At 38.9% G+C, this 140,147-nt stretch overlaps 1 protein-coding gene across 1 annotated transcript; it reads left to right on the top strand.

Annotated features, from left to right (window-relative positions):
• Window positions 1-42,540: 42,540 nt before the first annotated feature.
• Window positions 42,541-113,562, top strand: NCEH1 (neutral cholesterol ester hydrolase 1). Its single transcript, XM_081302330.1, has 5 exons — window positions 42,541-42,991; window positions 89,609-89,837; window positions 95,362-95,431; window positions 107,304-107,475; window positions 109,744-113,562. Exons 1-5 carry the CDS (start codon window positions 42,854-42,856, stop codon window positions 110,359-110,361), a joined length of 1,227 nt encoding a protein of 408 aa, XP_081158456.1. The 5' UTR covers window positions 42,541-42,853; the 3' UTR covers window positions 110,362-113,562.
• The last annotated feature ends 26,585 nt before the right edge of the window (window positions 113,563-140,147 follow it).

Here is a 140,147-nt window from a genome sequence, read left to right as displayed (position 1 = left end):
GTCTTGTTAAGTCTGGCCTCAAACTTTCAATCCTCCTGCTTTAGCCTCCTGAGTCACTGAAATTTCAGAGGTGTGCCACCACACCCAGTGGGTTTTTATCCTACCTCTTAATCCTTTTTACCCCAAACCAAGAATTTTAGCCTTCAATTCTGCCAAATGATTGCATCCTTCCCTCTCTTCGTAACCCTTGATCACTTGCTTCAACTGAAAGATCACCAGTTTAAATGGTTTATTTTTCTTCCTGCCTCACTGATTTTTCCTCTTCAGTTTCTTTGGCTTAAATATTATTGTTTCCCAAATTATTGTTCTTATGCAACACTCCCTAGGTGAACTCAATCATTCCAAGGAATTTAAATTATATGCTAATGATTCTAGATCTCTCTACCTTGCCTAATGCTATTGAAACATAAAGCCAGGATTTTAATAAAGGTCACTCCTGTGACTTACCCAATCATATCGAATTCCACCTGTACTTTTTTTTTTTAATTGTTGTTTTTCTTGTAATACTGGGGGTTGAACCTAGGGATACTTTACCACTAAGCTATATCTCTTTCATATCTCTCTCTCTCTCTCTCTCTCTCTCTCTCTCTCTCTCTCTCTCTCTCTCTCTCTCTCTTTCTCTCTCTCTCTCTTTTGAGACAGAATCTTACTGAGTTACTGAGACTGGCCTGAAAATTTGTGTTCCTCCTTTCTCAGTCTCCCTCCCTGATCCCTGGGATTATGGGCGTACACTGTAGCTCCTGACTAAACTCTACATGTTCTGAAGGGAATTCCTCATTTTCTCCTAACTCTCCACTCTTATCTCTTGTAAAGACAAGAGCTCTTTTAATTGGTTGAATCCCTTTCACGCAGATTCTGCAGTTGGATCTCTCAAAGTCATCTTCTATTCATCCTGTTCCTTTCCTTCTTTCTGTCTTTCTACGCCACCACCCACCCCAACATCATTCACCTAATTTTACCTCAAAATGTTTCTAGAATCTGAATATTCCCTTGTCAGAACACTGCCTGAGTTTAGGTCTTCATTATCTCTCATTCCAACTCCAACAACAGCCTTGTGGATCTGCAACCAATCTTTCTCTCTCTCTCTCTCTCTCTCTCTCTCTCTCTCTCTCTCTCTCTCTCTCTCTCTCTCTCCTTCCCCACCCTCTCTCCCCCTCCCTCCCTTTCTCTCTTCCCCTCCCTCCCTTTCTCCCCCCCCCCCCCAGTCATTATTCTTTCGGAAAGATAAAAGAACCATCTTTTTTTTTTTAAGAGAGAGAGAATTTTTTTAAAATATTTATTTTTTAGTTTTTGGCGGACACAACATCTTTGTTTGTATGTGGTGCTGAGGATACCCCTTGAGCCACATCCCCAGCCCAAGAATCATCTTTTAAAAAATAAACGTGACTATGTCTCTTCCTACTTAAAAACAACATTTTTAAAAAATGTGTTTTTTCATTGCTCATAAAGTCCAAATTCCTAAAGAGAATACAGATCCTTCTCAAATTTTCTGTTACCCTCTTTGCTACCATATATACACCAGTTCAGTTATACTGGAATTCTCATCAGTCCCCAAAACTTGTCAAGCTTTTATAAATATCTACATTTACATATTCTTTCCCACTTGCCCTGTCTCTGTTTTTCTACATGAAAATTCCTATTGATCATTGAAGACCCCACTGGAACCTCAAGAAACCTTCTTTGACTATCCCATAGAGGGTTATATGCCCCTTCATCTGTGTGTGAACACAATACTATTTAGACCTCAGTATGGCTGTTGTCACTTTTTTATTGTAAGTATTAGTTAACATAACTATCTCCTCTATTGAAATACGAGGTATTCAAGGATAGAGAACAAGACCATATTCCTTTCATCTTTGTACCCTAGCATTTGTGCACTCGATTAATATGTATGGGAAAATGGAAAATATTTCCCTATTTGGATTTATGTATATATCTTATTTGCTGTGACAGAGGCTAGGTGCCTGAGTATAAATCATTTTTTAAATTAGTGAATTAGCAGTCACAAATACTCCTCCACTTGTTACTGTTGCTTTATCAATTGTTCTGTCTTAAATCCAAAAAGTTACATATTACCTGCTTACTCTTACATTTATGACACCCGTACCAGATGTTTAGAGGTGGCCAGGGGGATCTAAGAATTTTATAATATCTAAATAGATTAATAAATTCATATCAGGTTTGGGATGGAGCTCAGTGGTAGAGCACTGAGTTTAAACCTCAAGATTGAAAACAGACAAATAAGCTCATGTTGTCTTAGTTTTCTGGGACTTCTCATCTTAATGCTTTATTTCTGCTTACTAAATTGATTCTAAAGCTTATCATTTTGTGTCTAAATTTGGAATAAATTATCTACATATTAAAGTGTACTTTTTAACCTTATTCTTAGTCAATATTTAATAATTATTTCCCTATGATCAGGGGTAATATTCAAGGAATGAAACTTAAAATAATGTAAGCCAATGTTTCTGTCTTAAACCCAAAACATAATTGCAGAGCCATGACTCCTTCCAAGTCACTTCTGCAAAATGACTTTCATAAATTGCCTGGTAGTTGCTAACATAGTTTACTTCTCTCATGGTGTATGAACTAAAGAGTTTCCTACCTCTTACCTCTCTCCCTTGTCTCTTTCCCTTGCATTAATCCATCTACTTGCAGATTTAATCTGCAGCTACCAGATTAAGATATGTTGGTTCATATGCTGTCATTCTTAGTAGCCTTTTCCTCCTTGGGCCACCATTGCTTTGCAGAGTTCCCATACTGTAGGGTTCCAGAACTCAACTCTAGACAAAGTCTTCCCTTGTCTGCTTGAGAAGCCCTCTAGCTTTGGGAAATGGAAACCAATTCCCTGGTTCTGGTCCTGGCTTTTCAATTTCCTAGCCAAGGACCTCAAGCAAGTTATTTAATTTCTGTGCCTCAGTTTGTCTTTCTGTAAAAGGGTAGGTAGGGTTTAATTTATGGCATTGTTTTGAGGACATAAAAAGTTACCATATGTAATTAAAACCTGTTTGAGCACTTATTAAACATTCTACAAATTGTATCTGCTAATATTACTACCACCGCTTCTACTACTGTGGCTGCACCTTACTTTTGCTATCCCAGCTAAAACCTTGTAATAATTGCCTGATGGGAGTGCACTGCCTTCTCACCCATGACCCCAGGAGCAGTGGCACCTGTGCAGCTGCCATTTCCTTTGTTCCTCCTTACCCCAGCTACAAACTCTCACTGCTACACCAAGGCTGTGTGTGTTCTTCTCCCAGAGGAAGGACAGTCCATTCCTTGGTCTACACCAAATTTAATCTCCCTTTTCTAAGAAAAACCTTACTATGCCTGAATTGTCTCCTCTTGTCTGGAGAATGTGGACTGGTTGCCACCCTTGACAAGGCTCCTTCCCATAGCAAATCCCAGCCAAGGTTCCTTAGGCTAAATGTTAGTCCCTCCCTCCAAGGTCCCTTCACTGGAAATATAGTTATTGAATTAATGTCAATAGAACAAAAACTGTAACAGTTCCATATATATATATATATATATATATATATAAATAAATAATATATGTGAGTTTAATCACAATAACAAGTACCTTGAAAGAATGAAGCATTACAAAATTCTTTTGTGTCATCCTAAGATGTGTAACTTATGTTTAACTCCTAAGATGCTAAATGAAGATAAAATACTAAAGCAATTGAAATGAATAGAAGTACTTAGAATATTAAAGTATATAATATATTTTCCCTAAGCAACGTAACTTGATGCTTTGACTATATCCCTTGTGGCTTTGAAACTTACACATTTTTTTCTTTTTCCCAATCTTCTTTTCCCTAAATTTCTCCTTCCTGATCTCCTCCCGATCTTTTTTCTGATCTCTCCTCTCTAATCTTATTTTCTCTGAATCACCTCAATAAAAGCCCCCTGTTCCTGATGATGGACAGAATCACAGCCTTTGGGACAGCAGTCCCTTGTGTTTCTCCTTTGCTAGTAAAGCAATAAATTTTCTTTTTCCTTTTTCTCAAAACCATGTCCTCCTTATTAAATTGACATCGAGGACAAGGACTAAGCTTTCAGCGATAGCAATAAAATAATTTTCCATGTGGAAGATAGAACTACAGAGATTCTTACTTTGGAGGGTCAGTTTACCCATTTCCATCTCCAAACTGGGTGACATTCTGAACCATCCTACCAGTCTTTTTTTGGTGGTGAAGTTACTGAGGATCAAACCCAGAGACACTTTATCACTCAGCTAAATTCCCAGATCTTTTTATTTTTTATTTTGAGACAGGGTCTCACTAAGTTGCTGAGGCTGTTAATAACCTTCTCCTCTTTTCAGCCCACCCCTCCTAGTTATTGGAATTACAAAGTGTAATCCCACACCACCATGCCTGGCTCATTCTACCTTTCCCCCTAGCTCCATTTTTACACATTTTCTTGCAGTTTATTCCTTCTTCCTCTTTATTAATTCCTTTTTATCATTCCCTCTGCTTCTTATCTTTCCTTTTTCTTTTTTTAATTTGCATATGCCTCAGGGCAAGAGAAAATGGAGAATTTAAGCAAGTTTATTTTTGGTGCTGAAAGCTTTTCCCCACCCCATACCCACCCTCATTCACAACTATGGGGTGACCATGCAATCACTCTTCAGATCAGATTGAATGACATTTCTCATCCCTTCAAAATTTATCCTAATCTACTAATGATAACTGGTATATTTAAAAAAGTATTGCATTTCTTGCCAAGATGTTCCACGTGCCATTTGTTGTGATGAGCTTTGCTTTTAATTATCTAAAGAAATGACAAAATACATTATAACTTCTAGATTTTATTTCAAATATGAAACATATGTCATCTAGAAGTAACATTTTATAGTAAGTTTATATCTTTTATCACACATAGGATTGTATTTTACCATAACTGAATGTTAACACTGAAGTGAAAGGGAGGAACAAGAGATGGGTATGCAAGAAATGAAAAACAGAGACCAGGCAGAGCTGCACACAAGAGTTTATTTGTCACAGCTGACAAAAGCCATCTCTCTACAGAAGTCCGATTGAGAAGTAATAGGCTGGAGGGCCATTTGAGTGATGGGTGGTCTCGGTGTAGGTCTCAGTGGGAACCTCCAATCTGTTACTGCTGTTTACCAGTGATGAGTCCTTGCTTCCCCAATGCTGGAATGCTGAAGTATACCACCAGAGAAGCACAACAAGGCAAGTTTAGAGTGGAAAGTAGAAGCTTTATTAAAGGATAGTAGAAAAGACTTCTCCCTGGAGGAAGAAGGGGACCCATGAGGTGGAATCCCGCCACCTATAGGAGAGAGGCAAAACAGGCTTGAGTTCTGGGACCTTTATGGGGAAGGCTCAGAAATCAGAGCCCGGAAGGTCCTAATGCAGGCAGTTAAGAGTTGGGTTAGTATGAGGGAGTGGTGAGCCCTTCTCAGAAACGCCCTTGGGTGGGAAAGTGAAATTTTTTCCCTTAAAGTGGCCGCTGTCACTTAAGATGGCCATCCAGATGCTAAGCACGGACCTTATAAACATTGTAATGTCAATAAATCACATGTAATTGTTTTTCCCTTTTTATACTGACAACCTTCCCCCAAAAAGTACTTATAAAGTACATAGTTTTATATAATGCCACACTAAGCACAATTACAGAGATTCAGTCCCTCCAAGAATTTACTGATTAACAGATTTATTTCAAAAGTTTTAATGACTATCCATGGAATTCTATCCTTTTTCTAAAATTAACATTTTCCAATTAAAATGTCATATTTCCAAGTCAGTTATAATATAGCATCTTCTAACCTGTCACCCATTCCTGTAAAACAAGCTTTAGAAATTATAATCACTATGAGCTAGAAGAAGCTATTTTGCACAGCTCAATAGTCAGTAATTAGTATATGAATCTTTGCCTTATGCACATGAATCATTAGGCTATAAATCACTTGACACAGATTTGCAAGACTACAAATTTTACACTTTAAAACTTCACTTGGAAAAACAGAATTAGCTTTCCTTGATGGAGCAAGAGGTTTCCAAATATGAGGAAAACATTATTTCTAACTATGTGATTTGATTAGCAAAATTTTAAACATGGAAAGAAAATCTCAGCTCATTAGTCTCATTCTTTGTTTCTTTTTTTTTTTTTTTTTTTGGCTGGGGGGGTGGGGGCAGTGTACCAGGGATTGAACTAAGGGGCACTTGAGCACTGAGCCACATCCCCAGCCCTATTTTGTATTTTATTTAGAGACAGGGTCTCACTGAGTTGCTAAGCACCTCACCTTTGCTGAGGCTGACTTTGAACTGGGAATCCTCAGCCTCCCAAACTGGAATTACAGGCATAGGCCACCGGGCCCGGCTTCATTCTTTATTTCACAGATGAATTTTATCAAGGCCAGAAACATTGAAGTCACAGAAGTTCAGGTAACTAATTAGTGACAAGATTAAAAGTTATATTTCCATTATTTATTTGTTTATTTACTTATATGTTACTGGGAATGGAACACAGAGGCACTGTACCACTGAGCTACATCCCCAGCCCTTTTTATTTTTTATGATAAGGTCTCACAAAGTTGCTAGTCTTGAACTTGTGGTTCTCCTCCTAAGCCTCATGAGTTCTGGGTTTATAGGAGTGCACCACCACTTCCAGCCATTAATGTCTTATTTTTTATTAAAGATATTTGTATTTTACATTATGCATATAAAAGTATCCATATAAACTATTGTGGTTTGCACATGCCTCTAATCCCAGCAATTTGAGAGACTGAGGCAGGATCATTGCAAGTTTGAGGTAAGCCTTAGCAACTTAGAAAGGTCCTAAGCAGCTTAGTAAAAGCCTGTCTCAAAAAAAAAAAAATAAATAAATAAATAAATAAAATAAAATAAAAAGGGCTGGGAATGTAGCTCAGTGGCAAAGCACACCTAGGTTCAGTGTCTAGTAATAAATAGATAAAGAAATAATATGTTTATTCATAATGCATACATGTTTTACCTTTAAAACAATTAAGCTGCTTTCTGTTTTATAAGAGCCTTTCTGGTCTTGCACTCTAATATTCTCAAAATTTGTCACAAGAATCTCATTGTAATTGATCTCCATTAATCCACACCGCCTTCATCTAATTCATTATTTTTTAAAATCTAATCCATTCTTCAGCCTGCATTCAAAGTAACATAATGCAAATCCAAAATACTTATGTCTTTCTGAAAACATTTCCATCCCTACTAGGCTTATATAGTCTGATCTTTACCTGCTTTTCTAGCTTTTTTATATACCAATCACACACATTTTCCTTCTCTTGACTTTGTTGTTTGTTTTGCAGTGTTGGGGATCTAAACCAAGGCCTCATGCATGCCAGGCAAGGTACTCTACCACTGAGCCACATCCGCAGCCCAGTTCTTTCTCTCAAGGACTAATTATATTGGCCTTCCTTCTCAGGGATTTTGTACCTGCTCTTCACCCATTCCTCTAATCCTCATTCCTTTAACCTACAACATCCTCATTCCTTTAACCTAGAACAGGCAACTTGTATTCACTTTAATGCTTGCTCACTTACAACTTATTATTACTTTAGTTATACATGGAAACAATACCTTTATCTTACTTATTTTTATGTGGTGTTGAGGATCGAACCCAGTGCCTCACACATGCTAGGCGAGCACTCCACCACTAAGCCACCACCCCAGCCCCTAATTACAAGTTCTTGAAAGTTATTTATAATTTTACTGTTAGAAACCCTATCTGCTATCTATCAGAATTCACAACCTCTAGCACAAGTATCTCTTTTGTGATATTTGCTGTAATTATTGGTTTAAAGTTTGTCTCTTCTATGATCTATACTAGTTGAGAGCAGGAACAATGTTTTCATGTTCATTTATCCACGGGGCCTAAAACATAGAAAGCACTTAAACTTTTGAAATAACAAGGGAATGAATTAATGAATTAATGAACTTTTTAATTATAAATCAGTGGTGCTTTGTCCAAAGATTCTAAATAAAGTTTCTATTATTTATATTTTTATCCAATCTATGATTTATGACAATTTTTCCTGTTGTTTCTTACTAGAGATAATGGATTCAGTGATTTATTTCCAAAATTAATAAGTTTACATTGGGGATGAAATCATTTACATATTTAATTGGCATTTCAGTAAATTACCCAAGAATTGAATGATTTTGAACCATGACCAGCTCAGCTGTGAGTAGAAGAGAGGTAAAGATAAATGCTACCAAACTGATTTAGTTAACTTTCCAGAGTTTACAAAACTAGGCAATATACGGACCCCAAAATTCAGTTTTTTAACATATTCCTTCATGTATTACATGACTCCTGAAAATCGTCTTTTCCATACCATCAACTGACTTGTACATATCTGAGGTATCACAAAGTGATTGTGTGTGCCAATTTAACTTTGACATCTTTGTAGAGTAATATATGCCATAATAATTTGAATATTTTGTATTTAGTAATATTATTGTTGCAGTTCAAATGAATGGAATAACAGAATTATAATGCAGTTAAAATAAAAATGGAACCAATTATAGAAATATAGAGAATATTGCTAGGTGTGGTGGTGCACACCTATAATCATAGCTATTCAGGTTGCAGGATCATAAGTTCAAGGCCAACCAATGTAATTCAGGGAGATTTTGTCTGAAAATAAAAAATAAAAAGCTACATAGCTAAATGATAGAGTGATCCCAGGCTCAATTCCCAGTGGTATTTAAAAAAATAACAAAATAAAATAAAAAAGCCAGGCATGATGGCATATGCCTATAATAAAGCAAGTTGGAGACAAGAGGATCATAAGTTTGAGGCCAACCTCAGAAACTTAGACTCCCAGCAATTTAGCAAGACCCTGTCTCAGAATGAAAAATAAAAAGGATTGGGGATATACTCAGTGGTAAAGTACCCCTGAGTTTAATCCTCAGTACCAAAAAAAAAAAAAAAGGAAAAATGTATTCATTTATATGCCTATCGACATAAACAGGTCAGCCATGGGTTTTGGAGTGTATCCTACATATTATGGGAATTCATTCTTCTTTTTTTTTTAATTGTACTGGGAATTGAGCCCAGAGCTTCTCTCTTGCTAGTCAAGCACTCTACCACTGAACTATATACTCACCCTTTATTTTTTGAGATAGTATTTTGCCTGAGCATTTGCAGGGGAAGTATATGGGAGATCTCTGGGTTTGTTTGTTTGTTTGTTTGTTTGTTATTATTTTTGGTGCTGGGAATTAAAGCCAAGGACACTTTACCACTGAGCTACATTCTCAGACCTTTTTCATTTTAGTCTGAGACAGGATGTCATTAATTTTCTTATGGCCTCACTAAACTGTAGAGACTAGCCTCAAACTTGTGATCCTCCTGCTTTAGCCTTCTGAGTCACTAGAATTATAGGCATGCACCACAGTGCCCATCCTGATCTCTGTTCTTTCTACTCAATGTTACTGTTAACCTAAAACTGCTCTAAAATATGAAGACTATTAAAAAATAGTAAATACCCATTCATGATAAAAATTCTCACCAAACTAAGAATATAACTTTCTCTTTTTTTTTTTAAAGAGAGAGTGAGAGAGGAGAGAGAGAGAATTTTTTTTAATATTTATTTTTTAGTTCTCTGCGGACACAACATCTTTGTTGGTATGTGGCACTGAGGATCGAACAGGGGCCGCACGAATGCCAGGCGAGCGCGCTACCACTTGAGCCACATCCCCAGCCCCGAATATAACTTTCTCAACTTGAAAAATGTCTTCTATGAAAAACCTGTTGCTAAAATCTCATTTAATAGTGAAATATTTAATGAACAAGTCAACAAATGCTTAGTCTCACCACTCTTTTCAACATTGTACTGAAGGTCTTATTCATGTCAATAAAGCATGAAAAATTTAAAAAGGGTTAAAAATAAGAAAGAAAAAAAAAAATTGACTGCCTTAATTTGTGGATGATATAACTATTTCATAGGAAACTTTAAATAATTTGCTAAACCACACTTAGAAATAATATTTGAGGTAAATAAATTGCAGGACACAAAATTAACTTGCAAAAATCAATTAATTTTTCAATATAGCAATGATCAATTGGAAAATGAAATTAGAAAACAAGTTCATTTACAAATGCATCAAGAAACATAAAGTAGGGCTGGGGATGTGGCTCAAGCGATAGCGCGCTTGCCTGGCATGCGTGCGGGATCCTCAGCACCACATACAAAAGATGTTGTGTCCGCCAATAACTAAAAAATAAATATGAAAATTCTCTCTCTCTCTCTCTCTCTCTCTCTCTCTCTCTCTCTCTCTCTCTCTCTCTCTCTCTCTCTCTCTCCCCCCCCCTTTAAAAAAAAAAGAAAGAAAGAAAGAAACATAAAGTAGCCAAGCACGGTGGCCTAATACAACCAGGCCTGTAATCCCAGCAACTCAGGAGGTTGAGGTAAGAGCACAAATTCAAGGCCAGTCTCAGCAAGTTAGTGAAACACTATCTCAAAAGTAAAAATTGCAAAAATGGCTAGGGACATAGCTCAATGGTAGTGTCCCTGGGTTCAATCTCCAATAATAAGAAAAAGAAAGAAAGAAAGCTTAAGAATTAATTTAACAAAAAATGTGCTTGACTCTATGCTGAAAACTAGAAAACATCACTAAGAAAAATTAAAGATGATTTAAAATATTGAAGAGACACTATATTCAAGCATCATAAAGGTCAGTATTGTTTAAATATCAATTTTCCACAAATGGATAGAATAAATGTAATTCCAGTCAGGATCTCAATAGAATTTTTGTAGAAATTGGCAAGGAGATACTAAAATTTGTTGAAAAGCGAAAGACCTAAAATAGCCAAACTACAGTAACCTGGAAATAGAACACAGAATTTCCACCTAACTTCAAGACTTAAAATAGAAATAAAATAGTCAAGAAAATGTGTTACTAGAATAAAAATCAACAAATGCATAAATAAAACAGAAGAATCCAGGAATATATTCCCAGTTATTCAACTTTCTGACTTCCTACAAAGGCATAAAAACAATCCAATGAGGAAGGAGAGTCTTTTCAACAGTGTTATGGAAAAAGCCACATATCCATACAGAATTAATCTCTACCCAGCCAGACACAGGGGCATATGACTGTGATACCAGTAACTCCATAGGCTGAGGCAGGAGGATCATAAGTTTGAGGCCAGGCTCAGCAACTTAGTGATCTCTGTCACAAAATTAAAAGGGGAAAGGGGACTGTTGAGGATATAGCTCAGTGTAGAGCACCCCTGGGTTCAATTCCCAATATTGCAATAAATAATATATTTAAAACCAATAAAAGCTAAAGCCATAAGTCTTCTTTTGAAAGAAAAATAGAAAAATATCTCCATGATTTAGGTCTGAACGAAGGTTTCTTAGACAAGTCACGGAAAGCAACACTGGAAAAGAAAAAAACTGATAAATTAGATTTCATTAGGATTTAAAACAAAGAAACCTTAAGGAAATTAATTTGGTGGGCTGAGATTATAGCTCAGTGGTATAGCGCTTGCCTAGCACATGTGAGGCACTGGATTTGATTCTCAGCACCACATAGAAATAAATAAAAGAAAGGTATTATGTTTATCTTCAACTATTTAAAAAATTTTTTTAAAAAAGAAAATGAATTTGGTATTTAAAAAAAGAAAGAAAAATAATAATGAATTAGGCAGTTCACAGATTGTCAGAAAGTAATTACAAAATGTATATTGGGCAAAGGGACTGGTACCCAGTAGATATACACACACACGTGCACTTACACATACACACATACATATATACATATCTCCAACATATACATAGGAGACATATAGGTACAGATATCTATATGATATAAATTATATAAAAATGATATTGATACAAGGGTCTATATCTTATCCATCTACATCATCTATAACTCAATAACAAAATGCTAAGCAAGTCAATAAAATATGAGAGATTTGAACAAACAAATAATACAATATTACAAATAACACAATACTAACTAATGATCAATAAGCACATTGTCAAGTGCTCAGTGTCATTATTGATTGTGGTTATGCAAATTAACACTGAACACTAGAATGGCTACAGTTAAAAAGACTATTATTTCAAATTAGATTTTTCGAGTTTTATTGAAAAATTTAAAAAATTTTTTTTAGTATTTATTTTTTTTTAGTTTTCAGCAGACACAACATCTTTGTTTGTATGTGGTGCTGAGGATCGAACACGGCCCGCACGCATGCCAGGCGGGCGCGCTACCGCTTGAGCCACATCCCCAGCCCGAAAAATGTAAAATGTTTAAAATGATAAACATATGAGAAATCAAAACCCTCATACATTGTTGGCAGATAAAATGTTACAACATTTTTGGCAATAGATCTAGCAGACATCTACCTTGTGACCTTGATATATACCAAAGAAAAATCAGTACAATGTCCACAAAAATTGTATAAGAATGTTCACAGCAATTTTACTTACTGTAACATCTGGGAAACAGCCCAGATGTCCATCAGTCAGAGAATATATTTTTTACTTTAAAATTTTGTTTTATTTTTATTTTTTGGTACTGGGGATTTGTTATTATAATTGTTTTTGGTACTGGGGATTGAACCGAGAGGCCCTTTTAACACTGAGCTACTCCCTAGTACTTTTTTGTGTTTTATTTTCAGCAGGATCTCACTAAATTGCTTAGGGTCTCCCTAAATTGCTGAGGCTGACTTTGAACATGCAATCTTCTATCCTCAGCCTACAATGCCACTGGGATGGGAATACAGGCACTGTGCCCAGCAAGAATATATTTTCTACAACTGTGGTATATTCACTCATACAAAGGAATATTGCTGAGAAAAAGAAAAGAAGGAATCATTTCACAGCATGGATGGCTCAAAAACATTGTGCTGAGTGAGGGGGGAAAATAAGAAGCTTTATGCAAAAGAGTGAGTCTATTTATATAAGATTCTAGAACTGTCAGATCCAATCTGCAATGGAATAAAGTCAAAACAGCAATTGTCTCCTAGGGGACAGAGATAGGGAATAAAAGAGAAGATCCCTGATGACTATTGGAGTGGATTTTGCCTTTGGATTACACAGGTACCTGTACTTGTCAAAATTCTGACTATACACTTGAAATCTGTACATTTCTATCGTATGAAAAGTTCACTTCAAAAGAGAAAATAAACCAGGCACAGTGGCACACACCTATAATCTCAGCAATTTAGGAGACTGAGGCAGGAGGATCAAAAGTTCAAGGCCAGCCTGAACAATTTAGGCCCTGTTTCAAAACATAAGAAGGACCTGGCACATAGCTCAGTGGTAGAACACCCTGGCTTCAATCCCCAGCATCACAACAAAAAGACAGACCATAATTTTAGTCTCATTAATGATAAGCATGTTGAAGTTTTTAATTGTATACATATCAGTAGTTTACTTTGAAATGTATTAAAAAATAGAAGATGGCTAAATAGAGTTACGTGATAAAACAGAAATAGTAAAATATTAGTGGTATAATCTAGGTTGGCTGTAGATAGGTCTTCACTGTAAGATTATTTTAATTTAGCTGTATAATGTACACACACACACACACACACACCAGGGATTGAAACCAGGGGCGCTTAACCAGTGAGCCACCTCCCAAGCCTCCCAATGGAACCACCATTTGACCCAGCTATTGCCCTTCTCGGACTATTCCCTGAAGACCTTAAAAGAGCGTACTACAGGGATACTGCCACATCGATGTTCATAGCAGCACAATTCACAATAGCTAGACTGTGGAACCAACCCAGATGCCCTTCAATAGATGAATGGATAAAAAATTGTGGCATTTATACACCATGGAGTATTACGCAGCACTAAAAAATGACAAAATCATGGAATTTGCAGGGAAATGGATGGCACTAGAGCAGATTATGCTGAGTGAATCTAGCCAATCCCTAAAAAACAAATACCAAATGTCTTCTTTGATATAATGAGAGCAACTAAGAACAGAGCAGGGAGGAAGAGCAGGAAGAAAAGATTAACATTAAACAGAGACATGAGATGGGAGGGAAAGGGAGAGAAAAGGGAAATTGCATGGAAATGAAGGGAGACCCTCATTGCTATACAAAATTACATATAAGAGGTTGTGAGGGGAATGGGAAAATAAACAAGGAGAGAAATGAATTACAGTAGATGGGGTAGAGAGAGAAGATGGGAGGGGAGGGGAGGGGGGATAGTAGAGGATAGGAAAGGTAGCAGAATACAACAGTCACTAATAGGGCATTATGTAAAATTGTGGATGTGTAACCGACGTGATTCTGCAATCTGCATTTGGGGTAAAAATTGGGAGTTCATAACCCACTTGAATCTAATGTATGAAATATGATATGTCAAGAGCTTTGTAATGTTGTGAGCAACCAATAAAAAATAAAAGAAAAGAAAATAAAATAATTAAAACAAAAAGTGTTAGAGTTGTAACTCAGTGGTAAAGCATCTGCCTTTCGTGCAAGACTGGATTCAGTCCCCAGATACTAAAAAAAAAAAAAAAAAAAAAAAAAAAAAAAATACAATAAAATGATAGAGAAAAGATTTAATAAAAAATTTTCTAAAACTATGAGGATATCAAGGAGATTTGGATGCTCACTGGAGATTTGCTATTAAAATATTGCTGAATTTATTATTTTTGTATGATAATGGTAATTGTTGTTACATTCTTTGAAGAGATCATCTCTTTTAGAGGTAAATTCTAAAATCGGAAAACCAGACTTTTAAGATTGTTGCCAAGCTTATTTTTCTTTATTGATTCCAAAAGTTAGATTGTTTTATTACCTGTAATTGATGGTATGACCTTGCCAGTTCTCTTTTATTTTCCTAAGCTTGTAAGACATTAACCCTGCATATGATATCATTATTAAATCCTGGGGCAGAAATAAAGCAAAGGGATGGCAAAGATCAGAATTCACAACTCACAGGGTGTGAATTCAGAGATACTGGGATCAGAGAGAAGCTGTAAACCCACAATAACTGAGCTACTGATATTACACCAAACACAGGGTACCCAGTAAATAGTATGTGAGATGCTAAGGGTCAGAGATGGACACAAAGGCAAATAAATTCCATGTTATGGACAACAGAAGTGAATCAGTGGGAATCTAAAATGCTGTTTGAATCTACAAAGCTGTGTGGTGGCTCGTGATTCAATGCCCAGCCAAGACTGCGGCATTTGGTGGTCTGTACGCGGAGCATCTGAAACTTGGAGGTAAGTGTAATTGCTCGCCCCTGAGAATGGGTGACCATTTCAAAAAACAATGTGTTCTTGTTGTGATTTATTTTGTTTTTATTTCAAGTTGCCTGTCCCTAGAAATTTCTCAGGCAAACTGGGAAAAATGGATGGCTCAAGGTTTGAAGTTTGTCAGCCCGGAGAAAGAGAAAATTGATACAGCGAATTTTTATTCAGTTTTTGTTTCATTCAGTTGCGGTTTTGTTCTGTGTTATCTTCTTGGGTTGCGTTATCTTTATAGAAGATTAGAAATTAGTAAAAAAGAAACCGAAAAGGTGTTAAGTAAATTGTTAGAGATTCAGACCATGGAGAAAGACATTTTAGATCAAGCAACAGGGAAGGTCTCTCGAGCTAGTCAGACAGAGGAAGAAAATTTAAAGGAAAAGGGGTTATTAGGAAAAAGGCCACAACAAGAGGCTGTTACTAACTCCGTTTTATTACCAGAGGGCGTAATTCAACCAACAGCCCCACCGATGGAAACAGCTGAGTGGCCCTCAAACCCCATAGTTGATAAGTGGGATCCTGAGACAGGACCTCAAAGATTAGCATGCCCTGTACTTGAACAGGTAGGAGGGCAGCAAATTCACCGTGCTTTAGATTTTAAAACAGTGAAGCAGTTAAAGGAGGCTGTAACAACCTACGGTCCCCAAGCTCCCTTCACGGTAAGCATGGTCGAATCCATTACTAACTTGGACATGACGCCAGCAGATTGGGCTAGCATGTGTAAATCTGTGCTAAATGGAGGACAATATTTGTTATGGAAAGTTGCCAATGAGGAATTTGCACGGAGACAGCTAGGCGAAATGCAGCAGCCGGTTACCCTCAAAGAAATCTAGATATGCTTTTAGGAAAAGGACCTTATGAGGGTCAACGGCAACAAATTGAATATGATCCTGCTATATATGCACAAATTGCTGCAGACGCAGTTAGGGCATGGAAGACTTTACAAGGACATGGAGATTCACAAGGTCAGCTATCTAAGGTAATACAGAGACCTAATGAACCTTACGCTGACTTTGTAGATAAGCTTATTCAAACAGCCGCCAAAATTTTGGGGGATACAGATCAAGCAATGCCATTAATAAAACAACTTGCTTATGACCAAGCGAATCATTGCTGCAGAGAGGTTATTAGACCATGGAGACATGAAGACTTAAATACATATATTAAATTATGTAGAGATATTAATGAACAAGGGCAAGTCTTGGCAGCTGCAGTACAATAGGCTTTAGATGCCAGGCCAGAAACATGCTATAATTGCGAACAAACAGGACATTTTAAAAGGAGTTGCCCTGTAAGATGAGGTTTTAACAAAACTAGAAATCAAAGGAATAGAATACTGGGTATTTGCCCACGATGCCGTAGAGGGAGACATTGGGCTAATGAATGCCATTCTCAAACCACCATAGAAGGTACTCCGTTATCAAAAAATGGACAAGGATCAGGTATTTACCCATGATATCGTGGAGAAAGGCATCAGGCTTCATTGCCAAAAAACGGACTGAGGGGCCCAATGCTCGGGGGCCCACAACCACAAATATACGGGGCAATGGAGGAACCCAGCAACACCATCAGGGTGGTGCCCAGGACACATTGTCCATTAAATCCCTCATCAGACCAACCCGAGGGAGCGCAGGGTTGGACATCTGCGCCTCTGCCAGAGCAGTATTAACTCCAGAGATGGGAGTTCAAATCATTCCTACAGGAGTAAAAGGACCTCTTCCCCAAGGAACAGTAGGCTTATTATTGGGACGTAGTTCATCTACATTAAAAGGACTTATGATAAGTCCTGGGGTAATTGATCCCGATTATGTAGGTGAAATAAAAATTATAGCTAGTTCTCCAGGAGGTATATCAGTAATTTCACCTGGAGATAGAATAGCACAGTTGTTAATAATACCCAGCCTACATAATAAGTTCTCTAGTCATAATGTAGAAAGAGGTTCTAAGGGATTAGGCTCCACAGGTGTAGATTGGGCTATGTTGTCTTTAAATTTAGATTCTCGCCCGATGCTAAAACTAAATATTCAAGGTCACGAGTTTAATGGGCTACTGGACACAGGTGCTGACCTTAGCATTATATCTCGTCGAGAATGGCCAAAACATTGGCCATTACAACAAGCCACTCAAACGCTTCGAGGCCTAGGAGTGGCTACTAATCCCCATAGAAGTTCTATGGTATTAGATTGGAAGGATCCTGAAGGATGTGAAGGAACTATACAGCCATATGTTTTGGATCACCTTCCTATTAATTTATGGGGACGAGATGTCCTGGATCAACTAGGTTTGATGTTAACAAATAACATCAATTCTAATGTGCCCACTACTAGGACTAGACAAGGTGTTAAGAAAGAAACAAGATTAGGAAAACAAGAACAAGGTTTAGCAGCACCAATTCAATTAGATCAAGGAACAGACAGACATGGGTCGGATTTTCAGAAAGGGCCACTGAGACAATCAAAATTACTTGGAAATCAGAAAGACCACTGTGGGTTCCTCAGTGGCCCTTGACTAAAGAAAAGATACAAGTAGCCCATGATCTGGTCAAACAACAATTAGCGGAAGGACATTTACAACCTTCCGTATCTCCCCATAATACTCCCATTTTTGTCATCAAAAAGAAATCGGGTAAATGGAGATTATTGCAAGATTTAAGAGCCATTAATAATGAGATGGTTATTATGGGACCTGCTTAATCAGGGATTCCTTAATTATCTGCTTTACCAAAAACGTGGCATGTTTTATCTATAGATATTAAAGATTGGGTTTTTTTCGATTCCAATTCATCCCGAGGATAGTCCACGTTTTGCATTTACTATCCCTGCATTAAATCATGAAGGTCCTGATGAGAGATATGAGTGGAAAGTACTCCCTCAAGGAATGGCTAACAGTCCAACTATGTGTCAAATCTATGTTAATAAAGCAATCCAGCCACTTAGAAATCAAAATCCTGAACTAAAAATATTTCACTATATGGATGATGTATTATTAGCACATAAAGATAAAAACATATTGCTGGAATGTTATGCCACACTTACGAACTTATTAAAAAATTATAATCTAGAAATAGGAATAGATAAAGTACAATTAAATTTTCCAATTAATTATTTAGGAGTTCTATTATCCTCAACCATGGTCCGTCCACCGAAAATTCAAATACGAGTAGATCAACTCAAATTACTCAACGATTTTCAAAAGTTATTGGGAGACATAAATTGGATAAGGCCTTATCTAGGCATACCAACAGGAGAGTTGGGACCTTTATTTGATATTCTAAAAGGTCCATCATATCCAAATTCACCCCGAATGTTAACTCCTAAAGCTAGAAAGGCATTAAAAATCATTGAAACATATATGGAAAATATGCATCTAGATAGAATTGATATAAGTTTGCCTTTATTATTTATTGTACTACCAACAAAAAATATTCCTACAGGAGTATTTTGGCAAGAAGGTCCATTATTGTGGATACATTTATCTTATTCTCCTAACACTATTCTTACTAGGTATCCTGAGGCTGTAGGACAATTAATACTCAAAGGAATAAGAGCAGCAAAGGGAGTGTTTGGAATTTCTCCCAATAAAATTATTACTCTATATACTATGGATCAAATTGATGAGTTAGCTAATGAGTTAAATACTTGGGCAATAATCATGTGTAAATCTAATGTTTCATTTGATAATCATTTGCCATCGAATCCTTTGTTGTCTTTTTGGTCTAAGCATCCTGTAGTTTTTCATAAAATGACAAGGAAAACACCTATCATGAATGCTACAAATATATTCACTGATGGGTCTAATAATGGTACAGCAGCCGTAGTTACCCCTGATCAAACTTTTACATTTTTAGTACCCAAACAATCAGCTCAAAAGGTAGAGCTTAATGCAGTTTTACAAGCTTTTGTGATGTTCAAAGATTCTGTATTTAATTTATTTTCTGATAGTCAATATATAGTTAATGCTATTAATTCCCTTGAAGATGCTGGTAGGATTTCCCCTTCCTCTACTGTTTTTTCTTTGTTTTCCACTATACAAAGTCTAATATGGGACAGAAAAGATCCATTCTTTATAGGACATATTAGGGCACATACAGGATTGCCTGGAGCCCTTAGTTTGGGCAATGATTTAGCAGATAAAACTACACATGACGTACATATTTTCTCTACATTAGAAGAAGCTACAAATTTTCATAAAAGGTTTCATGTTAATGCTAATACTTTACAAAAGCGTTTTAAAATAACTAAGGAACAAGCCAGGCATATAATAAAACAATGTCAAAATTGTGTGACCTTTTTACCACAAGTTAATCTTGGAGTCAATCCTAGAGGACTGATACCTAACCATATTTGGCAGATGGACGTCACACACTTGCCAGAATTTGGAAAATTAAAATATTTACATGTTACAGTTGATACTTCTTCTGGATTTTTGATGGGCTCCCTTCATGCCGCAGAAAAAACTAAAGATGTTATAGCTCATTGCTTACAAAATTTTGCCACTGTGGGTGTTCCTAAACAGTTAAAAACTGATAACGGTCCTGGTTATACATCTGCCTCTTTTAAACAATTTTGCTCATCATTTGGTATTACTCATATAACAGGAATCCCATACAATCCACAGGGACAAGGCATAGTTGAAAGAGCTCATCAAACTATTAAAACGTACCTATTAAAGCAAAAAGAGGGAATTGGTAAGGGGTATATATCCCCCAAAGATAAACTTAAAATAACCCTTTTTACTCTAAACTTTTTAAATTTGGATTCATCAGGACTTAGTGCTGCAGAAAGACATATGTATCCGAAAAATGTACATAAGCCTAAGGTACTTTGGAAAGATATTCTAACAGGACAATGGAAAGGTCCCGACCCAGTTATTGTCTGGAATCGGGGTTCTGTTTGTGTTTTTCCACAGGGAGAACAGCAGCCGATTTGGATTCCAGAGAGATTAACTAAAGAAATTTCTACAGAAAAAGAAGATGATTTGACTCAAATCCATAACAGCTGATATCCAGAGCTCCAGCTTGGCTATTCTTACATCTGCGACAGCGATTAACCACGGTGCTTTTTTCAATATCTATTTTATTATTGCATTTTTCCCACATCGTAAAGTTCTATTTTATTTTTTGAGCTCATACAAACCTAGGTTAATGTTTTTCTGATCAGTTTTATTTTTTGACTGTGTTTTATTTTTTGACTGTGGAGTTCTTAAACATTGCAATGGAGATTTCACCTAGGTATAGCTACAAGGCCTTTATTTACTATTGTCTTATGTGTTGTATGTTGTGTGCACATTTCTGTTTTGTGTTGTATGTCTGTATGTGTGTATGTCCATATTTCATTTATGAGGAGCGCTCATGAAAAAATGGATCCGAATTTTTTTTATTCACGTGATTTAAATGGTTTAATTTAAATTAGGTAAACAGCTGTTAATGATTGTTTTTAAAGGTGGTTAACAGATCTGTTTGCTTACTAATTTAAATTAGGTAAACAGCTGTTAAGGATTGTTTTTTAAGGAGGTTAACAGATCTGTTTGTTTACTTTCACCTTTCCTTTTCATTATATTTAATAATTCTGTTCAGGATAATGTCTTTTTAGCATCATTGCCAGAATTTCCATCTCCATCCCAGTGCCGGTGAAGACTAAGATAAAACCAAACTACAGCTTCTATGATAGCCATCACAGTAAACTGTATAAACTGATGCATCAATGAATATAACTCAACAAGTAATGCTCAATCAAGGACTTGATTTACTTTGGGAGGAAATGGACATATTGATAGACTCCTCCAATTTGAACTGCCTGCAGAACTTGCCTGGACTATATATCAGTTGCATGCATTGTGAAATATCGTCTGGTGCAGCGAATTGTGGTACTTCTGGCATATCTTTGCTGATGGTGTCACCAGTGATGCAATTTCCTTGCCAATGCACCCCATGTTAATTGTGGTAATGCTGGCATATCTTTGCTGATGGTGTCACCAGTGACGCAATTTTTCCAAAGGAGCCGTCAATTGGCTTGGTGTCGTGGCATTTCTGTATCCTCCTCCCTTCTACTAGTAATGGTCTAAAATTTGGGGGCCAACAGAGGTGAGGCTAAGAACCTCACCCCCCCCACTGGCACCAAGGCTAAATTTGGGGGCCAACAGAGGTGAGGCAAGAACCTCACCCCCCCACTGGTGCATAGGCCTATCCACAAGCATGGCTGAATGCTGGACCAGTAGTCAGTGACGGGTTGATCTGATTGCAGTGGATTCAACCTAAGACAGGAGGCTGACGCCTAAAGGTCAGTTTTCCCATGATGGGTAAGAACCATATGTTGAATTGGACAACCTACCAGGCACGGTCCTTAAGCCACATTGCTTGTTGTTTAATTAATCAGAAGGGGGGAGATGCTGAGGGCCATTACCAAGTAGGAATGACGCATCGATTTCCTTGCCAGCGTACCCCATGTTAAATTTGCTGTGACCTTGCATGTGTGTTTGAGAAAGATGACCCTACTCAAGGACGAGGGTGGATCCAGGATTAGGGTGTATCCTGCAGTTTGAGGAAGTATAGTATCCCGGTCCTTGGGTTTAGGGCGTTCCCAGTTTAAGACCTTGGGTTTTAGGGAAGTTCGATGTTGAGGATTATTGCTGCTGGAAATAGGGTGTTCCTGCTACCTGAGCTCCCATTGAGCTCTCGTGAGATTCAGAGAGCATTTTGGGAAAAAAGCCTCGTGTAGTAGGTGAATTGGGTGGCAGCAGAACTGGGATTGCCCCAGAACGTGTGTGGAGGCCGGTGTGAGTTCGGGAATAAAGAATTGCTATTTGAATCTACAAAGCTGTGTGGTGGCTCGTGATTCTGTGCCCAGCCAAGACTGCGGCACTAAAATTCAGGCAATTGTCATGATTCCAAAAGTTCTTAACTTTTATTCTTGTGAATGAACAAATGGATATCTTAAGATGTAATATCTTGGTTTTGTGAGGATTGTAACAAAAAGTGTTAGGTATTTATTTTCCACTCACCATGCTAGGCACTGGGGATAAAACCATGAAGCATATTGATGTAGCTTTCTCTTGACAACTCCAATTCTTTTGGTTTGTTTTTTTGTTTCATTTTGCCTTTTGCAGTGCTGAAGATTGAACTCAGAGCCTCACACATGGTAGGTAAGCTAAGTGCTTTTGGTACCGATGAGCCACATTCCCAGCTCTTAGCTATGGTTCTATCATGCATTCTTTCCTTCCTGTATACTAGAGTACACAAGGCCTTACAGCATTCTGGTCATTCATAACAGAGATATGAATCTCTGTATAGAAATGTATAGAAATGAAAATGCTTCCCTAATGCATGTTAACATGAAAGTTGTGATGCTTGATATAGTCACAGATGTAAGGGGATAAAAACTAATGCTTTATCTCTCATTATTTTTACCTTCTCTTTTATACACAGTTGAACTTATTTTATAGAAGCTATTAAAATATTAGGCTACTTTCTCCTTCATTAAACATAATTATCTTTAATTTTTCATTAACATTTTGCATGTTTCTTTTTCTGAAGATTAAATGAAGATGTTGTATATAATATCATACAGTTAAGATGTTTAGCAATATTTTCAAATAATATTGCTACATTTTTCCTAATTAAAATTCCTTTTGAGGCGGGGAGGGGCTGTTTTTTTCTTTCTTTCATTAAGGTGACTGACCAAGGAATTAAATTCATGCCTGCTCTTGAGAACATCAATACGGAATAAAAAGCCAAGAATGTATTATCATGGGCCCAACTAGCCAGCATTTCTATATCATTTAACTTTTTAAAATTATGAACATTTATTACTTTTATAACTTAAAACACAGACACACACACACACACACACACACACACACACACACCAAAAAAAAAAAAAAACACCCTTTACTATGTCATTTTCCTTACGAAAGCATTGACTTCCTGTAAGTTACTAATGGCATACATCCAAGCACTTTCCTGTGAACATTCAAGGTCTTTTTGCAACTCTCCCACAACCAGAAAGAACAAACATGTTTTCATGCTGTGAAGACAAGGAACATAAATTGAAAAGTTCATTTCTGGGATGAATACCTTAAGGTAGAAACCACAACTGATACATTTATCTGAAATTTCTTTCTCTTTTTTTCAGTATTAGGGATTAAATGCAGGAGCATTCTACCTTTAGGCTACATCCCCAGTACCAAAAACATAGCATTAATACGTTCAAAGTCAGCCTGAGCAACTTAGTGAAATCCTTTCTCAGGAAAAAAAAAAAAGATGAAAGAAAAAGTGTGTGTGTATGTGTGTGTGTGTGTGGGGGGGGGGTCACTCAGTGGAAGAATGCCCCTGGATTCAATCCTTAGTAAAAAAATAATTTATATATATATATATATATTTTTTTAATGTCATGGATTTAAATTTTTGCTTTTCATTATTTCTATACTATTCTCATTTTTTTCTTTCTTTTCTTTTTCTTCTTTTTTTTTTTTTTTTTTTTTTTTTTTTAATACTGGGGATTGAACCCAGGGGTGTTCTACCAGTAGGCTACACCCACAGCCCTTTTTATTTTCATTTTGAGATAGGGTCTGACTAAGTTGCTGGGGCTGACCTCAAACTTGCCATGCTCCTAGAAATGAAATGTTAAATGGAAAGTGGAAGAACAACAAATATAACTAATGTATAATTTCTGTGTATCCAATGGACATCTCTGGCTAGCCTCTGCCTTCAGCATTTCACATGGGCTGAGTTTATAAAACATTAAAAATCATCACTGTGAATTCATTCTGCTAATGGTTATATTAGTTAGGGCTTTTTGATTATACATAGAACTAACTCACTCGGGCAATTTATTTATTTATTTACTTACTTACTTATTTATTATCAGGGATTAAACGTAGGGCTGCTTAACCAGGATCTCTACCCCTGCTGCTGCTGAGATCTCTGTGCTTCTTGACCAGATTTATAACCTTGATAAACTCTGTCCAATCCTCTGTCTCTATAATGCTCTTCTTTGAGTCCAAGTCTTTTACCAGTGCTGCTAGGACAGAATCCCACACATGCTAAGTGTGTGCCGGGGTAAGGGAGCCTGGGGAAGGTGAGATTTATAGCCTCCACCTCACAGAGCTAGGATTCACAATGTGGGAAATCATGGGAGTTAGAAAAAGGGCTCAAAAGATTCTGAGGCTACTGATAAGCCAAATGCCCACTATGATGTGTATGCATTCTTCAAAATAAAGTCTCATTCATCTGCCCCCAAAACCTTCACTAGAAGGCATATAGTCAGATGATTCATATTTATTTATTTAGGTATTGAGGATTGAACTCAAGGACATTTTGTCACTGAGCTACATCCTCAGCCCTTTTTATTTACTTATCTATTTTTATTTTGAGACAGGGTCTCACTAAGTTGCTTAGGGCCTCATCAAGTTGCTGAGGCTGGCCTCAGACATGGAATCTTCCTGTCTCAACCTGTGGGGTTGCTGGAATTACAGGCAAGCACCACCATATACAGCAATTCACCTTTTAAACAATATGGAAAAAAAATATTTCTGGCAAATTAAATGTGAATTTAGTTTTCCTTTTTGTTCTCTTGCCCTTCTAACATACTAGTTACCCTTTATTTTTCTCCTATTCTCTCTCCCTTTTCCTTTCTGTTTTTCTCTAAATTTATTATTTTTATGATAATATTTATCAATAATGTAAGTGAATGGCAATTGTCCCTAAACTTGGAGAAAGTAGAGTGAGTTTAACAATGCTTCAAAGTATTCACTTATTCAAAACATTTGTTAAGCCAGGTACTATTCTAGGCTCTAGGGATATAAACAGCGAGAGAAAGAAACCAAACTCCCTATCTTCCTAGGAGATACAATTAGAATTTTAAACTACTTCAAGATCTTATAAACACAATCAACAAAGCAGGATCCAGTTCCCTAAAAGAAAAATCAAGAATCTGGGTGTGGTCCTTATACCTATAATCCCTGCAACAGGAAGCTGTGGCTAGAAGATCACAAGCTTGAGTCCAGCTTGGGCAACTTAGTGAGACACTGTCTCAAAATTAATATAAAATTGAAAAAAGGGCTGGGGATGCATACTTGGGTTCAGTCCCCAGTACCCAAATGAAAAAGAAAAGCAAGACTACAATATACAACTCAATTTTCAACAACAAAGCATATGTTTTAATTAATTAATTGTGATGCTGGAGAGCAAACCCAGGGTCTTGGCATTCTAGGCAAACATTCTAACACTGAGCCACATACCAAGGTTCAAGATGTAGAGAACAGGCTGTGCCCTGCTCTGAGTTACTCCATGGTGAGTAGAACAGTAGGTTTTAGCCTGTAAACTGAGTTATCAAAATATAAAATAGTAGTTTGCTGTGAATTACTCCATTTTGAGGATAAGTGCTGAGGTAGAATGACTCTACACCTTGTTTTTTGTTTGTTGTTTGTTTTGGACTGGGGATTGAACCCCGGAACACTTTACCACTAAGCTGTAGCCCCAGTTCCTTGAGGGCAGCCTTGACAACTCAGCAAGATCTGTCTCAAAATAAAAACTGTTGGGAATGCATCTCAGTGGTCGAGTGCCTCTGGCTCTCTTCCCCATCTGAAAAAAAGACATTGTTTATATTAACACTATTAAATTGAACCAAGAGAGTTGAAAGAGAGAGAGAGAGAGAGAGAGAGAGAGAGAGAGAGAGAGAGATTTGATCAATGGGTGTTATAGCACATTGTAAAGGACGATGGAAAAGCTCCGTAAACTCAACAAGCCAAAACAACCATTTACCTGTCCGAGATTTTATTAGTAGGACTGTAGTCACAGAAGAGAAGGGAGTTGAGAGAGAGTGAGAGGGAGAGGGAGAGGGAGAGGGAGAGAGAGAGAGAGAGAGAGAGAGAGGGGGAAGGGGGGGAGAGAGAGAGAGAGAGAGGAGGGGGGAGAGAAAGAGAGAGGGGAGGGGGGAGGGAGAAGAGAGGGGAGAGAGAGAAGGGAGGGGGGACAGAGAGGGGAGGGGGGAGAGAGTAAGAATAAGAGAGGTAGAGTAAGAGAATAAGAGCAGGAACACGAACAGGGTGTTGATATTTATGGGCTTAACACAGGAGCAAGGCGAGTGGGCTGTTACTTCCTCATTGGCTGAGAGTTCGAGCCACTTCAGGGATTAGAGGTGCGCCATTCAAAGTTCGCGCCATTCACAGGGATTGGATGTGACAGTTCCCGTGCCATTCAGTGCATCATGGACCTGAGCTCCTGGCTCTGGGCACCATCTTTACCAATACTCCTGAGCTCCCGGAAGAGAAGCACTCTGGGCGCCATCTTTACCAACATACATGCCTGTAATTCAACTGACTCAGGAGACTGAGGCAAGAGGATCACCAAGTTTGAGGCCAGCCTCAACAACTTATTGAGACCCTGTTTCAATATAAAAATATAAAGGTTTGGGATGTAGCTCATTGGCAAAACACCCCTAGGTTCCATCCCCAATACCAATAAATAAATGGTCAATCAGTCCAATCAACCAACCTGAAGTCATATTGTCAAATATCTAGAGGTGCCTGAAAACATAAAGTCATTTTTTTATTTTGAGTTATTAGATATTAATCTGCCAGAAGCGATGAAGCTGTAGGAAAGACAGCTCTCAGAAATCCTATAACATTGTGATCTTGTGTTGGTAAATTTTGTCTTTTCCCAGTTCTATGCCTGATTAATTCCATATTACTCTATAAGATTTTTTTCCTTCCTTCCTTTTTTCTTTCACCAGGGACTGAATCCAGGGGCACTTTACCACTGAACTACATCACCACCCCCTTTTTATTTTTTACTCTTAAAGCAGGGTCTCTCTAAGCTGTGGAGCATGACCTCAAACTTGCAATCCTCCTGCCTTGGCCTTCCAAATCACTAGGATTAATGGCATGTACTACCATATCCGGCACTCCTTTAGATTTAAAGCAAATATATCACCACCATGTGAGACTTCTTCTACCTAACCTCTAACCTGGTGAACAAGTTGTCTTTGCTCCATGGCCTCCTTCCTTGACTCACAACATGCTGTATAGTGCAGTTTCTCATGCTGTATTCTTTATCCTCCATGCCCTATTTTTAAAGGCTTATATTTATGTATTTCTAATTGTTTCGTGACCACCATCTTTTTTTTTTCTTTTTTATTTAAAGAATTTCAGTATATGTCAGTAGAGGCACAAAGATTTGTTTAGAATAGGAAGGGATACACATTCAAAGAAAATGCAGGCCATCTTGAGAGAGACATTGTCTTTTTTTTAAGCAGGAAGCTCTTTTATTTAATTGACTTATTACATGCTAAGCAAACACTCTACCACTGAACCACACCCCAGCCCTCACACAGCATACTTGTGTGGTGTTTAACACTATTATTCTGAGCTGTAGTACAAGAGTGTTCCCTCTTGAAAGGCAGGAAAGTCACATCTTTGTGAAGTCATTTCTGCTATCCTACACCAAGGCACCCCATCCAGCATGAGCGATATGAATTTAATATATGGTTGTTGAACTTAAATGAATTGCAAGGTAGTGTCTTTTAAACATTTTGTGTTGGAACACTGGAGGTTTTTATCTGTTATTGCTGAATATATGAAGGTGGCTTGTGAAATCAATATTATTGCTTTACAATTGAAACTTCTTTTTTTTTCCCTTCTTATTTTTGCAGTTCTGGAGATGAAACCCATGCCCTTGAGCATGCTAGTAACCCAGCTACTCAGGAGGCAGAGGTGGGAAGATTGAGAGTCCAAGGTCAAGCGTGGGCCTTTTAGGAAGACCCCATCTCAAAAAATAAACAAAAAATTTTAACAGTTTTCCAGCTGGGTACAATGGTTCTTGCATGTAATCCTAGTCACTCCAGAGGCTGAGACAGGAGGATCTCAAATTCAAGGTCAGCCTGAACAACTTAGTGAGACCTTGTCTCAAAATAAAAAACAAAAGGGCTGGGTATGTTTAATTCCTAATATCAAAATAAAAGTTTTCTGAAGCTAGCTATTTCCACTTTTTGTTGTTGCTGTTTGGTGCTAGGGATTGAACCCATGGGCATTTTATCACTGAGCTACATTTCTAGCTGTTTATAATTTTTTATTTTTAGATAGCATCCATTAAATTGCTGGGCTGGCCTCAAACTTGCAATCCTCCTGCCTCAGGTCGATGGAATTATAGGCATGTGCCATGATGCCCATCTCTCATTCTTAAAAAAAAAAAAAGATAAAGAAATAAACTTAAAATTTTAAAAAGCAGCATGCTAACAAAAACTGGTGAATAAAAGGAAAGGAAATCATATCTATAGAGATATCTGTACTCAAATGTTGATTGAAGCACTATTCATAAAAGCCAAGTTATGGAATTAACTTAGATATGCACTGATCATGGATGAATGAGTGCAGAAAATGTGGAATATATTCAGAATGGAGTATTATCAGTCCTTAAAAAAGAATTAAGTCCTGCCATTTGTGGCAACATGGATGAGCCTGGAGAACATGATATTAAGAGAAACCAGTCACAGAAAGACAAATACCACAAGTTCCCGCTCCTATGTAGAAGCTAAACAAGTTAATCTTTCAGAAGTAAGATTAGAAAAGAAGTAGAAATTAGAAAAGTGGTTAGTAGAGATTCGGAAGGAGGAGGGTAACAGAGTTTGGTTATTGTGTACAAAATAGAGTCTGAGAGGCTGGAGTTGTGGCTCAGTGGTAGAGAGCGTGCCTGACATTTGCGAGGTCCCGGGTTTGATCCTCAGCACTGCATATAAATAAATAAGTTAAATAAAGGCCCATTGACAACTAAGAAAATTTAAAAAAAATCAAGTTAGAGGAGTGTGTTCTAATACTCTATATCATAGTTGGGTGACTATAGTTCACAATAATTTATTATATAGTTCAAAAATGGCTAGTAGAGATCATTTTGAATGTTCCCAACACAAAGAAATTATAATGTTTTAAGTGTTGAGTATGTTAATAAGCCTAATTTGATCATTTCACATTGTATACATGTACCAAAATATTATACTGTATTTTATAAATATATACAATTTTTCCATGTCAATTAAAATTTCTTAAAAACAAGGGTGACTATAAATGGAATTTTGTTGCTGTTGTACTAAGGATTGAACCCAGGGCCTCACACATTCTGGAAGGCTGTCTACCACTAAGCTATATCCCTCCCCCTTCTTATTTTTTAGTTTAAGACAAGGGCTTGTACATTTTCCTAGGCTGGTCTCAAACTTGGGATTCTCTTGCCTTAACCTCCTAAATATCTGGGATGACAGGTATGCATCTCACACAGCCAGAATTGAGTATTTTAAATATTTACAACTTTACTCATCACATCTAAGTGAACATGTGTGTAAAATATTTGGTATAATATTTGGTATAAATTTTTTAGTGAATAAGTATTCTTTGAATACAAGTGGCTAGTAGCCATCAATACATATCCAACAATCTTTTGTTTAAAAATCAAAATAGGCATAGAAGAATTAACCTCATGTATTTGAAAATTTAATATTAAATAAAGATATACTACTTTTTATCACTAATTTGTGTCTCTCTTACCACACTGTTACTTCTCTTTCATCCCAGAATCTAACATACTAATAAACTCTCAGTAAGCATTGCTTAAATAAATAAGTATATGAATGAGACTAGGCAAAAGTCATAGCACTTGAGGATGAAGGTAATATAATAACTTATCCACTAGAAAATTATAATGATTTTTATATTTATATCAGAGTAACTGCCCTCTAAAAAATAAAATATGTTCTAATCATTATCTTGTAAGTTAATATGATACGAATCCCAGTATTTCCAAGAAAGATATTTCAATACAAATCCTTACCTTACTTTTAGGTCTTATTAGTGTGATTTCTGAGGCAATCAGAATATTTTTCTGAACCAATCCCTTTCCTAAAAACAGTGTATGACATCAAAAAATGCTTCCATTATTATAACTGAATTTCTGTGTTAGAGGTATTGCAAATCTAGAAAGAAAGCAGGGATTTAAAAATATTACTTTTGGTTTGTGAAGAAAGAGTAGAGAAATTCCTCATTTTCCCTAAATAGTGAGGAAGCTTAAAAGAAATACTTTTGTTTTATAAAAAGAAATTAAAGTAGAACTTGGTGGTGGCATGCCTGTAATCCCAATGACTCAGGACACTGAGGCAGGAGGATGGCAATTTTGAAGCTAGCCTCAGCAATTAGCAAGGCCCTAAGCAACTTAGCAAGACCCTAACTCAAGATTGAAAAAAAAAAAAAAGCTAGGGATGTAGCTCAGTGGTCAAGTGCCTATGAGTTCAACCTGCAGTACCAAAAAAACCAAATAAACAAAAAGAAGTAAAAAGAAAAGAAATTATAGCTGGACACAGTGGCATATGCCTGTAATCCCTGAGACTCTGGAAGTTGTGGCAGGAGGATCACTGGTTCAAGGCTAGTCTGAGAAATTTACCCAGACTCTGGCTTAAAAAATAAAAGAGCTTATAGTGGGCTTAATCCCCAATATCATAAGAAGAAAAGAAATTACAACTATTTTGTTAATTTCCGCCCCCCTTTCTCCTCTTCCTCCTTCTCCTCCTCTTTTGCTTCTTTTTTGGTACCAGGGATTGAACCCCTGGTTGGGGGTGGGGGGATTTAGCCACACCCCCAGCCCTTTTTATTTTTATTTTGAAACAAAGTCTCTCTAAATTGCTTAGGACCTCAGTAAATTGCTGAGGCTGAACTTGAACTTTCAATCCTCCTGCATCAGCCTCCTGAGCCACTGAGATTATGGGAATGAGGCACAGCCAGGAATCCCCCAAACAAAATTTGGTTCAAGAATTGAAAGGTTGGCACTTATAAACTCAACTTAAGCTTTGAGAAGAAAAGGACACATGACTAAAAGCTGGAAAAAGAGAACAGCTTTATCATAACAAATAGGAAGAAGTAAGCAGAAAACATAAAGAAAACTTGTAGTGACATGTAATTAGTGTGAAGTAGATAATCTAAAATCTAAATATCTAAGTAAATAATCTAAAATCTAAAATATCTAAATCAATGAGATCATAACTTAATAGAAATAAGCTGTCATATACAATTCTGAAAACTCAGTGAGTAAACTCAAACTAATCTGTGAAGTTAGTCTCTTCTTACTTCATTAGCAAGAGTACAAAGAGTACAACTTCACTAACTGAATGCTGAGATTTTTACCACAAGATTACAGAATTAATCTTGTAATTCTATTCATAAAGTAAGTCTTGATTTATAGGGTAATTTGGATGAGTTAGTCATGAGTATTGCAAAAGCTGAATGATTCATTTTATCTAAGAAAAGAAAAATACTTTAGGGCTCATAAGTAGCTTCAGACCATGGGGTCTAATCCTACTCCATCCTTCTTTGCAATGATACCATATTTTGCCAAATATACATTTCTGTGATTTTCTATGATCACTTATTTGGCTACTACTATATTTTAATCATTCTTCTCCCACAAAATAATTACTTTTTGATGGTAGCCCTTGTATTTTTCTTGTAAAAGTACATTCTTAGAGCCTTAAGGAGCATTTGCATGTGTGTGTATGGTGCTGGGAATTAAATCCAGGGGTGGCACTTTACTATTGAGCTAGCCCTTACTTTATTTTATTATTATTATTTTATATTGAGACAGGGTCTCCCTAAATTTCTGAGAGTGGTCTCAAATTTGCAATCCTCCTGCCTCAGGCTTCAAAGTAACTGGTATTACGTGTGTGTGCACATTCAGCAAGTCATTTTTGTTTTGACAGTACTGGAATTGAGCCCAGGAGTGTTCTACCACTGAGCTATGTATCCCTGTATGGAAAGGGGTATATATCCCCCAAAGATAAACTTAAAATAACCCTTTTTACTCTAAACTTTTTAAATTTGGATTCATCGGGACTTAGTGCTGCGGAAAGACATTTGTATCCAAAAAATGTACATAAGCCTAAGGTACTTTGGAAAGATATTCTAACAGGACAATGGAAAGGTCCGGATCCAGTGATAGTCTGGAGTCGGGGCTCTGTCTGTGTTTTTCCACAGGAGGAACAGCAGCCGATTTGGATTCCAGAGAGATTAACCAAAACAATTTCTACAGAAAAAGAAGATGATTTGACTCTACCGCCGGCAAGCCAAAAACCGGTCCACCCATGTGAGCGTCTACTGGAACGGCTCCCCCGCCCACCTCCCCTGGAATTCCCTCCTACTATCCTTCCCCAACCAATGGGAACTCTCCAGGAGTCCCGTAACATGAGTCCCATAGCAGGCCAAGGTGAACAGCAGGAGTCCAATTTCCATATGAATGTAAATCTTAACATAATCATATCATCTCAATGGCTAGCTGGCGTCACCTTACAACCGAAAGTGCCGTGCATCATATTATTTGCTTGTGGCTCCTAGCACCTGTCCTTTTAATTTTGAGGCAGGGCCTTACTAAATTACCCAGGTTGGCCTTGAACTTGTTATCCTCCTGCTTCAGCCTCCAGAATATCAGGGATTGTAGCAATAAGAAAGACTCTTGGAGACCCTAGGACCACATCATTATTTTATAGATGAGGTAACAAAGAATCAACAATGCTAAGCAAGGGCTGGGGTTGTGGCTCAGTAATAAGAGTGCTTGCCTGGCATGCATGAGGCACTGGATTCAATCCCCCACACCACATTAAAAAAATATACTAAATAAACAAAAGAATGCTAAGCAAGCTGGGAGTGTAGCTCAATAGTAGAGTGAGTGCATGCTTAGCATGTGCAAAGTTCTGGGTTAAAAAAATGAAAAAAACTAATCTTTATTAAAGAACACATATTCTACATATAGGCACATTATCACTTATAAAAGAAAACTGGATACTATTTTGGATTAGATATTAGGTGTCTTCCAAAAACTCTTGTATGAGACAATGCAAGAAAGTTTAGAGGTGAAATTATTGGGTTATGAGAGCTTTAACCTAATTAGTGCATTAATCCAATGATAGGGATTAACTGGGTGGTAACTGTAGACAAGTAGGGTGTGACTGCTGGAGGTAGGTCACTGGGGGAGTGCCTTTGGGGCTTATATTTTGTTGCTGGTCTGCAGAGATGTCTCTCTGCTTTCTGATTGTTAGGTTCTGAGGTGTTTTTCTCCACCATGCCCTTCTGCTCTGATGTTCTGCCTTACCTCCGGCACAGAGAGATGGAGTTGGCCGTCTAGGGACCAGGGCCCCTGAAACCACAAACCCTAAATAAACTTTTTCTCTTTTAAAATTGTTCTTTGTTAGCCTTGCATGCATTAAGCTCTGGGTTCAAACCCCAGCACTACCAAACAAACAAACAAAAACAAAACAAAAAAACCCACACAGATTAAAATTGTTCTTGTCAGATCTTTTGGTCACAACTGCAAAAAAGCCTACTAAAACAAGTACTGTCTATTTAGTTACTTTCCCATTTGTGGGTCTATTTCATAGATATCATATTTTTTTAAGAAAAAATAGGATCATGAAGTTTTATTTTATTTCTTGACTCTTGATAAGGCTAAACATTTTTCCCATCTCTGTTTTCTAGCTGTATTTCCTGCTCATTAAAAGAAATTGTGTGGTGCACACCTGTAATCCCAGCATTTCGGAGCCTGAGGCAGGAAGATCCCAAGTTCAAGGTCAGCCTGGGCAACTTTGAGCGACCCTGTCTCAAAATAAAAATATAAAGGGCTGCGGGTATAACTCAGGGGTAAAGAATCCCTGGGTTCAATTTCCAGGAAAGAAAGGAAGGAAGGAAGAAAGGAAGGAAGGAAGGAAGGAAGGAAGGAAGGAAGGAAGGAAGGAAGGAAGGAAGGAAGAAAGAAAAGAAAGAAAGAAGAACTTATTTTTAAATATCAATGGATCTTGATATTAATACCTCAAATAACAGAAACTTTAAATGTTTAAATAGGTATCAAAGTTCTTACTAGTGCAGCAACTTATCAGACCTACATTGTAAACCTTAGAGGGAAAAAAAATCCTAAAACAGTGCTGATAAATGCTGAAATAGTTAACGCACTTCCCAAGAGCCTTGGGATTATAACTTGTTGAATAGACTGTAAAACACTTCCCTTAATGAAATATATTTATATGTGAAAAAAGAAAATCTTATACATTTTTTCTTGCCTTTTCTGCTGGTACATTTAAGGAGTGAAAATAAAAATGAACTTAGGTATCTCAAAGTGACCTCTATTAGAGGGTATACCCCAAAAGCTTCAGATTATTTAACATACAGAAAATGTAAATTTGAACTAGCGAATAGGTAATTTGAATTATTATGTGCAATATTTCTATTTTATTTTCCACATTTTAATTGGTGCATTTTAGTTGTACATATTGATGGGATTTGTTGTTTCATATTCATACATGCACACACTATAATTTGGCCAATATCATTCCCCATCATTTCCCCCTCCCTCCTGCTTTCCCCCTCTGGGTCCCTTTCCTCTTCAGCTCTCCCTTTGATTTTTAGGAGACCTACACCATCTTTGTTTTCTTTTTGTCATTTCTAGCTTCCATATATGAGAGAAAACATGAAACCCTTAACCTTTTGAGTTTGACTTATTTCACTTACCACAATGGTCTCTAGTTCCATCCATTTTCCTGCAAATGCCATATTTCATTTTTCTTTACAATTCTTTGCCTGTTACAGTTAGCTGTGGAGGAGAAAAAATTATCTCTTTTTCCATGCTCAACCTTTCAAATCTAAATATTAGACTTTATCAGCTATATATATATTTATTGAATATCAGCTCTGTACTTAGAACCGAATTGGGGCCTGAATATAGGGCTTAGGAAATGCACTGGAGTAGGTAATAAATTCAACTTTTGATTCAAATTTGTAAACAGAACAGCATTCTGGCAATATACTAGGGACGTAAAAAAGGTAAATGCTCAACAGAGCTAATCAATGCTTTTTTTTTTTAAGACAAACATTTGAAAAGTAAGAAAAAAGAAAAGCCAAAACTAAAATGAATAAATAACTCACTTGATTTATTTACAACACATCTAATCACCAAAATTTAAATGTCATCCCGAGTGATTGACCCAAGAATTTAGGCTGTTGGATATTTTAATAAATTACTATAAAGCTTATCTTTTCAATATAAATGATTTATTCCTGAAAAATCATATTTGGATTACTTTGCCACTAATTTACAATATTCCAGCTCAATTAGTGAAATGAATTCTGATGGTAAATCATCAATTCTAGTTCCATTAGTAATTCAATTAAGAAAAGACATGAGGAAGGCTCAGGATGTAGTTCAGTGATAAAGCATTTGCCTAGCATGCACAAAGCTCTGGGTTCAACCACCAGTACTGCAAAAAAAAAAAAAAAAAAAAAAGAAAGAAAGTTTAAAAAATAAAAATAAAGACCTGAGGGACCAGGCAGGGATGTAGTTCAGTGTTAGAATGCTTGCCTAGCATACATGAGACCTTGGGTTCAGTCCCCAACACACACACACACACACACACACAAATAAATATGGTAATTTTGGATATAGTCACTTAAGATAAGTTTATACTAGAGGAGTATAGCAAATCCAGTACGATCAATATCTTCATAAGAAAGGGAGAAGAGACACAAAGACTGGCACACAGGGAATAGAGCTATGTTAAGATAGTGCCAGAGACTGGGAATGTTTTCAAGCCAAGAAGTGCTAAGATTGCCAGCAACCATAGAAGCTAGGATGAGGCAAGAAAGGGTCCAGCCCTAGAGGCTGCCAGCATTTCAATTTTAGATTTCCAGCCTCCAGAACAGTGAGGGGATCAATTCTGTTCCCTTAAATGACTCAGTTTGTGGTACTTTGTTCTGGTGGTTCCAGAATCTTGCCTTCAATAACTTAATGCAATTACTAAAGGCAAGGTCACTGAAACTGTGAGATGAGTACTCTCAGTGTTACCAGGTCATGGTTTTTTTTTTTAAGTTGTAGATGAACACAATGCCTTTATTTTGTTTATTTATTTTTATGTGGTGCTGAGCATCGAACCTAGTGCATCACACATGTTAGACAAGTGTTCTACCACAGAACCATAACCCCAGCCCCCAGAGCATGTGTGTTTGATGGAAGAGGATGCAGTGAGATGTTCCACATCAAGGAGAAACACTTCTGTTTTCCTGGATCTTTTATGGCTTAGTCCATGCTGAATGTTTTTACAAACTTATGAATCTTTTGGGTGATGGTGTAAGAGACTGATTGTAAGAAAAAGAAAAATCCACTTTTGTTCTTTGAACCCAAGCCAAGATTTTTTGCCTTTAGTGAGTGTAATACTGTCATGATTGACAAGATGAGCTTCAAACCATAATTAGCAGAGGATGTCATGCAAATTAAACACACCATAAATGCAATAATTTACGAACTAATTTTCTTTAAACATATCATGTACTGACTTAGATCTGAATCAAATGTTAACATTGCATTTAAACCACATTGCTAAAAATTGTTGCTGAATGTACAGAACCCTAAAGAAAGAAATAGAAGAGGATCTTAGAAGATGGAAAAATATACCCTGTTCATGGATAGGCAGAACTGACATCATCAAAATGGCGATATTACCAAAAGTTCTCTATAGGTTCAATGCAATGCCAATCAAAATCCCAACGGCATTTCTTGTAGAAATAGATAAAGCAATCATGAAATTCATATGGAAAAATAAAAGACCCAGAATAGCAAAAACAATTCTAAGCAGGAAGTGTGAATCAGGTGGTATAGCGATACCAGATTTCAAACTATATTACAGAGCAATAATAATAAAAACAGCATGGTACTGGTACCAGAACAGGCAGGTGGACCAATGGTACAGAATAGAGGACACAGAGACTAAACCACAAAGCTACAACTATCTTATATTTGATAAAGGAGCTAAAAACATGCAATGGAGAAAGGATAGCATCTTCAACAAATGGTGTTGGGAAAACTGGAAATCCATATGCAACAAAATGAAACTGAATCCCCTCCTCTCGCCATGCACAAAAGTCAACTCAAAGTGGATAAAGGACCTTGATATCAAATCAGAGACTCTCCGTCTGATAGAAGAAAAAGTTGGCTCCGATCTACAGATTGTGGGGACGGGCTCAAAATTCCTTAATAGGACACCCATAGCACAAGAGTTAATAACAAGAATCAACAAATGGGACTTTCTTAAACTGAAAAGTTTTTTCTCAGCAAGAGAAACAATAAGAGAGGTAAATAGGGAGCCTACATCCTGGGAACAAATTTTTACTCCTCACACTTCAGATAGAGCCCTAATATCCAGAGTATACAAAGAACTCAAAAAATTAGACAATAAGAAAACAAACAACCCAATCAACAAATGGGCCAAGGACATGAACAAACACTTCAGAGGAGGACATACAATCAATCAACAAGTACATGAAAAAATGCTCACCATCTCTAGCAGTCAAGGAAATGCAAATCAAAACCACCCTAAGATACCACCTCACCCCAGTAAGATTGGCAGCCATGATGAAGTCAAACAACAACAAGTGCTGGCGAGGATGTGGGGAAAAGGGTACTCTTGTACACTGCTGGTGGGACTGCAAATGGGTGCGGCCAATTTGGAAAGCAGTATGGAGATTCCTGGGAAAGCTGGGAATGGAACCACCATTTGACCCAGCTATTGCCCTACTCGGACTATTCCCTGAAGACCTTAAAAGAGAATGCTACAGGGATACTGCCACATCGATGTTCATAGCAGCACAATTCACAATTGCTAGACTATGGAATCAACCCAGATGCCCTTCAATAGATGAATGGATAAAAAAAAATGTGGCATTTATGCACCATGGAGTATTACGCAGCACTAAAAAATGACAAAATCACGGAATTTGCAGGGAAATGGATGGCACTAGAGCAGATTATGCTTAGTGAAGCTAGCCAATCCCTAAAAAACAAATACCAAATGTCTTCTTTGATATAATGAGAGCAACTAAGAACAGAACAGGGAGGATGAGCAGGAAGAAAAGATTAGCATTGAACAGAGACATGAGGCGGGAGGGAAAGGGAGAAAAAAAGGGAAATCACATGGAAATGGAGGGAGACCCTCATTGTTATACAAAATTACATATAAGAGGTTATGAGGGGAATGGGATAACAAACATGGAGGGAAATGAATTACAGTAGATGGGGTAGAGAGAGAAGATGGGAGGGGAGGGGAGGGGGGATAGTAGAGGATAGGAAAGGTAGCAGAATACAACAGTCACTAATATGGCATTATGTAAAATTGTGATGTGTAACCGATGTGATTCTGCAATCTGTATTTGGGGTAAAAATGGGAGTTCATAACCCAATTGATTCTAATCTATGAAATATGATTTGTCATGAGCTTTGTAATATTGTGAACATCCAATAAAAAAAAACTTGGGGAACTTTAAAAGGAAGATTATTTTCTTTATATTAGCAGAATCCTGGAAATAAACACTTGACCTGACTTCCTAAGAATGAAATAAATTTTTTAATTGAGGCTAGTGAGATGACTTCCTACTTTGGAATTTTCAATTGTTTACCTTTTTCAGTTGTCCCATCAAATGTCTACAACAAAAATACAATTATTATTCTTTTAATAAATAACTGTCTTACAAAAATAAAAATAAAAATAAAAATTGTTGCTGAATGTAATTCTGAGTAAATAAAAAACTCTTTAAAGATGTTTATAAATTTTATATACTTAGTTTTATAGCTTTTTTTTTTTTTTTACAAACTTATGAATCTTTTAAGACAGGTTCCTGTTAAATTGTCGAGGCTGGCCTTGAACTTGTGAAGCCGCTGCCTCAGCCTCCCAAGTGGCTGGGATTGTATCACTGCATCTGGCAGAATCTATGTAAGTGTGTCCTATCTCCTATAACTCTATCCTAAATTCGTTGCTTTACCTGCATTTCATTGCTAAGCTGCCACTCTGGGCCACCATAGTCTCTTATCTGGGCTTCTCCACAAAATACCTGTTAGACCTTCTGTCCTCCACTGAGCAGCTGGAGCACACCTTGTCAAATTTAGGTCAGATCACCTTATTTCCCTGCTTCAGAGTCTCCAGTTATTTCCCACTGCACCAGAATATTCAGACTATTTAACCCTGGCTCACTGGTACTATACAACCTGCCTTCCCACACCTCCCTACCTCTCTGACTGGACCTGTACCATTATCCCTTAAGCATTTCTCTTATCTCAATAGTGCTCTTTGTGTTCTTTGGTGGGCATCTTAGAGCCTCCACACTTCTCCCTTGATATCTGTATCCCCCAAGGCTGTTCCTCCTTATTTAGATTCTAAAATGGCATCCTCACATAGAGCCCTCTTCCCACCTAATTTAAAGCAACCTCCGGCCACAGAACCACCTTGTTCTGTTTTCTTCACATACCTAATCTCTTAGCAGTAGAGCTGAATGGTAAAGAATGTGAGCACCAGACCCAGACTCTGGGCTCAAATCCCAGTTACACCTCTCACTAGCTGGATGACTTGGGGCAAAGTACTTCACCTTTCAATGCCTCTGGTTTCAGAATAATAGTACTTCACAAAATTATTATGAAAACCAAATGATAATACATTCAAAGTCTTACCCCAGAATTTGACTCAGAGTAAATACTCAGTATAATTTCACTATTATTATTTGTTTATTGTTTGCCCTCTGTATTTTCCTTATAGTCCATCCCAACCCCAAATGTAAAAATTAAACAGATCTTATGGCATTGCTATCTTCCAACTCCTTTATTGCCCAGTGAAGGCCAAGTGTATTTGTCAAATGACTGAAATGACAAAGGAAAACTGTGTTTATTTATTTAACTGGTCTCATTTTTAAAAACTCAGATATGCAGAGAAGCCACCAAGAATTATTGCAGTTTTTTGTTCTTTCTTAGTTTGTATCTCTTAATCTACTGTTTCTGGGAAGTTACCCTTTTCTGGGAGGCAGAAGAAAGAAATATTGGTTCCATCACTTCCAAACAAGAAGATATGAACAGCTGTGCTGGTCCTTATGAGACTCATCCATAACACTGAGTTTGTTATTACAGGTTGAAGATGAAAGGCTGAGTCAGGTGTGGGGTTTTGGTTTTTGGTTTAGTTTTTTCATTAGCTCTAAAATCTATGATTTTAGGAATGTAGTCAAATCCAGGAAAAATATTAAAGTCTACAAGGTAAAACTTTTAATTATTTTCCAAATTATCACAAAACAAGTAAAGTTATGTCTCTGGGATTTTTGGTGGTATGGGGGATTGAACCCAGGGCCTTGAACATGCAGGGCAAGCACTCTGCCAGAGCTACATCCCTCAGCCCTCTTTATTTTATTTTGAGATTTAGCCTGGGTTAAATTGTCCATTCGAAGGCACAATCCTTCTGCCTCAGCCTTCTGAGTAGCTAAGATTATAGGCATGTGCCACTGTACCTGACTTTTGGGATTATTTCTAATCACACACAAAAATTAGCTTCTAAATTCATGTACACATGCTCACCTACAAACATACACAACCTATTTGACTAAAGTTATGTGCTTAGCCAGTAACTACAATTTTAAAAAAGAAAACAACTATCTCAAATTTATGCTTGAAACACATTTGAAGAATGTCCTTCTTACAAATGTTTACCTCTGACTTTGAACAGAAAAACCAACTTTCTCCTAATAATCTCATCATCACTCCCACATTTATGGTTATTTCACTTCTATTAATTAAATTAAATTTAAATTGGTAAGTTAAAATGAATAAGTATATATGCTAGGTGTTTTAAGGCCTTGGTTAATAGGTTTGGAGTTGCTCTCCTACCACTTCCTTGAAACAGTTCTAAATGTTTTCCATCTTGATTTATGGTTGTAATTCTGCTAGTGAAGTTTTCTCTCTTCCATTCCATACTCCTCTGCCCTGCCCCCAACCCCAGGAAAGGCAGATTCCAGTGCTTCTCTTGGTACCACTGACCCACTGGAAGAATTATTTCAGGTGCTATCCACCAGGTTTCTCCATTATAAAGTCATTACTTTTCCCTTTGTAATTACTAATTTATGGAGAGAGATTTTGATGAGAAAAGGAAATTTTTTGTCAAACTTTCTTTTTTTTTATTGTGTCAAACTTTCATCTGCTAGTTTTAGCATTCATTTATGATTTTCTGTGGTTAATAATTGACATTCTATTTTAAGGAAATCCCCATGTATTTACTCATTTATGTTAGTATATACTCTTAGATTATCTTATTCAGTGGTTTATAATCAGTGATAATTTATTTTGATCCTAAAATTATTATAGAGATGAGGAGACCCTTCAAACTTCCACTTTCTGACCAGTCCCCATCATTTTTGTTTCTTAACAAAATTTCTTCTAGTGCAACAGCCTTGTCTTGTAATTTGCCTGTCCCAGCTTTGGAATCAGCCTTCTTTCCAAGAAGCTGTGGCAAAGAGCCACCACTGGAGAATAGGATTTCTAAACCAAGACTTAGGTGATAGATGTAATGCTGGTGAGTCATTGTTTAACCTATAGGAATTTATTAGTTTCTTTTCATCGCTTATCAATTAGAACTTTCATTCCTAAGAGGGTCTAGAGAGGATTTTTTTTTTTTTTTTTTGTACTGGGGATTGAACCCAGGAGCACTTTACCACTGTCTTACATCCTGCCTGTTATATCTGCAGCCTTTTTTTTTTTTTTTTTTTTTTTTTTTTAGCAACTAAGAACAGAACAGGGAGGAGCAGGAAGAAAAGATTAACATTAAACAGTCATGAGGTGGGAGGGAAAGGGAGAAAAAAAGGGAAATCACATGGAAATGGAGGGAGACCCTCATTGTTATACGAAATTACATATAAGAGGTTATGGGGGGAATGGGATAACAAACATGGAGGGAAATGAATTACAGTAGATGGGGTAGAGAGAGAAGATGGGAGGGGAGGGGAAGGGGGATAGTAGAGGTTAGGAAAGGTAGCAGAATACAACAGTCACTAATATGGCAGTATGTAAAAATGTGATGTGTAACCGATGTGATTCTGCAATCTGTATTTGGGGTAAAAAATGGGAGTTCATAACCCACTTGATTCTAATGTATGAAATATGATATGTCAAGAGCTTTGTAATGTTGTGAACAACCAATAAAAATAAATAAATAAATAAATAAATAAATAAATAAATAAATAAAAATCTGCAGCCCTTTTTATTCGTTTATTTTATTTTGAAAGACGGTCTCATTAACTTGCTTAGGGCTTCGTAAATTGCTGGGGCTGGCCTTGAAATTGCCACCCTCCTAACTCAGCCTCCTGAGCTGCTGGGTTTGCAAGCATGTGACACCTCGCCCGATTAGAGAGAAAATTTTTTATTATCTTCCTCAGTTGTATCTCCATTTTGAGTCAGAATGACTCACGTGCTTGGACAGAGACCCATCACACTCAAAGTGTTCGGTTTTCAACCATTTGAGAACGTTCAGGAGGCCGATCGTCACAGGCATGCAATACAAAGCAGTGTCCTCCAGAGTCCGCTGTGTTACGTCCAGCGCAGCGCCGCCGGAGCTTCCTCAAACCTGGAGCGTCTGCCACACTTTGCAAGGACACCGAAGAGGGGGGCACGTCAGAGCTCCGACTTCCTCCCGACGCCGTCTGTGATTGGCTCCTGGGGTTATAAGAAACACGTGAATGAACAGCTGCCGTTGGCAGAAACTTGCTGGAGGTCTCTAGGTGGTATCGCTCTCTCCTCCTTGTCAACCCACGGGCGAGCGGAGCCGGGGGGGAGGATGAAGTCGTCCTGTGTCCTGCTCACCGCCCTGGTGGCGCTGGCCGCCTATTACGTCTACATCCCGCTGCCCAGCTCAGTGTCGGATCCCTGGAAGCTGATGCTGCTGGACGCGACTTTCCGGGGCGCACAGCAAGTGGTGAGGCGCAGCCGGGCGCTGCTTCTCTCTCCTTCCTCTTAAGCAAATATATGATGGGGAAGCAACATTTCTCGTTCGTGTTCCACGAGAACACATTTTGCTAACGCAGTGAGGCGATCGCTTTTTTAAGGTGGCCCAGCCGGACATTTTCAGAGCATCGCCTTCGCCTCCTTCTCCTAGCAGAGGGCTCGATCTGTGTCGCCTGGTCTGCGTGTGTGATGGAAGAGGTTAAGTTCTTGAACAGAATTTGACAGTTGTTTAACTTCGCGTCTGCTCTAATTATCGCCCTCTTTTTGGTTTGCAATGTCAAAAGCCAAATCCTTCAGCATTTTCTAAACCGCTCCTCCCTCGTTTTCGTTCTCCTATAGGAGCCGGCAGGCAGAGAATGAGTTAAATGTTGTAGGGAGGTTCGGGGGAAACAGGCTGTAATTCCAAGGAATATAGCCACCTTAAAAGCAGAACCGAGCAAGGACAGTCATCCCAATGTCCCCTTGGCCTTGGCGCGCTCCATTCCCGGGGACAGCGGGCAGGCCTCCAGTTCCGATAGTACTTGAGGAACCGCACGGATCTCCCATTTCATCCTTGGCACTTCGCAGCTCAGGCCAAGAAAGGAGGCCAGAAGGCCCGGCTGGCTGAAAAGGTGGCAGAGACAGTGGCAGTCCTTGTGTTTCGTGCTTGTCTCACAGCATTTATTTTATGACCTTGGCTGTCAAGGAGATTATCTTTGCCTGAGCCAGGATACTCTGCCTTAACCTGGAAGGGTAACATTTCTCGCCACTACATTGTGGGTGTGTGCCCTCTATCCACACCAGATAGGGAAAGGGAACTGGTTTATTCCATGGGAAGAGGCATTGTTTTTACAGTCAGAACTACAGTCTGCAGCCAAGCCTAAGCCCTATGATTGGGCAGTGTTTCTGAGCAGCCTGCCTTATTTAAACTAAACTCTTTTTATTTGTATTTTTTTTGGTGGTGGTGGTACTGGCCATTTAACCCAGGGGCATTTCACCACTGAATTATACCCCAGCTCCCATTATTTATTTATTTATTTGAGACTGGGTCTCTAAGTTGCCCAGACTGGCCTCAAACTTTTTAACCTTCTGTCTTAACCTCCCTAGTCTCTGGGATTACAGGCTTGGGTCACCAGGCCATATGTCTTATCTAAACTCTTAACCCTCCTTCAAAATCAAATGATCTCCCTCCTCCAACCTTGAACATTAATCTCAGGTTATTTTTGTAAAGTCCTTTTTTTTTTCAGAAATGACAACTAGACAAAGAGATTTTTTAAAAATGTGATTTTCCTAGAGGGTTTACATTTCCTTTTTCTAGCCACTATGTGTAGAATTACATAGGCTGTGTGGCTTTGTGCTGTTAAAAAGTCCCCTTCCTAGGGCATTGTAGTACATTTCTAGTACAGATTTGCTTTTCCCCAGTCCAGCCACATTCTTCACCTCCAAGTCTTCTTTTGTCCATTAGGAAAAGTCTATGAAGCTACAGACTTTCTTCTTTTCCAACTGCTTATTAAAATTTGACATGACAAAACAATTACCATTCCATTCTCTAGCACTGATATCAATCAAAACCAAAAAATCAGTCTTCATGTAGGAAGCCCAGCAATCCCTCTCTTCCCTTATGAGATTATGTAATTTGAAAGTAACACCCTTCAAAGATTCTGGAGAACAATGGTGTTTACCTGCTAGGTTAAATGGACATCTACAATAGAAATAAGGAAAACACATGCTGAAAATACATGGTGGCCCATGCCTTCGGATTCAGGAGGATTGCAAGTTTAATGCTGGCCAGCACCTTAGTGAGGCCCTAAGCAACTCAGCAAGACCCTGTCCCAAAATATAAGAAAAGGCTGGGGATGTGGCTCCGTGGTTAAGCTCCCCTGGGTTCATCCCTGGTACCAAAAATAAATATATAAATAAGGAAAATATGAAAAAAGAAACCTGTTGTCTGCAGACAATATTCTTAATTTTCAGGTCACTGAGAAAATCTCCCTTATTATAAGTAATGTGGGGAAAACAGGGTTGGTAGAAAGAACTATCTTCCCTACCTAGGTGACCAAACCATCAAGAGTGAGGCTGTATAGGGTTCTCCCCAGTGTGTCCTCAGCTAGTGTTTGGAAATAGAAAGATTGTAATGCCAGGGCCTATCAATAGATGAGGTGACAATAATCTTCACCTTACACTGTGACCCTGGATTGGAGTAGATTGGCTGAAAAGTGACTCTTGTCATTTCTCTTCTGCATTGTGAAGTATAAATAAGATCATTCAGAACAGATGAAAGCATATCTTACTCAGTAAAGCCATTTTCCTGAGTTTTCCCTGTAAAATATGAATCAACCCGGAGCCTGTGTATCCTAGGCAAGTGCTGTACCACTGAGCTACACGCATAGCCCAGGAATGTATGAGTGTATGCATTTGTTTATTTTGTGGTACTGGGATGGAACCCAGCTCTACCCCTGAGTTATATCCCCAGCCCTTTTTATTTATTTATTTTTTAATTTTGAGACAAGATCTTGCTAAGTTGAAGAGGCTAGACTTGAACTTTTGATTGTCCTGTCTCAGCCTCCCCAGTGGCAGCCATTGTTTCCCACCCCAGTACTGTACTTAAATGCCTGGTATGTGTAATTCCAAGAGTTGTCTCCAAGGATCCACTATGAATTGTGGGGAAAATCTATCAGGTTACCTAATTTTGTTGAAGCAATAAAATAAATGTAAATTGGAAGTCATTTATATCCTTGAAACCTAGAGAGCTACCACTGAATTGCATGGCATAAACCGTGTTATTCAAATAATTTTAGTTTCCATTGGTTGGCTCCATTGTAAAAGTAATGGAAGCCATTTAGAAGATTAAGTTTGGCCTACTTCCTGACACAGCAGCACCTGCCTAGCTGGCATCAAGAGTCAAGAGTATTGCTTTATTCTTTTTCAAGTGCTTTACCCTTTACTACCACTTCTTATCACTTTTATTTTGTACAGTGAGCCACATTATTGAGATATGTTCATTGCACTGTTGTTCCTTGAAGTCCTCCAATATTTCCTAAGAAGTTACTTAGGGACAATAAAAACTTAAAAGAGCTGGAGATGTAGTTCAGTGGTCAAGAGCTCCTGGGTTCAATCCCCAGTACCATAAATAAATAAATAGCTACTTAGGATTTATCTCTTAATTCATCTCAAATACAGATGCTACATTGGAATACCCTAGAAACCATTAAAAAATCCTGATGCCCAGGTCATAGCCTATGCCAAATTTATTTGGAATCTCTGGAAGATAAGGATTTTTAACAAGTGTTTTTAGAACTTCCTCCAGGTGATTTAAATTGCAGAAAACCTTGAAAGACACTGCTTTATAAAATAAATGTATTTCTGTGATAGATAATACATTTTCTTTAATCTGTTCAAGTTACATTGCATGTGTGTAGCTGGGAATGACCCCTTTTACATTAGCATGGATTAGTTTATCAGATTAGTTGGTTGATACTAAGAGTCTACGGGGAAAAAATACTAACTAGGCTAATTTCAGTGTTATAAAAGAGCCATTATAACGCCTGAGCAGTGGAAAAACACAGTGAAAACAGGTCTGGGAAGGGCAGTGGAGCAGTTTAGATAATATGGGGCAACAGGAAACTAGAAGAGAGAAAGGAGAGAGGGTAGGGAAGTTATGAATGCTGATTTCAAAATGCTATGCAAGTGAAGAAATGCAGATGAAGGGACTGAGATGTGTAAACTGCTGGAGAAAATGTACATCAGGACTACTTTCGTTGAGGACAGTTTGGCAATACTCACCAGAAGTATGTAGGTTCTTTGACTGAATTTTATTCCTCTGGATAGAATTGGTTGTAAATCATGATGGATATTGGCAAAATTGGGCTGGGGTTGAAGCTTATGGTGGAGGTTTGCCTGGCCTAAGCAATCTGTAGTTGTAAACTTGGAAACTTTTACAAGATTAGAAACTTTGTTTAACTAGTCCTTTTTAGAGCCCTGCCATTTATAAGAAATGTGGAGAAGTATTTACTACATATATTTTTCATCATCATTTAAGGGAATAAAAAATTTAAAACAATGAAGGAGGGGATATGGCACGGACCTCAGAGGTAGTAGAGCACTTGCCTAGCATGTGTGAGGCCCTGTGTTTGATTCCCAACACTGCCCCCCCAACAAAAAACCAAGATTAAATTATGGTGAATATGGTGTATTCATATTTGGGAACACTATGCAATTGAAAAACTTATGTTGTAAAATAATGTTTAATGACTTGAGAAGATTTGTATTGTATATTAAGCAGGAAAGGCTATAATATTGCACATACACTATTTACATATCAAAAAGTACATTTATGTATTTTTTTTCACAATGAAGATATAAAAATTTTTTAAACCTTTTTTTTGGTCTAGGGGTATGTTTCTTTTTTCTAAAGTGGAATTGTGTGTATATGCATATCAATGTGATGTATATTTCTTAGAATTGTTTTATGAAGAAAATCAGATTTTTTTTTAAAAAAAGCTATTTTGATATAGCTATTATAGTCTCATGCAAAGTCACTTAGACTTAGCACAGATTGAAAACCTACAGTGTTAGCTGGGCATGATGGTGCACACCTGTAATCTCAGTGACTTGGGAGGCTGAGACAGGAGGATGGCAAGTTTGAAGCCAGCCTGGGCAACCTAGTGAGACTCTATCTAAAAATAAAAAGTAAAAAAGTCTGGGGATGTAGCCCCAAGTAGAGCACTTATCTAGCCTTTGGAAGGCCCTGGGTTCCACCATCAGCATCACATAAAAAGAAAAAAAAAAAAAAGCTCGGAGCTGATAGACATCATATAATAGGTACAGTTACAAAAGCTTGTAGGAGAGAGAGGCCTTGTATAGTTCAGAGGGTAAGAAAGAGGGTGACCCACGGTAATAATGATATTTCACGGGAATTCAGATCAGGAACCTTGATCATCTATCTCGTAACTACCTGTTTTTCTATTTTTTTTAAGTCTATCTATCTATCTATTTATTTATTTTATGGTGCTGGGAATTGAATCCAGGACCACTTGAATGTTAAGCATGCACTTTATCACTGACTTACATCCCCAGCCCTTTTTATTTTTTTATTTTAAGACAGGGTCTTGCTAAGGTGCTGAGGCTGGCCTCCTGTCCCAGCCCCCACAGTAACTGGAATTACAAGGGTGCACCACTGCACCTGAGGAGTTATTAGTTCTTATACTATGAACCTTTTCAATGACATAATGTAAAAGAAAGTTTGTTGAAACTGGCATTTCTTCCGATATTCACATGTTTCTTATGGATGATAATGCTTTTAGACTAGTCCAGTAAAGTATTTCATTCTGTGTAATGCCTCCAAACTTGTTGAGCTTTAATATGACCTCACCTGAATTGCCTGGAGGTGATGTGATTTGGGGCTGTGTGGGTGTGATTTAAATGATCACAGCTCAGCTGGAAACCCTATGGAACTGTAATATGCTAACATTTTTCATAACAGTTTTGAACTGGAATTTCTATTAATGTCAGGCAAATTTAATTTTCAAACCTTAGTAAATAATAAGTTTTGCCTATTGCCTTCCAGACCTACAATGGTATGTATTTCTTCATGTACACTGGAGATTTCACTAACCACACTAATTTTTAGATGATTTCAAAGAATTGTTTTCATTTATTTTTAAAATTAGTGACTACATGTGAACAGTTATTTAGGAATTACAGACTTTATGTGTGGTTTAAGTTACTTTGAAGCAACTGCCTCACATTCTTTTTACTCAATATTTTTGATTGGTGCATTGCAATTATACATAATGGTAGAATTCATTGGTACATATTCATACAGGCACATGGTATAATAATATAATTTGGTCAATATCATTACCCAATATTTCCCCTTTCCTCTCCCTCCTCCTTCCCCTTGGTTCCTTTTCTCTACTGTACTAGTCATGAGATCCCCATGTTCCCACACCCAATCCCCACTGTCCCAGGATTGTCTTTAAACACATGGCAGAAGAAAGGCTTGAAGACTAGCTTCAGGAGCAATATTTAATCAGTATTAGTTCTAAAAGGTGAGAGATCTAAGTTTTCTGTGCAGACAGCACTTAGAAAACATTAAGGTCAGATTGACTTAGCTACCAGGTTTGAAAGACAATGCCTAATTTATAGTTGCTTTTTTTTTTAAGCATTTCTACAGATAGAACTCTGAATACCGAAATCCATCATTCTTACTGTGTCCATCCCCACCTCACTGTCCCTGCACTGGGGATTAAATCCACAGCCTAGCACATGCTAGGCAAGAGCTCCAGCACTGAGCTACACCCATAGTCCTTTTTTTGTTTGTTAATGACAGGGTCTTACTAAGTTGCCCAAGCTTGCCTCAGATTTGTAATCCTCTGTCGCAGCCTCTTGAGTTGCTGGAATTAAATTTCTGAGGCTTTAAAGAACAAAATCTTTTATTTCACCTTACATTTATATAGCACTCTTAGGTTTATGGAGAATTTTACTTATATCGCTTCATTTAACCCATTTTGCCACATTATCCCAGTTGTAGAACACCTACAAAAACTTAAATATAGGGTATCGTATGTAATAAATGATATGTAATATAATTATATAACAATATAATAATAATAAATTAATATAATATAAATAAGCTCTAGATTATGATTTCCAACCTAATTTATATACTTATGTCAATTTCATTAAAATATTTGTAAAGTTGAAAACTTGGGATTTAATGGGGTTAATTTCTTATAATAAACTACTGGTTGGCACTGTTATTTTCATTTGCTGAGAAAATTTGAAACACAGAAAAGGTAAATGACATCCTCAAGATTACATGATTAGTTATACTGTGAAGCAGGGACTGGAATTGAAGTTCCTGGGCTCCTAGTCTCATGTTATTCTCACTGCTGGGCCATGCAGTGGGAATGGTCACTATAACTTTTCACCAGGGCAGTGAAAGGTTATATTCTGACATTTTTTGAGTTTGCATGGTTAAAGGATTAAATTTCTTTGGTATACCAAGGGATACTGAAAGCAAGGGGAATTATACAAATAGTTCTCAGATAAAAGTGTTTTGTTTTATTTTTGGTACTGGGGAATGATTCCAGGGATGCTGTATCATAGAGCTATATCCCCACCATTTTTATTTTTAATTTTGAGACAGGGTCTCACTAAGTTGCTGAGGGTCTTGCTAAGCTGCTTAGGCTGGCCTCAACCTTGAGATCTTTCTGCCTCAGCCTCTTAACTCACTGGGATCACAAGCTTTATCCAACTTGATAAATCGTAATAGTTACAGAAAATGTTTTTAATTTGTTGCCTCTATAGCACATTTAAACATCAATATCTTGTGGGTTAAATTAATATATTTGCAGTGTTCCTGTTTGGACAGCTCACCTCTCCATACTTATTATCTTTGCTACTAAGCACAGATAGATAGTCCCAAAGTTATATGTAAAGTTTATTTATTGTCCAAACTAGGACATTTGTGAGAGTGACAGGAACTACTAATAATAATCATGCCAGGACAATAGTCTTAAACCAGAATTATTCCCAGGTAAATCTGGATGATTTGTAAACTTTTGGCCTGATAAAGCTGAGTTGCAGAATGAGCCCTATCCTAGGTGCTCCCATCTGACTCAATCCTCCAGTCTCCACTCCACCACTCCCCCAGTTTTTTGTCCCCTATAGAATACTACAGAATAAAAGTACTAAGTGACGTAGCTGGCACCACTCTGTGTCCCTGAAGACTGAACAGACTGGCGTGGGACACCTTTCCTCTTGTCCCTCCGACTTGCATGCCCTCCCACACTCACACTTTGGTCAACATCCCTACATCTTTCAACATCAACTCAAATATCTTCTCTTTTTGGAAACTTCCCCACCCTCCAGCAGTCCCAATCAGCCTTCATTTCTCTCTATCCACTCAGCTAGTGTCTCCTTTTTCTCTTATGGCCCTTTCCCATTTCTTTACTTAATGTTGACATTTCTTAATGTGCAGGGTCCCCACCAAATCATCAGCTTTCTCATCTTGGTAGATATAATTTCCCTTTTACTGTTTTTAATTTTGTTTGTTTGACGATCAAGATAGAAAAACTAGAACCAACATAGACATTTCATGGTTCTGCTTTCTTTCAGTCTTTGTATTACTCCATCTGCCCCAATAGACAGACATAGGGCCTCTACGCGCTTCTGACTCTGAATAGAGCCCAAAGTGGTTTTTGTTATTCTTTGAAACTTCTTTTCTTTTTTGCAAGCCTAGCTGATTTCTGAGTTTTTAACTTCCTCATGACATTTTACAGATTTATGCTTGTCTTTGTAAGGAATTATCTACTTGTTTCTGGCTAAATATTACTTATGATTACAAGTCATCTCCTTAAATGATGATTGGCAAATTCCCACATTTATTTGGTATCATTCTATATCTTTTCTGCTAGAATAGATAACTGATGATTACTCCATGAGAAATTGAGAGGTTCTCTTCTAAGCTTCCTATCCCATAAATATTAGATTTAAACTACTTTTTCTTTGAAGAATTTGAAGTTCTCTCTCTCTCTCTCTCTCTCTCTCTCTCTCTCTCTCTCTCTCTCTCTCTCCCCCCCTCCCCCCCCCGCCCCCTCCCTCTTGTTTTTGGTACTGGGGATTGAATCCAGGGGTGTTTTATCACTGAGCTACATCCTTATTCCTTTTTTCTTTCTTTCTTTCAGGGTCTTGTTAAATTGCTGAGGGTCTCACTAAGTTGCTGAGGCCGGCCTCAAACTTAATCCTTCTGCCTTAGCCTCTCAAGTCACTGGGAAAACAGGTGTGGGCCACCATGAATGGCAAGTCCACTTTTCTAAAGTGCAAGATATTTAGTTCACTATTTCTTATATGTATATCTATTCTAAATTAGGGTCTTTGTCCAAAGGTTTCTGTATAATAATGGATCTATTTACTGAATCATAAACACTGAATGATAATTGACACTGTAAAATTAGTAATGTTCTTTATTTTATAAGAAAGGAAATAGAGGCCCAAGAAAGTTAAGTAACTTATTCACAGACACATGGCTGCTTAGTGAGGCTGGGCATGGATGAGGTCCGCTGGGCTCCCTAGCCATGCCTGTCCAGCCTTCCTTGTCCCCACCTCACTTCTCTATTCCACCCTCTTCTGTACTTCTTGTGTAGTCCACACTAAGAATGCATCATACAGGAAGGAGCTTCTTTTATATTTACAGATTTTAGTGCCGGAGGATATTAATATTATTAAGAGAAAAACTTTAGACAAAATAAATTTAATGGAGTGTACATAAGCAAGGGACAATTGATAAATCAGGCAGCACTCAGAACCAGAAGAGGTTCAGAGAGCTCCACTCTGCTTGTGAGCCAGGAGGTTTTGGAGGCCGAACATGGAAGCAAAATAGAAAACTTATTTGGCTACAGCTAGACATTTGCCTTATTTGGGTATGATCCTGTGAAAAGTTCTTTAGTTTAGTTGGTGGTTTCTGATTGGTTAAACTTAAGTTTCATTTTACTGTTTATATTGACTTGTGGATTTTGATTTGCCTGGGAGCTCTGGTTACAGGGACAACCTCAGTCTAATGTCCTCCTTCTTATTTGTCTTAATGATGTATATTACACATTACAAAGGGTTCCTTGGTTAAATAAAATTTGGCAATGCTGATTTAAACAGTTAATGAGGTTTTCTTTCTTAATGATAAAGCGTTCTAGGAATCTTACTATTTAATGTGAGTTTTGAATCTTTTTTTTTTTTTTTAGGTACTTGTGATTAAACCCAGGAGCACTTTACCCCCAAACTACATTCCCAGTCTTTTTTCTGTTTTATTTTCAAACAGAGTCTTCCTAAGTTGCCTAGGCTGGCCTTGAATTTACGATCTTCCTATCTCAGCCTTCCAAGTTGCTGGGATTGATTACAGGCATGCATCGCTATACCTGGCTATGTTTTGAAACTTGCAGAGGTGCATACCTGTAATCCCAGCAACTCAGGAGGCTGAGATGGAAAGATCTCAATTTTGAAGCCAGCTGCAGAAACTTAGGGAGATGCCATCTCAAAATGAAAAATAAACAGGGCTGGGGCTGGGGATGTAGCTCAGTAGTAAAGGACTCTTAGGTTCAATTTACAGAACAAAACAAATAAAAAATTAAACATGTATAAACTTAGTCCCCAAGTTTAATTGACTATAGTTCTCTTGTTTCATAAAATATTTCATGAAACTGATAAAATATTACATATTTTTTCCCTACCAACATCATTTTATTTTGTTTGTCTTGGGAAATGCATAGCATTAAAACTTGAATTTTTATTTTAATGTCTGTTAAATTCACAATACAAATTTATGACTTTTAAGATCTTCTTTCCACCAATTCCAAGTTGGGATTTCTCCCTTAGATGTTTAAAGAACATTTATTAGAACATTTATTTATACCCATGGTAGAATATGATGTTTGGCCAGTAAATAAAGTTTCATAAGTCTGTCCTACGCACATCATGAGACATGAGTATTACCAAATTTTGAAGACCATTTTCATAGTGATTTAAAGCATGGACTTTGGTATCAAAAACTGTTTAAATCCTGACTTTGAGCCATATTAGCCATATTAGTATGACCTTGAATAGAGTATTTAACTATTAGTTTGTTTCCTGATCTAGTAAATGCACACATAATACTTAACCTAAAAAGTTATAGTGAAGATTTCATGAGATTATGTGTATAAAGCTCTGTTGTCCCCATCATTGTCATTATCCCTGCCATCCTCATCAAACATCAGTTAATGTATAAAAACCTGGACCAGCATCTGGAGCATGAGAATTAATTTAGTCCAGATCTGAGTTTGGCAGTTGTCCATAGTATCCTACAATAGTAGCGCCTGGTTTTTGTTATACTGTTTCCACTTTCCTACTGCTCTCAGGTTTGTGGCTTTCTATACAGGTGTAGATCTTAACATGGTCTGCTATTGGCTATGTCTACTAGGTTTAAATCCAATCTTTAGCACCTACTAGTTATGAGACTAGTTGAGCAAGTTTTTGAACTGTAAGGAAACTGTCAGCCCCAACACATTCTCCCAGGCATTTGTGACTTTCATATTCAGTGTCTCAACCTACACCCCATTTGCTCAGATGAGTTCAAGATGTCTACCCAAGCTGAAGCAATGTTGATATTAAGCTGTTGTTTCTGACTAGAAATAGTCAAAATGTATTTTATATGTCCTGGTTAAAACCTGAGATGGGGGTTACTGATATTACATACTAGATAGCAAAGCACATAAAGTACAGAAATTCCCTTTCCTCAAGTAATGAAATTTATGTTGGTTGGTTCATCTTTGTGGACACATATTTTACAATTGGATTCTTTTAAAATTATTTTTAATTGACAGATAATAATTGCACATATTTATAAGGTAGGGTGTAATGTTTCAATACTATCTATATATTGTATGAACAGTCAGGTTATTTGGGTTATTCATCATCTCAAACATTTATCATTTCTTTGAGCTACATTTTCACTGAGCTACATTCCCTAGCCCTTTTTATTTTTATTTTGAGACAGGGTCTTGCTAGTTGGTTAGGGTTTTACTAAGTTGCTGAGGCTGGCCTTGAACTTGCAATCCTTCTGCCTCAGCCTCCCACATTGTCACTGGGATTACAGATGTGTGCCACCACATCTGGCTCAGATGAATGTTAACTTACCCCATTTTGCATTGAATTCTATTAGTACTATAGTTATGATTGAAACATTTAAATAAACATTATATAATTTGATGAAGGTCAGAGGGGCAGATTTTTACAGAATATTCCATATGCCAGATTTGGGTCTTAGTAGCCACAGATGCTGCTATGGACCAAAGGTTATAAGCTTAATAACTTTTCTTTGCATAGCCAATTAATATTGTGTAATTCTGAATTATTCAATTAAGTGAAGCTATGTCTTGGATGAAAAGATAAACATTGTTGTGGGTTATGTCTGTAGAAGGACACCATTTGGTAGTGATTTTTAATTATTCTAAAAAATTAACATCAGTTTCCTGTCTCTGTAATAGATTCCCCCCCCCCACCCCCAAATCATAGACTTTTTAACTGCTTTTAAAACAATTGGAGTTTTAGGCCAGTGTGGTAGCATACCCCTGTAATTCCAGCTACCTGGGAGGCTAGAGGCAGGAGGATCACAAGTTCACAACCAGCCTGGCCGACTTAGTGAGACCCTGTCTCAAATTTTAAAAGGCTGAGGATGTAGCTCACTGCTTGCTTAGCACAGATAAGGCCCTGGGTTCAATCCCTAGAACTGGGGGGGTGGGGGTGGGGGGAACGTTGGAGTTTTGAGTTGTTTTGAGTTGGGGTATTGCTCAGTGGTGGAACATTTGTCTAGCATGCACTAGACATGGGTTCTATCCTCAACACCGAACAAAATTTAAAAAAAGTTCGACTTTCATTTGGGAGTAGTCTATGGTACCAAGTAGTTTTTGGTACCAAGTATTGAACCCAGAGGTGCTTAACCCTGGGCCACATTCCTCCCCCCCCCATCCTTTTTTAAAATTTTATTTTATTCAGAGACAGGGTCTCGATAAATTGCTTAGGGCCTTGCTAAGTTGCTGAGGCTAGCTTTGAACTTGTGATCCTCCTGCCTCAGCCTCCAAAGCTGCTGGGATTACAGGATTCTGCCACCACCCAGCCCAAGGTTACATCTTTATACCACCTCCAACCACCTCTTTCTCTTTTTTCTTTTTTCCATTTTCAGGCTTCAGAGAGTACGTATGGAGCAATCATTGGTAGCATTTTAAACTCTATACACTTGTGATTCTTAAAGTGGCTGCAATAAAGATTGGTTCCTGTGGTTTTATGTGTACGTGGAGATACAGTGTTACTTTCAGATCTTTTAAATATATGAAGTCATACTCTGTTACAGCTCTTCCTCTTTCTGCTAGGGAAGGAAGTGATGCCTTTTTCCTTTTCTAAAGTGCAAGTATATTTTTAGCAGACATTTATCAATCACTCAAAATGTGCCAGACACTGCAGAGGCCTTGAGGTTTGCACTATGAAAATTCTAGAAGTAGACAATCCGGACAACACTGACGAGTGCTTCCAGCTGTGGTGTGTTGTGAGAGCTGTGGGAGCCAGATAGACAAAGATCCCATATGTCTGAGGAACTCAGGCTGAGGAGGTGCTGGCTGATCTGAGTCTGAAGGGATGAGAAGCATCACTGATCAATCAGACAGGAAGGGCATCCAGGGAGAGAACAGGAGGGGCCAAAATCTGAAGTGGGAGAGCATGCCACATACAAGAAGTTACTTCCACTAATTTTCTGACAGAATTTTTTTTTTCTTACATAACTGAACCATGGGTGGGACTAGCCTGTCTTGTGTTGTTAAGATCTTGTATAACTTGTTCCAGCTGCTCACATACTAAAATTGTAACAATACAGAGAAGACAAGCATGACTCCTGTGCATGGATGACATGCCATTTTTTTTTTTTTTTTTTTTGCATTACAGGGGATTGAACCCAGGGGTGCTCTACCATTGAGCAATAGTCCCAGCCCCTTTTATTTTTCATTTTGTATTTTGAAGCATGGTTTTATTAAGTTGCCAAGGCGGACCTTGAACCTCCTGCCTCAGTCTCCCAAGTGGCTAGGATTATAAGTATGTGATACTTAGCTGGTAAGCATTCTACATTTTTTTAAATTATATCCTTCATTGTGGTCTCTTTCAATAAGTTAGTAATAGGATTATGAGAGCATACAATCATTGCATGAATTTTCAAGAATAAGTACCACTTGGTGAAATAAGCTTAAACTACTTATGAAAAATATTCTCTATTACAGGGCCAAAGGTGTGGCTCTATGGTAGAGTGTTTCTTGGGTATATCCCCAGCACTGGGTGGGGGTAGGGGGGAGTCTGTGTTATAAACCTATAGAGTAGCATTTAAATTTTGGTGACTAATATAATTTGATTGAAAATGTGGTTTTCTAATGTTATTTGCTTCAGTAGCTTTTTGTCTTCAACAAAAACTTTAAGTCAGTCCTTCTGGTTGCATCTCTAGTGTATTGCTTAAAAAAGCCTTCCTTTGTTTAAAGTTGGAAAGAAACACTAAGTTGTTGGCAGCAATGGTGCCTCATTTGAAACAAAAGCTTCTTGCCTATTCACCAGAGGGTGGGTCTGTAGTTTAGAGAACATGATCTCTTGGGTTAACTACCAAGTCTAGTTTCCCTTACTATGTTTGTGTTTCTCATTCCACTCTGTTCTTTCTTGTCTGTTTTTTTCATCTTGGCATTGGTAATCATCTTGTTTAATTACTTCTATATAATTTGTTCCCACTGCCTGGCTGGTAGCTCTGGAAGGGAAGGGGTATGTATGCCTATGGGTTTCCCTACTGTGTTGGTCAGCTTTTCCTTTCTGTACCAAAATACTTGACAGAAACAACTTAGAGGAAGAAAGTTTACTTTTGCTCATGGTTTCAGAGTTTCAGTCCATGGTGGGTTGACTCCACTGCTCTGGTCCCAAGATGAGGCCTCACATCATGGTAGGAGGGCTTAGTGCAGGGAAGCTGCCCCACTTATGGTGCTCAGAAAGCAGAGAGAGGGAGGGGAAGAGGACACAGGGAAGATGCACTCTTCTAGAGCACACCCCAAGTGACCTACCTCCTCCAGCCACACCTACCTGCCTACATTACCACCTAGTTGGTCCATTAAAACTAAGGTGGACTGATTGGGTTATAGCTTTCACAGTAGAGAGGGTACTGGTGATGACATCTCAAAGGAAGTTGTTTCTCTACATCTCCTTTCTCAAATAAGGACCCATCAGTAAAATCAATTAGCAAAATTGCTTGGTTTTGCCCCAGACTCCTGTTTTCTTTCCACGAAGAGCTCAAGTAGGAAAACAGGGTAAATTGCCTGCTGCTTCATAAGGCATGAACTTAGAAGCAACAGTGAAAAGAAACATAATAGTGTCAACTTACTTTATAAACAGAGATATGAAAAATTGTGGTATATAAGTGTAATAAGAATTGCAATGCATTTTGCTGTCATGTATTTAAAAAATTAAAATCAATTAAATAAAAAAAAAGAAAAGAAACATAATAGCAATGCTGGATACTCGTTCATTCAATGATTCTAGGGAACATTAAATGTGTACTAGGTAGTATACTAGATTTAAGGCAACGAGGAGGAGGCAAGAGGGCTGGGGATGTGGCTCAGGTGGTAGCGTGCTCGCCTGGCATGCGTGCGGCCCGGGTTCGATCCTCAGCACCACATACAAACAAAGATGTTGTGTCCGCCGAAAACTAAAAAATAAATATTAAACAATTCTCTCTCTCTCTCTCTCCTCTCTCACTCTCTCTTTAAAAAAGATTTTCTAAAAAAAAAAAAAAAGAAGAAAAAAAAAAAGGAGGAGGCAAGAGACCTGGAAACTGCTAATGATAATGCAGCACATTCCAAAAGTTTGAACCAAGTACTGGAGAGCAGAAAGGCAGGAGTGACCATTCAAGCAGTGTATTGGACAGGGCAATACAGAGGAGGGACCCTTGAAGTGGACACTGCAGGATTAATTGGAGTTTGTTCATGAGAGGAAGCAAGAGAAATTCTAGTAACAGATGGAACCCTATAGTTAAACCCTTTGCCTCTTTGAGGAAAGTGTGTATTTCATGGGCAAGACGGACAAATTGTACAGGCTAGCAGGTTCAGGGAAGCAGGTTATAGCAGTATTAAGGTGTAGGGTGTGTTTGGACAGTGGGTGGGTGTCAGACTGCTTAACTTCTATAATCCTTGGATGTCACAGCTGCTTTAGAATTTTCCCCACAGGAGCATAATTCCTTTAGTATAATGCCAGCGTCTTGGTTGGGCACAGAATCACGAGCCACCACACAGCTTTGTAGATTCAAACAGCAATTCTTTATTCCCGAACTCACACCGGCCTCCACACATGTTCTGGGGCAATCCCAGTTCTGCTGCCACCCAATTCACCTACTCCACGAGGCTTTTTCCCAAAATGCTCTCTGAATCTCATGAGAGCTCAACGGGAGCTCAGGTAGCAGGAACACCCTATTTCCAGCAGCAATAATCCTCAACATCGAACTTCCCTAAAACCCAAGGTCTTAAACTGGGAACGCCCTAAACCCAAGGACCGGGATACTATACTTCCTCAAAATGCAGGATACACCCTAATCCTGGATCCACCCTCGTCCTTGAGTAGGGTCATCTTTCTCAAACACACATGCAGGGTCACAGCAAATTTAACATGGGGTACGCTGGCAAGGAAATCTATGCGTCATTCCTACTTGGTAATGGCCCTCAGCAGTATAATAAAACTGATTTTCCCCCCTTATTCTAAGAGGTTAATAATCATGCCAATGACATTTTGGAAAATAGAAAAAAAAATCATCTAGGATCCCATCTTAACACAACCATCTTGTTTTTACTGTATTTCTGTTTAGTCTCCTTGTGTATATGTTGTCTTGCTTTTGCTAGATGCTTCCATACTATACATACAATTTCAGGCACTACTTATTTTACCAGAAGGACTTAGCACATCATTACTGCATAGCATTCCCCCATTCTCTTTGCAGAGAGTGTATCAAAGAACTTATACCATTTTCAAAACTGTTCCCCTATTAGCAAAAAGTTAAACTGCTGTGTGCAGTGGTGCAGGCCCTTAATCCCATGCAACTCATGAAGTGGAGGCAGGAGGATCACAAGTTTGGGGCCAACTCAGCAACTTAGTGAGGTCCTAAGCAATTTAGCAAGATAGTGTCCCCCCCCCCCAAAAAAAAACAAAAAACAAACAAACAAAAAAAAAAACTAGGGTTGGTAATGTAGCTCAGTGGCAAAGCACCCTTAGGTTCAATCCCCAGTACAAAAAGATAAAAGAATTTAGACTCTTTAGTTACTTGCCACTGTAAAGAATGTTACAGAGGTGCACATATAATCTTTTTGTTTTTGTTTTCCTCAAGAGATTCTCAGAGTCGACCCCCTAGATACAAGGCTATAAATCTTTTTGCAAGTCTTTGAGAAGACCCAATAAATACTCCTTAGATTCTCCATCATCTCTTTTGTCCATTTTCATCCATAATTAAACTACTTCTATGCATTAACATAACTTAAGATGTAAAATAAACAAGACCAAAAAAATGTTCAACACTTTTGTTTTTATTTTGCTTACTATTGCCCAGGTTTGAAAATAGACCAAACAATAATTAATAAATTATTCATATTTGTCTGGGAAAATGTGGTCAGACTTTTCAGTAACCGGGTTAACAATTGAAGACTAACCTGTTCATGTTATTTTTGACCCACACTATATGCTAAACATTTTTAAAAATTTGTTGTCAACACTTAAAGGTCCAGATATTTCATACAACGATCTGGACTTCCTGCTTCTCTCAGAAGAAGTCCTTATCTGGCAGCGCTGGGCCAGAATTTTCCCTTCCTACAGTTGCCTGGAGCTGAGTGTAGCTGCTTCTGTAGATATTGGTTCTCCAGTTTGCCACAAGCCTCCCCACTCCCTAATGTTCACATCTGTTTTAGTCATTTTCATTAGTTGTCCTGGCCTCTGAAGGCATAAATTTATGATCTCATAGCATATTCAACAGTAAGTACTAATTTAATGTCTCATGTAACATATTTATATATTACATGTATATTTATTGAGTAACTTTCATTTTGTACAAGTGCTCCAAATGGTTCCTATGCTTAAGGGATTCAGAATCTGTTGGGAGAAACGAGACATGACTACACAGCAAGCATGTCAAAATACAGGAGTATAAGCCTGGAGATCTCAGGATCAGTGAGTACCCGGATAATTTTCAAACGAGCAGTACAGTTAACAAGGGCTGTGAACCCTGAAGGGTGAAAACTGACAGTGGAAAGATTAAGGTTGAAGCCGTACTTTGATGAATGAGTCAGAATAATAATTTCAAGGAGGCAAGAGACTGATGACCTGGATGTTAGAGGAGAAAGAAAAATATAAAGCACCAACAAAAGCAAGTTGGTGGGGGAGGAGCATGTTGGGGAACTGTGAGGGGCCTGCTTGTTTGGAATACAGGGGATGTGAAAAGGAGGATGTGCATCCACCCTTCAACTATCACCACCCGTGACCATGCACTTCATAGTTGTTCTGGAAATACCCAGACAGCAAGCAGTGCGTGCCAATACTGGCCCACCTCTCTTTATGCAAAGTATGCTTTCCACTTTTTTCAGACTCCTTCTCTTACTTCCTAGCTCTGCTTACTTCAGGACAAAATGAAGAGAACTTGATTTCTGTCATTAGAATCCATTGGGGAAACTTGGTGTAAGAGAGACAATAGAGAAAAGGAGGAAAAGGAGGGAAGTAGGTTATGAAGTTAGGAGAAAATGAAAAGGAAGGGTAGAGTGGAAGGGTGGGCATTTTAGCAGGTACTACCAAATTCCAGGGGAGCCAGGTTCATTTGCCCTTTCCCACGTCTGGGTCCCCCAGCTGCAGAACCTCACCTACAGATCTCCACCAGGATACTTTGCTCCATGCTTGTTCCTGTAATTCCTTGGAGCCTCTGAGAAAGATCCACAGGATAGTTTTATGTGTCTGTGTCCTAATACCTACTATTGCATAGAAGTTGTGTAAGTGCACACACCTTTATCCTATATGATCCAGCTGAAATCAAAGCAAACTTCCACTCTTCTCCTGTCCCCACTCTTTCAACACTGTCTTCCTAGGAAAGGGGACTGGGTAGTTGTGCTGAAGACCAGAAGGAAGTGGATCCCTCAGAGAAGAAGTCTCACCTGGGGCTCAGAGCTGGTTTGGAACCCTCAGGAGCCCACAGGGTGGGACTCAGGCTTCTTTGTCATTTGTAAGACAAGGAGACTGGACAAGGCGAGGCCTTCCCAAACCAATGTCAGAATTTGTTGAATAATAACAAATTCATAGGCTACGCCAGTTTCATCAATAACAGTTTACTGAATGAATACTTGGGGTCACCTGGTAGTCATAAGCCAGGCAATCCTAGGTTCTTTTATTCCAATTTAATTTCAAATATCTGTAACTCTCAAGTCACATAATCACACTTTACACAAATATAAATATATAGGAAATATGCTAAGAAAGGTTAAAGCTGCTTCAGGGTTATAGGATGATGTGCCAATGGCACAGACACAGGGAGAAATGAATGCAGAGTCAGAGTCACTGTGGGTGGTCAGATAAGGATTTAAAGGCACCAGTTCCACAGAGTTGTCAAAGCAGAGGGTCCAGATGGATGGGAATTTCAGTTTGAATGTCAACTCAAGGTGTCAGCTGGGGTAGGCCATGTGTGGTCATCACAGGCAGGAGAAGCTGCACTTTGCTCAAGCCCTCTGGGGACATAAAATCAAGGTTCATTGCTGTGGCAGTTTTCCTGGGCAAGTTTTCTGATAAGTGACCTGGTGACAGAGTCAGTGTGCTACTGTGTTCAGTCTTAGGGGCTCCTCCTTTTATGAGTCTTGAGTGAGGGATCCTCATCTGGTGAGGTTGATAAGCTCCCATGTCTGGTATTCCTGATAGGATTTGGGATGTTCACATGTCCAGGCGCTCCTTGATCTAGTTTGATTGGTTGGCCCATAGACGCTATTTATCAGTGTGTGCCTTATGGTGGTGCCGGGCAGATGGTGGTGTTTACTTATACAAACAGGGTATGCAGTCATTCTACTTTCCACCTGTATACTCAAAATGGAGTATAATGGCAAATAAACTATTGCTTTACAGAATGGAGTAACTGAGGTTTAAGCACATCCTAAAAACTGTTTTCTATATAGAGTAATTCAGAACAGGGCATGGGCCGCTGTCTGTGCCAACCCTTCCCTTTATTTTTTTTTTTTTTATTTTGAGACAGGGTCTCACTAAGTTGTTGAGACTGACTTTGAACTTGTGATCCTCCCACCTCAGCCTCCCAAACTGCTGAGATTATAGGCATGTATCACTGCTCCCTGTCGATGCCAGTTTTAAGGATAATTAGTAGGTGTGAAAAGATTAAAGATTAAGCACAGTTAAATAAATATCTCTTTTACTACTGAGACTTGTCAGTGTCTTTAAAATGATAATGTCTTTAAAATGGTGGGATGGCACATACCTGTAATTCCAGCAATTTGGAAGGCTGAGGCAGGGGATTGCAGTCAATCTTGGAAATTATAGTGATACCCTGTCTTAAGATAAAATAAAGAAAGAAAGAAAGAAAGAAAGAAAGAAAGAAAGAAAGAAAGAAAGAAAGAAAGAAAGAAAGAAAATGGCTAGATACGTAACTCAGTGGTAGAGTGCCCCTGGGTTCAACCCAGTACTGGAGGAAAAAAGTGATATACATTGTGAATCTGAAAAGAATGATGTGCAGTTTTTCCCAAAGATGAGTTGCCCTCAGGATCACAGAGCCTTTCACCCTTTGTTCTCAGCCAGAATCTACAGTTCTAGAAACTTCAGTTTGGGAAAGACTTCTCTGTATGTTTCCTTCATACCACAAACATTTTAATATTCTAACTATATTAAAGAAAAAACAGCAAAAGCCTAGAAAACCATAGATATGATCTCAGTCCGTTTTCCATCATTAGAGTACCACAGATGAGGTAATTCATTAAAAAAAAATTATTCCACACAGTTTTGGAGACTGGGAAGCCCAAGAGCATGACACTGGCATCTGGCAAGGGCCTTCTTGCTGTGTAATCATGTGGCAAGACAGGAAAAATGGATGAAATTCTTTTATCAGGAGCTCACTCCTGAGACAACAGCCAAAATCCATTCCTGAGGGCATTGCCCACATGACCTCATTACCTCTTACAGATCCTGCCTCTTAATGCTGTTACAATGGCAATTTTCTCTTGTATTCCACATTTTTAATTGGTATATTATACTTGCACATAATGATGGGATCTGTTGTCACATATTTGTGCATGCACACAATACAACAATATAAATTGACTAATATCATTCTTCAGTATTTCTCCTTTCTCTCCCCACTCCCTAGCTCTGGGCTCTTTACTCTATTGGTCTCCCTTCAGTCTTCATGAGATGACTGCTCCCTTTCTTTTCCTTTTCCTCTCTAGCTTCCACATATGAGAAAAAAACATATGACCCTTGACCTTCTGAGTTTGTCTTATTTTACTTAACATAGTGTTCTCAAATTCCATCCATTTTTTCTGCAAATTCCAATTTTATTTTTTTTCATGACTGAATAAAATTTCATCATGTATACATATCACATTTTCTTTATCCATTTATTTGTTGATGGACACGTAGGCTGGTTCCATAATGGTTTGGCTATTGTGAATTGTAACACTATAAACATCAGTATGCACATATTACTGTGATGACTTTCATTCTTTTTTTTTTTATTGTTGGTTGTTCAAAACATTACATAGTTCTTAATATATCATATTTCACAGTTTGATTCAAGTGGGTTATGAACTCCCATTTTTACCCCGTATACAGATTGCTGTGTCACATCAGTTACATTTCCATTGATTTACAAATTGCCTTTCTAGTGACTGATATATTCTGCTGTCTATCCCATTCTCCACTATCCCCCCTTCCCTCCCCTCCCCTCCCCTCCCCTTCTCTCTCTCCACCCCCTCTACTATAAATCGTTTCTTCCACTTATATAATTTTTCTCCTACCCCTCCTTTCCTCTTATATGTAATTGTGTATAACCCTGATGCTCACCTTCCAATTCCATGCAATTTCCCTTCTCTCTCCCTTTCCCTCCCGCCTATCATCCCTGTTTAATGTTAATCTTCTTCTCCAGCTCTTCGTCTCTACCCTGTCCTTGGTTACTCCCCTTATATCAAAGAAGACATTTGGCATTTGTTTTTTAAGGATTGGCTAGCTTCGCTTAGCATAATCTGCTCTAATGCCATCCATTTCCCTCAAGGAGCTCGATATTAAATCAGAGACACGGCGTCTGATAGAAGAAAAAGTTGGCTATGATCTACATACTGTGGGGTTGGGCTCCAAATTCCTCAATAGGACACCCATTGCGCAAGAGTTAACAACTAGAATCAACAAATGGGACTTACTCAAACTAAAAAGTTTTCTCTCAACAAAAGAAACAATAAGAGAGATAAACAGGGAGCCTACATCCTGGGAACAAATCTTTACTCCACACAATTCAGATAGAGCCCTAATATCCAGAGTATACAAAGAACTCAAAAAATTAGATAATAAGATAACAAATAACCCAATCAACAAATGGGCCAAGGACCTGAACAGACACTTCTCAGAGGAGGACATACAATCAATTAACAAGTACATGAAAAAATGCTCAACATCACTAGCAGTCAGAGAAATGCAAATCAAAACCACCCTAAGATACCATCTCACTCCAGTAAGATTGGCAGCCATTATGAAGTCCAACAACAACAAGTGCTGGAGAGGATGTGGGGAAAAGGGTACACTTGTTCATTGTTGGTGGGACTGCAAATTGGTGCAGCCAATTTGGAAAGCAGTATGGAGATTTCTTGGAAAGCTGGGAATGGAACCACCATTTGACCCAGCTATTCCCCTTCTCGGTCTATTCCCTAAAGACCTAACAAGAGCATGCTACAGGAACACTGCTACATCGATGTTCATAGCAGCACAATTCACGATAGCAAGATTGTGGAACCAACCTAGAAGCCCTTCAATAGATGAATGGATTTAAAAAATGTGGCATTTATACACAATGGAGTATTACTCTGCAATAAGAAATGACAAAATCATAGAATTTGACTTTCATTCTTTAGGATAAATACTGAGGAGGTGGGTCCTATGGTGGTTCCTTTCCTAGGCTTTTGAGGAACCTCTACAATGGCAGTTTCCAACATGACTCTTGGAGGGGACTTCCAAACCATAACAGATGTCAAAGAGAGTTCAGAGATCCAACTAAGATATAGAAGCTCTCTAAAAATATTACAGGAAATGAAGATTTGGAATGATACTGTCATTGATACTGTCAATGATACTGTTGGACAGGGATGCTTTTGTTCTGGGAAATGGATGGAGTAGAAAATAGGAGGGAAGAATTAAAACAACAAAAATAAGTATACAGTTAATCAATTTTGCCATGAAAGGGAAGAAAAGAAAAATTAGGATTGCAGAAACTTTCTTAGATGGAGACTTTTTAAATAGAGATGTAACAAAAGACCTGAAACTAGGAATCTGCCTACTGGGTTCCAGTTCCAATATGGCAATTACTGGGTGATTTGGGGCTTGTCACACATATGTCTTGGCCTCAATTTTCTGTTTTCCATGAGTCTATTTTTATGGTTCTTTTTGCTTTTAAAATTATACTGCTCAGGGGTAGAGCACTTGTCTAGCATGTGTGAGGCCCTGGGTTTGATTCTCAGCACCACATATAAATAAATAAAATAAAGGTCTATTGACAACTAAAAAAAAATTAAAAGAAAAAAATTATACTATGTCTTTTGCATCCACTTAAAATTAGTAAGAATTGAAGCCAAAGGAAAGATGTATAAGGAAATGAGGTTTAAGACCCAGATTAGAGAGAATGAGGTGAAGAAAGGCCTTTTATGAATCCAAAGATATATATTGATGGTACTCTGCTAAACTGTGATTTCCAGCTATGCTGTATCTCTGCAGAATTGCAAGTAGACTGTGGCATTCATTTAGTTATCTTTCTTATCATAGTGACTTCATTTCCCAACTAAAACCCTTGGGCATCTGAGCAAGATTGAGTTGTCATTAGCTCTTCCAGGAAATTGATTTACTTGTTTAACTTTTATCTAGATTTGGCAAGAGAGGGGGTGTTACTACAGTGTCTGGATAAATGTAATTTTGTACTTTTTTGTGTTTGCTTGCTTGCAGTTTTGTGATATTTTCTAGATTTGATTTTCTTCTTGGGTATTTGCTAGGGTTTTAGTATCACTTGATTATAAGATCCAGTAATGCATGTGAATAGTTTCGGATAGCATCAATGTATTTCTTTTTAAAGTATTAAGTCTATGTTTCTAACTGTGATTTTGGACATTTATTCATTCCACAAGTGTTTGTTGAACACATACTGTATGCCAGGTACTCTGCTAAGTGTTAAGGTGAAGCAGCGAATGAATATGTTATTATTTCCCTGTAAGGATAGGTACCCAACTTCAAAGAACTGTTGCTTATGCAAATGTTTGTTGCCTCGTTCATGTATACTTAGTGATTCTACTTCATTTTAAGTTATAAGAGAATGATAAAGTGATAACTTTCAGAAAAGCTTTTTGAAATATACTTAGTCATCTTATTTCTCAATATGTGGTGTATAAGGAGAAAAATATTTGATTCTAGTAAGTGTTAATAGCACTGTGGTAACGATTCTATGCTTGTGTTTCTTTTAGATCATGGGTCGAGCAGAATTCAAAACCCACACTCAGGGATGGGGCTGTAGCTCAGTGAGTGCTTGCCTGGTATGCATGAGGTTCGATCCTCAGCATCACATTAAAAAAAATGATAAAAATAAGGAATTGTGTGCATCTACAACTTAAAAAAATACATTTTTTTTCATAGATAAGAAAAGAGCAACCTGCCAATTGACAAAAAAGAAACTGCCCCCCCCCAAAAAATCCAAGAGTCTTTACATTAGATGTGTTTGTCCTGAATATCCTTAACTGCTGTATGCCAGGCTTTTCTTAGACAGCAAAATTTGATTATGTACCATTTTATATTTAATCTGTCACATTTACACAGCAAAATAATGACAGCATATGTGATGGAAACACACCTTGGATTGGGTCTGCAAGTACACATTTTCCCCTAATACATTACTTTATTTCTTCCTTTTGAAGTACTAAGGGTTGATCCCAGGGGTACTATACCACTGAACTACATCCCCAGCCCTTTGTATATTTTTATTTTGAGACAGCATCTCTCTGAGTTGCCTAGGATAGCCTTGAACTTGTGATCCTCCTTCCTTAGCCTCTCAAGTAGCTGGGATTACAACCAAACATATTTTCAATGGAAAGTTCTGATAATTTTCACATACTCTAAAAGCTATAAAGCAAACAAACAAACAAAAACTTCTTAAGGATCAAACTTTGTAACACCAGATACACATATTTTAGAAAATTTGCCTCTTTCTATTTATCTTCTAGAACATGAATACCTTTAAAATGCTAGGTGTAATGATTTAATACTTAAACATTTTGGGTGTTTTTTTTTCCTTCTTTATAAGTAGTCACTACTATAAGCCATCTAAGCATTAGATTGTAAGACATGGGTAGGGGCATTGAAGAATTTACACAGCATGTTCACTAAAGCATATTGCTTGCCTAAACTCAAGTGTTCAGAACATTCTTTGGAACATGAACTTGAAGTTTTGGCCTTGTTGATTAGAGGCTGTGATCTCCATCGCAGACCTCCCTGTTCCCTCACTCTCTTCTGAAGCATCAAGCTGATCTCTGGATTACGCAGGATGGTATTTCCTTAGGTTCTGCCTTTGCTTCACTAAGAAATTTCAAGTGTAAATCCTCAATTTGCTGTCCTCATAGAAACAATCATGGAAAGATAGAGTGAAGATCATCTCTTGTCTTCAACACCTTTGGATACATTTGCCGTGTTCTCAAATTTGAAATTGAGGGGTTACCCGGAATTTGATCATCTTACTTTACTATATTATAGAAATGTAAGAAAAGGTTCACATTTTTAACAGAAACCCTAAATCTTCTTATTTTAATTTTTGCTGTGCTGGGGATTCAACCTAGGGCCTCACACATGCCAAGCAAGAGTTCTACCACTGACCATATCCCCAGCCCTAAGTTTTTTTAAAGTCCATAGTATTTAAATATATATATTTTAGCATTTTTTCCCCTTTCTTCTTCTTCTTTAGTCTATGACTGCTCTTACTTCTGTTTCATCCCCACATCAGTGGGGATGTTCATCATTTGATTCTCCCACTACCCCGTCTTCCACCTCTTCCTTCTCCTCCTTCTCCATCACCACCTCCTCATCCTCTTCAGGGTCTTCAGCCTCTAAGGTCCAGGTATATCACTTCATTTTGCCATGTATCTTGGCAAGTAAGGGCTAAGGGCTTGTAAGGTCATTCTACTTTTTTTTTTTTTCCTCCAGCGCCTTATCAAAGTTGGCTTCTATCTTACAGCATCACCACCTGCTTGTTTTTTGAGGGCAAGGACTTGGCACTACATGGATCTTGACAGGCCATCAATAAAGTCATTTTGAGGCTTTGGTGCATTCTCTATAGGATCTGGGGTTCCTCTGCCATCTGACCACCAGTGCTGTCAGGAGTCCACACTCCAAGGCTGAGTCAGAAGAATCCAAGTTTGAGGCCAGCCTGGGCAACTCTCAAATCACTGTCTCAAAATAAAAAGGGCTGGGGATGTAGCTCAGTGGTAGAATATTTGCTTAGCATATGTGACGTGCTCAATTCAATCCTCAGTACCACAAAAAAAAAAAAAAAAAAAAAAGGTCAGCACTCCATTCAATGTACCTGCTTCTCATTTTAGCTAGCTGGACCCCGCATGTCCCTTATTTCCTGAACCTGATAGGTTAGAGAAGTGAAGTGTATGATGGGGCCTATAGAAGCTGGGCACCCCAATTGGACCAAAATGCTTTGTGGGCCTGCTTTTCCTACAGTAAAAGGGCTGCCAAAAGGTACTGGGACCAGGAAGTAGAGGCTTCTCTATTCTCTTGAGATGTAGGGTAGATCTCCTGCCCCTCCCCATCCACTCATCTGTACACTGGTGACCATCTCTTGCAAATCCAGATGACTCCAACTGGGTTTGTAATATCAGAATTCACAAGGGAGTATTACACAAAGCCAACGAGAGGAAGCTGGGTGTCATGGCGCAGGCCTATAATTCTAGCAATTTGGAAGGCAGGAGGGTCAAAAGTTCAAGGCCAGCCTGGACAACTTAGTGAGATCCTGTCTCAAAATTTAAAAAAGAATTAAAAGGACTGGGGATGTAGCTAAGTGGTAAAGTACCCCTGGGTTCTATCCCCACTGCCAACCCCCAAAGAAGGTAGGAGAGGTGTAGGATATTCTCTCAAGACATCTTGTAGAGCAAGAAGAGATCAGTTCTGTGTGGGAGGGGGCAGGTGGGGGCCTTCACAGAGGAGGTATCTTGAAGGATAAGAAGTTCAAGGGATATTAGTGACTGTTGTATTCTGCTACCTTTCCTATGCCATTATGTAATAATGTGAGTATGTAACAGTTGTGATTCTGCAATCTGTATTTGGGGTAAAAATGGGAGTTCAAAACCCAATTGAGTCTAATGTATGAAAGATGATATATCATGAGCTCTGTAATGTTTTGAACAATCAATAAAAAAAAAAAAAAAGAAGTTCAGGGGAGGGGACATTCAGGCCTGAGGGAGGCCTGCAGTGGTCAGTCAGACTGGCTACATGGCTTTTTATTTCAAGCCCTGCTTTTAAGAGCATCATCCAGGCCAGGCATGGTGGTGCATGCCTGTAAACCCAGTAACTGGGAAAGCTGAGGCAGGAACTCATTACCTTTGCAAAGAAAATAAAAACAAAAACCATGTAATGACTCTTTCACACTTTGAATTGACTAGGTCAGTTTCTCAACTCTGCCATGCAAAAGAATTACCTGCAACATTTGTAAGCCCCACCTCCAGAAAGTCCAATTCAATAGAGTTGAACCAGAGTGTATATTCACCAGCAAACCATCCTTTGATAATGTAATGATAATAGAGATTAAAAACAAATGAGTTACTTTTTTCTCTCCTTGGTTCCCCCCCCCCTTATCTTCTCTTGTGTGCCCCCACTTTACCTTAGTACTGGGGATTGAACCCAGGGGCGCTTTACCATTGAACCACATCCCCAGGCCTTTTCATTTTTTGAGATAGTCTTGCTAAGTCACCAAGACTGGCCTCCAAATACAATCCTCCTGCCTCAGCCTCCGGAGTTGCTGGGATTACAGATATGGGCTACCATGTCCTGCCACTGTCAACTTGTTAAGGATGGAACCCCCTGCTTGTGTTTTCCCTCTGTTTCAGTAAGAGTTTTGGTGTCAGTAGGCAATGAACATTCAAATGTTTGCTGAAAGACTGGGTAAAAAATAAATATGGACTCACTTTCTTGTAATTAGCCATCCTATAAATTCACTTAAGGAGGACAATATAGTTCTCCCATCTGTTGTATAGATATTTTGATTCAGACTCAATATGTTACACATTAAACAAGTTAGATTGTTGTAACTTTGGATCTAGACTGAATGTTTGTGAACAGTGAATTGTTTCAGTTTCTTCTGTCTTTTAAAATGAGAAGTTTCTCCTGGTAGGCATCTTCTCCATTGTTGAAGAATCATGCAGACTCTGCCTTCTTAAAGCTTTGAGGCTGGCAGACCAGCCTGTCTCCTAAGGCTTTGGGCCAGTTACTGAGCTGCATTAACTTGAAACTGCTGGCTATGGAAATTCTAATTGCTGCAAAGGCTCCCTGCTTTTATACCGATGCTAATTTTCTCAGGTGCTGTTTTTGTAGGCAGACTGGTCCTGCTAACCAGCTGAGCAGATCTGCTGGCAGAGAGAATATGCTGCCAGTAAGATAGAGTTTGGGGTACATTTCATGACCTACTTCGCTACTCCAGCCTGATTTTCAACTTTTACTCTCAAGTGCTGCAAAACTTTCAGTATAGGAGAGGCTTCAGCTTCAAATAATGATTTGGTTAGTGGTTGTCTTTGAGCTGAGTAATAGTATTCAGAGTGATGAGTCAGAATTGGTTGAACTTTTGAGTTCCAGTATGAACTTTATCTCTTGGATCTGTATGATTCATGGGAAGGCAATTAACTACTCTAAGCCTCAAATAAGCATAAAATAAACCAGTGAAAGTTCAAATGGTCACAAACTGAATAAAAAGGAATATAATTTATTATGTATTTTATATAGTACATATTATCACAATCATGTGAATCTGTACAAAGGATAATTAGTTTATTATAATCATCTGAATCTCCAGATGTGTATAAAAACCATTTTTGGGCACTGTGGCACATGCCTGTAATCCCCGTGACTTGGGAGGCTGAGGCAGGTAGATTGCAAGTTTGAGATGAGCCTCAGTAAATCTGAGGTCAATCTCAAAATTAAAAATGACCAGGGGGGCTGGGGTTGTGGTTCAGTGGTATAGCACTTGCCTCGAACATGTGAGGCACTGGGTTCAATCCTCAGCACCACATAAAAACAAATAAAACAGAATAAAGATATTGTGTCCATGTATAACTAAAAACATATTTTTAAAAAAGACCATGGATATAGTACTATGGTAGAGCACTCCTGGGTTCAAATCCCAATATTGATAAATAAATAAATAAGTAAAAATCATTTGCCTTGTATGTTTGGGGGTTTGTGTGCCACTTAATAAACTCCTTTTCAAAGGTCTTATCAAATTTGCTGCTTCTAGGGGCTGGAGGTATAGCTCAGTTGGTAGAGTGCTTGTCTCTGCATGCACAAGGCCCTAGGTTCAATCCCCAGCACCAAAAAAATAAGAAATTGCTGCTTCCTACACCTCACACAGAACCTGAAGATAAACCCAACTTTTGAAGTACCCTGTGTGACTCACTTGTGAAGTCAGGCGGAAGGGCGTGAGTGGGCAAGCTCTGAATCGCCGGGTCCCAGAAGGGAGTGAGGGAGGTTTTGTTTGGAAGTTGAATTCTTTTGTGCTGCCTTTAGTCAGCTGTTATTTGGAACACTTAAATGAAAACAAATGCTACTTGTCCTGGCAGTCAAGGGAGCCTTTTAGCAGCTTGGGTAGCCTCACTAAAGACGTTTGTTTATGATCATGAAGCACTGGGGAAAAGATTTTTTTTTCTTTTTTTTTGTTTTTATTCATCTTGGTGCTGAAGGGTCTCCCACATGCTAAGCATGTGTTCTACTACTGAGCTACACCTCCAGCCCCAGGAAAAAAAAGATTGATCCCAATACTCAGACCTTGTCCATAGAAGTTCAAGATCGATCTACGTTGACTGATATGATGGGTAACAGAGGCAAAAGAGAAAAAACACTTAATTGGTATTTTCCCAGTGGTGCTGGATTGAACCCAGGATCTCATTGTAGACTAAGCATGCGCTCTACCTTTCAATAACACCCCCAGCCAGCCAGCCGGAACTTGAAAGTCTCATTTTTATGTGCTAGCATATGGTAGGTAAAGGAGGTTGAGTCCTGATTAGGACCTGAGAGGTGTTAACAGAGAAGGCTGGAGAGACAAGATCCTGGGTAGGAGGAGCTGGAGGAGAGGGTATGATGGGCATGGCTCCATTGTCCAGGCCAGTCCCAGCTGGAGCTGCTCTGCCCTTTGTGCTGAGCCTGGGTGAATCATGTGTCCTCTCTGGGCTCCAGTTTCCTTTTGTGTTGATATGAGAAACTGAATGTTCCTTCCAGATGTAAAATGATCTAGTTTTATGACGTAAATCAGTCAATGTATCTGTTGGTTTTTGAGGATAGGTTTGTGAGTGGCAGTAGAAGGTGGTGCTTTTGCCCGTTCTGGAACCAGAACGCTTGGGGTGAACCCAGCTCACCATTGATGCCTGTGTGACCTTCGGTGATTCACTGGCCTGAGCTTTCTTTACCATGAGAGCTGTGACTAGCCAAGAATAAATGTCAGCACATGCGCTTTCCCCCTTCACATATCCTCTACAATGCTCTCAGGTTCACATGTCCTTTAGGAGACTTTGGGAGTTAGGCCAGTACTTTGGTCCCATGGAAAAGACTTGTGTTCTGTGCAATTAAAAAAAAAAAATTAAGGAACTGAAAAGAGACAAGCTTATTCTTTTTGCTCTCTTTGAGATCAAATTGCAGTCCTACAGGTTTGCTGGGAGAGAGAGAACAGACTGAACCTTTTAGATTGAAAGGTTCGGTGTGTATGTGCCAGCTCTTTTCGTTCTTTTTCTTTGGTTGAATTGGGGATTGAACCTAGGAGCATTCTACTACCAAACTATAATCTCCAGTCTTTGTTTACATTTTTATTTTGAGACAGAGTCATGCTAAACTGCCCAAGCTGGCCTCAAACTTGCAATCTTCAGCTCAAGCTCTGAACTTGCTTCAGCCTCCTGAACCACTGAGATTATAGGTGTGCACCATTGCATCTGCATTCACCATAACCAGTTTCAAGTTACTGACCTAATATCACCAGACTTACAAAATTTCTGTAAATTTATCAACTGGCTTTTGGAACACAGCAAGTGCTGGTTCTAGCACACCTCTGAAGGGCACTGCCAAAGAGAATAGTTGATAAAAATAAATAAATAAATAAATAAATAAATAAATAAATAAATAAATTTATTCAAGTTCTGCTTGAGTACAAAGGGTGGGGTGCTGAGAAGTGAGCTTGAAACTTAGAGTGGGACCAGACTGAATGCCAAGAACAGACTTTTTACCCCCTGCAGGAAACAGAAATCAAGTTTTCAAGCAGTCAGCTTATACATCAGACTTTTAGGGTAGGAACTGTGTGCAGCAGGGTATAGACAAAGATAGTGTTGTCTACAATTCCAGTTAGTAGATGGATGCAGGAAATAATAATGAGCCTCTTAGCCGAGGCAGTGAGGAGATTGGGGGTGGGAGCTAGGAGTTGAATTAGATATAGAAATTGTTGGCAGGTGGAATTGAGATAAATCAATTATTGATCAGAAATCAGTGAGATAAAGAAGAAGCTGAGGTAGCTATCAAGGTTTCTACCTTGGAACTTAGATTTTTGGTTAGATAATTAATTGAAAGTTTAATGCAGTGAGTTTCTGTGTTGAGGGTAGAGAAGTGAGAGTAGAATATGTTTATTATTATTACTATTATTATTTGGCAGTGCTGGGATAGAAGCCAGGGCCTCAGGCATGCTAAGCTGTGCTCTACCACTGAGCTATATCCCCAGCCATGTCCATGTTAATTTTGAGGAGCTTATAGGCTAGATCCTAGAGATGCTGAAGCCATCAGTATATGAATAGAGGTCATCGCCATTCAATTTAATGAGCTGCTAGTGAGTAATTCCAGTGGGCCATGCATTGTGCCTTGGTGGTACCATGGTTTGCTCAAGGAAAGCAGGAATTATGAATTTGAATTTTTTAAAAAAAGACAACAAACAGAACTTTGGAGAACATTATCTTTTAAGGGGCTGGTGGGCAGGAAACAAAGCCCATCAATAAAAGACACAGGAAGAAGGAGAGGAGAGAGAGAGAAAGAGGGTTAAGAGGTAACTTGTCGTTGTGGAAAGAGAAATAAGAAACTGGAGAAGTTAAAGGGGAAGTGTTTCAAGAAAGAGCAGGTTGTCAGATATCTGCAGAGAGACCAAGTAGGTCATGGGTGAGCCTAATACTGCGGATGGTTTCATCAGAGATATGGGCTGGGAATCAGATTGTAATGGGTTTCAAAGTGAGTGGGAGTTGAAGCAATAGGCATGGTGAATGTAGACAACTTTCACTGCTTGCAAGATAAGGAAGCCACAGGATGATAATCAGAGACAAATAGTAAAGAGTACTTTTTTTTTTTTTTTAAGTAGGGAGAGACTTGATCATTCTAGGGAAAGAGCTTGCAGAGAGTGAGAGAAAAGGATTATAAAACAGAAAAGAATGAATTGAGACCCTAGAGAAAGAAGGCAGAGTTGGTATCTGGAAAGCAAATGAAGGGTTGGTCCTGGGAAAGTTCATAACAAGTAAGTTCATAGGGGGCGTGAAGAAAAGTGAGCTTTATTTCTAAATAGAACTTGATTGTGTTGAGGTCAGTTTTGTCTTTATTTCTGAGAAGAGTATGACTTTGAAGAGTATGACTTCAAAGGCTGCCCTCTGTGAAGCCAATCGTTTGCAATCTAACACACTTATTTCGTATTATCTCTGTGTGTGACTGTCTGCCTTTGTCTCTTGCCCTTTAAATGAGGTTTGCTAAGGTTTCATTTTTTTATTTTACCCAGATTTTACAATTCCTTTTTTTTTTTTTTTTAATTTGAGACAGAGTTTTGCTAAATTGCTGAGACTGGCTTTGGATTTGTGATCCCTGCTGCAGCCTCTAGGGTCACTAAGATTATAGGAATATGCCACCATGCCCAGCCCAACTTTACAATTCCTGCTTTCCCTGAGATTAACTTTCCCTCCCTGTTGCAATTTACCATGATACCTAAGTCTTCCTGGAAATGGGGTGCTGTGGCCAGGTGTGGTGACACTCCTGTAATCCCAGTGATTTTGGAGGCTGAGACAAGGAAGATCCCAAGTTCAAGGTCAGTTTCAGGAATTTAGTAGGCCCTATGCAACTTAGCTAGAACCTGTCCCCAAATAAAAAGGCCTTGGGGCTGTAGCTCACTGGTAAAGCACCCCTGGGTTCAATTCCCCAGAACCCCACCCCCAACAAAAATAAAGGAATGGGGTGTTGTGCTGGACATACTGGTGCATGCCTATAGTCTCAGCCACTCTGGAGTCTGGGTGAGGTATTAGGTTCTTCAGTGGGAGGTCCATCAGGGCAACAGTGAGTCCTTTCCCCTGTCTCCATACATACAAACAGACATACTTAAAAGGAACGGTCTTCAGACAGCCCTGTCCTTTGGTCCGGTTAGGGAGTAGAGATCCAACCCTCCACAAGTGAAATTGTGTTTTTATCCTTGCATTCTGGTTGAGAATTGGAGATGAGACTTTGATGTCTTCATGTTCTATCTCCATCCTTGCTGGGCAAAGGACTGAAGTCACCTGTAACTACTTTCCCACCACCAGAGACATCTCTGTGTCTTCCTTACCCTTCTCTCCTCTTCTCTAACCTGATCATTTGCTAACACTCAGTTCACCTCACCTGATACTGTATCCTGACAGCATCTTTGACAGCCTCTCTTTTTTCTCCCAGGCTTCATTTAAAAAAAAAAAATTTAATATTTATTTTTTAGTTCTCAGCGGACACAACATCTTTGTTTGTATGTGGTGCTGAGGATCGAACCCGGGGTGCACGCATGCCAGGCGAGCGCGCTACCACTTGAGCCACATCCCCAGCCCCCAGGCTTCATTTTTTAACCTCTGTACTTTTTTTTTTTTTTAATGGTGCTGGGATTGAACCCAAGGCCTTGTGCATGTGAGGCAAGCATTCTATCAAAGGAGCTATATCCCCAGCCCTACCTCTGTACTTTCAAGCTACCAATCTCAATTTTTGACATTTCTATATCAGACCATACTCATCTTACATTTGTTTGTTCCTTGGAAACAGGCTCTTGTCATTGTTTATTCTTGTACCCCAATGCTTAGCACAGTTGTGATCAGGTAGGTAGATATAAATGTTAGTTGGATGAATTAGTCAGCTTAATTTTCTTAGTGATTTTCTATCTTGATATGCAACAAATTTGCCTCGGACCTAAACAAATCCCATGTCTCAGGTCACACTCCTCGAGATTTTTGTTTAATAGGTATGTGGGGTGGGACAGGCATTGGTGATTTTTAGAAGTTTCCAGCTGGTTCTAATATGCTGCTAGCTTTGAGAAATAGCAGACTAAATGAATAAGATAGATATGTCTATTCCTATTATATGACAGACATTTTAATGAAATCCTTACAATAACTTAGGAAAAGGAGGCAGAACTTGCTTTTAGCAAAACGGAGGCCCAGAATGTTGTAATTACTTTGCATAAACCACAAATTTGGCAAGAGGCGTAACTAGGATCAGATTCTGATACCTTACTATCTTTCCATATTCCAAGGTAGCTCCCATCTAGTGGTAGGGAATCCATCCAATGTCTCATTGATTTACTCAACACTGGAGAATTGTGCGACTGTTTAAATTGTGTAACAATTGGAGAAAGGGGACCTTAACTCTAGTCTACCTCCAATATTGAACTTGGATGGGAGTCAACCTGTCTGTTACTACCACAGTGTCTTCCACATTTGTAGGCCACTTATGACTTCTTCTCTGGACACCCAATCTTCTTTTCTTTCTGGAGGATGGCCATTCTAGTAGCTTCTTGGCTAACCAAGCCTTTACACCTTACCTCACACTTTGCCTCTGAAATTAGTCTGTAAACCTAATTTTCCTTTCCAACTCCCCTATAATTTTTTTAAGGTTTTGATGCTAGTCTTTGATATATGTAATGCTGTTTCTCCTTCAGCAAGTTCTATGTGCTTTATGCTTACTAAGGAGAACAACAACAACAAAAAATCACTTAATTTTTTTTCTTTTTGGTGGTGCTAAAGATTGAACCCAGGAGTTCTCTACCACTGAGCTACATCCCCAGCCTTTTAATTAATTTATTTATTTTATTTCAAGATAGGATCTCACTAAGTTATGGAAGCTGGCCTTGAATTTGCAATTCTCATGCCTCAACCCCAAAGTTTCTGGGATTATAGGTGTGTGCCACACCTAGCCTCTTAGAGTTTTTAAGAGAACTTTATAACATTCCAGATTCATCAAAAGACATTCTGGGATTTTTTTTTTTTTTTTTTTTTGTATCAGGGATTGAACCCAGGGGTACTTTACCACTGAGCCACAGCCACAGCCCTTTTTTATGTTTCAGTTAGAGACAGGATATTGATGAGTTGTTTAGATCCTTGTTAAGTTGCTGAGGCTGGCTTTGAACTCACAATCCTTCTGCCTCAGCCTCCTGAGCTACTGGAATTACAGGCATGCACCACCACACCTGGCATTCTGGGATCTTATAAATTAGAAATAAGAGTTAATGATGGCCAAAGACAAGTCAAGTTGTTCAAAATATTTAATTTGTAAATTTTATTTTTATTTTTTTGGTACAGGAGAATTGAACTCAGGGATACTTTACCACTGAGCTACATCCTCAGCCCTTTTTATTTTATTTTTTTCTTTTGAGAGAAGGTCTCACTAAATTGCTGAAGCTGACCTTGAACTTGTGATTCTCCTGCCTCAGGCTCTGGAGTCACTGGAATTACAGGTGTGTACCACCACACACAGCTAATATGTAAATTTTAATAATTTTTTAAAGAAAAATCCCTGAATGCTGTAGGTAATTAATTAATTAGGCATAAATATTGTGATATTATTCTGTGGGATACAAAATTGAAATATCACAAAGCTTGATGTGGTGGAGCACACTTGTAATCGCAGCAACCAGGAAAGCTGAGGCAGAAGGATCCCAAGTTTGAGGCCAGCCTGAGCAGTTTAGTGAGATCCTGTCTCAAAAAGTAAAAAGGGCTGGGAATGTAGCTCAGCAGTACAGCACCTATGGGTTCAATCCCTATTACCAAAAACAACAACAACAACAACAACAAAAAAAAAAAAAAAAAAAACAACCTGGAGCAACGCTTATTTTATAGTATTAAATACTAGTTGATGATCATAATAATAAACATATAGTGCTTAGCATGTGCTAGGTACTAAGTGCTTTTATCTATTAACTTATATGATCTTCAGAACAACTCTTTGAGCTAGGTACTATATATTCCCATTTTACAGATAATGAAATGAAGGCACCGGAATATTAATTAAGACACTCAGCTGGTAAGCAGTGGAAATGAGTTTCAAATCCAGCTAGCCTGGCCTCCTGATCTGTGCTCTTGATCAGTGATCTGTTTTTGTCAAAATGTATACTTTGGAAATTGATGTTGCCCATGTGATAGAGAAAGATGGATATAGTGCTGTAATTCCTATTCCCAACTATTATACATTTACTGTATGGCCTAAACATAAAATGTAGGAATTCTCATTAAATTAGAATGGGATCTGGGGTATCTTGCACATAGTGCAGGTGATGATAATGAGAATATTGAAATAAGTAGATTATGTCTATGGTATGCCTAAGACTTCCTTTGACTACTAGTAGGGACTTCCTCCTTGGGTGAATGGCTCTTTTTCAATCCTTAGCTTCCCTGAATGGATGAACAGGTTTTTCTCAAAATTCTTTCAAATTTGGCTGCTGTATTCTCTTTATTCTCCTTTCGCCCATTCAACCTCTCTAGATTTCTTCCTCTAGAGTCTTATTTCCAGCCTAAGAATATTTTCCTCCACAGTCTGTATCTTGACTCCATGTTAGGTCTCTTTGTGACTTCTGCTGAACGTTTTTGAGTTGTTAATAATTAACGCTGAGCACTTTTTCTCTTCTGACCTCTTGGAATCTCTGACCCTGTATGTGCTAACTGCCATTTGGAACCTATCTGCCTCAATGCCCCATTAGCTTTCAGTAGAATGATTCTGCTATTCTTCTGCCTGTGTTCTCTTTCTCATTCCCCAGGAAAGACCCTTCAGTATCTTTGAGTCCTTTCTGTGTGTGTGTCACCAGCCAGCCTGCCTGATCCCAGTTCCTTTGCCCGTGAGCGGTTGCCAAGGCCTGTGAACTGTGTCTCTGTGATCATTCTTGCATATGTTCCCTACCCTGTGTTTCCTCAGGGCAGACCTTCAATTGCTCTCCAGTGGACAGTTGCCAAATTCTCTCAGCTGGAGAAAGAACACAAAATTTAGTACATGCCTAAGTATGGGAGTATTAAGACTCCATCAGATTCTCATAGCTGCTGCCTTTGCCTCCAATCTCTTCTGTCACTAGTCACCTTGACTGTGCAATTCATCCCCAAACATAAACTCGTTTTAAAATAAAAAGGAAAGGGAAGTATTCAAAGATCACTTTTGTTTCATCAGTGGCAAGTGGCATTTAATCTGCCACTCTCTTGTCAGCTGTTATTTAGTCAGATCGATCATCCTCTATATTAGAATTTCGATCATCCCCTATTAGAATTTGTAACTAAAGACCCTTTTCGTCCATATTGGCCTGCAGACATGTTTTATTTGTTCTGCAACTTTTAAACTATTAATCTTTTTTTTTTTTTTTTTTTTTTTTTTTTGGTACTGGGGATGAACCTAGGGTGCTTTACCACATCCCCAGCCTTTTTTGTTTTTCTATTTTAAGGCAGGGTCTCACTAAGTTGCTGAAGCTGTCCTCAAACTTGTAATCCTCCTGCCTTAGCCTCCTTAGTCACAGGTGTACACTATCCCATTCAGTCTTATACTTTAAAATCATGGGATTTCCCTTAAAATTTAAAGTCTCAGATGAAGTTCAAAGAAATGTGAAAGTTTAAAGGAAAGATGGAATCTGGGGAAAAGGAGAAAAAATTAGACAAAACACATTCTTACCTACTGAAGTTCTTGGTCCATTTTTACCCTTATTTGTATTCTTGTAAATGTAGCAGTAGGTATCTAATTAATATTTGCCAAATTACAGTTATATATTGTACATGTCTGTTTTCTATTACTGTAACAAATTACCCAAGGCAGGCTATTTTATAATAGTAAGAAGTTTGTTTGCCTTGTTGTTCTAGCGGTTCAAGAGCATGTTGCTAGTGATAGCTTACCTGTGCTGAAGGCCTCAAGGTGATTGGTATCACAATAGCCAGAGTACATGTGAAAGGAAGAAATCATGTAGCCAGACCGGAAGCCAGAGAGTGGTTCAGGGTTCAGGTTCAGGCTTTTCTAACAACTCATTCTCTCCCAAGAACTAACTCAGGTTCCCATAAGAACTACCTTAATTCCTTCCAAGGGCACACCCCCTAAGGACCTCCCTCTAAGACTCTGCCACTTAACCCCCCCGCCATTTCTCACATTGCCACTCTGATCAAGCTTCAAGCTTCTAACGTGAACCTTGGGGGACCAGCCACATCCAAACCAGTGGTTTCTTCCTGTAAGGACTAGGGCTCTGTGTAGAAAGAACAAAAGTTCTTTCTGCATTAGTAAATCTCAGGTGATCTCTATGGTGGTTTCAAGTGCAAGTTGTAAGTTGAGTGTCAATAACAACAAAAAATAAAACAGCATTTAGGTCCCTCTTTTCTCTGAGAGGGTTCACTCTTTCCCTTTCTCGCTCAAGAGCGTTTCCATTTTTCTATCCCTTCAATAAACTCATGCTTGCTGCCCTAAGCAATTCATCTGAAATCCTTGCAGTGTGATGGCAAAGAACAGATGATCGAGGAGGGCCTCCGTGGTCGCTCTGGCTCAGCAGACTGCCTTGCCGTTCAGGGTTTTGTGTTCTTCACTCAATGAACTCTGGTTGCTTTGGTGACTTTTTTCTGGTTACTTTCTTTATTCTGCATTTTCTAAACTTTTCACATCTCAGGCTCTTGGTGACTGGAGGAAAATCTTAAGGCAACTGTTAGTTTCTGAAGGCAACACTTTAGTGAAACTGGAAGGTTTCTTGATTAACCCTAGGCACCCCAAGGCCCTTAGGGGCAAGAGGCTGGAATTTCTTTTTTAGTTGTTTTTGTGGGCAAATCTTGCCCACTGGGAATTGAAAGTTCCCGACTAGAGCAACACTCCAGTGGAATGCAAAAATCAGTGATTATAAGTCTCTGAATGCCAGTACCCACCAGGGTAAAAATACCACTTTCTCTTCCTCTCACCTTCTCATTTTTATCTTCATACCAGTAGAATGTTGAAGGACCTCACTCAAGGCTCAAGTATGTGGGGACTCTAATCAAATTAATGCACGATCCCTGCCCTGTCTACACCTTGTTTAGTTGCCTGCCAACTGCCACCATGGACCTCTGGATCTCCCTGATGCTAACTACCCTTAACTGAGACAGCAAGGACTTCGGGTCCCCTTACCCTGAATACCACCCTCTCTCAGCAGGAAGCAACAACACTGAATCTTTACACAAATACCCTAAAAGAATTTAGGGACCCAAGTCGTTGATAGGGTAAATGATAGGTAACAAACAGAACTGAGCAGTAGAAAAAGGAGTTTAAATGGATAATATTATAGACTGAACCCCACATGCAATTTGTTTGAGGCTACTCTGGCTTTAACTGGCTTAAGTCAATAAGATATGCTACACTGCCCAGCAAACAGCCTGTTATCTGAGGGAGAAATGCAGGGCCAACAGGTTCCTCCCTGCTGATTAAAAACAAAAACAAAGACAAAAACAAAAAACAAGTTAACCTGAAGTGGTAGAGGTGGGACTTTTGTGACCTTTACCCAGACAGATTCCAGGACTCAGGGAGACAGGAACCTTAGAAGCAAAGCAAATCTGTAAGAACAGGCTCCAATTAGAACCTTCTAATGTGGGCGACAGTGACCCAGAGTTGCTTTGGATCTTTAGCATGTCATTGTAATAGTAAAATGTCCCCTTCCAGAAGTAAGTCCCTGGGTTCAATGTTCAGCACCACAAAAAAAAAAAAAAAAAAAAAAAAAGGTAAGACCATGATCAGTGGGGACTTCAAAGTCTGATGCTAGTCAAAAGTCAAGAGGTGAAACTGGGCAGAGCTCTTTGGAAACTTCCGTGATACTCCCAATAAAACAGGTCAGGAGAGTGCATTGTCCCTCTCTTTTCTGAGGGGGACCTATTCTCCCTTGAGTATGTTCCTTTTCTCCCTCTCCCTATCCTGTCTTAATAAATTCATGCCTGCCTTTAAAAATATATTAAGTATGCATTTAAAAGTATACTCAAACTTATATAGTATTTAAAAAATATAACCAGAGCCAAGTGTAGTAGTACATGTCTGTAATCCCAGTGGTTTGGGAGGCTAAGGCAAGAGGATTGTAAATTTGATGCCAGCCTCAGCAACTTTCAGAATAAAAATAAAAAGGAAATACCCCTGTATTCAATCCTCAGTACTATTATTACTCCTACTAATAATAATGATGTATATGTGCACATGTGTATATGTGTGTGTGTATGTGTGTGTGTGTGTGTGTGTATCCATGTTCACAGATTTTAATGCAGAAAAATAAATGTTCCACAAGATTATAGATTTTTTTCTATAACTTGGCACAATTTATAGCAGAATCTGGAGAGAATTTTTAAAAAGATGTTTGACAGAATGAAATGACCATGCTGGAGAACAAATGATAAAGAATCCAAATCATTGAATATGAGAAATACAACAGTCATGAGTTAGAGTTTATGCTGTATTTAATGTAGTTGGTCCCTTTTGAAATTTAACCACATGCTAAGTTATTTATGTGGCTAGAGTATCATACTACTGGTTCCTTACCTGCTTTCCCCTCCCTCAGATACAAGCATATAAATAAGTTTTTAAAAGATAATTTGCTGGGTGCAGTGGCACACACCTGTAATCCCAGCAATTCAGGAGGCTAAGGCAGGAGGATCACTAGTTCAAAGTCAGCCTTAGCAACTTAGCAGGCCCTAAGGTCTCACTAAGTTAACTATCTCAGAAACAAAAATAAAAAGGGCTGAAAATGTGGCTCAGTGGTTAAGCACCCTGGGTTCAACCCCTACTACCAAAAAGAAAAAAAAAATTATCTACATCTTTTTAACCTCTAACAATTTCAGAACGAGGTAATATGGCACTAATAACAAATGTTGGGGGAAATGATACTCTCAGTCACCATAGAAACTTTGGAATGTCTGTCCCTAGGCTCACTTCATGCAGTGGTCTTCTAGGTAGGGTTGTGGTGTTAATGATAACCAACTCATACAGGGCTCAGTGTTTGACAGGTACTGACAGGCACTACCATAGGTACTTTAGCTTACAATCTGTACCACAATCTTTTGAAGTACTTGATAGCATTATTCCCATTTTACAGATGGGAAATTGAGGCACGGAAAGGTTTAGTAATTTACTTAGGGTTCCAGCATTGGTGAGTGGAGGAGCTAGGGTTTTTATGGTGGTTCTGTAGTCTGTGCTGTGGTCCATTTCTGTGTGTGCCTCTTTCAGATTGAGCCTTCTGTTACTGTGTTTGTCCTTCCTTCATGTCCCTTATTTGCCTTACCTACCCATAGATGTTTGAATTAAGACATGCCCAACACCTTTGTACCTGGTTCCAACCCTTTTCTTTATTGTACATACTTCAAATTCCACTAAGGCCCAATTCAGGCTGGACACCTTACTCACTTTCCTCCCCAGATGGAAGAAATTCCTTCCTTCTCTGGGCTTGTACAACCCTTCACCTAGGTTTTTTTTTTTTTTTTTTTAAACACACCTGTTGTTTAGCTAACTATTCATTTGAAAGTGTTGATTCTCCTGTGTTTTAATCTTACATTCCAGAAGATTAATGCTTTTTCCCCCTCAAAGTTCTCTGCCCATTGAATATATCCTTAACTTATATGTTGAAGTCATCAATAGAGATCAAATCAATTCATGTATATAGCAACTAACTTATATATTAATAAGCACAATGCAGTTTCTGCTTGGTTTCCTTTGATGCTTGCTTGTCCTTTTGTCTTTGGCCATCAGACCTGGGCAGGGAGCCAGTTCCCCACCAGGTTTCACTGGGTGCTGTTCCACTGAAGAGCAGTGAACACCCTCATCCCCTAGAACCAGTAATGGCAAGTTATAAGACCTCTAGCACCTCGCTGGACTACTTTAGTTAGCCAAGTCTTGGTAACCTGTAACCCATGAGTCCTAATTCTACACCAGCTTCTGTTGAATTAGGTGTAATTAGAATTACACCTGCTTCTTCAGTAGCTAGAGTTTTCCAGCTACTTCTAGAGAGATTTTGGAAAACTTTTTTAGTTCTAGAATCTTACTTGAGTGAATTTGAATCTCATTTTATAAACTTAAGCATACAAGAAATGTAACTTGATCTGTATTTTAATACTTCCTTCTTCATTCTTAAGGCAGACACTTAGTCCACTGAGTTTAGGAATTCCTCCCTGTCACAGTTTGCTTTTAGGTTTTGGAGGATCTTATATGATGCCCAGGCATCTTGAGTTGAAGAGGCCATCTGGGTATCACTCATCCTCCGCCTATACCATTGTTTTACCTGATCTTGGTGAGTTTTCCCAGCAGGTTGCCCTGGCATAGTCCTTTTTGTATTTGTAAGAGCCCTTCAAGCCCATTAATGCTCACTTCTTTTCCTGTCAAAGCCTTCAGAACACATTTTAGACCCTGGGAAGAAAGAGGTTGTCTCAGGCCCATCTGCAAGACATCATGCAAGCTCTTGCTACTTTTATGCCTTTTTTGGTACATGAAATCATCTTGTTTCTCCTTTACCAAGTAGAGCTTCAGGAACTGCCTAAGGCCACTTGAGGCACAATCTTCCTGAAATACCTTGCACCCACCTCTCTCTACCATCTTGCCTCTTTGCACATTTCTTTCTGAGTATGAGGCACAGGCCAACTGCTTCAGATTGCACAGACCTAGCTGAAAGTCTCTGAATTCTGTTTTTTTTTTTTTTTTAAATCATTGGCTCTTAGATATCTGTCCATACTTTTCTCATTTCATCCCACACTCTTTTCCCCTCCCCACCACCTAGCCTGGGGAATCATTGATATTGTTGGAGGTTTCTTATTATCAGGTAACCTAAATGAGAGTGTGCATGCGTGTGTGTATGTGTTTGCACACACGAATGTATGTTTAAATTCTCTGGAGGAGGTAAGATTTTCAAATCCAAAAGAAGAAAGGTACTCTATATAATGTTTCACAAGTGTTTCACAGAAATTAGCTGTAAGAGTTCAAGAAATTTTAATCAAAGAAATTCTATCACTTTTAGGATGAGACCTTCCCTCTTAGTTTTTTTTGTTTGTTTGTTTGTTTTTGTTTTTGTTGTTGTTGTATGTTTGTGCTGGGGATTTGAATCCAAGGGCACTCTCCCACTGAGCCACATTCCCTTTCCTTTTTATTTTATTTTATTTTTTTTAAATTTTGAGACAGGGTCTTGTTAAGTTGCTGAGACTGGCCTTGAACTTGTGATGCTCCTGCCTATTTCTGGGCTATTTGTACTCATACCCTATCACTGAAGTACAAACTGTAGAAATGGTTGGCTACTGGTTGTATTTGCTGGGCAGGAGGAGTGGGAGGAGAACTGTGAGAAAAACTAAAGGAAACACTAGGTCCTAGAGAAAAAAGCTTGATGATATTTACAATTTTGTCATGCCCTATAACATCATGTGAACGAATATGCTCATGTGATCCCAACTGGACAGGGCTCAGAGCAGCTTCCCAGGCCCACACTGACCTAAACCTAAACTTCTGGGGCAATTCTGTATGACCCACAGAGCCTTCAAGATTTTAGGAATTGAACTTCTGCACAGGTTCCTTCTCCTCTAAACTTCTCTCCTTTAAAGAAGGAATAGAATGAGTATTTATCTCATGGAATCTAGCCAAATTCAACTAACATCCCTGCAAGCATTGTAGGCACTTAGGAGCTATTTAATAGTAACAATAAAGGGATTAACAACAGGTTACTGTTAGTTCTCTCCCCTTTCACAGTCTGAAAGAATCATGACAGGGGCTGGAGGATAACTTTCTATTTTCTAATTTATCAACATAATTCCAAACATAAGCATAGTTTTTCTCTGAGCACCTTCCTGGGTACTTTTCCACTAGGTACCCTTTCTTGCTCCTGTGGTTTTTTTTTCCCCCTACATAAACAACTTGTCCCTCTTCTAATTCGCAGTCTGTCCCCACACTGCCCTGTCACTGTTGTAAACAACACAGGTGGTGATTCAGAAGTTCTGCTAGTGCAAGTGAACATAAGCTAACAAGCAGAGGTGTTTCTGGAAAGGTGTAGGCAAACTCAGTCAAGTCTGTGCACACTCGGAGCACATGCCTCAGGAAGGAAACCCACGTGGGTCTTCTTGTGAAATGAATGATCTTTTCTTACCTGTCCTGTAAAGACAACTGACTTATTTTAGAGCTTGCCTACAGTTGAACAAACAAAACTTTGTCTAAAATATTTAATGAAGTTTTCATTTAAATTAAAAAAAAAGAAGAAAGAAAGAAAGAAAGAAGAAAGAAAATTCACACCAGAAAGTATCAGAGCCAAGACTGCTATTTCTTTGTTCATATTTCATCATTTTATGCCTATCAAGCTACGTGTCCTGTGAAGATTGCAATGAAAGCCAAGTGTGGTGATACACACCTATCATCTCAGCAACTTAGGAGAGGCCATTAAGCAAGAATCTGTCTCAAAATTAAATATAAAAAGGACTGGGGATGTCGCTCTGTTGTAAAGTGCCTCTGGGTTCAATTTCCAGTACAAAAAAAAAAAAAAAAATTGGAATGGATGGTGCCTGATCTCTTTTAGCTGATAACAGTGCTGACAAGGGTTTATTGTGTCTGCGCTAGAAATCTTGGCCAATACAGTGATCTTCAGCTATGCCCTGGCAAACCTCAACATTCCCCAGGACAGACTGACATTTTACCACAAAACTTGAATGACAATTGTCCTTTTCCAATTTGCTAAGGACCTTAAGTTGATTGTTAGACTCCTCTGTACCTTCTGTGCCTGTGTACATACTCATGCCCCCTGCCACACACACACACTCATATGTTTGTTTAAGGACATTAACACTAACTTTTTCAGTCAATTGAGCAACTGATGTCAAAGCACATATAGAAATTGGATTATTTTATTAATACTCAGTTGCTCTGCTACCGTTTATACTTGCCAGCAAATGAATAACAGGATTCCTGAAATAGCTGTTCTTTCTTAGATTAATTGCCTTGTTCTTGTTTTCCATGAATATTGGCTAATGGTTTTATAATGCTATGTTTTCCAGTCCTTTTCATGACAAGATATCTATATATCTACAGTGATAATATTTATATGGGACACTGGGGTAAATGGCTCAGGAGTGTGGCTGTCCTGTGTGCAGGACCCACCTGTTTCTCCTCAAGGCACACTAGTGTGCCCCCCCACCCCAGGCTGGAAAGCTGTGTTATGGTGTGTTGCAGGCATCACATAGTCCTGATTTCTGCTAACACTGCTCCCTTGATCTTACAGTGGCATTAATAATTTCTCTAATGAGCACGGTCACTCTCCAGCTGGGCCCCTTCCTGAGATCTTGAAGAAGTGGAAAAAGGGAAAGAAACCCTGCAGGGTCTTTGCTTTGTGGGTTACTTAGGCCTCTTGTTTCTCTGAATCACTGCAACCAGGTAACTTCCTGTGACTACTAGTGCAGCCTCCATGGTTTCAGGGGTCTGTATGTTCTTTGCACTTTTCTGAAAAGCTCCTGGTTATGTCTGAGCTGGTATACTTCTAAATCCAGGGCCTCAGCTAACCTTGTTCCTTTTCTCTGGCACACTCATTCCTTTCTCCTGCTCTGAAAACAACCAGACACACCTAAGTATATAAGCTTTGAAGCACTTCTTTTAAAAATACTTTAAGTAAATATTAAACTTTCTTCTCTTTTATTTGCATTTAACATATTATTCTTCCACTCCTAGTATATTATTGGAACTGTGGCATGCTTATTTAGGAAGCAAAATTAAAAAAAAAAAAAAAACACCTGAATCCTAGAATTTACAAATCCTAGTTCTGAGTCTTAGAAGAACCATTTTCCAGCTAAATGAACAAGTTCAGGTCATTTCTAAGTCTTCTCAATAAATTGAGATTGATGATATCCATCCAATTTCCCTCTTGAAGTGGTTTGAAAATGAAAGAATGTCTCAGGAATGAATTTTTTTTTTGTCAGCCCTAAAACTAAAAGGTAAATATAATTTGTTGTTATATCAAAAGTGTCCAGTGAACCCTCCAATCCAGTGCCTGTTGCTTGTAAGAACTCAAATGCTGAGTTAGTCTGTGATCCCAGCTATTCTGGAGGCTGAGGCAAGAGGATCACAAGTTTGAGGCCAGTCTCTGCAACTTAGCAAAACTCCTGTCTCAAAATAAAAACAAGTAAAAGGACTAGAGAATGTGGTTTAGTGGTAGAGCATCCCTGGGTTTAATCCCCAGGCCCACAAATATTATTAAAAATAAATAAATCAAAAGTCTTGGGAATTTAGATCAGAGGTATAGTGCTCCTGGGTTCAATGTTCAGTACTAAAAAGAAATGCTGAGTTGTGAGTGAAGCTCGCTCTCTCAGGAGCTGACAAAGTTGACACTGTTCTCTTTATTTTCTTCCTGCAGAGTCACCTTATACACTCCCTGGGACTGAGCCATCACTTGATTGCACTGAATTTTATCATCGTTTCTTTCGGAAAGAAAAGTGCATGGTCGTCTGCCCAAGTGAATGTGACCGACACTGACTTTGACGGGGTGGAAGTCAGAGTGTTTGAAGCCTCTCCAAAGCCACAGGAGCTGCTGAGACGCAGTGTTGTTTATATCCACGGAGGAGGCTGGGCCTTGGCCAGTGCAAGTACGTGTGGGTCACCCGCAGATTGCTTGGAGTTGTGGTTGGCCCTGGGGAGTAATGTGGTTGAGTTTGTCTTTCTTCAGGTGTAAGAAGAAGGGAACCATTTGTCTTCTTCTCCTGGACTGTCCCATTTATCTCTGGGCAAAATAAAATTATTAGTAGTGCCTGCTTTTTCACTTAAAAGTTTTCTGGTTTATTGGCATGGTGGTGCATGTCTGTAAGTGATTAGGAAGCTGATGGAGGAGGATTGCAAGCTCAAGGCCAGCCTCGGCAATTTAGCTAAGCCCTTAGCAATTTAGTGAGACCGTGTCTCAAAATAAAAAATAAAAGGAACTGGGTTGTAGCTCAGTGGTAAAGCCCCTGGTTTCAATCCCTAGTACCTCCTCCTACCAAAAAGATAGAAAGAAAGGAAGAAAGGGGGAGATCTTTGTTTGAACAATAAATTACATGATTATTGTATATAAAAGTTTTTTTTTTTGTTTGTTTTTGTTTTGTTTTTTTTTTTTTTTTGCTTGTAGGTTTGCTTCTTAATGCAGACAGGCTGTTTTGAAAACATTTTTTCTTATGATCTAAATCATCAATCAACTTCTTATGAAGTGTCGATGATAGCTTTTTATACCAAAACAAGGTGAAGTTTCACTGTGCCAGAATATGAGGGAATTATCTATAGCTCTTTTGCCAACTTAACACTTTTGTCTTTCTATGAAATAGGGCAGATATTTCTTAATGTACATGTTATTATCTTAACAATATCTTATCTACTTAGGAAACCAAAGATTAAAATATAAAAGGTATGCAACCATTAAAGAGAAGTAATTTCCCCAAGTTCAAGAACATTTTTTATAGAGTTGGATCTCTTTCATGAGTAGTAATGTAGTGGGTTTAAATGGCAGACAGCAAAGCAAAGCAACCAGGAAAAAGCCTGCCTCAGAGGAAGTCAAGGCCTTTGCTCTGCCTGAGGAGACTATGCAGCTACTTCCTCGTCTTTAGCACAGAACTTTTGGCCTCCCCTCTATTTAAAGGCAGTAGCAGGACTGGGTTTGTGGCACAGTGGCTGAGCACTTGCCTAGCATGCATGAGACCCTGGGTTTGATCCCTAGTACCTGAAAGAAAGAAAGAAAGAAAAGCAATGGTAACTTGTCCTGTTTTTTTATTTTGCTATTGTATATATTTTTAAATGAAGACAAGGTCAGAAACTATAAATGTCTCTAGAAATCCTATTTTATTTAGCTTTAAATTTATCATTTATTCCTTTTCTTTTTCTTGTTTTGGTACCAGGATTGAACCAGGGATGCCTAACCACTGAGCCACATTACTAGACCTTTTTTTGGGGATAGTGGTTTTTTTTTTTTTTTGGGGGGGGGATAGCATTTCACTAAGTTGCCAAGGCTAGCTTTGAACTTGCAATGCTACTGCTTCAGTTTTCCAAACTGTTGGGATTTCAAGTGTGTGCGTTGTGTACTCTTTATTTTTATTATTTTATTTTTTTTATTTTTTGTGAAGCCATTGATTCTTTTTTTTATTGATTATTTAAAGCATTACATAGCTCATGATATATCATCTTTCATACATTTGACTCAAATTGTGTTTTGAACTCCCATTTTCACCCCAAATACAGATTGCAGAATCACATCTGTTACATATTCACATTTTTACATAATGCCATATTAGTGACTGTTGTATTCTGCTACCTTTCCTATCCCCTACTATCCCCCCTTCCCTCCCCTCCCCTCCCCTCCCATCTTCCCTCTCTACCTCCCCTGCTGTTGTTCAATTCTCTCCCTTTTTTTCCCTCCCCCTTGCCCCTCATAACCTCTTATAATTTTATGTATCATTGAAGGTCTCCTACTATTTCCATGTGCTTTCCCTTCTCTCTCCGTTTCTCTCCCCCCATTCGTCTTTGTTTACTGTAGTCTTTTCCTCATGCTCTTCCTTCCTGTTCTGTTCTTAGTTGTTCTCTTTATATCAAAGCAGACATTTGGCATTTGTTTTTTAGGGCTTGGCTAGCTTCGCTTAGCATAATCTGCTCTAATGCCATCCATTTCCCTGCAAATTCTATGATTTTGTCATTTCTTAGTGCTGCATAATACTCCATTGTGTATAGATGCCACATTTTTTTTATCCATTCATCTATTGAGGGGCATCTAGATTGGTTCCACAGTCTAGCTATTGTGAATTGTGCCGCTATAATCATTGATGCAGCCGTATCCCTATAGAGCGCTTTTTTAAGGTCCTCAGGGAATAGTCCGAGAAGGGCGATAGCTGGGTCAAATGGTGGATCCATTCCCAGCTTTCCCAGGAATCTCCATACTGCTTTCCAAATTGGCCTCACCATTTTGCAGCCCCACCAGCAGTGTACAAGTGTACCCTTTTCCCCACATCCCCGCCAGCACTTGTTGTTGTTTGACTTCATAATGGCTGCCAATCTTACTGGAGTGAGATGGTATCTTAGGGTGGTTTTGATTTTCATTTCTCTGACTGCTAGAGATGGTGAGCATTTTTTCATGTACTTGTTGATTGATTGTATGTCCTCCTCTGAGAAGTGTCTGTTCAGGTCCTTGGCCCATTTGTTAATTGGGTTATTTGTTATCTTATTGTTTAATTTTTTGAGTTCTTTGTACATTCTGGATATTAGGGCTCTATCGGAGGTGTGGGGGGTAAAAATTTGTTCCCAGGATGTAGGCTCTCTATTTACCTCTTTTATTGTTTCTCTTGCTGAGAAAAAACTTTTTAGTTTAAGTAAGTCCCATTTGTTTATTCTTGTTGTTAACTCTTGGGCTATGGGTGTCCTATTAAGGAATTTGGAGCCCGACCCCACAATATGTAGATCGTAGCCAACTTTTTCTTCTATCAGACGCAGTGTCTCTGATTTGATATCTAGCTCCCTGATCCATTTTGAGTTAATTTTTGTGGATGGCGAGAGAAAGGGATTCAATTTCATTTTGTTGCATATGGATTTCCAATTTTCCCAGCACCATTTGTTGAAGATGCTATCCTTCCTCCATTGCATGCTTTTAGCCCCTTTATCAAATATAAGATAGTTGTAACTTTGTGGATTAGTCTCTGTGTCTTCTATTCTGTACCATTGGTCCACCTGCCTGTTTTGGTACCAGTACCATGCTGTTTTTGTTACTATTGCTTTGTAGTACAGTTTGACCTCTGGTATCGCTATACCTCCAGATTCACACTTCCTGCTTAGAATTGCTTTTGCTATTCTGGGTCTTTTGTTTTTCCATATGAATTTCATGATTGCTTTGTCTATTTCTACAAGAAATGCCGTTGGGATTTTGATTGGCATCGCATTAAACCTGTAGAGAACTTTGGGTAATATCGCCATTTTGATGATGTTAGTTCTGCCTATCCATGAACAGGGTACATTTTTCCATCTTCTGAGATCTTCTTCTATCTCTCTCTTTAGGGTTCTGTAGTTTTCATTGTATAAATCTTTCACCTCTTTTGTTAGGTTGATTCCCAAGTATCTTATTTTCTTTGAGGATATTGTGAATGGAGTGGTTTTCCTTATTTCCATTTCAGAGGTTTTGTTGCTGATATACAGGAATGCCTTTGATTTATGTGTGTTGATTTTATAACCTGCCACTTTGCTGAATTCATTTATTAACTCTAGCAGCTTCTTTGTAGACCCTTTTGGGTCTGTTAAGTATATTATCATGTCATCTGCAAATAGCGATAGTTTAACTTCTTCTTTTCCTATTTTTATGCCTTTAATTTCTTTTGTCTGTCTAATTGCTCTGGCTAGTACTTCGAGAACTAAATTGAATAGAAGTGGTGATAGAGGGCATCCCTGACTTGTTCCAGATTTTAGAGGGAATGCCTTCAGTTTTTCTCCGTTTAGGATGATGCTAGCCTGAGGTTTAGCATATATAGCTTTTACAATGTTGAGGTAAGTTCCTGTTATCCCTAGTTTTTCTAGTATTTTGAACATAAAGGGATGCTGTACTTTGTCAAATGCTTTTTCTGCATCCATCGAGATGATCATGTGGTTCTTGTCTTTAAGTCTATTGATGTGGTGAATAGCATTTATTTATTATTTTATTTTGTGGTACTGAGCATTGAACCCAGAGGCACTCTACCACTGAACTATATTCCTAGCCCTTTCATTTTTTATTTTGAGACAAGGTCTCACAAAATTGCCTAGGCCGGCCTTGAACTTGAGGTCCTCCTACCTTAGCTCCCTAGTCACTGGTGCTACCATGCCAGCCCATCCTTTATCCTTTTATTCACCAAGTATATGAGCTTAATCAAGACTTAATCAAGACTGAAGGGTTTCCTGGCATGTAGGACTTTCAGTGCAAAACTCAAAGTTTTGGGCAAACGTGGACCAATGGTCAGCCTGTGTGCTGGGGGTAGGGATACAAAAATGAATAAGACAGAATCTCTGCCTTAGAAAAGTCTGAGTCTGTAGCACGGACACTTGCCAGATGAGATATTGAAGGATAGGAAGTGTAGGTGCCAGGAATGGCATGGATTACAAGAGTTGATCAGAACTTCTCTGTATAATTTTCATTAATCATGTCTGCTGAAAAAAGAAGTGGGATTATACAGGCGGATATGTCACTCATAAACTTCTGGTTCTAAGGCTGCCTTGAAAAGGTCATAGATAAAGAAATATTAAGCCAGGCGCAGTGGCACACACTTGTAATCCCAGTGGTTTAGGAGGCTAAGTCAGGAGGGTGGTGAGTTCAAAGCCAGCCTCAGCAACTTAGTGAGGCCCTAAGCAACAGAGAGACCCTATTTCAAAATAAAAAAAAAAAATTTAAAAGGACTGGGGATATGGCTAAGTGATCAAGAAATCCTGGGTTCAATCCCTGGGACCAAAAAAAGAAAAAAAAGAAAAAGAAATAAGAAATATTAGGCTCTCTTTTTGCACAATATAGATCTTAATTTATTGGAAGAACAATTAAGGGATTAAATATTAAATTCTTACATATTAAAATTGCCTCTGTCCCTTAAGACTTTTGGGTCTTCCTTCTAAGAAATGCTAGGACTTTCTAAAATTTTATTCCTTACTTGTTGGTTTAAGGAGAAGAACACATTGTTCAAATTGATAATGTTTCTGAATCACAACAAATGAGCATGTTAAAAGAGCAAAAGTTCATAAGTCTAAGGAGGAAACTGCTTATTCACTGTGATTTTTAAAAAAAAATTTTTGGTAGGTATACATTTTGAAAAGTTGCAAAGTAAGAATTAATTTGCTGTATTTCCTATTGCCTATTATTATTTCCTATTGTTATGAAATAAATGTTTAGTTAGTTAAAAACATATTCAAGATTAATCTAATATGGATTTCCTGTTATTTATTATTATAATTGCATTTTGTCAGAAACCAAATTTGATTTCTGCATTTTTACATATAATTCCAATAAGAAGACATTTGTTCACATTCACTTTTTATTATTTGTTTTTATTATTAAATGAACTCCATGTCTAAAAATAATCCATGCTTAGCAAAATTTATGACAGTATTAAATGACCCATTTTATAGTGATTACCCCTTTGTCTCTTTTAGAAATCAAGTATTATGATGAGCTGTGCACAGCGATGGCTGAGGAACTGAATGCTGTCATTGTCTCCATTGAGTAAGTAATTATTGCCGGTCACAAATTTTTTTTTTTATTAAGAAGAGATTCTAGATAATAGTAGCTTTATTCTACAAGCGCTAAAATAGAAGGTAAATAGAAGGTCTAGAGTGGTAAGAGATTTATCCAATGTCATACTTAATCTGGAAAAGTAATTACTTCTGATATAGCTTAAAATTTCTTGAACTAGCTCAATAACACCTTGAATTACCTACTTATTTTAGTTTTGGAAACTTTGGATAGCTAGGCTGGTGCATACTTTAAATATGTCTTTTCAGCTGGGCACAGTGGCACCCACCTATGATCCCAGCCACCTGGGAGGCTACGGCAGGAGGATCATAAGTTTGAGAGCAGCCTCAGTAATTTAGTGAGACCCTGTCTCAAAATAAAAAATAAAAATGGCTGGGGATGTAACTCAATGGAAAAGTGCCCCTGAGTTCAACCCTGAGTTCAACACCCAGTTATCTCTCTCTCTCTCTCTCTCTCTCTCTCTCTCTCACACACACACACACACACACACACACACACACACACACACAAATTTGAATTCTCAATTACCTGCAAAATTTGATACTTTTTTTTTTTGGTCTCCAGTTCTATTTATTCAAGAAAGATACTTTAAAAAAATTTAAATTCTTTTTAGATATACATGACAGTAAAGTGTATTTTGACATATTACAATATGTCAAGTTATACATGCAGTATAACTTATTAGGATCCCATTCTTGTAGTTGTACATGATATAGAATTACACTAGTCATGTATTCATATATGAGCATAGGAAAGTTATGTCTGATTCATTCTACTCTCTTTCCTATTCCTATCTCCTCCCTTCCCTTCATTCCCCTTTGTCTAATCCAATGAACTTCTTTTCTTCCCCTCCTTCCCCTCTCTTGCTGTGGGTTAACATCCACAAATCAGAGAGCATTCAGCCTTTGGGTTTGGGAGACTGACTTATTTCACTTAGCATGATATTTTCCGGTTCTGTCCTTTTATTGGCAAATGCCATAATTTTAAGGATATAATTATTACTCCTTGCTGGAGTAGTGATCTTAATGCTTTGAATTGTCTCTATCAGTTCTTTTTAAGACATTTTTCTGGGCAACTAATAGTGTGAGCAATAATTGTGACATTGTGATGATGGTCATGAAGAAACACTGTGCCTATGCCATGCCAGGCATTGTGCAGGAGCTTTAGCATCTGCCGTCTCTCCATCGTTAGTTCTCTGTTCAGATTTCGTCCTCTCAGACAGCCTATAACCACCTTACATAAAATAGCAGTCCACCTTCCTCTGGTTTACAACTTCTAAAGATAACCAGCAATATTAATTGTTTATTGTAGTAACTGGAAATGGTATGAACTTAATGAAGGTGGGGATTTTAGGGACTTTTGTCTGTTTTGTTCATTGCTTAATCACGACTGCTCAGAAAATCCCCTGGCATAGAGAGGGCATTCAATAAACATTTACAGAATACATGGAGAATCGTACTTAATTCTTATATAAAGCACCCATATTTTTATATTTTCTTCATAGATGAGGAAGTTAAGACCTGAGAAACTAAGTCATCTGCCTAGGGCTGAATAGCTAACTAGTCACATACACAGGATGGAAATTGAACCCAGACAGATTGCTTCCAAAGTCCCTATGCTTTCTTGACCTAGTATCAAATCAAAATCTGAAGAAGCTGATAATGCTGAGCAACAGAGCTATGACCATATCATCCACTCCCATGCCCTGAGGTCATCCAATCTCCCCTTTCTTCCGCCTCTCTGGCCATTCAGGGCTCTTGCCCCTACTCCAGTTCTGAGATCAGGAGAACCCTTTCTTTGGCAGTCTTGGGTCAGAGTCATTAGTCAGTTCTGACCCTGTGGACAAAAGCCCAGAGTCACACTGAGTGGAGCTGTGGCTTCCTCCTCAGCAGATTTGGCTCCAGATACCTCTGGACAATTCCCAGGGACCACTCTCAACTCTGAACTCTCAAGTAGGTCTCCTGGATCTCCCATGGGTTCTCAGGGCATTTTGGGAAAGCAGAAACCTTCACGTAAATGATGGCGCCTCTGGCCTGGGCAACTGGCCGGAGGAAAGAGGAGAGCCAAGGTCCACGATGGCACAAAGCCCTGTAGCTCTTTGCTAAGGAAGAAAGTGCAGGGACCCTTCAGTGGTGAACTGTATAGCTCCAGCTCCTTGCAAGTCTGAGAAAAGGAGAGAAGTTGACTTGCTTTCCCTGGTACCACAAGGATTCTCCTTTCATCACACACAACTTGCCCTTAGGCTTCAATATAGTTCAACTAGCAACACTCTCTGAACTTCCAAGACTTCCTCCACCCATCAGCATCTGTCTCAAGTTAAACAGGTATTCATCTGAGTCTAGACCTATCCTAAAACACAGAAGGATACATAAAATTTGGGGGTTGGGGTTTACTGGGAATTGAACCCAGGAGTGCTTTACCACTGAGCTACATCCACAGCCCTTTTTATTTTTTATTTCAAGATAGGGTCTTGCAGAGTTGATGAGGGTGACTCTGAACTTGTGATCCTTCTGCCTTAGCCTCCCAAGTAGCTGGGATCACAGGTGTGTGCCACTGACCTGGATGATAAGATATATTTAAGATTTTATTTTATTTTATTTTTTAGTCAGATATGGTGGCTAGCCTTGGCAACTTGGAGAGATCCTGCCTCAAAATAGAAAATAAAAAGAGCTGGGGTATAGCTCTGTGGTAAAGCACCCCTGGTTTTAATCCCCAGTAGCATCAAAAAAGAAAAAAAAAAAAAGAAATTTAGGGGCTGGGGCTGTAGCTCAGTGGCAGAGCGCTTGCCTAGCATGTATGAGGCACTGGGTTTGACCCTCAGCACCACGTAAAAATAAACAAATAAAATAAAGACATTCTGTCCATCTATAACTAAAAATAAAAATAAATAAATAAATAAATTTAAAGGACTACAACTTAGAGGGATTGCTTCACCTTAACTTAGCTTGTACCTAATCTATATAATGTAGCATCCAGAAGTTTATCTACCGGGAAACCTCACAGTGCAGTGTTCAAGTACTGTTACTCATAACTGTCTAATCCGCAGGTAAGTCACAAATGTATGTGCAAATGGGGTTAGGAATCTTCCCTGTGTGTTTAGATTGTGACTGCTGGGAAAAGAAAACAGGAATCTTTCTTTTGGGTCCCCAGTACCTAGTATAAGGCTTAGAACATCCATGCTAAGAGAGTGTATCTCAAGTTGGGATAATGATATCAGAGGGCTATCATGCAGGCCAGTTTAGACAATTGATATAAAAGGGCTCCAGATGTTCAAAAGCACTAGACAATCTGCAAGATTAATGTTGTAGCCCAAAGCAAAAGGTCAACTTACAAATGTACTTATTTACCAATGTGTGTTTGGAACTTTTAGCACATTTTATTCCTCAGAAATGAGATAAGGTGTTAGGGTTCACGCCAGCTACAGAGAGTCTTATCATCTATGCTCTAGTTGGGGTGTAGCCAACATCACATGATCAGAATGCTTTTCCTGGAAAGAATGTTCAGGGCTAACTTGGGAAGGCATTTCTTCTCGCTAGCTTCCCTCTCTCTTTTTCTTCTGTTCCATGATTGTTGATTGAATTACTGTTCTGTGCCAGTGGCCATTTCAATTCTGGTGACATAACAGAGTAAGACTTAGTTCCTGCCCTCACAATGTAAGTGAGAAATGAAGGCTTTAACAGTAATGTTCAGTGTGATAAGCGGTGTGAGGTAAGAGGATGAATAATAACAGCTTCTGCAGGCAAGATGGGGCCCAGCTTGAAAGGTCGGAAAAGCCATCTTAAAGACTGCGACGCTTGGGCTGGGGATGTGGCTCAAGTGGTAGCACGCTTGCCTGGCATGCGTGCGACCTGGGTTCGATCCTCAGCACCACATACAAACAAAGATGTTGTGTCTGCAGATACTAAAAAATAAATATTAAAATTCTCTCTCTCTCTCTCTCTCTCTCTCTCTCTCTCTCACTCTCTCTTTAAAAAAAAAAAAAAAAAAAGACTGCGACGCTTGAATAGGGCCCCTTCAGATGAGCATAATCTACTTAGAGAAAGTGCATTGGTCACAGAAATCCAAAGTGTTGTGATGAGAGGGTGTGGAAGGGAAGGATGGTGACAGAGTATTAAGGGGATGAAATATGAGAGAAGAACGTTGGGAGGGCTTATGCTTCCAATGGTGAAGAGAAAACAGGCATAAGGGTGGATGATCTTGAGAGTCTTCAGGAGCATGGGAACCCTTGGTTCTCCTGAAATTCCACCTTCTCTGCTCCTGCTTGATCCTTTCCTGGAGGCTCTCAGGAGGAGGTAGTGGCATCGTGGCTTTGCTTCATGTGGGTTGTGGCCTCCATGAAGATTATAGTCTGAAAAAGTTGATTGGCAAGGGCTGGGTGCTCACATCATGTTGGAACTCCTCTCCATTCATGTAACCTGTGCTGGCTCAAGGGTCTTGGGACATACCTAGTTATTGAGGTACATAAAGGCCTTCAGCTATAAAAAAAAAAAAAAAGGCAAAAGTTGTGCCTACTACTTAGTATCTTCTTCAACACTATGCCATTTTTACACAATAATTGTACAACAAGTGAGTGAAAAGTTCATCTTATAGTATCTAAGTTACATGGATATAAAAAAGTACTCATTGTAAGATGTAGGAAAGTCTTATTTTATAGCCATATGCTTATTTTATATTTATAAACTTAAGCGCAAGTTACTTATTACACTGTGCCTTATCATCTCTAATTTGTTCAATAACACATAATACTAGAATCATAAGATACAAGGGACGAGGAAGATTTAATAACATTTTTGTTAAAACTTTCCATGCTGGGAATTGAACCCAGGGCCTCATGTGTGCTAGGCATGCACTCTACCACTGATCTACACCTCCAGCCCTTAGTCACTTTTTAGAAAAATGCAAGATAATAAAACATAGGTATGTGGGGTATTGTTAAATTTTACAAGGGATTTACCTTGCCCTTTGGAGTGTGGATAACTCTTTCACATTGTGTTTTGCTTTTAATTAAATTTTTACTACACTTGTAAAGTTTGCATTTTATGTGGGTGCCTTAGCACTATCCACATTCTACCAAAGGTTGGGTAACACCTGCCATTTAAGTGAACTGAAAGCTATAAGGATGAGTGTTACTATTGGAATGTAGAAGATAAACTGCTCAAGTTCTGGGCTTAGTTTGCTGCTAAGAGTTAAAAGTAATGGAACTTTGATACCTCTGTTTTTGCATCCATAAAATTAGACAAGTGCGTGCTATCAAAAATCACATTGCTTTTATGAGGTATAGTGCGATGTGCATCTCCATAGGTAGCTGTAGGTATAAGGTACTCTGAAAGACACATAGTGACAGTGACCTAGCTGTGACTTCCTGTCTCATTGTCCTGCCCTTCCTCCAAGTCATAAGTGAAGAATCCTTGATTGTCACTCTTGCTTGAGAGGCCTTGGAACGTGGGCTGACTGCATTCTCAGAGATCCCCTCCAGAGTCGAGTATGATGGAGCACTCCTATAACCCCAAGGACTCAGGAGGCTGAGTCAGGAGGATTGCAGGCTTGAGGCCAACCTCCACATTAGTGAGACCCTCAACAACTTTGAGAGGCCCTTTCTCAAAATAAAAAAGGCTAGAGGTGTCTTTTATTTTAGGTGTCTTTTTAATTTTATTTTAGAGGTAAAGTACCTCTTAGTTCAATCCCCAGTACTGGGAAAAATAAAATGTAGGTTTCTTATATGCTTCATTGTCATTAACAAATAAGTTAACTCTTTTAGAGATATTCAACTAATGTCTTATTGGCTCTGACCTCTATGTAACATTAAAAACCCAGCTTCTCAGGTTAGGGCTGTGGCTCAGTGGTAGAGTGCTCGCATAGCATGTGTGAGGCACTGGACTTGATCCTCAGTGCCACATAAAAATAAATAAAATAAAGTCATTGTGTCCATCTACAACTAAAGGAAAATATTTTTAAAAAAATTTTTTAAACCCAGCTTCTCTCCTGTGGCTTAGAATATTGGGGCCGGGGGCGACACAGAAGGGGCTTTACACAAAGCCTGTGTTGCAGTTACAGAACACTTTTGAAAACCACTGGGAGCTTTTGAACCTGAACCTCACCAAGAAAGGAGGCTAGGTCCTCGGTGGCCGGTGAGATTGGAGGGAAGTTTGGCTTATGAATGGGTGGAAGAAGTTTAGATAAACACAGAGCCCTGGGCACTCTCTGCTGTTCACATAGATATGTCTCGTGAAATTTTTTGTTTATGTGGTGCCAGGGATTGAACCCAGGGCCTCGTGCCTGCTAGGCAAGCACTCTACCACTGAGCTACATACCCAGAGTCTTAATCTGGAAACAGATCATCAGAAGCTTCACGTTATTTAATCAGATCACAATTCTAGGCTCAGTCACTCTCCACCTCGAATTTTGGTGAAGCATCCTATTACCCATTCATTCCTCTGAGTGTAATTCTTTCTTTTTTTTTTTTTTTTTCCTTCAGGGTCGAGGACCAAACTCAGGGTCGTGTGTGTGTGCTAGGCGAGCTCTCTGCCACTGAGCTAAATCCCCAACCCCTTGAGTGTTGTTCTAATCCAAGCAGCCAAGGCTTTGCTGACTCCCGCTGTCTCTTGCTGAGTGAGTGATGGTCAGAGGTATCTCAGGGAGCCGATCTTGACAGTAGAAACTGCAAGGAAGGCCCTCTTCAGCCTTTATGCACAAACCACATTTTAAGAATGAGATGTGTCATTCATTCATAGTCCTTGTGCCCCAGTGCAGTTTTACTGTATATTCTTTGAATGCAAAAGAAACTTGTGAGATGAGTAAATAGGTTCTCCCTCAAGTGGAAAGCTGATGTGTTTGTAATTGCTGACTTGTTTGGGATATTCCCTACTGAAGATGGGCTTACCAAGGTTGGGGGGATAGCAACCTTTTCATGTTCCCAAGACGGATCTGTTGAGCTCTTCTTGGGAGATGATGGAAAGGCGGGAAAAAAAAGTTGAAAAAGCCCAAGACTTCTCTCTCTCTCCTGCCAAACCTAATGGGAATATAATTTCATTGCAGACCATCACATGAACCTTTCACCTAGCTGGCAAAACACGAAGCAAACTCTGTCCTTTCCCACAGCAGAAGGGGGCACACATTGTTTCCAGGTTAGGTTATTTTGAGCAATAATGCTTGTTCCAACCCTCTTAGCCCAGAATGACCCTCATGTTCTTTGACTTGCATACGCCAGGAGCAACTCACATGTCCCCTCTACTCTGAGCTTATGCATAATATCTGCCTTTGACTTAAAGAACAAATCGTCAGTCTTCCTGAGCATTGCTTTATCTCACTGGTCACTGCTAATAAAGTAGGTCATAGAGGAAGTATTAGAATGTAGAAATGGTGCTGCTCACTTCAGGTTGGGTACATCTTAACTCTTTGGTACATAATTATGGCTTGACTTCTACTTCCAGAGGAAGTCAAGGTGCCCATATCATGATGTGTGGTCAGAGCGATTCTAAGGAAGGAGGGTTACTTTTGGTGTGTGTTGCAGGGAGAGTGCTCAGAAGGTTTAATGGGAGAAGTGACATTTGAAGTGAGACTTAAAAAGAATGGGAACATTTGATGGGGAAGTGACGGGAGAAGGGCCCAGGGGTTAGAGAGACCACTTCATTGGGAATGGGAATGAGGGAACTGTGTTCAGAGAGGAGTGGGATGTGACTGAACTCTGATGATTTTTAAGCCCTGGCTACACATTAGAATTACTTGCAGATTTTCTTCCAATATGGATGCTGGGCCCTACTCCACACGAATCAAATTGGAATATTTTGTAGAGGGGCAGTGTTTTTGAGAAACTGCCAAGATTATGCAGATAGGTAAAGTACATAAAGAAGAGAGAACCCAGGTTGGGGATTTAGCTCAGTAGCAGAGCTCTGGCTAGTACACATGTGCAAGGCCCTGGTACACTCCTCAGATTGAAGGGAATAGGAGGGAAGAACTGAGAACCCCTAAATGTGTGCACAGAAACCAGGAAGTGGAGTCTTTGGAGATGGGCCAGAAGAGTAGGGGGTTAGGAAGAATTTTCATTTTTATATGTTTTTAAAACCATATGATTTATTGCTTTCACCATCTTACAAACAGAGCTCTGTAACATATATCTAACATTTAAAAGATATAAAATAAATCTTCAACATTTTGTTTGGAAGGAAGAAAACTATGTTGTTAGTTAAAGAGGTACCATGGGCCCAGGTGCGATGCTAGGTGTTTTGTTTTGAGAACATTTTAAATCCTTTGAAATCATGAGAATGCCCCTACCCTCTCACCACAGTCAAAACAAGCACTTCCCATTATTCCAGGTGGGCCTGGCCTAGTCAGAGGAGCCCTTTAAAAAGACTGGGCTTGGGCTGGGGATGTGGCTCAAGCGGTAGCGCGCTCGCCTGGCATGCGTGCGGCCCGGGTTCGATCCTCAGCACCACATACAAACAAAGATGTTGTGTCCGCCGAGAACTAAAAAATAAAAAAATATTTAAAAAAAAAAAGAAATCATGAGAATGTTCCAAGATGTGAAAAATCCACAGTTTAGAGCATTTAGTACTTTGATGTATGTATGCATAGTCTTTTAAAGATTGTGGGTTTTGAAGATTGAAAATATATTTTAAGGGAAGAGAATGAGTTTTGAAATCAGTGGTAAACTAAGATCCCAGGTCTGCCCTTTCCTGCCTGGTGTGGTCAAGTTATGCATCCCCTTGAGCCTTGTTTTCTTATCCTTAAACCCACAGGTTTGTCCTGACATTTGAGTGAAACATAGCTGTAGAACATTTGGCAAAGTGTCTCATCTAGGAGGAATACGATAAGCTTTCAGAGTGTACATATTTATTCAACTAATTAAACCTCATGCCTGAGTTTGTACTTTTTGTTCACCTAGGAGGAAGTATGTGTAGTGATAAATTCTAGCTGGCCTTGTAGTCAGCTCTCCCTGCAGTGAGTTGGGCATGTTGAGACATATTTACACATTTATATATACATACACGTGCGTGTCTGTATGTGTGTGTGTCTGTGTGTGTGTGCTTGATATATAATATCAAGTGCTTTTATTCAAGATCTATATTATTTATTTACTTATTTAGGATTTCAGGGATTGAACCCAGGGGTGCTCTACCCCTGAGTTACATCCCCAGCCCTTTTCATTTTTTATTTTGAGACAGGGTCTTTCTAAGATGCCAAGGCAATTTTTAAATTTAAAAAAAAAAAAAATTCCTTTTTAAAGTACTTTACGGGGACACAGCTTTGAACACAAGCAGCAGATAGTAGATGTATTTATATATGATTTCTCTGGCTATATCACCCAAGAATTTTCTTCTAATTCTCAGTTTTCTGTCTTTATGAATATATTATAAAATTTTGTGATAATTTTCAAGTGATAATTCTCAGGTGTATTTTCTTTGTACCAGGTTACCTAAAAAATAGCTACTTTCAGTATATTTTCTAGTCTACAAAAATAGTGTTCCTAAAGAATGTTTTCAATTTGAACAAAAATAAGAAGAGGAGTTAGAATATGGATCTTCAGAGGTTCTAGGAAGACTCTTGCATCATAATGTTGTTTTTAATGCATGTTTACTTTGTTAGCTGAGTCAATTATTAATTGACAAGATTAATCAGTAGCATGCCTATAGATTACCAATTTCCCTTGTTCCAAGGCACTGAGTCCTTTTCTGAAACAGCATCTGAAATTCAAATTTAATTCATAGTTGTATCCTACTAGGAATATGTTCTGACCTCCTAGGCAACCATGAAAAGTGTTTGTCATGATATGTAGAATGGTAGTGAAATAAAACAGCCTTTATTTTCACAACTTGAGTCTTGAAGTGCCGCTGTTTTGTTTTTTGTTTTTTTTTTTTTTTTAATTAAGCATTCAGCTTGGAATGGGGAAGTGACCAGGCATTGGGGTAAACAGACTCTTATGAGATGTTGCCACCTAGTGGCCAAATGGTGTAATTCTGGTCTAGCCTGTTATGAATGGAACAGTGCAGAGGCAGCTTAAGACTGAAAATCAACTGGAGGAAAAGCATTTTGGATGATTAATTGATCACCACAGATATAAAAAAATTAAAAAGCTTATTTTATATGCTACATAGAAGTCACTAAGGTAATTTCTTATTGCATTTAGTTTCAAAGTGTAACACTTCCTGAATGAACAGTTCTGCATTCACTACTTATTAAAATATTTCACAGATTTTTGCCCATTTGATTGCATCTGCACTGAATATCAAGATGTTTAAATAAATACCTGTGTTTTAGGTGGGGAAAATAAATGGTCTTTTGTAGAGTAGATTAGAAAAAAATTGGTTTCTGAAAGTAAACATTCTCATTATAAGATAGAAATCTAAACCTTTAAATCTTAAATGACTGTTAATTCAGTTTTGTGTATGTGTTTATGTGCGTGGGGATCAAACCCAGGATCTTCTGCATACTAAGCAAGTGCTCTGTCACAGCCACACAGCTATTCCACTGTTATTCAACTTTAATTAGGTAATTAGTTTCTCTCTTAATTTATTTTGGTATGTATTTGACTTGTTTTACAAATCAAGTATTTTTTCTTTACCTGTTTTTTTTTTCTTTTTTGATACTGGGGATTGAACCCAGAGGTGCTTTACCATTGAGCCATATTCCTAGCCCTTTTCAATTTTTACTTTGAGACAGGGTCTCTCTAAGTTGCTTAGTGTCTTACTAAGTTGCTGGCTTTGAATTTGCAGTCCTCCTGCCTCTTTCTCCTGAGCCACTGTGATTACAGGCATATGCCACCATACCTGGCTGTACCTCAGTTTCTTCATTTGCAAACTGTTTATACTAAAAAAAAGGTTTATTGGATAAATGATGATGACCCTGGACCACTCATAGATACTGAAAACACAGTGATGAATAAAACACGGTTCCTGATATCAGAGAGCACAGCCTTTACAGGAAACACAAAAGGAAATAGTTTTAATTAGAAGCAAAAAGAATGGTGAGTATTTCTAAGCACACAGAAATATCAGGACATTCCATGAGAAGCCAACCTTGCCTCAGACGCAAGTAGAGTTGCAGTGAAACCTTCCAGTTAAGGATTGAAGGATGAGTGGGAATTAATAAGCAAGGGAGGAGGGTGGCACTGAGCAAGGCACTCCATGCCAAGACTACCAATGTGGATACGTAAGGTAATATTATGAGGGGGACATAAGATGAAACCGAGGTATTCATTATTACCAACTGTAATATCACCAATTGTAATATCACAGAGATCTCCAACTTTGAAAGCCCCATAATATCCTAGAGGGTCTGTACTAGACTAAATGGCAAACTTAGCTTTCTTTTTGCTGGTTAAAGCTGATCTCTTAGTTCAGTCTCCCATGAGAACAGATTTTGCTTGGGTTCAGTGTCAGGCTGGCATGAACCTCTTCAGTGGAGCACATTTTATAATACTTATCAAATAAATTATGAAAAATGTCATATGGATTCATTATATGTGAGATCAATAAAGTATGATTTTGTGGAGTCACCTTCTAAGCTGAAAGCATTGTGAATGGAACATTGACTTCCAGGCTGAAACTTCCTAAACCTATTGTAAGTCTATCCTTAATAATCAACATCTGTGTTTTAAGGTTTACTTCTTGAGTTAGTGGTGGGGATAAGTGTGTTTTGTTTTATTGGATTGCTGGTAGTTAAAAACAAACAAGCAAAAAAAAAAAAAAAAGCTACTGCCAATACAAAATTATTACATTACAAACTAAGTATCTTGCAAAAAAATTATTTTTATGTTTTAAAAAAAACAGTGTTTGTTTTTTAAACTTTAAGTGGCTTATAAAAACTTCATGAAGTCCTTAAGTGAGTACAACTTCTGTCTTCACAGATACAGGCTAGTCCCAAACGTTTATTTTCCTGAGCAAATTCATGATGTTGTCCGTGCCACAAAGTACTTCCTGCAGCCAGAAGTTTTACAGAAGTACAAGGTTGACCCAGACAGAATTGGCATTTCTGGGGACAGTGCTGGTGGAAATTTGGCCGCTGCCCTTGGACAACAGGTAACACCACTGTCCTGTAGTGCTGGTGGTCACATCTAACAGGCCAACACATTCTCTATTACCTGTGCAAAGTCATTGTTGGGTGGGCTGCTCCTGCAAAGCATACAGATCTTTTTGAAATAGGAATGCAGGTCACTGAAGGAAGCAATTCTGAGTCCTTGGGGAGGCTCCGATTTCACTCAGTGTTAGAAAAGGCCTAACATTTTAGAGGGCTCTTTGTTCCAAAGGGTGATGCTTGGAAATTAAGTATCCCCTACACCTTCTCCATGTTTAACTTGCAAAATGGGATGTTTTTCTTAAATGTCAGATCATTTTCTTAGAACTTTGAGACAAATTTTAAAATTTTGCCCAAAGTTTTCTTTTAATATGAAAAAGAAAAGAAATGAAATAGTTCAGCTTTTTCATTGTATTTATTTTTGTGGTACTGGGGATTGAACCCAGGGTCTCTCACTCACATGTTAGGCAAGCACTCTACCATTGAGCAATGTCCCCCATCTTTTTTATTTTTTAAATTTTGAAGTAGGGTCTAGATAAATTGCTCAGGCTGGTCTGAAACTTAAAATCCTCAGCCTTTTTTTTTTTTTTTTTTAGAGAGAGAGAGAATTTTATTATTTATTTTTTAGTTTTCGGCGGACACAACATCTTTGTTTGTATGTGGAGCTGAGGATCGAACCCGGGCCGCACGCATGCCAGGCAAGCACGCTACTGCTTGAGCCACATCCCCAGCCCCCTCAGCCTCAGTCTTGAGAGTACCTGGGATTTACAGGAGAGCTTTTTTGCACCCAGCTTGGTTCAACTATTTTAGATGTTAAATTACAAGTTGAGTTTATTGTAAGTTCAAGTTCAGCCTGGGCAACTTAGTGATATCCTGTGTCAAAATAAAAAATAAAAAGGGGTTGGGGATATAACTCATTGGTAGAGTGCCCTTGAATATCTCAATCCCCCGTTCAACCACACACACACACACATACAAACATAAAATGGATCTGAGGTTTACCTGAATAAGTTCTATAAAAACTGTGTCATCTAGCCCTAGGAGTCTAATAGCACTCAAAATCTTTGGTAGTTGTATAAATACAAAGATACACACAACATCCTCTTATGGATTAAATAATTTAAGAACAGCATCTCAGTCTTCTCACCTCCAGATTTCTTTTCATATCTTCCAATAATAGCATCTGCCATTTTATTTGTGATATCCCTTGTTTTTTTCTTAATAATTATTAACTAATAATAAGTAAAGAACTCAATTCTCCGTGTTGCATGGGCAAGTGTGCTGCCCATGTGTCCACAGATGGCAGAGGAAAACCCTGTGCAGTGAGGAGGGCACCACAGGCCATAGAGCCAGACAGAATGGGGTGTCAAACAGGCCCCACCCCCGAGAGAGACAGGGCTCTAGACAACTCCCTCAACCTCTCCCAGCCTGAAGACAACTGAGGGCAGGCATCTGATTGCAGGATTTGGTGAAATGACGTGTACATTTCTTGGCAGATGTTATTTATTGATCATTTTCTCTAGCTTTTACAGAGCAGTTACATCTCAAGTCCGGAGATGCTTTAGTTACCCAGGAAGCACAGTGACTTGGTTAGCTTCCTTTTAGATGGAACATGACCAAGGCCCAGTTTTAGATAGTAGAATTACAAAATGGGGTCACGTGCTCACACTGCAGAGAGCCGCAGGTGAGCTGAGATTGCTGCGATGGGGATGCACTGCCATTCGCATTTCAGCTTTGCTCTGGGGCATGTGCTCATTAAGCAGGATGGAGGGTGCATTGCCAGCATTATTTAAATCCCACTCTCTCATGGAGCATGAAGACTAAATGCTCATCAGAGGGGATTCTACTAAAACACCTTGGAGTGCTGTCATCTGTTCATTTAGCTTTTCCTATACCTCTCCTGGAAGAGTAGGGCTCGTTTTTTTTTCCCCCTTAGGAAGCTCTTCATTGCCTTTTGGGGATGAATAAAAAATTAAATCAGATTCACAGATTATTTGTCCACAATACCTACCAATCAGCACTAAATGCCAGACGAGAGAGATGAGTTAAGCATTAATGTGGGTTTAAAGAATTCAGAGTTCACCCTGGGTTCATTCAAAACTGAGTCACAAACAACATACCTTTCTTTGTAAACATAACTTAATACTGGTCTTGGTAGAAATTTAATGTTCATGCTTTTGACTAGTTTAAAGTAGTGCACGAAGCTTCTCTAAAGGGTGTGCTTCTGCAAAGGGAGCCACGCAAAATGAAATAATGTGTTTCCTCTATTCTAGTTTGCTCAAGATGCCAACCTAAGAAATAAGCTCAAATTACAAGCTTTAATCTACCCGGTCCTCCAAGCTTTAGATTTTAACACACCCTCTTATCAGCAAAACGTGAACACGCCCATCCTGCCCCGCTATGTCATGGTGAAGTACTGGCTGGACTACTTAAAAGGCAACCACGACTTTGTGCAGGCCATGATAGTGAACAATCACACTTCGCTTGATGCGGAAGAGGCTGTTGCCCCCCGGGCCCGTCTTGACTGGACGTCCCTCTTGCCTGCGTCCATCACAAAGAACTACCAGCCTGTCATGCAGACCAAGGGCAATGCCAGGATCGTCCAGGAGATCCCCCAGTTGCTAGATGCCCGCTCTTCCCCACTCATCGCAGACCAGGAAGTGCTTCTGCACCTGCCGAAGACCTACATTCTGACCTGTGAGCACGACGTCCTGAGAGACGACGGGGTCATGTACGCCAAGCGTTTGGAGAGCGCAGGCGTGGAGGTGACCCTCGACCACTTTGAGGATGGCTTCCACGGGTGCATGATTTTCACGAGCTGGCCCACCAACTTCTCAGTGGGAATCCGGACTAGGGATAGTTACATCAAGTGGCTGGATCAAAACCTGTAAAGGAGTCAAACTTCTGGAAGACCCAAGCCCCTCCTGACCTCCTGCACCTGCTTTGGAAAAACATGGACTTTTTAGTCACCTAACCCCGCCCCCTCCTTGATACCTGTGAGTTTTAGAATCTTGAGTCCCTGCAGACTCTATGATAATCTAATTTTTAAAAATGAGTCTGACTAACTTAAGTACAAAAACATCTGAGTTTGGTGCCCCAAAGTGGACCTTTCTCTCTGTTCTCTATTTTAGTCAACTACCGTTAATATCCACAGCTGCAGAGAGTGGGACCAGAAGCCACAAATTGCCTTGGATCCTGCCTTTCTCAAGATGTCCTTTTCAAAAATTTATCAGCTGTGGATTATAAAATGACTTTTGATGAGTTAAGAAAATGTAAGCTCCTCTTCAACTTGCTAGAGTTTACTTTGGCTTCAGAGCAGTGTTACACGTGTGCACTTTTGGGTCATTACTGGGGGTCAAGTGCCCTCTGTTCTCTGTAGATGGTTTTGTTTCCTATGGGAATTTTGACAAAGGCTTTCTAGCAAGACAAGTTTCTCAAAGGATGTTCTCTCTCTAGTGTTCATTTTATGAGATAGCTATCTCTAAGTCCAGCTGGCTTGAAATGATACTTGAAAGTTACTTTCTACAACTATTCTTAGAAAATATGACTGCATGCACTGGATAGCGACACCTTGTTAAGCTTTTATTGTTTGGTCACCACTGTCTCCTTGGGGAAATCTTTTGGAAACAAATTTATTTAGATTTAGAATAACTTTCCTATTATGAAATAAGTAAAAACAAGACAAATGAAACAACCTATTGTTTCATTAAAAACTGTTTTGGGCATAAATTATTAAGAGCAGTGTGTATATATATTTGGTATAGTCAGAAAATAAAGTACATTTAATACTAGTTTAACATTATGAAAAATACCTTTAGAAGGTCTAGTCCATTCTTGAGAACTCAACTTTTTCACTTATATGGCTTTAAAATGGGACTATTTTGGTATAATACAATGTATTGTTTATTTTTTAAGTTATTTAATGTTAATATATATAGCTAGACATAGGGTTTTTCTGAAAGACATCTGTAATAAATATTAAAAGGAATGGTATTTTTTAAAAAATACTACTTTAGAATTCTATCCACATGTAATTTTATGGAAAGAGATAAAATAGCAATTAATAATACTAGATATTAGGACAAAATATTTTGATATTTATAAACATATAAAAGTTAAAATAATTAGAAATTCTGATGGCACTTACTAAAGTCCTCTAAATTTATACAGTTGAGCATTCCCTAATCTGAAATCTGAAATGCTCCAAAATCCCAAATTTGGATCCTGATGTGATGGCCCGTGTAGAAAATTCCACACCCTGATAGTTTTTTTCATGCTCAAATTTATTAAAAATAATAATGCATTAGGTTACCTTTGGGGTATGTTAATTTCTTGTTTAGATTTGAGTCCCATCCCCAAGATATCTCATTATGTAGATACAGATATTCTGAAATCTAAAAAAATATAGTCCTTTTGAAACCCTTCTGGTCCCAGGTATTTCAGATAAGGGATGCTCAACATGTAGTTCCATAGCTTTGACAAGACACGCACTGCTCTCTCCGCACTTTATGGCCAGAGGAACCCTCTCTTATATTCTTCTGGGTGAAGGGCAGACATCGGTACCTGGTGCCTACACCCCTCATTTTCTCCTGCTAACCAGGTCTAGAAGTTCCAACACTCAAGTTTATCTTGACGTCAATCTTCACTGCCAGTGGGGCATCTTTGGCAAAGTAAGAAACGTCAAATCTGATTTGAGTTGAGCATCTGTCCTTCTTCCTGCCACCCCTGCTTCTGCCCCATGATACTTTTAGGGACTGCAGAAAGCAGCAGCTGAGTCATGATACACCATACTGTGGAAAGAAAGTAGAACCTTCTCACTCTGGGGGACAGGTATTTCCCACCTCCAGCAATGAGATAACAGATGGAAATTCACATTCTTGTTTTTAATTTATTGTAAGAGCCCATAGCATTTTATGTACAAAACACAAGTTAATGAAACTGTGTGTCTGTGTGTGTTCCTGTGTGTGTATAAAAATAATCAAGCCACCTAGCTAAAGTACTTAGGTGAGTCACTGACCATCTCTGGGCCTCTTTTCCCTTTCCTGTGAAATCAGAGAGCTGAATTACTGGATCCTTAAGGTGTCTTCTGACTAAAAGTCCAACCAATTTGTCAAACTGGACAAACTGTATTGACCTACGGTGATTTTTTTTTTCTGGAGGGGGAGGGGAGTTGGGGGGGGTGGGTCATAATTTTATATACTCAGATACATGCATCATCAAAGATTTGTTTTTCTTAAAAACTGAGAATTTAGTTCTTACGGCTATGGTAGTTACCATCCTCATATGATGCTATTTTTATTTTTATTTTTGTGAGCCTAAGATTGATCCCAGGACCTTGCTCATGTTAGGCAAGCACTCTACCACTGAGCTACACTATAGCCCTATTTTATTTATTTATTTATTTTATTACCATTTAAAAGTAGACTTTATTTTGAATTTTTCTACTCCTAAGAAATAAGAAATATAATACATGCACAGAGTTCCTTAAAATGACACTCCCCCCCCCGAGATTGTGAGCCAAATCCTATAATAATTACAGACAAAAAATGATTCCAGATTTTTAAAGAGCTCTCTGAGATGAAAAGGGAGTAAGAAAAAAGGGGTCAACCACTGTTTCTGATAAAATACTTGAGTCTCATTGTCCTTTTGGGTTCATTCTTATATTAAAAAAAAAAATGTTAACGCTCTTCAGATTGATCTTTTTTTTAGTATAACTTTGTTTTGTTTTCCTGTTTTATGAAAAGTTGTTAATCTTTTAGTAATATTATTGTCTGTGAAATGGGAACATTAATATATGAAGAAAAACCTTGAAGTGCTGCAAAATGTAGTGAGGTGTAAATTAATCTTCATGTTTTATCATTGATTTGTGAAGAATTTAAGACCATTGTGTAATTACTTTGGTGTGGATATAATATTCTATGCATGACCTTTTAACCTTTGACTTCTTGCCTCCTTCCCACTGCAAAGGGGAAAGGCAGATTTATGAAGGATTTTAGGAACAAATATATTTTATAAAATGAAAATCCAGTGTGGAGATGGAAAGCATATCTGTTTGAAATCATGTTTGGAAATAAAATGGCTCCATCTGGGAACGTGCCTCCTTCACTTCCACTCCTTGCATTTTCTGGTTTCTGTTTGAGACACTGCTCCCTCTCTTTCTCTCTCTGTGCCAGATCTCTGTCCCCCTGAGTACTCCAGTTCGCTTTCAGTCCCTGGGAGGTGGTTTGGTGGCCTCTGTGATGACACTCATCTCCTGTCTAGATAAATTTTATGTGTTTGCTGCCCATGGTGACCCTGCCTTGAACTGGCTGGAGTTTTCATAAAAGGGATTGTTGGGGACCTGAAAATATCTTTCAGCAAAGGTAGATCATAATGTAAATGGGGCTTGAACCATTTCAAGTTGACCCTATGGTCTCATTTCACACTTGAGCTTATTACGCTTAGTTTACATCAATAACGTAGAGATAGATAAAACTTTTTTCTAGAGTGAACCACTTGTATTAGTACTAAATGGTCACACATGAGTGTGTAAATTAGATTTTCCTATTTAATTTTAGTTATTTTCATCTCCTCCAACAAAATTTCTGGTATGTGGCTGTATTTCACTGTTCCTTTGGGACATGTAAATATAAGTTGTATATTTTTTGTTGTTGTTTGAGGTTTTTGTTTGTTTTGTTTATTTGTTTTGGTACTGGGGATTACAAAAGGGCTTTTCCCACTGAGCTGGATCCCCAGTACTTTTTTTTTTTTTAATTTAAATATGATCTCTTAGGCATATGTGGATTACTCAGGCCTGTCATTCAGCACAACATTCTGTGTCCTTAGAGAATTATGGGGGTGGGGGGTGACATCAGGTGCACATGTCTGTCTAGAAGGCTCTTCCCTGGATTTTCTCTTGGCTGGCTCATTGTTGACATTTCAGACCAGATGCCTCCTCCTCACAGAAGTCCTCCTTCCCAGCCAGACTTTCTGCCCAACCCAGCACTGGGCCAGCTTTCAGGCCCCACCTCCCGGAGCCTTGGTCCTCTCCATCTGAAAGCTACACTTACTGTTCCTGTTTTTCATCTCCCTTCTCTGTCTGAAATCCTCTTCCCTGATTTCATTTTCTGCTCCTTTTCTGTTCTCCCTAAACTTAAAATTTAAGCTTCATGAGAGCAGGGACCTTGTCTATGTTGGCATCTCTATTTCCTGAGTACTTAAAACAGGGCACATAATAGACTTTCAAAAGAAAAGATGTTTTCGAATACACTAATCCTTGTCAAGAAAAATTCAACTTATAAAATCATAGTATTATTTTTCATGTGCTTCTTCTAGAAGTAACTTAGCATGTCAAATATAAGTAGTCACTTGCGACTAAAAACTAGGTCTGGGGTTGTGGCTCAGTGAGAGAGCATTTGCCTAGTATGTGTGAGGCACTGGGCTCGATTCTCAGTACCACATATAAATAAATTAATTAAATAAAGGTCCATCAATGCCGGGTTTCTGTTCTCGCGACTAAAAGGCTCAGGGGTTACTCCAGTTGAACTGGGCTAACTGGGCTTCACAAAATAACCACACAAGAGACACAAATACCTTTTTCTTTGGGGTCGCTGTGACAGCTCCTCTGACCTTAAGGGTCCGCAGAAAGAGAGAGAGCGAGAGCAGGCGCTGACCCATTTTATTGAGGAGAAGCTATTCAAATGAGGCAAGGGGTCAGGTTTCAGGGGGCTGAGTATCTTCATGATGTCCACTGTCAGCAGGTTGACTGACACCTGGGTAGGCCACACCCAAGGGCACAGTAAGAGAAGGGGACACACACAAGGCACTTCCATGGAAGATTCTATCCTAAACAGGGCAAGGAGTTTTATTACAAAGGAACAGGTGGCTGTAGCAAGACACACCCATGCAGGGGACACCGACCCTCCCTCGCACCCAAGAAGGGTGGGGAAAGCTCTGCCACATTTCTGCGACTGAAGGCCTCAGCACCCAGCTGGGGAGTGTGACTCAGTCATGTGTAAGTTTGGTCTCCCACACATCAACAATTAAAAAAAAAATTTAAAAAAATAAATATTTCTATACAAAAAGAAATAAGCCTTATTGTTAACTACCAATATATATATATATATTTTTAACTACCAAATTTTAAAACCAATTTTTCTTCTTTTTTTTTTTTTTTTGGTACTGGGGAATTAACCCAGGGACACTGGACCACTGAGCCAACCCTATTTTGTATTTTATTAGAGAGAGGGTCTCACTGAGTTGCTTAGCACCTCACTTTTGCTGATGCTGGCTTTGAACTCATGATCCTCCTGCCTCAGGCTCCCCAGAGATGGGATTACAGGTGTGTGTCAACATGCTCAGCTCCAATATTTTTTAATGAACATCTTTTTCTTCCTTTCACAACTCAAGTGTGTTCTGCATTTTTCTTAACAGTGAGATTTCTGCTATGTTGAATAAACTGTTTCAAATGCCCCCAAAGAATGATCTATATAATGTTTCACAAGTGTTTCACGGAAATCAACTGAAAGAGTTTGAGAAATTTTAATCAAAGAAATTCTCTCCCTTTTAGGAGGCTGCCTTCCCTCTGTTTTTTGTTGTTATTTGTTTGTTTGTTTGTGCTGTGGTTTGAATAAGAACACTGAACTACCCTGCCAACCCTTTTTATTTTTTAATTTTGAGACGGGGTCTCACTGAAAGGAAAGTGAGGGAGACAGGTGAGAGAGAAATGAAAGACAGAGACCAGGCAGAGATACACATGAGAGTTTTATTTGTCAGAGCTGACAAATAAAGGCCATCTCTCCATAGACAGAGAGAGGCAACACAGGCTTGGGGTTCAAGACTTTTATGTGGCAGGTTCAGGGATTCGAGCAGGGTGGTTAAGGGTGGGGTTGGTATGAGGGAGTGGTGAGCCTTTCTCAGAAAGGCCTTTGGGCAGGAAAGTGAAAATTTTTCTTAAGATGGCCATCCAGATGCTAAGCAAAGACCTTACATTCCCCCATTTTTGTTTGTTTGTTTGTTATTGAGCCCCTTAAGGGACAGGGACTTGGATCAATCTTCTGTAGCTTCTTTCTGCTGGGAGGGGAGGGGGTCCGGACCCTTGTTAGGGACGCAGGGTGTCATTGAGGCAATGGTGATGGTCAGGAGGTGCCGGGCAATGCTGACTCTGGACAGCCCAATTTTGGTGAGGGGTTGGAAGTCCTGTAGCAGAAGCTAGTTCATGGTTAGGTTAGAGATCCTCTGCATCTGGTCTTGAATAAATCTAATGATACAGGGGACAGGCATTAGCAAAAGGCCCATGACAAGGAGAGAGGCCAGGAAAGGAAGTGTCCACTGGAGAAGGGGGTCACTTAGCTGCCATCCTTCAGTTCCAATGGCAGTGGGAAGCTTTGAGGCCCAAATGAGGCCGGAGTGTGGATGAAGAAGAAGAGCGCTAAGTGAATGGAAGAAGGTGCGTGGTAATTGTCCTGGGCTCCCAGGCCAGGATCCCAAAGCAGCTCAGATCCCTGGAGGAGAGAGCAAAGCTGAGGGGAGAATGTGATCAAGGCTGCTCTGCAAAAAGAGAGAGACAGCAGGAGCAAGGAGGAGGAGCAAGTTTTGTAATTGGGCCAGAAGATGGAGGGGGTTTTGAGACAGGTGTGAATGGGCTCATGGTGTGAGGTGATAGACGGACTTGAAACATCCCAGACAGTAGGGTCCACCTCAGAAGGGGGTAATGGGAGGCACTGGCAGACAGAATAGGGGATGGCCCTAAGGTAAGGGTGAGGATCAGGGGATCAGCAGGCGAGTCTGGATGAAAGCGTATATGAGGGGAGAAGGAAAGTGTTGCCCCAACTTTGTGAGAACATCCCTTCCCATAAGGGGAACATGGCACCGTGGAATGACCAAAAAGGAGTGAGTAAAAATTAGAGAGCCAAAAGCACAAACAAGGCTAGGTGTCTGTAAAGGTTTACCTTCTACCCTGACAACAGAGGTCATAGAATGAGTAGTAGGCCCCAGAACTCCTTGAGGACTGAAGATACAGTCCCAGTGTCTAGGAGGAAGGAGATATGCCTACCTGAAATACAGAGTTACCCTGGGTTCCCGTGGAGTGATGGTAGTGGTCGGGTGATGGGGACCTGGGCCTTGTCAGTCCTCTGCAGCCAGTCCTAGGAGTTGAAAGGGGAACCAGAAGGGCCGGGTGGCTGGGGGCCACTATAGACTTGGGGACAGTCAATGGCCCAGTGTCCCATCTGATGACATTTAGGACAAGGGCCTGGAGGCTAGCAAGGCTTGGGACAGGTATGAACCCAGTGACTCATCTGTCCAAATTTAAAACAGGGTCCAGGCGGTCTTGAGGGACCCTTCCACAGGCCAGTGGAACCAGGGACAGATGCTGAGGCTTGAGGGAGCATCGGATACTTCTGTTTCTGTTCCTTCTCGTCTCTCTTGTTATACACCTTAAAGGCCACTCCCAGAACCTCAGCTTGGGGAGTTAGGGGTCCCCTCTCGAGGCATCTTAGTTTGGCTTTAATATCAGGGGAACTCTGGGAGGAAAAAATAGGACATTAATAGTTGTCTCCCCTCTGGAGTCTCAGGGTCCAGATTAGTATATTGTCATAAAGCCTTGGTCAGGAGGTCTAAAAATGCTGAAGTGTTTCCATTTTTATCTTGGATGACTTCCTGGAGCTTTTCATAATTGATAGCCTTATGGGCTGCCTTTCTAAGTCCTGCCATGAGGCGGGTAATGAATTGGTTTCTACTAGTTACTCCTCTAGGCAAATTATAATCCCAACTGGGGTTCCCATTAGGAACTGCTTCATTGTCAATCGGATGGGCAGGGGAGGTCTGATGTACCTCATCAGCATAATTTCTAGCTTCTCCCAAACTCGTCTGTGCTCCTCAGGCAGGAGGGTGTTAGATAAGATCATATGGAATGGTGGAAGGTCAAATCATATGATGGGGTCAGATACTGAAACTCTTTGATATATGTGGTAGGGCTTGAAGTATAGGACCCAAGCCACTTTTCTATCTGTGAAAGATCTGACAAAGAGAAATGCACATGAACCCAGATTGCACCATCTACCCCAGCCACCTTTCATAGAGGACACAGAGATTCGGGTTGGGCAGTGGCAGCCCATGAGCATGTGGTAGGAGAACAGAATGGTGGTGGGGCCAAGGGGACAGTTGCTGTCAAGGCTTCATTAAAAAGAGAATTGTGGTGTGGTGGGGCTCATTCACTGGGTCGAAGGAGGAAGAGTCCTGGGTAGGATCTCTGTCCCTTTGGAAGCAGACATAGGGGAGGTAAGAGCTAAGAGGACTTGTGCAGTAGAGCAAGAGTTGCACAGAGAGGGCTTAGAACGTAGAAGAAGGCCTGAATGTATGATGTCTCTTTCCATTTTCCTGAACATAATAGTTGAAAAGATCCCTGGTAATATTGTGATCTAGAGTGCCGTTGAGTGGCTATTGAGAGTCCAAAGGATATTGAGGCCAGATCTGATTGCACAGACAGATTAGTATTGGGGGTTTTAGGTCTGGGGTGAGAGAGACCATAGATTAGCCAGGAGGTAGCCTAGAGGACTCTGGGAATGGATGAGGAGCCTCCTATGATGAGACGTAGGAGGTGAGTTTAGAGGTGGGGTGTCCCCCAGTTGTGGGAAGCCATTCTCGCACGTGATTGGGCATCTCCTGGATTGGGTGTGAGGCGTTCTGGCCAAACTGTGTCGGAGCTATCCCCACCCTCTCCAGGTGTGAGAGCCTGTCAGTGTGGGGGTGTGACTGACCACTGACCCTTAGGCCAATCACTGACCCTGACCTTGGGATGCTGCCCCCCTCGACCTTCATTGGATGGAATTTTCCCCTGAATTTCTTGTTCCCCAATAAAAGGCCACTCCCTGGCGTGCTCTCTCTCTCTCCTGCTAGTCCTGAGTGAGCCTTGCTGCCCCACCGGGTGGTTCGAGGTGAGAGCCAGAGAGGTGAGAGCCGTCTTGGACCTGGTCATAGAAAAAGGTAACTGAGTCTGTGTGTGTTTATTTTGATCTCACTAGTTAACTTCTATGCCATGAACCTCTTTAATGAAACCAGCGTGCTGATCACCTGGTGGACCCAGTCTCTAGTATCACTCAGTTGAGAGGATGATTACCCTCAGGGGGTTGTCAACACCACTGGGTAAGCATTGGGGGAAGGGCCCATAGAGGTACTTGGGTGCCCAGACGGGACTATGTAGGAGCAGAAGCAGTAGAGATTAACCCAAGGCCGAGAGGTCTCACCAGGAACAACTCCCAATCACCCTCAGTGGTTTTTCTCAAAACCTGGACCCTGTTGACAGTAGGGATCAGCTGTAACTGTGAAAGCTGTGGCTGGGGGTACCCATGACCATATGGGAACTCTGGGAATGCCAGAGGATCAGACACAGGGGCCTTACCTGGAATGTCCAGTGGTGGATGCAGAGAGGGCGTTCTGCAGAATGGAGGGCCTGGTCCCACAATGAAATTCGGATAGAGGCCGGGATGATCAGTGACCCTCGAAGAGGGGAGCCAGCACATCAGGGAACCTGATCCTGGGTTTCAGTACAAATGAAAGGAAAGTGAGGAACTGGGAGACGAGCGAGAGAGAAATGAAAGAAAGAGACCAGGCAGAGACAGACATGAGAGTTTGTCAGAGCTGACAAATAAAGGCCATCTCTCCATAGACAGAGAAAGGCAACACAGGCTTGGGGTTCGGAACTTTTATGGGGCAGGTTCAGGGATTAGAGCAGGGTGGGTCCTAAGGCAGGTGGTTAAGGGTGGGGCTGGTATGAGGGAGTGGTGAGCCTTTCTCAGAAAGGCTCTTGGGCAGGAAAGTGAAATTTTTTCTTAAAATGGTGGCTGTCACTTAAGATGGCCATCCAGATGCTAAGCAAGGACCTTACGCTCACTAAGTTGCTGAGGCTAGTCTTGAACTTGTGATCCTCCTGCCTCAGCCTCCTAAATTGCTGGGATTACAGGTGTGCGTCACTGTACCTGGCTATATTTTTTATGTGTCTGATGATATGGAGAGTTTTCCACAGATTTTTTCTGACCCCGTACATTTTTAACCTTATTTTTTCCTCCATCCCCTTCAAAATTCCAGTGCTGGATGTCAAAGAGGAAGTTCATCCTACAATACATCCGGCCTTGCCTTCTGTAGAGAATAGGATGTGGGTTTTCCCAGAGACTCCTCACTGGCTGAGCCAGCAATAACTTAGGTATAGCAGCTGCAAATCACATAAATATTTTCTACTAAATCAAAACTAAACATATCTCCAGCTCGATTTTCCCTTGATAGGCCCTCCAAAATACCTGCAGCTGCCTTCAGCCGGCGCCACGTGAGGAGTCCTGATAGAGGGAAAGATGAGATGGAGAGAGTCATCAATATTAGCCCACTGCAGGTAAAAGCTATTCTGATCTTTGTATATTTTTAAAAATCAATAATATTTTTTTTCTTTCTGTCTTTGGTGCCTCATGCATACTAGGTAAGCACCCTCCCACAGAGCTACTCTCCCAGCCCAAGAAAAGAACTAACCTTGAGTACCTATGAAGGGGGTCTCTCCCATTCCTTGATAAAAGTCTATACAAATAAGGGACCCTTAAACTCAAGTTTTAAGGTAAGTCTGTCCCTGTCACAATTCTTCGGATTCATATGTTCAGCCTCCTGTGCTTCCTGTGGGCATCCTAGAGTCCCACCAGCGCAGCAAGTCTCAAACCAAGTGCACTACCCTCTCCCTGCTGCTGGCAGTGATGTTGTACCTGTAGCATTTGATTGTCCACCTTCTCCTCAGTTACCCAAGTTAAAATTATGACAGAGTTCCTTTCTTTTTTTTTTTTTTTTTTTTGTACCAGAGATTGAACCCAGGGGCACTTAACCATGGAGCCACATCCCCAGACCTTTTTTTGTATTATTTACTTAGAGATATGGCCTTGCTGAGTTGCTTAGAGCCTCCCTAAATTGCTGAAACTGGCTTTGAACTCACAATCCCCTCTCCCTCCCCCGCCCCGTCTCCTGAGCCGCTGGGATTACAGGTGTATTCCACAGCACCTGGCAGATGCATTTTTTTTAAATGGTGTATCATAATTATATAGTGGGACTCCTTGTAACATATTCCTGCCTGCATTTAATTTGATCAATTTCATTTTACAATTGCCTTTATCTCCTCCGGTTCTCCAACCTCTAATCACAAAGTCCCATAACTTAATTCCTGTTTTCTGAATCTATTCTCTTCTTTCCATCACCCACTACTCTTGTTGAGTCCCTGATCACTCTTTGCCCAAATAATTGCAATAACTAACTGCTTTTCTTCTCTCCCTCCATCTCATGTCCCTCAATTTCATCCACTCCACAACTGCATACTCAATGAATTAAAACTCAAACCTAACTATTTATTTCTTTTTTAAAATTTATTTGTGTCTTGTTTTGTTTTGGGGTGCTAGAGATAGAACCCAGTGCCTAGGCAAATGCTCTACCACTGAGATACAACCCCAGCCCCTAATCATATAATTCTAAGCCTGAAATCTTTCAATCTACTGGCAAGGTTTAGGTCACTTGATATGACACACACAGCTGTCCATCATGACACTGCGGCTGTGCACTAGTTCCTTAAGTGTGGTTTGGGAATTCACTAAACTCGAAACTGCTTTCATATTACTAATGGAATTATTTGCCTTGTCACCATCTTTCTTTCATGAGCATATAGTGGAGTCTTCAGCAGTGACAGACACGCAGTGTCAAGTGCAGGAGCAGATAGGAGAATCCAGCTGTCTCCTACTGTGTACAGTAAAAAGACTCGTGAAGATGTTCACCACCACCACACTTCTCATTAATTCATATTCAAGAAAATTATTTTCCCCATAAAATAGAAATTAAGGTAATATGTATTTAAATAAACAAATAACCATGTTTTATATTTCTGTTTTTATTTCTAACATGAAAACATAAATAAATGAGGTTTATATAATCAAAAGCTCTTGAGAAGGGGTCCTCAATAATTTTCATGACTGTGAAGTCATAATACTAAAATGGTGGAGAGCTGTTGCTCTGCAGCGCCCTCTCTGGGCCACCCCTGCATATGGTGCTTTTCTCTAGCCTGCCAATGTGGAGCTTATTACCACGGTTCTGCATGCATTCCACACACGAACCATGTTTTTCTCTTCTTTTTTCTTTTATAATTTTTTAAAACCTTTGTTTTATTTAGTTTTATGTGGTGCTGAGGATCGCACCAGTGCTAAGCGAGTACTCTACTGCTGAGCTACAACCTCAGCCCATGTTTTCTCTTCTGTCTGGAGCCAGGATGATTTAGGTTTTACATTGCACTCAACACGTAGTATGGTATATCTGTTGATGGATCTGACTCCTCATAAAACTAGGATTTTTTTTTTTTTAACTAGGGATTGAACTCAGATGTGTTCTTCCACTGTTCTTCTACACCTGCATCCCTTTGTATTTTTTATTCTGAGACAGGTTCTCACTAAGTTGCTGAGGCTAGCCTTAACTTGGAATCTCCTGACTCAGCCTCCTCAGTCACTGAGATTACAGGTGTGCATCACTGCACCAGGAAAAAATAGGATCCTTGAATGAGGTATTATGTCAGTATCACAGATCCCTGTGCCTGATGTGGTGCCTCTTACCAAATAAACACTCTATAGTCTTTGGCAAAAAACTAGTTGTCTTGTTCTTTAGTTTCATGAAATAAAAAAATTATGCCTGATGCTATATTATGTTTATAATATATTTGATTTTTTTTTTATTTCATTAAGATAAAATCTCTGGAAATTTTTCCACAAATACTTTCTTTCTACTAATGCATTGAAAAATCTCATTTGGCCAAACAATGAAATCCCAGGCTGGGGATTAAGCTCAGCTGGTAGGGTGCTTGCCTCGAATGCACAAAGCCCTGGGTTCAATCCCCATCACCACAAAAGAACAAAAAAAAAAAAAAAGAAGAAAGAAAAAGAAAAGAAAAGAAAGAAAAGGAAATCCCAGTCTACAATAGAGGTTTGAAATTCAAAGCTTTTGCCTCTAGAGGGCGCTCTTAAGAGTCGATGCAATTAGTCACATCCTACACTGCTGTTTTCTCTGGAAAAAAAAAAGGTAAGAAAAGATTTCTCAACAGCTTTCTGATACTTACTATAAAAAGTGAGTGTGCTGTTTCAACACAGAATAAATTAAATTTGTTGTTTTTTTAAGTAGAGAAAATTTAAAATTTAAAATCCTCATGAGGACCTGAAAGAAAAGTGAATTCTCAAACAAAACAGAACTCCTGTTGACCCTTTGTTAAAACATGACTCATCTTTATTAAAACATTACTCATCACTAGCTGCTCTAGTGTTTTGTCTTTTTTTTTTTTTTAACATGTTTTTATTCAAGATAGATATTTGTTACCTATTTGGAGAAAGACTGACAGAAAAACAGTGTTCCGCATTTTAAAGGACCACTTAGTGCAGCAGGAAATATAGGACCTTCATCTTTTTATTGTGTGTGCAGGCAAATCCCATGCACCCAGCAGTGCACAATGCTAGATATGAAGAAACTGCCTTTGGAAACAATGAGTAATGTAGGGCGAGATGGCCTTTAAAAGCCGAAGCACATGTCCAATTCAAACAATATTCAGCAGGGCCGTTTGTGAGACTGCCATGCTTTAAACAATAGATACAATATGGTCCATGACTGAGAGAGAAACTCATGGCACTCAGCTCACATGGAATACAGGCAACTGCATGAACTAAAATTTGGCAAACTAATCCCAGTTCCAGCTTTGCCAGCAAATATCTCAGTACAGTTAGGTAAAGTCTTCATCAGTGCCTTGCTTTCCCTATTTTTAAAGTTACATTTATCAAAATATCTTCCTTACACCACAGAAATGCTTAAAACAGCTTATAATTAAAATATACAATGAAGGTGTGACATAAAAACAGCAGCTCATAGCCAAGAGAAAGAACAAAAAACTGTCAACTGAAGAAATCAGTTTCTATGGAGAGACTTCTGGTTGGGATCTAAGCACTTGCCAGTCAAAGAGTAAAGTAAAAGCAAACAAACAAGCTGGATACTATGGTGCACGCCTGTAATCCCAACAACTAGGGAGGCTGAGTCAGGAGGATTGCAAGTTTGAGGCCAGCCTCAGCAATTTAGTGGGGACCTAAGCAATTTAGTGACACCCTGTCTCAAAAAAAGAAGATTCAAAGATCTGGGGATGTAGCTCAGTGTTAAAGTGTCACTGGGTTCAATTAAAAAGAAGCAAAAATATGGGGCTGGGGTTATGGCTCAGCGGTAGATTGCCTGCCTCGAAAGTATGAGGCCCTGGGTTCGATCCTCAGCCCCACATAAAAATAAATAAAGTGAAGGTATTGTGTCCAACTACAATTACAAAAAATAAATTTTAAAAAAGAAGCAAAAATATCACCACTGATCTATCCTGTATTTCAGAAGACATCTTCTAGTTTCTTTTTTTTAACATTGTATAATTCTTTTTATATGAAATGTCCATAATCACAAGTCCATAGATTCAGAAGGCATATTAGTGGGTGCTAAGGGGTAGGAGGAGGAGGGAGTAATGGGGATTGACAGATAGTAGATACAGGATTTTTGGTGGGGAGTGATGAAATGTTATAGAATTAGGTAGTGGTGGGCTGGGATTGTGGCTCAGTGGTAGAGCGAATACCTAGCATGTGTCAGGTGCTGGGTTCGATTCTCAGCACTGCATATAAATAAGTGAATAAAATAAAGGTCTATCAATGTCTAAAAAAGACGAAGAAGAGTAGTAGTGGTGATCATTGTACAACTTTGTGAATATACTAAAAACCACCATGTTATACACTCATCATAGTAAGTTATATCTCAACAAATAAACAATTTTAAAAGAAAAAAACAAGAGTAATAAATCTAAACAAGCATCAAGTAAATAATAATAATTTCCAAGTAATATTTAATTTAATTTATTTATTTATTGTCACTAGAGATAGAACTAGGGGCACTTAACACTGAGTCACATCCCCACCCCTTTTTCTTTTTCTTTTTTTTATTTTCTTTTTTTTTTATTGGTTGTTCAAAACATTACAAAGCTCTTGACATATCATATTTCATACATTAGATTGAAGTGGGTTATGAACTCCCATTTTTACCCCAAATACAGATTGCAGAATCACATCAGTTACACATCCACATTTTTACATAATGCCATATTAGTAACTGTTGTATTCTGCTACCTTTCCTATCCTCTACTATCCCCCCTCCCCTCCCCTCCCATCTTCTCTCTCTACCCCATCTACTGTAATTCATTTCTCTCCTTGTTTTTTTTTTTTCCCATTCCCATCTTCTAGTTTCTCAGGAGTGACGGTCTTTCTTTAGCACTGAATTCTAAAAGAAAATTCCTACATGTCACTTAATAAATAATGTCTTCAATTATGTTAAAGCAAATGTAGCAGGAACTTTCCATAACGACTTATTTGATGAACTTCAATGAGAACTAAGACCTGACCTTAAACCTCCATGTATCATACATTAAATAAAATGGAAATAATAGCACTCATCGGCCTGCCTGAAAGATCATTAAAAACAAAGACAGAGAAGGGCAGTATTACAAGTGCTATCAAACGTATCCCTCCAGGTGTATGATAACAAGATCTGCTTTCTGTTCTTTTATTGGTACTAACAGACACTTTAGGTACACAGGAAAATTACTAAAGGTTATTTAAGAAACTGTTATCTAGTTATCTGTGGGGAAAGGGAATAGAGTCCTGGGAAAGAAAATCTTTTTCCCTACTTTTGGTCCTCTCTGAAATATTTAAATTTTTTATAATGGCAGTGTATTATTATTTTATACTTTTTAAATGGGAAAGAAAAGCCCATAAGTACTATCCTTTCACTGTTATTTTAGTCATGATGTAGTTTGTCTCTTTGTAGGTTAGCTCTTGCCGAAAGCAGACTTGTTTAGTAAAGAGGGAGTTTAACTGTCAGGGTACGATCAGGAATCTCTTGGATACCCAACATCAAAAAAAGAAGACAGTCTGCCCTCAGAGAGCTCAATACAGAAAATTCAAGAACCCAATATACTTCCTCTCCCTTTGTTTATATTCTTTCTGCTTCTTTCTTTTTATCTTCCCAAATATCCGAATTCTGTCAGCTGATAGCTGACTTCAGCAGGACACCAAGACTGTGTGATCAAATATGACCACGGATGTCGGGTGTGACGGCACCCTCCTGTAATCCCAGTGACTCAGGAGGCTGAGGCAAGTTTGAGACCAGCCAGGGCAACTCATCAAGACCCTTTCTTACATCAAATAAATAAATAAAAGGTCTGTGGATATAGCTTAGAGATAAAGTGCCCCTGATTCAATCCCCAGTATGGGGGGGATGGGGTGAGAGAGAAAGTGAGGCACATTCGGGTGGGAAAGCACCTCAAAATACAGTTCAAACATCTATCCTTATCTGAATCCAAATTTGCCACAAACGTGATCCAGCTATATACAGCAGAAACCCCTCTCTCCCTGTTCCAAATGCACAACCTTCCAATGTCAGGTCCAAAGGCAGCCCTGCTTCCCTCAGACCCGCTTCCTCCAGGAGGTGCACATTCTACCTCCAGATTCCTAGATTCCTATCCAGGTGTAACTTCTCACTATCTTGAGCTGATGCAGTAATCAAAGGTTTTCAATTTTTAGATGCTGCCCCAGAGATTCTGATTCAGGGTCCACTGTGGGACCTGGGCATTGGGAATTTGAACAGGCCCCTGGTCATTTAGGGGCAATGAAAGAGAAAAGATTACTCAGCATTGGGGTGGGGACTGGGTTATAGAGGATGAGGCTCCTTACAGCAAAATGAATATATAATAAATAGTTTTCAGACTTTAGTGTGTACTAGAATTTCCTTGAAATACAGATTGTTAGCTTACTCCTGAAGCTGCAGAATCATTGCGTCTGGGGTGCGTTCAGCAGTCCTTCACACTTTAACAGGGTCCCAAGTGGTGGTGGTGCTGCTGCTCCTGAGCCAATTGCTATGTGACACTATTACTGATGATCACCTACCTCACAGAGAGGCTTGAAAGGATGTAAATATTCAGGGAATAATTTAGGGCTATAAAAATGTCACACAGCAATGGGGGAATTATTCAGAGAAATGGATAGAAGATGGTTTCCATTCTGGCCTTTGCTAATTTTTAAGGATCTGCAACACAAAGGCCAGATTGCGCTGCAAAAGTACTAGACATGGACTCTCTGCACATGTAGCATGTCGGTCAGGTCCTGACAGGAGAGAAAGGGGTTCGTCTGAGGAGCATTTAACAAAGGGGGCAGGGTTTGCAGAAATCAGCAAGAGACTGAACAATGCCTTGGGTCTGAGAGTAGCCACAGGGAGCTCATCTAGGCCTCGTAAGACAGGAGAGGAGTTTCCCACACCAAGAGAAGGTAGCCTTGTGAAGAAAGCCTGGCATCAGCTTCATCCTGAACCACCATCTCTGGTGGTTCAGCAGAGAAGGAGCCAGGGGAAGAATTTCCCCAAACTCCATTCTCTGCTGTCCTTCATTCTCCTGCCTGTGCCTCCCACCTTCTGAACTGAGGTGAGAGAATCCTTCTGAGCCAGATGTAAGGTCAGACCCTGGGCCCACAGCAGGGTACAGAGGGTGAAAAATGTACCTGGAGGGCAAAAGAAAGACACCAGAACTCAGGGTCTGGTGACTGAGTCCCACAGCTAGAGCTTTTGCAGCCTGGGATGTAGCAGTACATATAATGAGGGGAGGCAGATGGTGTGTTCATTTCCATTTCATACAGGTAAATTGTAGCTCTTCCTGCTATCTGATGTACTTACATTAAAAAACACAATAATAATAGAAGTGATGTTTAATGTAAAATGACACCAAGCAGGAATAATCGGTGTAGTTCTATTACAACATCTATGTCCAGTGGTTGTCCTGCCTCAAATTCATAACCATAGTAACTAAAAATACACTACTAGCGCTCTCTCTCTCTCTCTCTCTCTCTCTCTCTCTCTCCAGGGGATTGAACTCAGGGGCACTCTGCCATTGAACTACATTCTTTACCCTTTGTATTTTTTCATTTTGAAACTGGTTCTTGGTAAGTTTCTGAACTCAAACTTGTGATCCTCCTGCCTCAGCTTTCTGAATAGCTAGGATCACAGGCATATGCCACTGTATCTGGCTAGCTTGCCCCTTCAAGTAGGAGTTTTAGGTTCAAATAATCTTTCCTGCCTAGTTCTGAGCACCAATTTTGACTTTGGGAGGGCAATAAAGGACTTCATAAATAACATTTATACAGATGAAAACTTCACATACACTAAGAGTCTATTATTGGTCAATCAAGGAAGATAATTGTACTTTTCTTATATGTCCAGGCAGAGAAGAAATACAAGGATGAAACAATGGGTCAAGTATTGAATCTCAGAATACCCATTGCCCCCATAGTCTGTCATTCAGACATTTGTCCACTTAATAAGTGTTGTTGTGTCTCTACTAAATGCCTGACCCAGGGCCAGTGTCTGGGGGAACCAGTGCTAAGCAAGGCACATCCATGCTCTCAAGGAGATTATAATCCTCCAAGGACTATGGAAAACAGAAAATTTAATGACAATGATCTAAGTATGAAAAAACTGTGAAAAGTGTTTATAACAATCCAAGGTTCACTGGAGTATTTTAAAAACATAGTCTTTTTATTTTAGAGCAGTTTTATTTAGGTTTACAGAAAATTTGAGAAGGTACAGATATTCCAAAATATTCCGTCTTACATATGCACAGTGTATTAGTAAGTTTTTCATCAATGTGACCAAAATACCTGAAAAGAACTACTCTTTTGGACTTGTGGTCTCAGCAGATTTCTTTGCTCTGGGCCAGAAATGAGGCAGGATATCATGGCAGAAAGTCATGGTGGAGTAAAGGTACTCAGCTCATGGCAACTGGGAAAAACAGAGAGAAAGAGAGAGCTCAAGGAACCAGAGACAAGATATAATCCTCAAGGACACACCCAGTTGCCCATCCACCTCAGCCATGTCTCACCTGCCTAGTTACCACCCAGTAGTCTATTCATCAAACAGATTAATCCTCTGATGAGGTTACAGCTTCCATAATCCAATCTTTCACTTCTGTACATTGCCACTCATGTTGCCTAGCACATGAGCTTTTGGGGGGACATTCTTAGTTCCAATTATAACACACAGCCTCTCCTAATACGGTTATCCCATCCTAGGGTGATACATTTGCTACAGCTCATGAGCCTACGTCAACACCTTATTAATACCCCAAATCTACAGTTTACATAAGGGTTTACTGGGTGTTGTATATTCTATGGGTTTCCACAAATGTGTAATGCCAGGTATCCACCATTATAGCATTATACAGAGCAGTTTCATTACCCTAGAGCATCTTCTTTGCCCATCCTTTCCTCCTTTCCCGCTAAATCTTGGCAATCACTGATCTTTTTACCATCTCCACAGTTTTTATTTTTCCAGAACATCATATAGTTGGAGGCTTTTTAGTCTGGCTTCTTTGACTTAGTAATAACATTTAAATGTCCTTCTTATATTGATAGCCATAGTGAAAGGGCCCTCATAACTGGGCCTCCCTAAATTTTTTAATTCTCAAAGTAGTCCACATTGAGCCTCCAGCAATTTCCCTACCCTGGTTACGGTTCCTATGGAGGTTGATGGGTGCCGACCTGGCAAATTGTGATTCTCTGTATATGCCCATTGGTTTCTTCAGTTTGGAGGGGACAGCAATTTACCTTGTAACCTTACTTTTTTTATGGATCTAAGAGGAGTTGTTGATTTTAAGCTTTGTTCAGCTGTTTATTTGTTGTTAGAGTGGAGTGACCGGAGTGACCGCTTGGTACACACCAGACCAGAAACTGGAAGTCCTATCAGAGCGTTTGTTACAGATGTTATTATGGCACAGGATTTAGGAAGTAATTTTTGTTGTCTTGATTTTACAGATAAGTAGCTGAGACTCAGAAAGTTTAAGTACTATGAGAATAGGAAAGACGGTAGAATAAATCAGACATAACTTTCCCATGTTCATATGTAATAACATCACCAGTGAGACTCCACATCACACACAACCACAAGAATGGGATTGTAATCAGAATAATTCATACTCTGTGGACATATAACATGTCAAAATACACTTTACTGTCATGTATTTCTAAAAGAACAAATAAAAAATTTTAAAAAGTTAAGTACTGAAGAAACAATTGGTCGAGATGGAATTGAAACAACACATAGGCTATATATTCCTATGCAAGGCAATGCTCTATAACTGCCATCTTTATTTAAAAACCACATATACCTGGAAGGGTAAAATAGTAAGTTATTAATTCATGGATATAAATAACTTTTAACCCTGATAGGGAAAGAACATGTTCAGAGAACACAGAAAAAACAAACAGGTATATAATAAAAGTTTTCCCGGAAAGGAGGAAAATAGTATAAAAATAGGAAATGAAGGTAAACATTCACGGCTCCGCGACTTGACTCGGGTCTGGCCCCATTTCTTACATGGGTTCTGTGACTGCTAGCCTCAAGATTTGTTTCCAGGGTTGAATCAATAGCCAGGTCATTTATGATCCAGCTTGGATTATTTGTTCCAGCTTTACAGAGAGGGAGCGGAATAACAGGATAATATAATAAACAGTGTTCTATCTGCCCTCACGGTCAGCATTTGTTCTTTTCACTGGGGCCATAATAAATTTGTGCCCCAAACAGCACACGAAGTTCTGTGTAGCCAAATTAAAATGCCCTCTAGTCCCCACACCATGGGTTTTTTTTTTTTTTTTTTTTTTTTTTTTTTTTTTTTTTAGTCCTTAAATTGGCATGACCTAATAGAGTGCTGTAAACAAGAGGGAACACTTTGTCGTCCATCAGTGGAGAGGCATGCCCTACTTCCTCCTTGGCTGGGCTGGCAAAGTTTGATACACCAGAAACCCCAGGAAGATCAGGATGCCTCAAGATTAAAGCACCTAATAGAGGAATACAGCAAACATAAAGCACGAATATCCCAGTGCATTTTAACTTTTATTTAAAGTCTTAGATACATTTTAGTGATTTTAAAAGAAGACCAAACACACCTTTAAGAAATATTACATTTAAGTTCTTTTGACTCATTTTCCATTTATAAACTCATTTCTGTGTTACCTGAAACACTAAGTAGAAAATAATAATTTTTTGGAAAATACCACATAAATCCTGAAGGGAACACTAACAATAATAGATACGATGTATCAACTGCTTGTGGGTGTGACAAGCACAACACAAATGTCTTCCCTAACCGTCTGCAATATTTCATGCTTTGTGAATCAGGAAATGAAAGGTTAATTCACTTATCCAAGATGACATATGTTTTTAGCCTTGGTTCCTCAGGGAAAAGAGAAATATTCATTAAAAAATATTTATGATAAGGAATTGGCTCATGTAATTATGGAGGTAAGAAATCCCCAGGTCTGCAGTTGGCAAAGCTGGAGACCTAAGAGAGCTGATGATGTAAGTTTCAGTGTGAGTCTGAGTCTCTGAGTCTGCAGGCCGGAGAAGATTGATATCCCAGCTCAAAGATAGTCACACAGAGAGTTTCCCCTGACTTAGCACTTTGTTCTGTGGTGAATTTCAGCAGATTGAGGCTGGCACACATTGGGGAGAGCAGACTGCTTTACTCAGTTTACAGACTCAAAGTTACTTTCATCTAAAAACATCCTACTTCCAATAAACAAATTATTTTTGTTTAAACAAATAGATGGGCACCCCATAGCCCAGTCAGCTGGACACATAAAATTAACCATCACAGCATATCTAGAGAAAGTGACTGAGACGGGGACTTTGAACATAGGTAAATTTAACTCCAGAGTCCTGTCTTTATTACATCACATTGTTCTTCCTGAAAGAAGGTGGCTTTTCTGATGTCAAGCTCCACTGAGCTCTGGGCATTGGGGAGGTCCTGCTGAACAATCCTTCTCACCATGTATTTCAGATTCATCGGTTATTATTTCAGTAACATCTGGTCCAAATCCAAGCCTCTGACACACTCCTCTTTGATAATAGCCTGGAAATTCCCATTATATTTCCCTGCTGGCACATTTCATACCCATTTTCCCATGGTGTTACTAAGAATTTCAAGAAATAAATGGTAGCTCATTATGCAAAAAAAAAATTACTTCTTTTTAAATTAAAAACAAATTTAAACATAGCTTGGTACAGTGGCAACATGCCTTTAATTCCAGCTACTAGGGAGGCTGAGGCAGGAGTATTATAAGCTGGAGGCCAGCCTGAGTAACTTAATGAGACCCTGTCTCAAAATAAGATAAAAAGGGCTGGCAAATGTAGTGCGATGGTAGAGTGCTTGTTTAACATGTGCAAGGCCCTGAGTTCGATCCCCAGTACTGCCAAAAAGAAAACATTTTAAGCATAAAAAATAATAATTTCTAAATTAATAACAATTTAATAATAATAAAAAATAAATAATTTTTCAAATTATTTATTTCTTTAATTTTATTGTATATATTTTAGGTGTAAAATATTTTATTAGACATCTACATAGTGAAATGGTTACTACAGTGAGCAAATTTAACATATTCATCTTTTTCCATAGGTACTTTGTTTTTGTTGTTGTTGTTGTTGTTGTAAGAGCACCTAAAATCTACTCTCTTGGCAAATTATAAATATGCAACACAATATTCTTAACCTATGATCTTCCTGTTAAATATGAGATCTCTAGATTTATTCATGCTAAATAACTTGTATACCCTTTGCGGGGTATATCTCCCCACTTCTCGCACCCCCATTCCTGAAGTATTTTATAAAAACAGTTTCCTTTGATTCAAAATCCAAATTTAATTTTTACATTTTTAGCTTGTTCAAGACTTCTTAACAGGTAAAATCTATTTCATAAGGTTTCTCAAATCATATGAAACATCTTTTAAGTAAGAACATTAAAAAATTGAAATGCATACTTTGTGCAAGTTCTGGAATCATATTTTATGTTATCTGCTATGTCATATCCTTTTTTGACCAGTCTCTTTTAATCATATGGAGGAGTATGAAACAAGTCATCTGAATATGATGCAGCCCTGGGCAGGAGCACTCTGAACCACATGGGAGAGCGGCTGCATCTCTGACACCAGTGGACGCCAGACCTTCCTCTCTACCTGTGTGACATTCAGGAAATTTCCTATGAGCACCTGATCCCTGCGGTCTACAGGAGGGCATATGCCTGCAAGGGAGAGCAAATTCATTTCTAGTAATGAATGATCCATTAATGAGATCAGACCCAAAGACAATGGAATAAGAATCCTGCTTTTAGAAATCTTTTTTTTAAATCATTTTTTAATCATTTTTTAAAATCATTCATGAAATGCAGATAAAATCTGCAAATCATTTGCTACAATATCCAGGCAAAGGCAAATATTTCTGCACATTGTCACAAGCTTCCAAGGTTGTTTGAAAATATTTGAAGATGTATGCGTATTTGCCTGCTACATCATTAACTCACTCATTCATATAATGTATATCCATTAGGTATCTCCCACTTTTTAGACTGGGTAGTTTAAGAAGTTTTAAGACAAGTAATTGTAGTGCAGGGGGAAGGGTCAATACCCAAAAAACTGAAAAGCAAAACTGAGCCTTATAGTGCTCACAGGAAAAATAAAAGGTTATCAGGATTCAAAGAGGCTAAAGTGAAACTGAGCACCACATGGAGCAAGTGAGGAAATTCTTCAGGAAGGATAAAGAAGATGCTTTTGCCCTTCTGGCAAAGGGCCAATATGAGCACAGACCTGTCAAAGGAAAGGTCATGGAACAGCAGAATTTGGTCCATGGAAGGAGCTTCAGAGATTGAGTGGGATGATCAGAGCAGAGGCCAGAGAGGCCACATAGAATAAAGAAAGACATCGCTGGTGCATCTATGGTCAGTGCGATGTGCTGGAGTAGTACTGAGGAGTCCATCAGCCTAAGCCCTCGGCTCTGCTCTACTCTGGCCTTCTCTGCATCTTGTGGGGCTCAACTCACCTCTCTGGGCCTCAGTGTCCCTCTACGTAAAGTAGAAGTACTACTCTACTTCCTTCAGGGAGTGGTTATGGTGATTAGATAGTATAGATTATTACTAATTTCCCACCTAGTTTGGCAGGTGAGTTGGTTACAGGTATGCTCTTCAACTTTTGAGAATTCAGAACATATTTTTTTATGTAAAATATTAAAATTCTTGGGCTGGGGAGGTGGCTCAAGCGGTAGCACGCTTGCCTGGCATGTGTGGGGCACTGGGTTCGATCCTCAGCACCACGTAAAAATAAAATAAAGATGTTGTGTCCACCGAAAACTAAAAAATAAATATTAAAAAATTCTCTCTCTCTCTCTAAAAAAAATATCAAAATTCTCATTAAACAATTTTGCAAGACCAATAGAGACAGTTAACAAAAACAAGTTAATGGTGATAAAAATTGCTATATATCTTATGAGATTTTTATATAGATACTATTATTTTCCCTAATTTAAAGAAAACTTGAGAATTACAGAGGGTAAGGCAGTTGCCTGAAATTGTGGATTAGAAAGTGGTGGAGCTCGGTTGGGAACTCCAGAAGTGAGACTTGTATTCAGTGCTTAACACAAGGTAAAGTGCTTTCCAATAAAGCAAGAACAATACAATCTTGCAAATGGTTTTAATACGAGAAATATAGAGACATGCTTTTCAGTGTATATTATTCAAAATAGAATTAGCCCAAAGAAACATACTTTTATTTATTTCTCTCCCCCGCCCCCTTTTTGTACTGGGGACTGAACCCAGAGGCACTTCACCACTATATTCCCAGCCATTTTTCAAATTTTTTTAAAATTTTGAAACAAGGTTCTACTAAGTTGATTATGGTCCCACTAAGTTGCCAAGGGGGTCCTTTCTCAGCCTTCTGAGTCTCTGGGAACACAAGCATGTGCCACTACACCTAGCAATTCTCTTTTATTAATAAAGTATGCAAGAAGGAAAAATGTTTAATATTAATACTGCTTAATAAAACATTTAAGTGAGATGTTATTCTTAGTAGATATCTTAAAACATTATTTACATGTTTTTCTGATTATGAATTTCATAGAAAATTTAAAAAATATTGAACAGCATAAAGATGGCAATAAAAGCATCCCACAATTCCACTATTAACAATTTATTAAATGTTTTTCCAGTTTTTTTATTAAAGCATAGTATTTTTAAGCTAGTTAAATGTGATACATTATTAAGAACAAAAAACATTTACGTTCGAAGTTAAAGGTTCTTCTGCAACAGAATTTTCACTTACTGCTAGCTTTTTCCACTTTATTATATATTTATATAACATATAATTGATATATAATTTGCATACAAAGTGCACAGGACTTGAGAGTACAGCCGTGGAATATCTTCAACACCACAGAAAGCCCACATGTGTCACCTCCCAGTCAATATCTCTCCCACCTAGGATAACTGTGGTCTCCTCTCTACCACTGTTGATGAAGTTTTGTCTGCTTTTGAACATCGCACAGGTCATGCATTATATATTGAGATATCTGGTATCTTTGGTAGATATCTCAGTAGTTCATTTTCACTTCTATGTAGTATTCAATTGTATGAATATCATGAAGTTTATCCATCCATTCTATTTACTGAATTGTTTCAAGTTTTGAGCTATTATTAATAAAGTCCCAGGCATTCTCATACCTATATTTTTTTTTGGTGGACATAGGCCCTTAGAGTAGTCCCCTCATTTTCCACAGGGGATGTGATCTGAGACACCCGTTCCCCACTGGCTGCCTGAAACCACCAACAGTACTGAACCCTACAATGTATGTATATATACAGAAACCTAGAGTATGTTACAGATTCATAACCTTATAGTGTATGTATACATATATGCATACTATATATGTTTATATACATATTGTTTTCATATATATATATATATATATATATATACACCTGTGATAAAATTTAATTTATAAATTAGCCAAAATAAGAAATTAATAATGATAATAATAAAATATTTATTACAATTTCCTGGAATAAAGTTAGGTGAATATGTGCTCTCTGTCTCTCAAAATACCTTGATTCTTCATTGCACTGTAGTAATATTTTCAGACCACAATTGGCTGTGGGTAATTAAAATGATGGAAAACAAAACTATATTTCTGTTAGGTATACATTCAGGAGTAGAATTTCTAGGTAATACATATTCATAGCAACACAATTCAAAATAGCCAAACTATGAAATCAGCCATTCATCAATGGATGAATGGGTAAAGAAAATGTGGTAGATATACACAACTGAGTTTTATTTAACCATAAAGAAAAATGAAATTATGTCATGAGCAGGAAAACCAACGGAACTAGAAACCATTATGTTAAGCAAAATTAATCAAACTCAGGAAGTCAAGGGTTGAATGTTTTCTCTCATATGTGGAAGCTAGGGAGGTAAAAGGAAAAGAAAGTAGAGAGGCGGGGATCTCATAAAATTCAAAGGGACATCAGTAGAGGAAGGGGGGGGGGTAGAAGGTGGGGAGGGAGCAGGGATGTGCTGGGGTACGACATTGGCCAAATTATGTTGTTGTATTTGTACATGTACAAATATGTAACAACAATCCTGTCATGTACAACTATGATGCACCAATTCAAATGTGGAAAAAATAATTACTGGGTAATAGAATATCCATATATTTATCTTTAAATACTATCAAGCAGCTTTCCCAACTGGTTTTACAGTTTGTAGTCTTATCAGCAATTTCTGAGACTTCCAGTTGTACCATACTTACACCAACATATGCTATCCTCAGTCCTTTTGATTTTAGCCATCTGGCACAGGTATGACAGTAACTCATTGAAGTTTGAATTTGCATTTCCTTGATGATTAATGATGTCAAGCACCTTTCCATTTGTTTAATGGTCATTTGGATACCCTCTTTAGTGAAGTGCCTGTTAAAGTCTCGCTCATTTTTAAAAAATTGAATTGAAATCTGGATACAAGTTTTTTAATGGATATATCTATTGCAAATATCTTTTCCCAGTGCATTAGTCCTTTTGCATTACTATAATAACATACATGAGGCAGGCTAACTTTATTTTAAAAAAGAGATTTAACCTTGTATGGGGGTGCATGCCTATGATCCCAACTACTCAGGAGACTAAGGGAGGAGGATTGCAATTTCTAGGCCAGCCTGAACAATTTAGTGAGGCTCTGTCTCAATACATACATACATACATACATACATACATACATAAGAAGCTGGGGGTGTAGCTCAGTGATAGAACAAACACTTGCAAGGCATGCATGAGGCCCTGGGTGGAATCCCTAGTATAGAGAGAGGGTGGGGGATGGGAAGAGAAGAGAAAGAAAAGAGAAAGGTTTTATTCAGCTCACAGTTTTGAAGGCTGAAAGTCCAACACAAGGTGGCCTCTTTGGTTTGGCCTCTGGTGAGGGTCTAATGGCAGATGGCATCATGACAGGGGTACAGTGAGCAAAAGTTCATATCACAAAACAGGAAGCCAGAAGGAAAAGAAGATTCCAGGCTTGCTCCTTTTATAACAACCCTCTCTCAAGAACTAAGCCAGGTGTCTCAGGAGAAATACTGTAATACCTTCCCGAGGGCAGCACCCTCAATGGCCTATGGATCTCCCATTAGGCAACACCTCTTAAGGTCCACAGCACCCCTCAACACCACCACCTTGGGGACCGAGCCTCCAACACATGAGCCCTTGGGGGACAAACCACATCCAATCCATGACACCTAGTTTTTCAGTCTTACCTTTTGATTTAAGTACTATGACAAGAAATAAACTATTCTCTTTACCCATACAAATAATGGATTTAATGAAACATCACTTTTCAATTTTGTCTAATATTAAACTACTAAAAATATCACATTTCCATATATTTATAGCATATTTATAAGAAGAACAGCACAGAATGGTGTTTGACAGAGGAACATATTAGTGAAACTGGTCTTAAGAGGTAATGTAAATATCCCTTCACTCGGACTGGGGAATTACAAGCAAGTGCTCCTCATTTAGGTGAGAGTAAATGAGATTCAGACTAAATCCACTACAACTGGGCCAAGAAATTCAGAAACAAATTCTTTGTTAGAAAAAGTAGAATTAGGGACTGGGGTTGTGGCTCAGTGGTAACGTGCTTGCCAAGCATGTGTGAGGCACTGGGTTCGATTCTCAGCACCATATACAAATAAATAAAATTAAACGTCCAACAACAACTAAAAAATATTTGAAAAGAAAAAGTAGAATTATCAGATTTCCTTCTTATCCAGTTTTTATCACTCAAATTCCTTTACGCCATGATTAAACATGAAGAAATATATTCCATGGTTATACAGAGAGGAAAAGTTTGTCATTACTTGAAACTATTAATCAATGAACCAAATACTCACAGAATTTTTCCTCTCTGAAACAACCTTCCTGCTTAGCTTGAATGATCATCTCTGCCCAAGTCAAAATTTTTCCAATCTGTCTTTTACAAGCTGCAGGATATTTTAAACACCAATCTTATAGACAGCAGAGTTGGATTCTTGCAAATGCAGAATTTCATGAAATTGAATAAAATTTATCTTGTGGAACTGCTTCAATTTCCAGACCTGTATCAAGAGACTGAGTAAAAATTGAAGAAAAATAAATAGATAAGGAATCAGAAAAATAATCATTAAACAGAATAATGAGTTAGGATCATGACACACAAATGCTTCCAAAACAGGCTGGTTAAATAGCAAAGGAAACTCATTAAAAACATTGATTTTAATTTTTTAAAATGTTTTGGTAAAGGGCTGGGGCTGGGGCTCAGTGGAAGAGCCACATGCCTAGCATGTGCAAGGCACTGGGTTCAATTCTGAGCACCACACATAAATAAATGAATAAAATAAAGGTCCATTAACATCTTTAAACAAAAAAAAAGAGTTATTTAAAAAAATGTTTTGGTTAATACAATCCATGGTTGATGGTGTTACACAAGGGTAACATGATTTAAAATATTACAATTTGCCATCCTACAGTTTTGTTCAAGAAAGTGTCTCCTCTCCATGCCAAATCTACTCCTCAACATTCTTTGGACTAAGAATTAGTGCATAGTTGCAGTTAATTATAAAGATTTTGTTAATTCTAAAATAATTATATTCAGTATTTACCTTGAAATGTGCTCCTATTACAACTTTGGCCCTTATGGCTAAGGAGTGTCTTCTAGCTCTGTCTTTTTGTGAAGAACTTTAGAGGTGTAAGTTATTTATTGTGTCCACACTCTTCATCAGGCATTTTGCAGAGAGATTCTTCCCTTTACAAATAACATCATAGAGCACAGAGCAGATACGAGATCTGCAAAGTGGTAGTGTTTGGATTCATGTCTGGCTGTTCCCAGAGCCTATTCTTTTTAGTTCAGTTTGTCTCCCACAACTTCAAAAGTGCATTCAGAAATGCACTGTGATTTCTTTTACTCTCTACTCCTCGGTCCTTTGAATGAGAAAATGATGTCTGGGCTCTTTTAGTTGGTCAGTGCTATATTAATAATCATGCTTTGTGTCCACGTAGGGCATACATAGGTGGCAAAACATCTTCACATACATCAAATTTGGCTCTCACTACCACTGTTTGAAGTAGCAAGAAAGCAAGTAGAGGTCTGAGGCTCTGAGAGCAGAGATGGCTTGTCCAAGGACCCAGAGTCAGTGCTGTGCCCAGGGCTACCTCCTTTATATTATGGTACAGTGTTTTTTGCTCTATGCCCCT

The sequence above is a fragment of the Spermophilus citellus genome (genome assembly GCF_964194105.1).
Source record: "Spermophilus citellus genome assembly, chromosome: 7".
NCBI lineage: Eukaryota > Metazoa > Chordata > Mammalia > Rodentia > Sciuridae > Spermophilus > Spermophilus citellus.
This window is presented reverse-complemented; position numbering and strand designations above follow the sequence as displayed.

What these genes read in the sequence shown, in the direction of transcription:
- NCEH1 (XM_081302330.1), top strand. Translation starts at nt 42,854, where the DNA reads ATGAAGTCGTCCTGTGTCCTGCTCACCGCCCTGGTGGCGCTGGCCGCC. An exon ending in TCCGGGGCGCACAGCAAGTG is followed by an intron (nt 42,992 to 89,608) that starts GTGAGGCGCAGC and finishes TTCTTCCTGCAG; the next exon opens with AGTCACCTTATACACTCCCT. An exon ending in GCTGTCATTGTCTCCATTGA is followed by an intron (nt 95,432 to 107,303) that starts GTAAGTAATTAT and finishes CTGTCTTCACAG; the next exon opens with ATACAGGCTAGTCCCAAACG.